Genomic DNA, 144,179 nt, shown 5'->3' on the forward strand with positions numbered 1-144,179 from the left:
CCTTCGGAGCTACCCCAGGAGGTCACAGGAAGGCAGCAGAAGCTCCCCGCACAGTGTCAATTATAAAGGCAGGAAGCTGGGTAGAGGACGCACAGCCAGCCGCAGGCCTTCCAGAGTCACCCAGCAGTGACCCCAACAGCCAGAACTGCCTCCATGGCCACTTCTCACTGAAAGAGAGGCTGGGAAGAGGCGTTCTGAGAGGTTTGAGCTCATTGTGTTTCATTGTCTGGGGATGTTGCCACGGGAAAGAAAAAGCTTTTACTAAGGAAGGAGGAGAAAATAGGTAAGCAACACCAAGTATTAGCACAACCTTTTCTCTGCTTATCCTCCCTGGCTCTGATTTTAGCAAGCTTAGATAGATGTAATTTGTGTTATCAAAACAAGAGGTTTTTTTTTTTTTTAGTGTAAAAGTCTAGATATGACTTTTCAAACTTTATTTTTTCCAAGAATTTCTGAAATACCATCCCCCACAGAGGGCGATTGTTGATTGAGAAGCATCATACTTGACGGTCATTTCCCCCCATTTCAGCATGTGAAAACAGGTCAGAGAAAGACTCTTTATCTTGAGAAAAAAAAACCACACTTTAACAAACATTAAAAATGTAAACGATCAGGGCTTCCCTGGTGGTACAGTGGTTGAGAGTCCGCCTGCCGCTTCAGGGGACACTGGTTCGTGCCCCGGTCCGGGAAGATCCCACATGCCGTGGAGCGGCTGGGCCCGTGAGCCATGGCAGCTGAGCCTGCGCGCCTGGAGCCTGTGCTCTGCAATGGGAGAGGCCACAACAGTGAGAGGCCCGCGTACTGAAAAAAAAAAAAAAAAAGTAAACGTTCAAACGGGGAAGAAGTAAACATTTTTGCTTACTACTATGAGTGAGAAATAAATCAGGAATTTGAAATAAAGAATACTAGTGCCTCATTTCCAGTGTATGCTTTCACATTTAGTTACTCTTATCAAAGCAGTTAATGGGATAGATATCTGTTTAGAAAGACACATGCTCTTTATTTATTGAAAAGGAGCAAATCTGCTGAAGACTTCACCTTCTATGTATAAATAACCTCAATCCCTTTAGGATGAAGGAAGGTTTCATTGTGCTTAATGTTAAACCCAGAGGAGGGAATTTAGAAGAGGGCCTCATGCACAGACTGTTACAGTAAAGGGTGAGATTCAAGCCCACCAAGTTACCTTTTAAGGATACGCTTGTGGTAGTGCATAGAATCATAAAATGTTGGAGGAATATCAGCTTGTCTAATGCTCTATATTTATGTGTAGAAATTAGAGCCAGAGTTGGTGACCTGCCCAACCCCATGCAGCTAGTTATTGGCAGGACCAGGGACAGGACATAATCCCTACACCACACGAACACGCACACGCATATTTTTCATTTTAAAGTGAAAAACGGCAGAAAAATATCTTGCTAGCATACATCTCACCATCTTTCCTTCAAAGGGAGCAAATTGGAAAGGCAAAGGCTATGTCGGGAAAACGAAGCTTTCTGTTCTGGGCTGTTGGAGCTTTGTCAAGGAGGCGAGCCAACTCATGAGGTTATCTGAGGGGCGAGGAGCTAATGTGAGCTCCATGCCACTGTCTGCTATGCTGACCTTAGGTTTGTGGCTCTAGCTCTTCTTCTAGTAACTGCAGTCATGGTGGAGACCTAGGGAAAAGCAAGGGTATGGAAAATGTAGAATGGGCATTACTCTCCACTTCTGTGTACTCACAGAAACAGATGAAAATTGCAATAGCAGCTTTGGGGCCTGCATCAAGGTAGCCTGACCTGCAGATAAGAGAACATCAAAAACAGAATTTCTTACCAAAGTGAACATAGCTGATGCATTCATGCCCACGAGTCCAGAAACACATCATCAATGTAAAAGTAGAGATTAAAATTTTATTTTCCGTGCTAGCTTCCAGATCCCAGAGAAGTTAGGTTGTGTTCTTCAAGATTAAAAATTGAGACTAAGGACGTCCCTGGTGGCGCAGTGGTTAAGAATCTGCCTGCCAGTGCAGGGGACACGGGTTCAAGCCGTGGTCCAGGAAGATCCCACATGCCACGGAGCAACTAAGCTCATGTGCCACAACTACTGAAGCCCGCGTGCCTAGAGCCTATGCTCCACAGCAAAGAGAAGCCACTGCAATGAGAAGCCCGTGCACCGCAACAACAAGTAGCCCCCCCTTGCTGCAACTAGAGAAAGCCCGCACAGCAACGAAGACCCAAAGCAGCCAAATAAATAAATAAATTGAGACTAAAACTCATACAGACAAATCCTTATTGACTCTCCTCTTTGTGCCTGCACAGCAAGTTCCTAGAACTTACTGTTATAACAGTGGTTCTCAAACCTTAGCATGCACCAGAATCCTTTGCAGGGCTTATTAAAACAGAGATTGCTGGTCCCCAATCCCAGAGTTTCTGGTTCAGTTAATTTGGGGTAGGGTGCTAGAATCTGCATTTCTAACAAGGTCCCAGGTGATGTCGATATTGCCTACTCAGGGCCCAGGAGGAATTACTGCCCTATAGTGGGCAAATAAGCACCTTGCGGGCCCAGGAGGGCCCAAACTGGCTGTTATTCAGACACTACCAGACTGAAATTATCAGTATTGTCGGCTCCTAAAAATATTACAGAATAACTCTTGCATCAGTTATTGATTTTATTCACTCTTAGCTCCAAATCCTGCCTTTTTGCTTTTTCTGTGAAAATGAATCTGGGCCTTCTAAATAGTTTTCCTTTGCCGAGTGGAACAATGTTAAGCATTGTCAATAGAGGGCACTGGAGAGCCATTGCAGGAAATGGATTTTGCTTTTAGGTTCCTGTGGGTTGGCAATGCAGCAGAGTGTCTCTGGTGAGACATCTGCTGGGGAACAGCTTTTCCATGGCACCCTAGAGGGTGGATTTCCCCAAAATTCCAGGGGATATATTTCCAGCAAGTTTTGCCAGCATTTCACCACAGCTGCTTCCTTGACACTCAGTGAGCCATGGCAGTGCCTTCTCCAACAAGATCTGGCTGTCATTAAGAAGGGTGGAAGGGGTGGGGGGGGGGGAATAAAACCTCTTCCTTTGGATTCAGACTGTTAGATACAACCACTGGATATACTATTCAACTGATTTACACAAGACAAATTTGGGCAATTGCGTGGCTACTTTTTTTTCTTTTTTTACCTTTGTAATGTATGGCATTAGGAATACGGTCAATAATATTGTAATAAATTTGTATGGTGACAGACGGTAACTAGGTTTATTGTGGTTGCCATTTTGTACTGTATATAAATATTGAATCACTATGTTGTACACCTGAATCTAATATACTATTGTACGTCAATTATGCTTCAATTTTTAAAATGTCAAAAAAAAACCCAAAAAACACACATACACATTTTGGCCAATAAAAAGGGCCACGATCTGCAATTCTATGATCTTTACCTTACTATCCTTTCTATAGCAGACTTTAAATGGATTTCCTAAGGATAACTTGGATATTCTCAATTTGACAATAAGTTTTTCATGCAGGAGGAGGGGCTCAGTTTTTTGAATGAGGCTTTCAGGAAAGTTTTTAAACATGACTTGTCTTTTTTAATAGATCTATCATCTGTAAGTCTGAAGGTTATATTGGAGGACTTTCTTAAAACTTCAAAGTGACCATGATGAAAAAATCCAACAGGGAAAAGATTTCCAACAATGACGATGCTTCTGTAAAAGTATGGTATTTATTTTACTGTATGGGCATTTGGACTTCTATCTAGTGGCCTATAAATTTATAGAAATAACTAACCTTTACTGAACACCTACCATGTTTCAGGTATGGTGTCAATTATTGTCAAGAAAACTTTCCAAAACTGGGAAATAGGCAAAAGGGCTACTGCATGTCCTTTCAGAGTTATCTAAGCATTTTCTAGCCAACCCACCTTAGCCAGTTCTCTGGGAGTGTGTATCTTTGTTTGACTCGCTATTTTCTCTTGATTAGGATATTTTAAATTTCATAAGAGTAGATGTTAACTTGTAGAAATTGATACACAGTGTTTCTCAACCTCAGCGCTATTGGGATTGGGGGCTGGAAAATTATTTTTTGCGGGGGGGAGGGCTGTCCTGTACGTTGAAGGATGTTTAGGACCATGCCTGTTCTCTACCCGCTAGATGCCAGTAGCACTCACACACACCCTCACCCCCCAGCTATAACAACCAAAAATGTCTTCAGCCATTGCCAAATGTCCCCTGGAAGGAGAAATTACCCCCACTTGAGAACAACTGCTGATTGTGATGAAAATGAAATTTGTTCACTAGAGATGCAAATTATTTATCTGGCAAAGAAGACAACCCCAAAAGTTACAGTTTTATTGCCCTGTACATTAACCAGTTTTGTATCTAATTAGCCAGCTTTTTCAAGCCTTTTTCTTTAGCCACTGTAAATACTTTGCTCTCTCCAGTTTTCTTTAAACCATCTTGTCAGTTCTCTCATTAACATGTGAAATGAATCTTTGACATGTGCTCACTTTATATTTGTATGAGAGTCATGTTTTTAACTTTTTGGGAAGTATGTTTTGACAGTACCTTACATGCATTACTTTATTTAATTCTCATAACAACTGTATAAATCTGAGGCTTTGAAAGATAAAGTAACTACCCAGAGTCACACTGCTAACATTTGTTGGAACCAGGTTTGGAACCCAAGACTTTATGACCCCAAATAGTGAATCACCGTGCTACTCTGTATTATGAGGCTAGTCCTGAAACTCTGGGACTCGGCTTGCTGTTGTCATTGTGCTTAGCTTGCAACTATACCTCTGCAGCTCTTGGCCACCCCATTTATACACTATGAAAGGCCTTCATAGTTAAAAATCCAAGAACCAATCAGAGTAGCCTTCTAACTTTGGACCATTCCGTGCTCACTTTATTATAATATCACAGATGTCAACAAAATAGGAGGCTGACAGAGGAGACCTGGAATCTGTAGCAACTCAAGACTCCATGTTCAACACACTTCTTGAACTTATCTTTGTGAGTGAGTTGCTATGCACCTTCTCCCTCTCTCTCCCTGCACCCCCCCTCTTTCTCCCCCCAACCCTGTAAAAGACCCAGCAGGAGACTCTGTTGGAACTGGCTTCCCCTGGTAATCACTTTTTGTCCCTTTCGCTGTTTTAAAAATGGGGGATGTGGTAGAATAAGGCAGAAAGGCATCAGGGATTCATGACATCAACACTTAAAGCTACTTTGTTTAGGTCTATGCTGATCTTCATGTCTTCTCTGTCTAGTCCAATAATACTAATTACAGTAGGTCACATATAAATGTTTATTTGACCCACTGGTTAAACAATCAGTTTCCTGAGTCTTCAAATTTTTAGGAGGTAACTTAGCTTTATGAAAAATACATGCAATAATAAAAATAGGTCTCACCTGTAGAGTGCTTACCATATACCTGGCATCATTCTAAACTCCCTACATATATTATCTCATTTAATACGCATTAAATCCTACTAGAAGATAGTATTGTTTTTCAGATGAAGAAACTGAGACACAAAGAGGTAAAATAACTTACTCAAGGCCGTACAAGTAGTGGCAGAGCCAAATCCAAATTTGATTTCCAATTTCATGCTCTTAACTACTGTACTCTACCATAATAACAGGAATGCTTGAGTACCCGACTGGTAGGACTGGAATGAGGGGGTTAAGGGATAAGACTTCATTGAAGATATGACTGGCTGAGTATCCTGTAAGCCAGGATATATAGGGTATGTAAGAGGAGAGAACCTGCAGACCTCTGTTTTGATGTGGTCCTTACTGAAGCAAAGGTTGTACAGAGCTCAGAAAAGGTGCTATGATTACCCTGACAATATTGGATGGAGGCCATATTGCCTAGCTATCCTACAGCTGCTAAAAATAGCAGATTTATCTGGTGGGAGACTTGACATCTATTTTGGATTATCTCAGGTCATACTATTGTACATTGCTTTTACTAAGCCACAAACAACATGGAGGTGTAACTGCATATTTATAAGTTAGAAGAACAGTTAGAAGTTTGAGGCCGTTAGTAATAGAGATGACGTTTACCTCTTGAAAATCATTTATTTCACTCAAACACGTGTAGGAACACAAAGTACATCTTATCTTTCATGCCACCTATCCTTCCACACCCATGAAAGTTAGGCCAACCTTAAGAAATATTACCCAACTTGACAACAAGGGAAAATGAGATGCCAAGATGTTATTTGTGGCCACTCAGGTTGTCTGCTTTGGAGACAGATTTTTAATAAAAATCAAACAAAGGTAGACATTCCTAGAGAATTGGATTTTTTCAGTATAAACTGCAAACTAGGTATCTTTTCTTGTTCAATATATTTTTTCTCTGCCTTTCTTTTTTCATTCCAATAGGCTTGTAATGAAGTGGTCACCAAAATAACAAGGCAGAACAAACCCCAAAAAACACCATTCTTAGGGTACTATAAGTCTGGACCTGCAATTTTTTTTTTTTGAATTTAATTTAATTTATTTTTTTATATAGCAGGTTCTTATTAGTTATCCATTTTATACATATTAGTGTATATATGTCAATCCCAATCTCCCAATTCATCCCACCACCACCACCCCTGCACCAGCCTGCAATTATTGAGTCCTCTGTCTTTTGGGGAGTCCCATGCTACCATAAGATGAAGGTTAAGTCAAAGGTGTAGCATGTGGAGAAAGTAGCAGCAGCGGTTGTTATGCTGGAAAGGGAAGCAGCCAAGTGGAAAGCATGTAGGACTGTGAGAAGGAAAATCTGGGTTCCCCTTCTGGCTCCAATGCTCGGCTACGGGCATGTAATTTTTTTTTTTTTTTTTTTTTTTCGGTACGCGGGGGTACGCGGGCCTCTCACTGTTGTGGCCTCTCCCGTTGCGGAGCACAGGCTCCGGACGCGCAGGCTCAGCGGCCATGGCTCACGGGCCCAACCGCTCCGCGGCATGTGGGATCTTCCCGGACTGGGGCACGAACCTGCGTCCCCTGCATCAGCAGGCAGACTCCCAACCACTGCGCCACCAGGGAAGCCCTGTGGGCATGTCATTTAACTTCTCTGAGCCCAAGGAAGCTAAGCCTCCTTCAAAATTGAAATTACTAATATTGACCTCATGGCATTTGGTTTAAAAGTTTATGAATATGAAGTATCTAGTCAAATGCCTGGCATCTGGTGGGTGTTCACTATTATTAGCTCTGTCTTTCAGTCCCAATCCTCCTGATGCCAGCCTACAAGCCTAACATTGTTCTTAAGATCAAATAAGATGTTATGAAATCATCCGAGAAACTCTAAAGGGATCTGCAAATGTTAAAGGCTTATTGAGACAGATCTAAGTCTATTACCACAGTTAGAGGTGAGTCATAACCCTTGAGGTTTTTAAAATTATTATACTTTCCCCTTCAAGCCTTCCCTTGATACTCATTTTAATCACTTTCACCCTATAAACAATGAATGGGTGTGTTGGAACATATGGTATGTTTGCTCTAGGACGGTCCTCAGTCTTTGCGACAATAGACATCCCACCTGTGATGATGCCCCTCCTCCTACTCAAAGATACCTTCATCCGAGCCATAAAATCGTATCAAGCTGCTTCAGCCTTGTTCTCTCGGATTGCTTGATCTGGGGAAAACCAGGCAATAAATTGTGAGAAGACTCAAGCAGCCCTGTGCAAAAAACCTGCGTGGCAAAATGGTTTGCCAGCCATGTAACGGAGCCACCTTGGAAGTGGGTCCTCCAACCCCAGTCAAGCCTTCGGATGACTGAAGCCCAGTTGACACCTTGACTTCAACTTCGTGGAAGACCCTGAGGCAGAACCCCCAGCTAGGCCAGCCCCCAAATCTTGATCAACAGAAACTGTACAAGGTGTGTTTTAAGCTGCTAAGGTTTGAGTTGGTTAATTTGTTATGCAGCCTTAGATAATAATTCACAACTCACTCCAAATTGTGGCTGAGGCTGATTTGAGTTGCTCTTTTGCTGCTTTCAGTCAAAGAAATTCTGAATAATATGCCTTCCATACCAGAATCCCTTGGGATGGGTCTTGGGCATCTGTAGTTTTTTAAAGCTCTGCAGATAAACCTTATGTGCAGCTCAGTTAAAAACCTTATGTGCAGCCCAGTTAAAAACCTCTGTTTTATTGGGAAGTATGAATGTTTAACATGCAATTATAATCCATTGGCTTCAAATCAGCTAAACTCCCTTCTTCCCGCCATGATGCACTGTGAGGTCAGCTTTTAGGTCAGTGGAAGCTCAGGTAGGTTTCTCCAACATCAGGAAAATCCGAGGTTTCTTCCTCTCTTCTATCTCTAACATAGAAATGAGCAAGAAAGGTTAAACTTCACTGCTTTCATCTTGAATTTCCATCTTGCCTTCACTGTTCCAGGTTAAGACCAGAGCCAGTTTATTTGAAATACTTCTGGCCATGAGACAATTTTCAGTGGCTTTCATCACATTCTGTTGTCTCCCTTGCCCCTGACTCAAACATACTAACTCTTTCATGCACTATTCCATAAATATTGTCAAGTATGTATGAAAAGTCCCTTTTACCCAGTGAAAATGAGGGCTGTGATGAGATGCTGACTTCTCTCTCACTCATAGATACAGAACAAAGACGCTGAATTTCCAAACCTGAAACTTGAAAACAGGAGTAAATAAATGGCCGAAGATCTCTTTCTTCCCCTCTTTCTGTATCTTTTTGTCAGAAACATGCAAACAACATCTTATTGCAGCCACACACCAGCATATTATTTTTTTAAAAAATCTTATTAGGGAATGTGAATTACAAAGATCTTGGCCACCAATTGATAATGGAGTCAACCATCTATCTGATATCCTAATATCCTAGTAATTATCCTCAGTTCCTCTGTCACCTCATTTCACTCATGGAAACAACTCCCCAGATCCTATTCATTTTACTTTGGGAATCTCATATTCAGACTTTCACCCCCATCCCTACAGCCACAGCCTTTGTTCAGACTACCTTCATACCCTGCCTATTCTATGACAACCGCCCCTTAATTGGTATCTTGACAACAACCTTCCTTCACTCCTGTTTACTCTGCACCTCACTGTCAGAGTTATCTTTCAAAATTGTAGATTTTATCAGGCCACTCCCTTGATTAAAAACATGCCATTTACATCATGTACTCCCCAACATGGTGCACTGGGAAGGGCTCATCACATCTGCGGTATTCTTGCCAAAAATGCAGAGCCTCAATCTAAACATGAGATAAGCCCAACTGAGGGCCATTTTACAAAAAAAATGATCAGTACTTTTCCAAAGTGTCAAGATGATGAAAGGAAAAGAAAGACTGAGGAGCTGTGACAAACTGGAGAAGACAACGGAGGCATGATGAGTAAATGCAATGCTACATCCTGGATTGGATTCTGGACCAGTGGAAGGACGTAAGTGGAAAAACTGATTAAATTCATATAAATTCTGTAGTTAATGCTACTGTACCAACTTCTTAGTTTTGATCATTGTGCTATGATTGAGCAAGATGTTAACATGAGAGGAAGCTGGGTGGAGGGAATACGAAAACTCTCTGTACCACTCTTGTAACTTTTATAAAGTGAAAAATTATTTCAAAAGGTAGATAAAAAAGAGACCAGAGGGACTTCTCTGGTGGTGCAGTGGTTAAGACTGCACTCTCCTATTGCAGGGGACCGGGGTTCGATCCCTGGTCAGGGAACTAGATCCCACATGAATGCTGCAACTAAGAGTTCGCATGCCACAACTAAGGAGCCGGTGAGCCACAACTAAGGAGCCTGCCTGCTGCAACTAAGGAGCCCATGTGCCACAACTAAGACCCGGTGCAACCAAATAAATATTAAAAAAAAGAAAAAGAGACCAGAAGAAAAATCATATGCTATTACAACAAATTCCAAGTAACTATAGAAGCTTAGTAGAGAGGGAGAGAGGGATAGCTGGAAGGAGGAAAGGGAGAAAGAGAGGCAGAAAGACAGAAAATGAATGTATGTTGGCAGGTACCACGGGATAAGACATGAATTTATACGATCTCCCACTAGTGCCTCACATACACATATAGTATGAGCATCCCACAATGCTAAATGTGATTCACTCTTTAGAAAATACACCCCCTAAATGCAAGCTAGTTACTTCATCTGGTGCTCAGCTGAAGAAACAGTGATCTGTTCCAACAGTAGAGGAAAAACTGTGCTGATTTATTGAATGTGGCAGAGAAAGCCTCCCAATTTCCCACTGCCCCTCCTTTAGCAATAAAAATCCTGGTTTTTCAGGCCAGAGCATTGTCACTGAGCTATAAGAAATTTAAGAGATTATTTATTTGGAAAAGAGTATAATGTGGCAGTGAAAACCAGGGCTTGGTGTCCATCACATAGAGCAGAATCAAATCTAGCTCTGTGACCTCAAGCAAGTTATTATCTATGTTGAGGCTTAGTTACCTTGTTCATAAAATAGAGATAATGATAATGATCAATTTACTTTATAAATTTGCTGTGAAGATTACATTTTTAACCCATGCAAATGCTTTACATTTAACATAGTAATCTGGCACAGAATGTGTGTTCATTAAATATTTGTTATTATTTAAATTTATTTTTATTCATTATTTAAATATTAGTTACTTAGAGAAAATGTCTAAAATTTGTAGCAGTGGAAGGTTAGTGACAAGACATTCAAGTATGACTCCAATTCATGCTCCATCAATCCAGTAATCAATAGTTTTTAAATTAGGAGCTGTTACTCAGCTTTCTTTTTCCATTCTAGACTTTACTCCTTCAGTAATTCTCACAGTCTCTGTATTCTATCCACCAAATCATTGAATCTCTCTAGCTTCCTAAAATGAGGAATCCATCCTCTGATCTAGTGACCAGAGAAGGGAAGCTAGAAGGGAAGATGAATGTCTTTGCCTGAATGCTAATGTGAGTCCCATCCCCCATCAAGAGATAGCTTTACCTCATGTACTTTTCATCTTTCCTCTTCGCTCTTTTCTCTTCCCTGTGCTTATGTGTAATTAGTACTCCCAATTGAATAGTCCTAATTACTAAGATTATATAAATAAGCTTTTATTTTTTAAACAGCTGACAGTTATAAATAAGAATTTCAGAATTCTTATTTATATGTATATGTGTACCACATCTTCTTTATCCATTCATCGTTGAAGGACATTTAGGTAGTTTGCATGTCTTGGCAATTGTGAATAATGATGGTATGAACATGGGAATGCAGATATCTCTTCGATACCCTGTTTTCATTTCCTTTGGTGGGAGGGAAGTATTTCAGCTGTATTAGGGCACTGTTAAAAGTTGCTTAAAAAAAAAAAAAAACTAGTCTAAAAATTTGTGTTTTCAACCCTAGGGTGAAAATAAGTACATAATTACTAACAAGTAGTGCTGGATTATATAAACTAAATGTGAATTAGGGTATCAATAAGTAAATTTCTTTTATTTTTAATTTAATTTTTAAAACTTTTTATTGGAGTATAGTTGCTTTACTATACTATACTATACTAATGTTGTGTTAGTTTCTACTGTACAGCAAAGTGAATCAGCTATATGTATTCATATATCACGTTTTTTGGATTTCATTCACATTTAGGTCACCAGTAAATTTCTAATGAGAAAATTTTGTGATTGTAAAAAAAAACATCATTTGACACATCATGACCGTTGGACTTCTTATGCTTATTTTACCATTTAATATTTTTATATGGAATCACATATGATGGTGGAGTTAGGTACCATAATCTTTCAGTACTTAGACCCTTCAGCAGTCTATATCCAGGCTACTGAAAGAAATCGTAGGCTAAGAGAGTAGGTGGGAGCATTGGGAGAAAGGGAAACCCACTCTCATTATAAATTCCTATTAGCAATAGTTTTGTAACTGTAGCTACAACCTTTGTCATCCCTTCTGATTCTTCTCTTCATCCCTGTATTCAATTTAGTCTTTTCTTCCTTGGAAAGTAATATCTAGATTTACCTTAATCTCTTCCCTTCACTATTACTGTCTAGCATAAATCTTTATCATGTCATTTCAGGATTATTTGAACAATCTCCTCATCTGGTCTTCCTGACAACAGCTTAGCTACTGGCTCTTGTCTGATTAATTGTTCTGCAATACTGCTTTTACCATATCACTCTATTGCTTCAGAATCTAAAATGAATCTCCACTGCTTAGTGAGTCATTCAGTCTCTTCAGTCTGACTTTTAAAGGTTCTAATAATTTTATACCACCTGAATTATTAAAATTTTCCTCTGTTTCTTAATATGGATTATACTCAGACAGGTCTTTGCTTTCCTTTCCACTTTGCTCATGCTGTTATTCCCACACCACGCCAAAGATTGTTATACTTTCCTGTCCAGAATTGATCTTACCTTTTGGTAACATCATTCAGAATTTCCTTTGGGAATCATCAAACTCTTACCTTTGGTCCATAGGTTTGCATGGGGCTGACTCCACAGCCACCTCTAGGGTGGACATGTGACCCAAGCCCAGCTAATCAGAGGACCATGACCCCTTGGTCACAGCAATCAGTTCAATAAAGAACATATGACCTGGGGCTTCCCTGGTGGCACAGTGGTTAAGAATCCGCCTGCTAATGTAGGGGACGTGGGTTCGAGCCCTGGTCCAGGAAGATCCCACATGTCACGGAGCAACTAAGCCTGTGCACCACAACTAGTGAGCCTGAGCTCTAGAGCCCTCAAGCCACAACTACGGAGCCTGCGTGCCACAACTACTGAGCCTGTGCTCTAGAGCCCGTGAGCCACAACTACTGAAGTCCGCACACCTAGAGCCCATGCTCCGCAACAAGAGAAGCCACTGCAATGAGAAGCCTGCGCACTGCAACAGAGTAGCCCCAGCTCGCTGCAACTAGAGAAAGCCCGCGCGCAGCAACAAAGACCCAACTCAGCCAAAAATAAATAACTTTATTAAAAAAACAAAAAAAACCATATGACCCAAGCTGGCCCAACGTGAGCCTTGCCTGAACCTTCAGCAGGAACTTTTAGAAAAAGTAGTGCTTGACAAAGCCAAGAAACAGCAACTGACAGATTCCTGATGATATAATTGAGCTTCTCGATCTACATATGACTGATCTCTTTGGTAATAAGAAACAATAAATATTTTTTTTTCTGTTTTGACTTAAACCAATTTGAATTGGTTTGCAAAGAATACTCCCACCTCTTTGCCTCTTCAAGTTAAGTTTACCCTTTAAGATGTAGCTCTCATGCTACTTTCAAACCGTTCTTCCCTTTCCTTAACTCCCATTATACCTTACTTAATCTACTGCTTTAACACTAAATCATCTCAGTTGTTTAATATTTCCTAGTTTTACTTCCCCACTGTACCATAACCTTCTTGAATGCTTGGACCATGAATTACATTTCTCTTGTGTTCACAACACTTAAGAATTTTTTACACTTAAGATGCAGATTGACTGATAAACTATTGGATATGTTATTTTTCTTTAGAAATCAGTGGTTAGAATCTCAAGAATAAATGAAAACTGGGCAAATTGTTGCTAACCAGGGCCTAGCTCTTTGGGTAATTCTGTTCCCACCTTACCGATTTAAAAACAAATATGGCAAGAAAGAAGGGGAAATGATATCAATGAGTGTGTTTTAAAGACACATTTTGTACCACCTCCTGAAGATATTTTTTGGGGCCTTTGGAGAAGCCTGATAGCAGCTCCCCATTTTAAAAAGTAGGTTTTATTATTATTCAGTATGGTGAGACCAGGAGATCAGGAGACAGATGCCACTGACAAGATAGTTTTTGCTTACCGTCTTCAAGAAGAGGGGCATGCTTCACCACATAGGGCCATACAGGGAAGCATCAGGATCAATCAGGAGATGGGGGTGGTCAAGGGGAAGGCGTGGGCAAAAGCGTTTATTGTGGTTTCCACAGTAAAGGCAAGGCAGAGTAAGCATGCTTAGGATTGGCTAGTCTGAATAATTTCAGCAGGCTCTGGGATGTAGGGACTGTCTCCAGTTATCTAGTACCTGGCGCTGGGTTGATTAGGGCAGGGGAATATTGACTTGGTGTGTGAGAGTCTGATAAAGAAGGTGGTTGAAGGATGGATGTGGGTTCTGGATTGGTCCGTTTGTATATGAAAGGTTCAGGGGATTTGTTAGCTATTGGAAAATTAGCTAGCCCTGAGAGGAGCAGTCTCTCCCCAGTCAGTGAGGCCCCAGGTGGCAGAGCCTCAAGAATATGGAAGATAAGGGGGGGACGAGGACCCACTGCACCCTAGACGGCCAGGGACCATGGGCAGTGCCTGGGATCCCCACCTTGAAGGGAATTGTTCCTGAGTGGTGCCTTGGGCTTTGCCAGCCTGGATTTAGGGGGTGAGCTTCCCTCCTGGAGCCTTGTGAGGATTTAGCCCTCCTTTTTGATTGTGGTTACTTAAAAAACAAAAAAATTTCATTGCAACCACCTATAAATCGTATTTTACAAATTGCAGAAATGAAGATACAGAGGACTGCCACCCACTGAGCTAGGCATAGACACCAAATGTCTTGGTTCCCATTCTTTCGTTTTAGAGGTGCGTGCCTACATGTTTAGGGGCGAAATAATGTGATATCTAGAATTTGCTTCAAAATAATGGAGAGTGGGAGGTACAAAGGAAACAAGATTGGCCATGAGTGATGACTGTTGAAGCTGTGTGGTAGTTCTCATTGCTTTGTACATGTTAGAAATTTTCCATAATAAAACTTAAAAAAAAAAAGAATACAGAAAATAAAATATAGTTACTACACTCCCCTCTTTCCCACCTGGGTTCAGAACAATTGAGCAATAAGACAAAGCAGAGGCAGATGGTAGTCCAAATATCCCCTCTTTTACTGATAAAGCCTACCTTGGAGAATATATCTTTACACGAGAGTCAAATGGGCCTCCTAACTCCATGCGGAATTAGACTTACTCATATAGTCATAGCAGTATTGGACCAGGACAGCTTTTCCAGCTGGGAAGGATTCTATGGCATGAGTAACAGAGAAGAAATTGTGCTTACTGTAAGCAAGTTTACTCCCAAGAGGGGCAAAATAAATAAGGCCCGGAGCTGAGTTGATCACGCCCAGTTTATTCCTCCCAGATGTTCCAATCAGATGAGACACCCCACCTTCTCCAGGCAGAGGAGTAGAGAAAGTCAAGGGGTATTGCTTGACTGAACTCCCTTTTCATAGATGGACAGGTCAAGAGCGGGAAAGAAACATTACCTCCCACCAAAAAACATTGATTTTTCTGGAGATTTTAGTAAGATAATGGAATTCTGCCACTTCCCTAGCCATGATTCCAGCTTGTAAGTTTTCATTTCTTCATCTTCATCTATTGGATGGCTCTAATTCTGCAAAAGAAATTCTTCTATCTTCAGAACTTCAGTTTTCTGCTGTATGACATCATACTCTTATTCTGCCTTTGGCTGAAGGTAAAAAGGCTTTTTTTTTCTCTCTCTCTGAAAAGACATTAAATCTGAACATGGACATCACATCCACCACAGATACTTCCTTCTTCTGCAGCCTGATGCCTCCTCCCACCCAGATTTTTTATGTCCATCCAAAATATTACAAGCTTGTTTACAACATATTTTTTATTAAGGCACACTTTTAGTAAAATGCTGATATAAAACTTATGGTATAAAATTTTGTAGAAAAATTAGAAAATTCAGTCATGCAAAATGAAGAAGATAAATGAGCTCATATTCTGCTGGGGAACCAGATATTTTAGCAACTAATTACAAAGGAGTGTGAGGCACTCAGTAACAGAGGAAAGAGAGCCCTGAGATCATAGGGGAAGGAGTGATTGTGGGTGATAAGGTGAGGGGATGGGTGGGGACTTATAGGACATAACTGGAAAGATTGCCTGTGGCCCACTGGGAAGGATGTTATATGTTATGTTAAAGAACTTAGACTTTATTCAATAGGCAGTGGAACGTCACTGCAGGATTTGAATCAGAAGAGCAACATAATCAATTCACTTTAAAAAAAAGTATTTATTTATTTATTTACTTATTTTTGGCTGCATCAGGTCTTAGTTGCGGCATGCGGGATCTTTCCTTGCAGCGCGCAGTCTCCAGAGCATGTGGGCTGTGTAGTTGTGGCACGTGGGCTCTCTAGTTGTGGCTTGTGTGCTCAGTAGCTGCGGTGCACAGGTTTAGTTGCCCTACAGCATGTGGGATCTTACTTCTCCAACCAGGGATTGAACCTGCGTCCCCTGCATTGGAAGGCGGCTTCTTAACCACTGGACCACCAGGAAGTCCCTACTCAATTCACTTTTTTTTTTTTTTTCTAGTACGCGGGCCTCTCACTGCTGTGGCCTCTCCCGTTGCGGAGCACAGGCTCCGGACGCGCAGGCTCAGCGGCCATGGCTCATGGGCCCAGCCGCTCCGCGGCATGTGGGATCTTCCCGGACCGGGGCACGAACCGGTGCCCCCTGCATCGGCAGGCGGACTCTCAACCACTGCGCCACCAGGGAAGCCCCTCAATTCACTTTTGAAAAAAGAAAACTATTTATTGAGAAAAGAATCATTTGAAGTCTCTCATATACCTGGGGCACTCTCATATGTGAGGGAAATCTGGAGGCTAGCAGATAAGTTAGGAAGTGTTGCAATAGACCAGATTCTTGACCTCAGCCAAGCCCTGGCCCCAATAATTTTTATGTCAGCCTATTTATTAGCAAGTAAAGTACATACAAGGATTCATTTGGCATAGAGCATAGAGTACAATAAAAGAAACTAAAGCCAAACCTTAATTATATATACATATTAAGTTAGTTATGCTTATAGTGTGGGTATATATTAAATCAGAGAGGATTTGTTCTTTGAGAGGATTTCTGTCACTCCTACTTTCTTTTTTCTATTTAAACGTGAAGATAAAGGTACTGTTATTTGCCTTCTTAGCAGCAAACTCCCCCCATCCCCACCTAGCTTAGAGTGTTTAGTTTTCTTCTTGGTAAGACGGGCCTGATAAGTTTAGGCGAAAATAAAAATTCTGATTGTGGGCTTCCCTGGTGGCGCAGTGGTTGAGAGTCCGCCTGCCAATGCAGGGGACACGGGTTCAGTGACCCGGTCCAGGAAGATCCCACATGCCGCGGAGCGGCTGGGCCCGTGAGCCATGGCCACTGAGCCTGCGCATCCGGAGCCTGTGCTCCGCAACGGGAGGGGCCACAGCAGTGAGAGGCCCGCGTACTGCAAAAAAAAAAAAAAAAAAAAAAAAAAAAAAATTATGATTGTATTTCAGGATTATGAAGATGATATTAATTAGTCTAAGCCTGTCCAGGTAATTCTATATCTGTTGTCTACTGTTAGTTTAGAAATGGGAATGTGAAGCACTATGGGAAGTCTGCTGGGTGGCTTCCAGGAAAAGTGTTCCTACTGAAGAAAAGAGACCCATATAGGAGGAAACAGGCTTTCTTTGCTGAATTTGTTGTATCTGGGTGTGATGCCTTGAACTGTGGCAGCCATCTTACGATTGTGAGGGATTAAGCTAGCATGCTGAAAATAGCAGAGCCCAAGGATGGGAAGGACTGGGTTGATAATCTGGAGCTGATGTAGCTTGGAACTTCATGGTTTTTTTGATAGTAAATGTCCTTATTATTTAAGCTAGTTTTAGTTGGGTGTTCTGTTCATATCACTGAGAGCAGTCTACCTAATATAGGCTCTCAGAGAGAAAGATACTATGAGACATGTATCTATCATCAGTAAAGGGATTCATATGTGTATGTTCTGTGTTGTTTCTAAAGCAGCGCTTTTCAAATTTTAACGTACCTATCAAACACCTGGGCGTGTTGTTTAAATGCAAATTCAGTAGGTGCGGCCTGAAATACTCCATTTCTAAGAAGCTCCCAGGATTTGTCCATGGTGCTGGAATAGGGTCTACACCTTTGAGCAGCAAATGTAGACCACAGCTATAGCTCATTAAAGGTTAGAGAGATGGGAAACCTCCAAGTGACTGACAGGATTTTTAAAGGGAGAGCCAGGAGTCAGGATGAGGTACAATAGTGACTGCTAATTCAAACAGATTAGCCCAATATTATTCCTTATTAATACTGATAATTTCAGAAAAGGTAAGGGGCAGATAGGTGCCAGGGGCAGACAGAAACCAGGACAAGATCTTAGAGACTGCCTCTGCAGAGAAGAAGGAAGCAGAAAGTGCCTTTCTTACTTGTAGGAGGTGCTCAGACAAAGCACAAATTCTTGGTACTAGCAGGTCTTTTAGATGACTGTTATAGGCCTTTTGCCTGAAAATATTGCGGTACTCCCATCTTCACCACCATAGGTAATTTAAACCACCACCACCAAGATAATCTGTAAAATAAGTGTAAGGAAGTACAAATTTTGATTTTCCTCCACAATGACTACTCTGACACTTTTTTTGGGGGGGGGGGAAGTAATAGATATGTTACTCTTCTTAAATTTTTGGTGGGGGTACATTTGCTTGACTGGTACCCTAAACATGCGTGGGTATGATGCCAATAGGGTCGGTTGGCCCTGGATTTCTGGACAGGGAAGCATGGAATAATGTCAGTTCAAATGATTCTTTTAACTTGAAATGTTTTCCAACAGCAACAAAAAAATGATTTAGAGCTTAGAGGATGGGAAAACTTATTTGCAGGGCTACTTTAGTGCTTCTGGAAAGAAGTAGTGACTCCTAGCAGTATGGTAAATAATCTAGGACTTATTTTCCCAAGTTTGAGAATAACTATTGAGAGCATTAAAATAATGTGTACAAAAAGATTGCAACTGGAAGTGGCTCCTGTGATTAAGACGATAAAGATTCTCTAGAGGGAAAAAGAGATCATTACAGGAGTCATATCTTTAGTTCCACAGTGGAGAGTATGGTCGTTATTTAAAGACAAATTATGGTATTCTTAGCCTAAATCCAGGTATTAGAACAAAGAATACAAAGGCAAAACTAGCTAGTTCTCAGTCAAAGACAGTACTCATAAAGAGCAGACTTAATAGAGGGATTCCAGGAAGAAAAACTGTAAACCCCAGAATGATAATGATTATAAGGGGACCCTGATATTAAGCTGAAGAAGTCCCTAGCTGCTGTCCCCTTTTTCCATGAGGTGCTTAGATCAATAGCAATTTGAATCTTTGTTGATATAAAAACAAGATATTTAAACATAAAGAGTAAGAAATAGTTTATCTCCATAAACATATTTCTTGAGCAATCTAGTCTCTTGCTTTTCGTAAGTAAAGTATACATACCTTTTCTCGCCCACCTAGAAGGTCAAATTACTGTAAATAACAATTATTTGCAAGGTTTCCAAAAGTAAAAGGACTTCATGAAACTGATGTAAGAATAAACAAGATCAACTTCAATAGAGGCAGTAGATCCAGTGGTTAATAGTATTTTGGGCTTTGTCCACTTGCTTTCAAATCTGGGCTTTACCATGTAGGAGCTGTATGCTTTGATAGCATTACTTAAAGTCTTTAAATTACAGTGGTTTCATCTGTTAAAAAAAAAACCAGGAATGACAATACTATTTTAAGTACTAAGTTAAAGGCAATGATGTATGTAGTATTTAGCACAGTGCCTGGCACTTGTAAATTCTTGTACTCAATCCATAAACTGGTTTTAGAAAATCTTCACATGCCAGACACTGTGCTGGATGTTGGGGATATGGTCTTGAACAAAACAGATCAATATATGCATCTCGCCCTCAAAGAACTTAAGAGTCTAGTAGGGAAAGCAACTGGTTAAAAGGTAAACCAACATAATATTTAAGTGCCAACTTTCAGTGAGATATCCACTTGGGGACATGAGGCGAATAGAAATATACTTATGATTAACAGGTGAATAGGCCTGCTGATTTCTAAGCCTTTATTTATAAACATTTATTCATTATGAAACAACCTTGAGAATAATGAAGACGTAACTTTGTTGGTAGGACTGGGAAAACTAAGGGATGCTTAGTATGTTTTGGTTATTAATTCTTGGAGTTTAATTGACCTTGGGATGAAAACATTCCCAAACTTTCAGCCCAAAGGGCTCTATTGTTTGGGAAGATTTCTATAGGAGAAACTCATTGCAAAGAAGTTAGGAAGAGGAAGTCTTAAGAAAAGTGTTTTAAAACAAGATCAAAAATGTATTCTGAAGAGAAAACATTTATTAAGCTGATATACTAGGCATTTCTTGCTCTTTATCTCATTTATTTCTCCCAATGGCCCTATAGGAAGGGTAATATTACATCCATTTTAGAAACAATACAGTCGACACCTCAAGTAACTTTTTTAAACAGGTCACACTTACTAACTGGCAAAGTGAAAATGAGAAGTACATGTTTCCACTAGCTTCTAGCTGCCTTTAGCTCAGTGCAAGAGACATAGGTGGCAACCAACACATTTGCTGGAAAGAATGGATGAATAAATGTGCTTTAGCTCTGCTATTTATGTGTCCCTGGGTAAGACAATTTTGCTGAGTCTGTCTTCATTTCTTAAAGGAATATAACAAGACTTACTTCACAGAGTTGAGGTAAGGAACAAATAAGGGGATACAATAGGGGAAAACAATTAAAATATAAAATATTAAATGTTAGCATGATATATGTCACAAATTATGACATGTATAATTTGTGTGTGCATATGAAAACAGCATTGGTAACAGTTAATATTATGAGAATTTATATATAACTTCCAAACACCAGACTCTAAGAAAAAAGGTACTGGATAGAAAAGTTGGAAGAATAGGCAAGGAATTGATATATTGTGTCTGGGACAGGGATATTGATGGTTAGGGACAGGGTAAAGAAACTTTACATTTGTAACCCTTTTCATTTTCCTTTTGAATTTTGAACCATGTATTACTGCATTACTATTCAAAAAATAAATAACTTTAAACTTTATAAAAACATTGTATTAAAATGTAACATTAACACAGAATAACCACAGTACTTTATTTTAGCATTGCCTTATTTCAATTATTAATTTAAATTATGAAAATGAAGCCACTTCATTTTTTTTGAGAATTTAAATATTTTATTATATAAAGTTATATCCAGAATTGTGCTTCATTTTTTCACTATATACTTTAACTCAAAACTACATTTTAGAAATCCTGAAAGAAATTCCACTAGCTATAGGCTATTTAAATACTGCTTACAGAAAGTATTTAAAAAAAAAAACGAGGGCGTACAAATGAACTTATTTACAAAACAGAAGTAGAGTCACAAATGTAGAAAACAAACTTATGGTTACCAGGGGATAAGGGGGGGAGGGATAAATTGGGAGACTGGGACTGACATGTACACACTACTATATATAAAACAGATAACTAATAAGAACCTGCTCTGTAGCACAGGGAACTCTACTCAATATTCTGTAATGGCCTATATGGGAAAATAATCTTAAAAAAAAAGGAGTGCATATGTGTATAACTGATTCACTTTGCTATACACTCAGAACTAACACAACATTGTAAATCAACTATACTCCAATAAAAATTTAAAAAAAAAGTATTAAAGGAAAGCCAGCACCATATAAACAGCATACACTTAAATAAAAGAGATGAATGCTTAACATACAGAGTAATGATTTTTTGTTTTTAAAATAAATGTATTTATTTATTTTTGGCTGTGTTGGGTCTTCGTTGCTGTGCCTGGGCTTTTTCTAGTTGCAGCAAACGAGTGGGGGCCACTCTTCGTTGCGGTGTGCAGGCTTCTCATTGTGGTGGCTTCTCCTGTTGTGGAGCACGGGCTCTAGGTGCATGGGTTTCATTAGTTGTGGCACACGGGCTCAGTAGTTGTGGCTTGCGGGCTCTAGAGCGCAGGCTCAGTAGTTGTGGCGCACGGGCTTAGTTGCTCCACGGCATGTGGGATCTTCCCAGACTAGGGCTCGAACCTGTGTCCCCAGGTGGATGCTTAACCACTGTGCCACCAGGGAAGCCCCAGAGTAATGTTTTTTATTCACTGATAAACTAAAGGTCCATTTCAAGATGTCTCTCTTGTATACTTCATTTGTTTTATTAGCAAGCAAAGCCCTATAAGGGATGGCTTCATCTAGTCCTCAGACTCGGATCCATCTTCATCTTGACTAATCTGGAAGTAATGAAGTTCGTAAATCTCTTTGTCAGATGCAACCACACGAAGACAATCACGAAGATTTTTCTTTTTAAGGTACTTCTTGGTAAGGTATTTCAAATACCTTTTAGAGAACTGTTTCTCAGAAACAACTGACTTTATTCTTGAAGCGTTCAATGTGAACGACATTCCCAAGATTTCCAGTTTTCCCATTCACTTTAACCTTCTCCCGTAGACACTGTCCAAAATTTCCAGAATTAAAAATTCCATCTTCTACTGGATGAGTAAGGTCCAAATTAAACTTCCAGGTTGACTTCTTAGGCTTCTTGTCTTTCTTCGGCGCCATCCTGAAGGCCCGCCGCGCGATCAGAGAGCCACTTCATTTTCAATATGATTATATCTTTTTAACAGAATCCGTGGTCCCTGAGCAAGTTTAATTCTCCTGAATAAAACAATCTTCTTTTACCGTTATTTTGAAAGACTATTTTGCTGGATGGTAGAATAAATTGAGTGAAACGAGTTATTTTCTAAGAATAACATCAAATGCAGGTAGGGCAGAGGTTTTATCCACGAGCCCAGAGAGAAATGGGGCGGAAAATGAACGCAGGTAAATAAGAGTTAGTGGTTAAGTCTGACATTGCTATGGGCCACCGTTTGATGTTAATGCTGCACCGCGTTACGGCTCCTTTGCGCTTTGGTGGTCTTCCAACGTGCGAGTACTAGCCAGAGTTAGGTTCCTGAATGTTTCCCGATCTGCTGCCATGACCAGTCCAGGGCTTGGGTTAGGGCTTTCGCTGGCCCCTAAACACTGAAAAGATGACAGTGTCCCTCTACATTTATGCAATTAAAAATAGAAATTCACTTAAGAAATTCATTAAAACAACTTAGGGCGAGCGAATGCAAGAACTTCCTTCTAGACTTTCTGAAATAAAAGTTCCTATTAAATTCATCAAAGCTGAACTTTTTTTCTGCATTTCTCCTTTGCTAATGTGTTAGCCTTAGTTCAGCGGCCTGTTCCACCACCCAGCACTCACCGGCTCTCAAGCCCGAACCACGCGGCTGCTCGCAGGTGCCATCCCCAACCTGCCAGGAATCTCCTCCTTCGCCCCACCCATCTGGCCCTTGCCCCCGCCTACTTCACGCGTTGTTGTGACATCAGCGCGCCGTCGCCAAAGGCCGGCAGCAAATGAGCGCAGGTGGCTGCGGCCCTTCGTCGTACTCTCGAATGCGCAAGCGCGGTCGTTCCGGGTGCTCGGAAGACCTGGCGGAGCCAGGCGCTAATGGAGGCCTGAGGGCGGCGGGGGCGGGGCGCGCCGCGAGCTGGGGGCATGTCCACGGCGGGCGCCGTCTAGAGGAGGGCCAAGCAGCCGCCACCACGCTTTCAGTCGCGGCGAGACGCAAGCGAGCCAGGCCGAGGGCCGCGGCGGCGATGCAGCGACGGCGGCGCCCTCCGCCGCCAGTCTCTCAGCTGCCCGAGGGCTGCGGGGGAGGCGGCGGCAGCCGCGGAGGTGGCGGCGGGAGCGAGGAGGTGGAAGTGCAGTTCTCCGCCGGGCGTTTGGGCTCCGCCGCGGCGGTTTCGGCGGCGGCGGCCACGCGCAGCACAGAGGAAGAGGAGGAGAGGCTCGAGCGCGAGCACTTCTGGAAGATCATTAATGCCTTCCGCTACTACGGGTAAGGAGCCTGCGGCGGACCCCCGCTCAGCCCGTCGGCGCGCCCGCTGCTTGCGGCTGACCCGTCCGCACCGTGGCGCACGCCGCGCTCGCCCTCCGGTCGCCACGCCTCCGGGGCGTCGGAACCGGGCCGCCTGAGCTGACCTCCGCGCCCCCGAGTCATCTCGCACCACCTTAGCCCCTCCCGGCGCTGCACTCTCGCGTGTCTGCCGCGCCGTCTGTTGCTCAGCCTCTTGTCTTCGGATCTCTGGATCAGATTAGCCCCCTTGCCTTTCCTTCCTCGTTAAAGGTTTGGTTTGAGGCGGGTGAGGGTGACCGGAAAAGTGCTGTAAGAATTTCAGATAGAAGATGGTGGTGGTAAAATCGTCCAGTGCTGGGCATGATTTGTATGTATTGTCGCTGTCCTGCAAACTGAACAGACGGAGAGCCCAAGTTCACCTACACGTGGGATGCCGTAGGATGTTTTTTTCTCAAACTGTTGTAAGTTCTTGTGAGAGCAGCATTAAGATTTCCGCCCCTCACACACCCCCCACCCTTGGCGCTGCGAAAACACAGCACTTTTGTGATGAGCGAGTAAATGATGCTGCTCAGTGCCTTTAACTGGTGGGTGAAATTAAGATCGGAGATGGTCCGGATGTTCTAAAATTTGCAGAGTTTTTAAGGGGGAAATGAGGGAAAGCACTGTAGGAGCCGCTTTTATGATTTTTTTCCTGCAAATATTTATCGAATTCTCACTGTGGGTTGGGCACAGTGGTAGGACTTTTAAACTTCCTAATTTTCATTTTTCTTGTAGGTAAATCGTAAAGTAGCTTAGTCACAAAATTATAATTCCAAGATCTGAAAGGGACTTAAAACAATTGGATTTTCAGGTAAAGAAAGCACTTTTATTCGTGTGAGAGATGAGTACACCGACGGCGATGTTCTGAGTCTGCAGTTGGAATCAGATAGATGTGACCTCCTACTGAAGTAAAACTGTTCCCTTAGATGGGCTCCTGCTGTGCTTTATGCAAATTTTTAAATATTGCTTGACTGACCTCCTCAAGGGCAGGGACAGAGCCTTATTTATTTTTACGTTGCCAGTGCCTGGCATGTTGTTGGAGCTCTATTTTTAACAAATAAGACAAGTAGTAGCAAAGAAGTACATTTGTCATTCCCAAATAGTTTGTCAATTTGTAACTGATGGTTAAACTAGTTTGTTACTATTCTGAATTTTAAAACTTGCTTAATGAAAGCTTAAAGTTACTTCAGACTCTGATTAAATTGGTGACATGAAGTTTTGAAGTTGAGACATCTTGATGAAATAATTTACTAATTAAACTCGGGCATAGGAGCCATGGATTGCATTACTTATGGAGCTCAAAAGGGAATTAGTAACATGGGGATTTGATTTAGTATCAACGGAGTGAGGAAGGCAGACAACTGGAGCATTGAACTTGTTACAAGTATTGTGTCTGGAAGAACCATGCAGCAAGGGGAAGAAGCTGACAATAGATAGCCAGAAGTGTTAGCTGCAGAGAAGTCTGGTATATTTTACTGTTGAAAAATGTAGAAAGAATACTGGGAAATGTCTTGGGACTATTGTGGACTCAGTTAAAATGTGTGTTTGTATGCAGTTCTAATATATTGGGACTAATTTAAAATTGATATTTATGATTGAGTATCAGCTGGGCCTTTTTGTGGGGGAGGGCAGGGGATTTTGACCTGAAACTAGGACCTAAGTGTGGCAATATAGAAAAGGGCACTGTGTGCACGTTCTGGTGGTTGTGATACAATTTCCTATACTCTCCTCCCTCTTCTTTACCAGTTCAGTGTGGGACTGAGGAAAATTTCATTTTTAACAACAGTCCTTTTTATTTGCATGTACTCTCTTAATGAAAAAATTGAAATCCCTGTACTGAAAATAGTATACAATTAAAAGTATGTTTAGGGGTATGGGAAGGATTGTGTAGCAGAAAACACTGGATTATTACATTCCAACATTTTATAATCTTCTAGACCTGTACTGTCCAATACCATAGCCACTAATCACATCTGGCTGCATTTAAGCTTAAATTACTTAAAATTTAATAAAATTAAAAATTCCTTTCCTCAGTCTCACTAGCTACATTTCAGATGCTCAGTAGCCACATGCGGCTATTGTCTACTGTATTGGGCAGTGCAGATGTAAGCCTTTCCATCATTGTAGTAAGTTCTTATGAACAATTCTATTCTAGACCTTTAGCAGATGCTTCCAAATTTCAGACAGTTTGGTTTTACTACTCACTGCCTTTTTGTCAATATATAGGAGATTTAGATAAAGGTCATAAGGCAAGAAATGTCTTTTGATTAATATTTTCTCTTTCCAAGAGAAAAACAAATATCATATATTAACGCATATATGTGGAACCTAGAAAAATGGTACAGATGAACCGGTTTGCAGGGCAGAAATAGAGACACAGATGCAGAGAACAAACGTATGGACACCAAGGGGGGAAAGCAGCAGGGGGGAGTGGTGGTGGGGGGATGAATTGGGAGATTGGGATTGACATGTATACATTAATATGTATTAAATGGATAACTAATAAGAACCTGCTGTATAAAAAAATAAAATTCAAAATAAAAGAATTCTCTTTCCAGTGGCTTACAGTCCTGTACTTTCTACAGATTTTGCTTAGATGACATATTCTGACTGAGGTAAAAATGATGATAGCATTGTACTGAATAGCAAAAAATGTTAGCCTTAAAATACTGCTCTTGTTATGAATGGAGATACCTACTCACAGAAGAAATACTACATTTGAAATATCAAACGTCGTCAGAAATGTCCTACTTTTAGAAATAGCAGTTAGGTGAGATCTTAAAAACTGAGATGTAGAGCTCATTTTTACAGGTGAGGGGATATGGTGAGCACCTTACCTAGGGTTATACGACCAAATTGTGGTAGAGTCTGGCCTGAAATCCAAAGTCATTAACTAAAAATTTACCCTGCATTAGTAAGTAGTGGTACTAGTAAGACAATTTTAACCTTGGGCATTTAATAAATATTTTAAATGGATTGAGACAGACTCTCCTCTGAAAAGGTATGCTTCCGTGTTTGGAATTGTAGAATAGTTCAACAGGTGCAGAGGAATGGGTCTATGACCTTAGCCCTTGGCTAGATCCAGCACTGGACCCACTTTGAGTCAGAGTTGGGGTCACTGCTGAGATCAGCCTTCTAGAGAGAGCTGGAGGTAGGGATACCCTTGAGGAAATGTGGCTGCTGACTCTGTTCTCCTCTTAGGTGCCCAAGGATGTAGCCTCTTAATGCTGACTGAGTTCAGAACCAAGGAGAGTCTGAAGGTTGTAAAACATTCCTTTAAATTAAGGTTGGCAAACTTTCTTTAAAGAACCAGGCAATGAACATTTTAAGCTCTGAGAGCTAGGTGGTCTCTGTTAAAACTGTTCAACTGTATGCTTGTGTGAAAGCAACCACAGGCAGTATGCGAAGGAATGAGTATAGCTGTGTTCCAGTAGAACTCTTTACAAAAACAGACAAGTAGCCAGGAGGTCATAACTTGCCCACCACTGTCTTAAAACACATTGATAATGTAAGCATTTACAGAATAGGGAAATTAGCCCCAGTTTTAATAGTATAGTAAGGATTGGACTCTTCTCAACTTTGATAAGACCTCACTTATTTCAAGATAGTATGTAGATGTATGTTATGGACAGCTTTGCATACCATTAAGTAACCAGGGGTTAAGGGATATGCTGCATCTCATCCTGCTCTGTGTAGTTACATCACTTTCTTTGTTGTGTTTTGTTTTTGTTTGGCTTTTTGTTGTTGTTTTTGGCTGCATTGGGTCTTTCTTGCTGCGTGCGGTCTTTCTCTGGGTGTGGCGAGCGGGGGCCACCCTTCATTGCAATGCTCAGGCTTCTCATTGCGGTGGCTTCTCTTATTGCAGAGCATGGGCTCTAGGTGCGAGGGCTTCAGTAGTTGCACGCCGGCTCAGTAGTTGTGGCTCGCAGGCTCCAGAGTGCAGGCTCAGTAGTTGTGGCACACGGTCTTAATTGCTTCGCGGCATGTGGGATCTTCCCGGACCAGGGATCAAACCCGTGTCCCCTGCACTGGTCAGCGGCCTCTTTAACCACTGCGCCACCAGGGAAGCCCCATTACATCACTTTTATATGGAATTAACAGAACTTTTATATGGATTGGCTTTTCTGACCAATCCATAACTTACTCAACTCCCCTGCACTTATGGAAATAAGTAGTCTCCAAGGAGAACCAGAAGTGGTGCCGAGGGAGCATAACTGAACATTTATTGATTGCTTTTTACATATGCTGAAATATGGAGTTTAAATAGTGACAAAGATGAGTTTTGTATTTTAGAAGAATTTATCTGATTGGAGGTGGGAGGGGGTTAGGTTGGGGAAAGCATATTTAGGTAGCAGGCCTCTCAGTTTATCTTTGGGAGACATAGTGAGGGCCCGAGGTAAAGCATTGGAGGAGGGGGAATATGTAGATAGTTTTATGAAGTAGAATCAAAAGGATTTCAGGCTTCTTGATTGTGTGTGCTATGAGAAGAGGCATTTTAGGATGACTCATTAATTTCTGACTTGAGTGGATGTGTGGTGTACCATTCATCAACATCAGCCATATAGGAAGATGTGCAAGTTTTTTTGGTGGGACGTGTGCCAAGTTTAGTTTGGAAATGCTGAGTTTTGAGGCGTGGTGAGAGGGAGTTGGTGGGGTATCCAGTGCCGAGGAATTCTAGGAAAGGATTACTGTGAGACTATTTAACCTGTTGACAGTGAATTGTAAACTGTTGGAACTCTGCTGTTTGCCCACTTTAAGTAGTTACTTAGTGTCATACTCTACTGATAGGAATGTAAATTGGTAAAATCTTTCTGAAAATCAGTTTGTATCAAGAGCTTTAAAAATACTTATCTTTCTGATCTGGTAATTCGTTTGGGAGTTTGTGGTAATTTTTTTTTTTTTTTCTAAAATGTAGACAGATTTTGAACACAAAATTTCACTGTATAGACAAGTGAAAGTATCTAGATGCCCAATGTTTGGGAAATAGCTAAGTAAATTTTGGTTGCTTAAGATGGGATGATGATGAGCAGCCCTTATAGTCATTTGTCATATAGATATTTGAGAACTTTTTTTCTGACCTGGGAAAATTCTTTTGATAAGGATGAAGAATTACAAGTGTTTCTAAAACTTTAATGTGCATGTGAAGCATTTGGTGATCTTGTTAAAAGGCAGATTACATTTCAGTAGGTCTTGCATGGCACCAGAGATTCTACATTCCGAACCACTTCCAAGTGATCTGCTGTGGTCTGTACCGCATTTTGACTAGAAAGGTGTTAGATGACTTTGTCTTAAACAGAGAGAAATATGCCAGAAAGTTAGAAGTGGTTGCCTCTAGAAGAGGAATTATTAGGAATTTTTTTTCCTCCTGAATACTTTTACTTTTCTTCATTTTTCGTATTTCCACTGTGTACACATTAGTTATATAAATTATGACTATGATAAAAATCATATGACTATGATTTAGGCACTGGGCTAAGTGTGTTGTGTGCTTTATTTTGTTACACTTTCAATGAAATCCATTAAGTAGGCAGAGGAGTATAATGGTGTCTACCTCGTGGGGTTTTATGGAGATTTTTCAGAATAATTCATTTTAAGTGACTTGGTTTAGTGCCTGACATTTATTAAATCTCAATAAATCATAGCTTCTGTCATCATCATCATTGTTATGTATTTCCTTGTTTTGGTATATGAGACTGTTGAGCCACAGGGAAAGGAAGTAACTTGCCAAGGGTCACATAAGCGAATAGGTAGCATAACCTGGGTTTCAATCTGGATCTGTTACACTCCAGAGCTCACTGTTGTACTGTCTCCAGGGGGGAAAAAAAGCAAACATTAGTGCAGCCACTGCCTACTTGGTTTCACATTATCCCTAACCACCCCTAGAATACCACCACACGCAATCTTCTAAAAATGTGACCAGGTTTTTGCTTCAGTTTTGTCAAGTTTCTTCAGAACCTCTTTAAATATGACTGTTCAGAAATTATACAGTAATTTGACATATGATAAAATGACAGATTTGGATAAATAGAGAGACTCAGGCAACCAAATGAAAAAGAATATTTTTCATTTCCATTTAATATTGAGTAAATGCTAAAGGACATTTAAAAGAAGCATATGCATTTATGTATTTGTTTATTTGTATATGTAAAATGTAAAGAATGATGTAGTGAACGCGTACCACCCAGTCTACAGAAAGAACATTATCTTATCCTTTTCCCCTCATAGGACATCATTTTCCTGCATTTTCGTTTCCTTACTTTCCTTGTAGTTTCTCTACATATGTTTAGTCCCTACAATATGTTTTGTTTCTGAGTTTTATCCATATTATTGTGTGTAGCTGTATTTATTAACTGTATTCTGTGTATAACTATACTGTATTTTCTTCGTTCAGTCTACTACTGATAGACTTTTTGGGTTGTTTCCAGAATTTTTGCTTGTTATTTCTTACAGTGCTGTGATGAGACTTATTCATGTGTCATGTGCCCGTTTGCAAGAGTTTCTTGAGTATGTGTCTAGGTGTACGATTGCTTGGTCATAGGGAGTCTGCATATTAAGCTTTACTAGGTAATGCTAAATTTTCTGAAGTGGTTGTACTAATTTACGCACCCACCATCAATCAGTATATAAATATTCTAAATCTTCCGTACTTTTACCAGTATTTCATATAGTCACGCTTTAAAATTTTGCCCATCTGATTGATGTAAAATGACATTTTATTTTGAGTATAATATTTAACTTTTAAAAATGATGTTCTTTTTAGGTTTTATTTCTTTAAAAAGTCCTCAAAGTGACCGTTAGAGTTATCTGGAAACTTTTGGAATACAAAGTGTGAATATCGTCATGTAAAAAGCTATAGAATTTCAGTTTTTCATTTGTTTACTACTTTTGTAGTATATAAGATCTTTTACAATATTTAAAAAAATTCAACTTGGTTGGCTCTTAATAATTTCAAAACACATTTTGTATATATTCTAAAGTAACTTCAGAGCAGTATTCTGCTACTTGATGGAGAAATCTAAAATTTCTAAAATCAAAGCTGTTCTGCTGAAAATTTTAATTTTGGAAATTGAAATCATAAAAATAAACATGTTGTGCATTAATCCTCTTTATGTTTCCTTTTTCTCCCTTCTAATTGGTGCAGGTGTTTTAACTATTTGTCTTTTGTTTGGTTGCTTAGAGAGTTTGTAATAAGATGAAAATATACGAAACTTCGTAAATCGATACCCTTTAAGAAACCAAAAGATTGAAAATGGCTGGACAGTATCCAACATTATAAGGAAATAATTGTACAGGAAGAGAAACTTAAAATAAGATTGGCCTCTGGTGAGAATTCTTTGCCAATTTAAAAAACACCTTTTATGTTTTAGCACCAGTATGCATGAGCGAGTGCACCGAACAGAAAGACAATTTCGATCACTCCCAGCTAATCAGCAGAAACTACTTCCGCAGTTTCTTCTTCACTTGGACAAGATCCGGAAATGCGTTGATCATAATCAAGAGATACTACTCACCATTGTGAATGATTGCATACATATGTTTGAAAATAAAGAATATGGAGAAGACGTATGTGCAAGTTTGTTCTATTTGTTTTTATTTTAGGGTTTGACTTCTATATTTTGAGATCTTTATCTTCCTGGATTTCATTTTTATGAAATGAAAGAGTCATTGGCTCTACTTAGAGAATGTTTTCACTTGTATGTTCAGTCATTTTATTAGGTTTAATAGAACAGTATGCCAGAAACTGGATTTGTTCACTGATTTTTTTCCCCTAAAAGTACTAAGATAATTGTGGGCATTTTGATACACTTTTCACATAGTGTTCCGCCTATTGTGGCATATGGAGTTAGTGACTTACATTTTTATCAACAACTTTCCGAGCTGTGTGAAATTAATTTCCCTTGCTAAACATTATCTTCAGAATCTTGTATCTATTGATGTTCATCTTTTACTCTAAAAGATTATTTTCCCTTATAAATCTCAAGGGACTGGAAGTAATAGAAACTGAAGTCCTGTTTTTGTATCCACAGGATAGATACAGTTGGGCCACTCCAGTGTGAGCCTTTCCATGCTGCCCCATCAATGACCTGGAGGCTCTTTCTTTCCTCTCTTAGACGGAGAGAATATTTGGTCTCCATAGCAGCTCAGTTCTGGTTCTCTCTTGAGTAAAGACTGCTTAATTATATGGTGGTTTCATGATTAATGGACCATACTGTATTGAGGGTAGAAGTGAGACCACCAAACTCTTTTCATTTAGAATCTCAAGCTGCACTTGAACCCCGGTCGAGTTGAAAGGCTAGTGACCTACCCTCTAAACCATCTATAAAGCCCCTTAGTAGCATGTTTATTTAATCATATTCAAGATTGATTACTTTCTGAGAAACGAATTGATTTCTGTTTTTTAAACAGGAGAATGGAAAGATTATGCCAGCATCTACATTTGACATGGATAAGTTAAAATCCACATTGAAACAGTTTGTGAGAGACTGGAGTGAAACTGGGAAAGCAGAAAGGGATGCCTGCTACCAGCCAATCATTAAAGAAATTTTAAAAAATTTTCCAAAAGAGAGATGGTAAATAGTATCTTGTTTTTAACCAGTTTCTTTAAGATATGTAAGCACTGAGTTTCTCTAAGAGATATTTCACAGTGTTGATTCATTTTTACAAGTTGCTGTGTGACTGTATTTTTTCATGTGTGGGTGTATGCTGTTATATTTGTTCTTGGGTACTTTGTGTGAGATTGCAGTTAGTGTTTTGAATAATTATTGCTCTAGCACTATCGGAAATTACTCTATCTAGAAATTACATAATGAGAAGATTAGATTGAATGTTCATTATCAGCGACATTTTTTTTTATAATTTGCTTTATAGCAGAGCAAAAAGCTGCAAACTATTTTAATTTTCCTCATTATGGCATATTTGTAAACAAGTTAGGGATCTATAGCTCAGAGAACAGATTCTTAACTTTTATATGCCATGAAAACCTTGAGCAGTCTGAAGCTCATAATTTTCATTTTCAGAATAACATAAGTGAATAAAATTACATCCATAGGATTACAAAGAAACCAGTTATTTTGAAATATACTTATGAAAATACTTAAAAAGCAAATGTTATGTAACCTGCTTTTTATCATGTATCACATTAAATAAAAGTCTTGCAGGAAGTGTTAATGTACTTTGAAAAGAACTAAATGGTATATGCTATTTTGAGAATCTCAACAGCTAATGTGAAGTGAAAATATATATGATTTCTATTGGTGATACAGTTACAGGTACTCCTAAAACTACTATTGTTTGTTGTCTACATTCATAATTGACAAAAGAATAATCAGTTAAAGGTTAATGAAATGAAAATGTAATTTTTTTCCACCCCCTTATAGGTACAGTGAATTCTGTCTGTAGACCTCTTTGGTCCATGGATCCCAGGTTAGGAACCTGACTTACAGGTTATATATTTAAAGAGAACCACTGGGTGGAGTTCAGTCTGTTGTTTAAAAGGACCATTGTAGTGCGAGAGGCTCCTTTTCCTCATCTTCTTCCCCTCCTCATTGATTGACATCTTTAAGGTTGGATGTATCCATTCAGAAATTTCCGTACATATGTGTGTGTCCCTTCTCTCCCTCTCTTTTTTGAAAACTTTTTATTTTGAAATAACTTCAAAATTACAGATAAATTGTATGAATTGTACAAAGAGCTCCCATGTATTTTTTTTACCTAAATTCACCAATTCTTAGCATTGTACCTTTGCTTTTTATTTCCTTTCCTATTTCCCTTCCTTTCTCCTTCCCCGCTTTGTTAGTCTATAGCTGTACATATACACGATAATTACTTAAACTATTTGAGAGATTAGTTTCCATATATCATGCTTTTTCACTGCTTAATACTTGAGTTTTTTTCCTTAAGAACAATGATACTCTTACATAAGCATACAGTGCAGTTACCAGATTGAGGAAATTTAACCTTGATTACTGCTTTCTAATCAATGATCTATATTTAAGTTGCATAAATTATCCTAATAATGTCCTTTATGACACTTATTTTTCTGTACAGTTTAGGATCCAATCCAGGATATTGTGTTATGTTTAATTCTAATGTCTTTAATCTGGAACAGTTCTTAGGCCTTTTTTTTGACTTTCATGACATTAACATTTTTGAAGAATACAAGTAAGTTATTTTATAGACTCTTCCTCAGTTTGATATTGTCTGATGTTTCTTCATGATTAGATCTAGATTATGTGTCCTTTCTCAAAATAATAGATAATTGATGTTGTATCCTTTTCAGGATATCACCTTCAGAGACATGCAAAGTCTGTTAGCCCATCATTGATGATTCTAATCAAGATGTTATTTGGTTTTCCCACTGTTTAGTTACTGTTTCTCTTCTTTTTTTAAAAAAAATAATTAATTAATTTATTTCACCGCGTTGGGTCTTTGTTGCTGAGCGAGGGCTTTCTCTAGTTGCGGCGAGCAGGGGCTACTCTTCGTTGTGGTGCAAGGGCTTCTCATTGCGGGGCTTCTCTCATTGCAGAGCATGGGCTCTAGACGCTCGGGCTTCAGTAGTTGTGGCTCACAAGCTCTAGAGCGCAGACTCAGTAGTTGTGGCACATGGGCATAGTTGCTCCGTGGCATGTGGGATCTTCCCAGACCAGGGCTCGAACCCATGTCCCCTGCATTGGCAGGTGGACTCTCAACCACTGCGCCACCGGAGAAGTCCCTGTTTTTTTTTTTTTATGGAAGTAAGCAGATAAGTACTTTTTTCTTTTTAAATACCTCCTTTTTCATACACAAAATGGAGCATACTATATATTTTATTTTGCACTTTCCTTTTTCCACTTAATCCTCGATTAGCTCTGTATCAGTTCATGGAAATTTTACCCAATCTTTTTTTTTTTTTTAAAACAGTTTCAGAATACTTCAACCAGTCTCTTATATTTGGTTATTTAAGTGAAGTAGCTGGCAGTATCTTGCAATTATAATGCTACAGTTAATAACCTTGTGCCTGTATATTTTTGTATTTTTGGAGATGTATCTTTAGTGTAAATTCTTAGATGTGGGATTGCTGCATCTGAAAGGTAAATGTATATTGGTTGCTGTGCAACAAAATACCATAAATTTAACTGCTTAAAACAACACATATTTATTATTTCATAGTTTCTGTGGGTCAAAAGTCTGGGCATGGCTTCACTGAGTTCTCTGTATAGGATCTTATAAGGCTGTAATCAAGATGTCTGCTGGGCTGTGTTCTCATCTAGAGGCTTGACTGTAGAAGCATTGACTTCCAAGCTCACTCAGGTTGTTGGCAGGATTTGTTTCATTGTGGTTTCAAAGTAACCATGTTAAAGGAAACAATTCAGTGGCATTAAGTACATTCACAGTATTGTGCATCCATCATCTCTGTATACTTCTAAAACGTTTTCATCAACCCAGAATAAATCCCATACCCATTAAACAGTTACTTGCCATTCTCTTCACCCCATTCCCCACCTTTGTCAGCAGTAGGACTAGATGTGGTTTTCTTTGTGTTTCTCCCACTTGAGGTTGGCTTTGCTTTTGGAGGTTTGAGTAGATATATATCACCGAATCAATAATTCTTTGCTCTTATCTCTTCACATGTTTCTCCTACCTTTTTCTCTATTTCTTTCTCTTAGGGATGCCAGTTACATATATATTAAACTGTTTGCTATTGTCTCTCAGGTTTCAAGTGGCTCTTTTTCTACATTGCCCCTCCGTTAACTCATTTTATATTTTAGTTTGGATAATTTCTATTGACTTCCCTTGAACTTCACTGATTCTTTATTATGCCAGTCTGTTGATAAGCCCATTGAAAGACTTGAAAATATCTGTTTTATTTAGTGAGCCTTTAACATGTAACGGATGCTGATCCACCTTGTTTGAATACTTTTATGTCTGTGTGCCATGTAGATTGTCTTTAGCTGAATAAGTATGAAAATCACCCAGTGTATTTCTGCTTGTGACCAGTAGTTTTTTGGCATGCTGTGCTGTAATTATGTTCTGAACACACAGGTGAAGGGATAATAGATTCGTTGTATACTTTTGATTTTTTTAATCACTTAAAGCTTTCATAATTTTTATTCCATTGTTGATGAAGTCATGACACTACTGATGTTCAATTCTATAAATATTTCTTCAGTCAAGTGTATAGAGTTCTGGGTGTGAGACCCAGAAATAGCTCAGTAAGTGAGTAACTTTGGACGCCCCACAATTGAATTTATCATTATTTCAGCCATGTTGTCAGACTTAAAAAAGAAAAGAAAAGACGACTGCTTATTTCTGCATGTCCAGATATCTAATGTACAAGATTCAGATGTAGAATCGGTAATAATTCACTGCCTTTTTGTGTGTGCTCTGCAGATACGATTTAGAAAGAAGTTTTTTAGTGATGTGTTTTTTCTAGAAAGAAGTTTATTCTTAGGCTTCAAAGCTAGGCAGATTTCAAATATTCAACTACAGATATTTCAGATTTCAGATTTCAAATGCTTGGCATATATAGTACTCACTTGACAAGCTTTTAATTTACATTTTTATTGTCCATAGGCTTTGTTAATGCATTTTTATACTTTATTATGTCTGGATTGAAGATGATTTTCATAGATAAGATTGTGTGATAAGATTTGACTCTCTTTCTTTTTTTGCATGTGTTAATCCATTGTTAGATATATGATTTGCAAATATTTTCTCCCATTCTGTAGGCTGTTTTTACTTTCTTGATAGTGTCTTTTGATGTACAAAATTTTATAATTTGAAGTCTAGTTTATCAGTTTTTTTCTTTTGTTACCTGTGCTTTTCATACCATATCCATTAAATCATTGCCAAATCCAGTGTCATGAAGATTTTCCCCAATATTCTCTTCTAAGAGTTTTATAATTTTAGTTCTTAAGCTTAGGTATTTGGTCCATTTTGAGTTAATTTTTGCATATGGTATCAGGTAAGGGTCTGACTTCATTCTTTTACATGTGAATATCCAGTTTTCCCAGCACCATTTGTTAAAAAGACTGTCTTTTCCCCCCATTGAATTGTCTTGGCACTGTCCTTGAAAATCAATTGACCATATGTGACGGTTTATTTCTGGACTCTCTATTCTATTCCATTGGTCTATGTGTCTGCCCTTTGCCAGTACCATACTATTTAAATTTCTGTAGCTTTGCAATTTTTGAAGTCAGGAAGTGTGATTCGTACATTTTATTCTTTTTCAAGATTGTTTTGTCTATTTGGGGCTCCTTGCAATTCCATATGAATTTCAGAGTCAGTTTTTCCATTTCTGTGAAAGAGGCTATTGGAATATTTTTAGGGAGTGTGTTGAATAGGTAGATTGTTTTTGGTGTATTGATATCTTAATAATGTTAAATCTTCCTATCCATGAATACAGGATGTCTTTCCATTTATTTAGGTGTTCTTTAATATCTTTAAGCTTTGTTTTTTAGTTTTCAGTATACAAGTTTTCAATGTAACACCTCCTTGTTTAGATTTATTCCTAAGTTTTAAATTCTTTTAGATGCTATTGTAAATGGAATTGTTTTCTTAATTTCCTTTTCTGATTGTTCATTGCTGATGTATAGAAACAACTAACTTTTTTATGTGTTCATCTTGTACTCTGCAACTGCTTAATTTGTTTATTAGCTCTAGTAGCTTTCTTCTGGATTCTTTGTGTTTTTCTACATATAGGAGCATCTCATCTGTGAATATAGTTTTTACCTCTTCCTTTCCCCATTTAAATAGCTCTGGAAGTACATAACAATACATAGCAGTGGTGAAAGGGGGCATTTAGCTCTGGGTTTTTCATAAATACCCTTTTTTATATTGAGGAATTTTCCCTGTATTCCTGTTGTCCTGAGAGTTTTTGTCATGAAAGAATGTTTTGTCATATACCTTTTCTGTGTCAGATGAAATGATCATTTTTTTTTCCTTTGTTCTACTAATTTTCTTCTATTCTTAAAGCCTACCTTTGTTTACTTTAATAAATGTTACAAGTTTTTTTGTTAATTTTTATCGATAGTCTTACCTTAAATATTCTACAACTATTAGAATTATAATCTAGTCTCATTATTTCCTTATTTTTCATACTTTTTATAAATACATGTTTTCAGTTTAAGGAACTTTTATAAATACTGCTGCTTCCAAAAATATATTCTTAAAGTTCCTACTTGGTGCACTCTCTCAATGTATATACTGTTTATAAAATAATGGATAATATAGTTTGATAGCTTTTGTAAACATAAAATCCAGATATTTCTCAAAATTCAAAATATCTTTGTTTCTGAAAAGCAGGTTGTGAGATAAGACTTTTTACTGTTGGAGTATACAAAAGTTTGGGTATTTTTGGAAGGCCAAATGCTTAAGTCAGCATAATTTCTAGCACTTTAAACATGATTTCGTTCATACTCAGTGATCATTGAATCATGTATATTACCATGGTATCCAGTCAGCGTAACAATGTTAGCTGTACTAAAAAGGCATGTCATTGTTAAAGGTACTTACTGAACTAGCACAAGTATTATTTTACTATTATTTATCTGTTATTGTTATTATTATTTTAAAATTTATTTATGTATTTTTGGCTGCATTGGATCTTAGTTGCAGCACGTGGGATCTTTCATTGTGGCACGCAGGCTCAGTAATTGTGGCGTGTGGGCTCTCTAGTTGTGGCGCACGGGCACAGTAGTTGCGGTGCGTGGGCTTAGTTACCTCGCGGCATGTGGGATCTTAGTTCCCCAACCAGGGATCAAACCCACGTCCCTTGCATTGGAAGGACCACCAGGGAAGTCCCTGTTACTGTTGTTGTTATTATTATTACTGTTGGCAGATACAATGTAGACTGGTGAGAAAAGGATGAATTCACTCAGTGTTTCTAACATTAACTCTTAATGTTTCATTAAAATAAGTAAATAATTGAAAAAATTTTCGAAGAGGTAAAACGTTTTGCAGGGTTCAAAATTTTAAAGATTTCAAAGGATATAAAGTTTCCTACCCAGCTACCCATTTCCGTTCCCTGAAAGTAATCAATGTTATAAAAGTGGACATTGATATATGAACTTTAAATGAAGTGCACCAAAATATCAAACTTTATTTTTGGCATTCTGGTACCCAATGGAAAATTTACATGTTTCTTCCTACGTCATTTGTTTTGCTTGTTAAACTTAGATTGGTTTCCTTATAATAGATAAGATGAGCTATTAAAAAAAAAACTTAAAAAATAAACCTAATAAAATACAGCAAAGTCTTTATCCATATTAAAGTTATAACTTTGCCATAAAAAGTAAACTCCGAGTCCTGGAAAAGGGAAATAATTATAGCCCTTCAGAATCCAGGTTGACTCTAGGTAAATCCTGGTTAAGTTTGGGTCTCAGATAAATTTTTAGGATTCTGTTTGTGCCACAGCAAGCACGTGAGAATTTTATATTTTTACACTCAGGCTGAATTTGACTTACATTTATGTCAGCTAGCCTTTGGATTGTGTTCTTTTCTTTTTGAAATTTCAATAAAGGCCTTTTCTAACTGAGCTGTCTGCAAAAAACAATATACCTAAATATGCATAAATTAACTGTACTTGTGATCATTAAAATAATTTTTCCTATGAAAGCATATTTGTCTTATCAGTTTGTCCAATTTGTTCCTGTTTAGAATTTTTAAGCGTCTGAGTTTACAAGTACAAGCAGTTTTGAAGCCACAGATTAACATCTATATTGGGGTCTATTTTTAAATTAAGGAAATGCTGTTTTAATTGTGCTGAATGCCAAACACTTCAGTAGTTATTAGCTCAAGAATTTAGTGCCATAAAGTTTATAGTTGCTAAGGAGAGATTCTTAGGTACGAGTCCTATTTGAAATGGGAAATCACAACCATGTAGAATCATATTCTCTTAATGAATCCTGAAAATTTCTGGACTGTACTTTCTAGAGCTTAATTTTGTTAACCCATTCTATTTTAGAAGAATTTGAAGTGATATTTTGTTTGTTGGTGGTAAATCTATTATGCCTTTGCATTTCAGTATATGTCTAACACTTCAAGAAGACTATGATATACTATTGACTACATTGAATATATTTTTTCTTTTATATAGTTGAGCATTAGGAAGAAATATGCTGAGCTTTAAAGAAGCATTTTTCACTTAGATTGAAATAAAGAATGTAAGTTATAATTTATAAAAGGATTTAAAAAAATCATATTGTTTAATCTATCAGAGATAGTAACTGTTAAGATTTACACATTTTAAAAGGATTATTTTTAGCTGTAAGAAACCATTTTAAAAGAGCAAATGGAGATTGCCAAATAATGCCGAAGTAGTTTAGAGACTGAAAATAGTCTCTTTTTTCTCTCCAGAAAGTCCTCTTAGAACAAAGACAGATATATATTTCAGATTTCTTTCAAATCAAGATCTCAAGCACCTACATTCCAGGATTTCAAGTGCTTACAAATCTAGAGTAATAACTCAGTGGAAAAACAATTCAAGACTATAACCTAGTAGAAAAATAATGTAAATAGTAAACAGAAAAAGAAATACAGGGTGCTTAATCTCATACAAAAATGCAAATGTAAAAACCACACTAAGGGGCTTCCCTGGTGGCGCAGTGGTTGAGAGTCCGCCTGCCAATGCAGGGGATGCGGGTTCGTGCCCTGGTCTGGGAAGATCCCACGTGCCGCGGAATAGCTGGGCCCGTGAGCCATGGCCGCTGAGCCTGCGCGTCTGGAGCCTGTGCTCCACAATGGGAGAGGCCACAACAGTGAGAGGCCCGCGTACCGCAAAAAAAAACAAAACAAAAAAACAAAAAAAACACACTAAGATGCCATTTTCATCCATTATATTGTAAAGATTTAAAAGTTATATAACTTACTGAAGGTGTGAGGAAACATGTTGCTGATGGAAGAATAAATTAGTAAAATTTTATGGAGGGCAACTTGGTAATTTTAACAAAATTCAAATGCATATCTTTTGATCCTTGCAGTTCAGTTTTGGGAAAGCTATCCACAGAGGTACATGAGGGAAACTATTTATGCCAAGGATATTAGTTTTAATGTTATAATAACAAGAGATTGGAAACAATCTAGTCCTTAATTATCAAATTTTGATACATTATTATACAGTATTACAATGGACTACTTATTCAGTCATAAAACAGATTAAGAAAGCTCTGTGCACGGATTGGGAAAGAAGTTCAAGATACATTAGATCAGGATTGGTAAACTTTTTCTTAAAGGGCCAGCTAGAAAATATTTTAGATTTTGAAGGCAATGTGGTCTCTGGGGACTGACTATTTCGCTCTCTTGTCATGGGAATGCAACCATAGACAATACATAAATGACTGGACATGGCTGTGTTCTAAAACCTTATTTGCAACTACAGGTGATTGGCTAGTGGGTCATAGTTGCTGACCCCTGTATTAAATGAAAGAAGCGAAGTGATGAACTAGGTATATAAACTATAATAGAGATATGAATGAAGTACTGAAAGCATTGAGAAGTGACTTAAAGCTTTGCCTGGGATATTTGGAAAAAGAAAGACTTTATAGATTCGGTGATAATTTAAGCTCAGTTTCTATAGGAGCTCTAAAGATTAAGGTGAGAAAGTGTTTTCTGAAATGGATGAGAAGTTGTCTTGCTGATATACGGAGTTCTTTATTGGGAGTAGATAAGGAAGTTGGGACCATATTTTTGAAGGGGCTAGACACTAATTCTGATTTCTAACCCACTTTCTAGTTTGAATAAAAAGTGTTTCAACATCCAACTCTATTAAACCTTGACATTTTGCCATAGTTGCTTCAGATCTCTTTTTTCTGTATTTTTTAAAAGAAACATTACAGATACACTTGAAACTGCCCTGCAAACAATACAGAGCACATTCTTCTCTCTTTCCAGAGATAACAACTAATATAAATTTGTTACTCTAATCTTACCTTCCTGCATTAGCTACGTGTCTATATACATGTACATAAACAACACATTGTGTTCTGTGTGTTTTAAAAGGCCATATAATGGTTTGTGGTGTCATTTCACAATTGTTTTTTTGCTCAGAATTGTGTTTTTATGATTTCTCTGTATGGACCAGCACTGTTCAACAGAAATACAATGCAAATTGCCTGTGTTACTTTAAATTTTCTCGTAGTCACATAAGAAGTGTAAATGGAAACAGGTGAAATTAATAATATACTTTAATAACCCAGTATATCTAAAATATATTAACATATAATCAGTTTACAAGATTATTAATGAGATATTTTACATTCCTTTTTTATACTAAGTCTATGAAATCTGGTATTTATTTTATACTTGAAACACATCTCAATTAGAACTAACCACATTTTGAGTATTTAGTAGCCACAAATGAGTTGTGGCTTTTACCATGTGAATTGCTGTGATTCAAATAGAACCCAGCACTTTTGATGCTTGAAAGTTGTGCATACTCCTATCACCAGGGGTCAGCTAAGTGTCACTCTGCTGACACACCGAGAAAAAGAATTTTGTCTGTTGGAATTTGCTGATTTGCAGCTGCTATGCAAAAATCATTCTGTGTACAATAAAGGAAACTTCTTTCAAGAACAACATTTCGTGCTGGTAAAATAGTTGGATCACAAAGGTTGGTGCAAACATGATCCACGGCCTCTTCAGACACAGGGGCTCTCTGTCGTCTTCATTCTTGCTTGTCTGGGAAACCATTGAAACTTTTCCCACTATTATCAGAGGTGTTAAATTTGTAGTGAATATACTGCTTCTCCATAGTTGGGCCTTAATAACTACATAAACTTGTTTGCTTGCCAATTTTTTGCCGAGACTCTCAAACAGGCAACATTTGATTACTGAGGCACATATTAGTCATATGGCTCTATTCCCGGTTTTCTAAGTTTAAGTCAGTTCACCATTAAGGTCTATACTTAGACTTATATGTCTCTTATTCTCCACAGAGTAGAAATGCCCTTGACTTTATAAGAACTCATACTAGAAAATGCCTTTTAGAGTGCCTTAGTTTTATACACATTGTGTTTAGAGAGACTTTCTTTTATGCTGTTAATATCCCTTATATGAAGACCCAATTGGGGGAAAAAAATCTAGCTAAGAACAAAGATTTGGGGAAGAATTCTCCCATTCAGTGCTTGATTCTTGATCATTTTTTCAGTTCTTAGAGAATTTGTTTTAATGTGTCTCCTTTAATATTCCCACTAAAATCCTTCTTTTTTCTTTCTGTAATACAAATAATTGATCTATAGTAATCTCTACTAACTCTTGATAGATCTATAGTAATCTCTACTAACTCTTGATAGATCTATAGTAATCTCTACTAACTCTTGATAGATCTATAGTAATCTCTACTAACTCTTAAGGTAAGGCTTGATGTATTCTGTATTCCATGGCTTTATGACAGCCTTTTAATAGCATTTTTATATAGAAACTTTCTGCCACAAGGTAGGGATAAAGAGTTCTATAGGCCTGATCAGTTTGGAAGTATTTGGTAATAGCTATCATAAAGTTCACTTTCTTTAAGTGAACAAAATAAATATTAGTACAGTTATTAACACAACTTTCCCTGAAGTTTGACATGATTTCTAATTTCTGCATGGTAATCTTTTACTCGGATTATGAGCCGTTCAGAAATTGATTATTAGTGACTGTTTTTATAAAAATTTAAATACTCTATGAATTTACTTCCAGATCCTTTTACTTTCTGTTGCATTACCTTGATTTTTTTAAAAAAATCTAAGCTGAAAACAGCCACTTGTAAAAAAACATGATTTTGATTGGGCAAATGGGAACTGGGAAAAGAAAAGAGGTAGTAGTTCTGGAGAATAAGTGTTTTGGTGGGTCTGGTGGGGAGTAGAAAATGACAGTGGCCAGTCCTTTATACAAGGGCTAGCATAGAGTCCTACTGCTAGGAGTTTTTCAGATTCTAGTATTAAAAATATATATGTTCATGTTAGATAACTGATATAGGTAGGCCTGAACAGAATGAGAGCATGTACCCATTCTCTTTATTAAAAATTAGTGTTCGCATATACAAACATATTGCATATAGTCTGGAGTGAAAAGGAAACATTCTATTTTATTTTAGTGAAAACTATTATAAGGCACCTTGGCATTAGTTTGTCCATGTCAAGTATTAAAGAATATCTTACTAATCATATTAAGCCTATTTGTCAGAAATCATTTTTAACAAATTTCAGTTTATGCCTTATTGTATATATAAAATTCAGCAGTAAAACAGACTAAATAGACTTTGTTGCGATTTTTATACAAATACATATTCCATATATAGATATTTAAGATTGAAGGACGCTGGGCAAATTCCCTTGTTACTGTATTTGTAGACTGAATTTTCAGACGCCCCATAGTTCTATTTGTTTCTTTTCATTTCAAAGTGGGAAATGCTAAAGGTTATCATATGGGCTACTAGTAAAAAGTCCTGTTGCCATTTGGAGCACATCAAACTTAAAGCCCATACAGTTTAAAGATAAAAAAGAATTGTTCATGGGAGTAGACTTGGAAATCGGATTTGACTTATGAGCTAAATTTGGGGAATACAGACAATAATGAAATTCCTTTTTAATTGACACAATGACAGCTGATTATACACATTTTTCTCTGGTTTTTCACAAGAACACATTTTAGTTCCCTTAGGCTTATGTTGATTTGCCAGAAGTACTGAGAAAAGTCTTTGCTTTGCTAAGGCTTTTCAGTGGTCTGAAAATAGAATGACAGATGTTACAGTAAAGGAAATTTGTGATGGTAGAGTGATGCTAATAAGTGGAGAACAGTTTGATTGTGAACCTCTGGTTTGGTGTGATATGTTTGCCATCATATATGCTCAATTAGAAGGCAGTTCCCCATTTTCCCCATGAGAATATCCCAGCTCCAGCTTCTTTTGCCAATTGAAATATATAAAATTTTAAGGAGAGACCTGACACATTAAGATCTGCTTGTACTTAATTTGGTCACATAAACCATTGTATTACCTATAGAATTCAGAAATAAAGTTATGTCTTGTTTGACTGTCTCATATGCTAAAATAATTTTGTTCAGTCTCTTTGTATGTATAGGGATCCTTTTTGGAATAATTTGTCTTCCCAGATAGGTGATAGCTACTAGGAATATGAGTGTCTTCATAAGTCTTGGATATAAGGCGACTCCTTTTTCTTCTTAAAAATAATACTTTGGGGATAAAACCCTAAAACAACAACTGAACATTTGATAATTCTTTATATCCTTATTTCTCACTGATATTTAGAAGTATTTCTCAAATTTAAGAAGTCAGAGTCTTGAGTGAGCTTATTCTTACTAAATATCTTAAGTTTTTAGTTGTTAATATGGATTTTGTCTATTTTTTTTTCCCCTTTTCTTTGAGGGGTTGGACATAATTGCCTTATTTCATTTCAGGGATCCTTCTAAAGTAAATATTCTGGTACCTGGTGCTGGACTAGGAAGACTGGCCTGGGAAATAGCTATGCTAGGTTATGCTTGTCAAGGAAATGAATGGAGTTTTTTTATGCTCTTTTCTTCCAACTTTGTACTCAACAGGTATTTAATTTACTTTTTGCTGGAAATAGTAATTTCTCAGAATCAGATTGACTTACCTATTTTTGCAGAATTCTGAATTTGAAGATAAGTACGTAGTGTTTAAATATGGTATATATCATAAATGTTTCTGATTAAAATTAAATTGCTTATACAATTACTACTTTAATTAGTTGCCTAGTTAACAGAATGTTGAACGGGATGGGTAAGTGATATTTTAAAAAGTGATTGGGTAGTCCATGAAACTGAAATGATTTCTCTGCAGAATTTTGGGCTAAGTATTGTCCTGGAAGGAGTATTTTCTTATTGTTCCTTAAACTTATTCACCCCTTTGTTTCTTTAGTGGAGTAAGATTATAATGTAGCAATCATAATTTTTTTCTTAGTCAAATTCTTATAAATGGCTCACATATCTGAGTTGGAAAGATCTCGCAGAACTTCTGTGGCCTCATTTAGAAAGTAGTGGAAAAGAGTTTTTAAAGTGAGAAGAGGTGTGTTAGAGAAAAAAATAAATAGCTGCCTTGTTTAAATAATGTGTTGTCTTGATAGCAGTGTGAGTTGGGGAGAGTGAGAAGGTAGAAAGGAGAGTGTTGTACAAAATAATTAAAATGATTAGGTAACAAACAAAACCCATACCTTTTTTGAAAAAAATACTTAGACTTTTTTACTTGAGCTTGAGTTTCAGTGATATATTTTTAAAAATTTGAGTGAAAATAGCACATTTATATATCTGAATTTACCTTAATTTTGTTTCTGTGTTTTAATCCGTGATTGGTTACTCATCTACATGCCTATGTGGAGTTTCAGATAATTGGGTGGAGTGTAGTGGTAACACTTTTAAGTATTAATTATATAAGTAAATCTTCAATCAAACAGATTATATTTTAGTGTTTAAAGTAGATTTCCCTGGTAAAATATTTAGTTAACACTGAATTTTATGCTCATATTTTGCAGATGTTCTGAAATTAATAAATATAAGCTTTATCCCTGGATTCATCAGTTTAGCAATAACCGGAGGTCAGCTGATCAGATTCGACCCATCTTTTTCCCTGATGTTGACCCCCACAGTCTTCCTCCCGGTTCTAACTTTTCTATGACAGCAGGAGATTTTCAGGAGATATACTCAGAATGCAGTAAGTCCAAAGATCACATGCTTTATTCTAAATTTAATGAGCTAATTTTATACTAGGCCAGCGTTGTGGTCATTCATTTTGACGATAGAATATAAGGTATACTTCAAGAACAATTTAGAATATTTTCAAAGTTATGTATAAGGCAGTGATGGGAAATATAAAGAAATATGAGATCCCACAATTAAGAAATTTAGAATCTGTTGGGTCTATTAATATAAGACAACATGTAAACAAAGGTTGAGTAATGAATACAATAAAGATGGAAGTAGGTTAGTGTGAGAAGTGAGCTCTTTGTGGAGAGGCTGTGACTTGAAGGATAGGGAGGAATGGCATTCAGAGGTACAAAGATATGAATGAGTTAGGTAATCGGGGATGGTAGAATAGCCTTACTGGAAGGAAAAAGGACATTTGGGGATTTAATGGGCGATATGGCTAGAGAAGTAGGTTGGTTCCAGATTGTGGATGACCTTTATAATCAGGCTATGAAGTTTGGACTTCAGCCTGGCAAAATGTTGAAGAAATTTGAGCTAGGCATTAGAGAAAGGGAGATGATAATGTGGAAAGAGGAGAGAGGGATTGGCAATAAAAGGAAGAAAAAAAATAGAAGGCTGAGGGGTCAGCAAGTTCATTCATTTAACAGGTATTTGTTGAGTACCTGCTAAGTAGCAGGCATTGCAAAGAGAGCAGTGAGCAAAACAAAGCCCCTGTGCACAGGGAACCCATATTCTAGTTCGGAGAGAGAGGCGATAACAAATTAATATTGTGAGGAAGAAAAAATAAGGCAGGGTAAAGGGAATAATGAGTGACTGGGGAGAGACTGCTGGTTTATACAGAATTCCCAGGGAAGATCTTTCTAAAAGGGGAACTTAAGAAGAAAGATTGAGCAGAGAACCTCAAAGGAATGAAGAAACAAGCCATTCAGATATGTGGGGGAAAGTGTTGCAGGGGGAATGGCAAAGGAAAGAAGATTAGGGAGTGGGAAGTATGCTTGTTCTGCTCAAGAAGAGTAAGAGGGTCAGTTTGGCTGGGGTTTGATAAGCAGTGGGCAAATGATGGGAGATGAGGTTGGAGTGGGTTTGGTGAGGCTGACTCGTAGGCCACAGCAAAGACTTTGAATTGTGTTCTGAGAGAAATGGGAGGCCTTGGAGAGATTAGAGCGGGAGAGGAACAAGATAGTAAAGTTTTTGTTTGTTTTTCCCTGAACGCTGACCTTGTGAAAACCTGCACTCTGAAGGTAGAAGGAGGGAGATAGAAGGTGTTAGGTGCTGGGGGTAAGTTAGGGAGCAGGGTCTCAAAATAGGAGTGAAATAATGGAAAACATTGCTTTGTCAAGTAAAAGTGACTTTCTTCTGGAGCAGGTTTGAAAGAGGAGATGGTGAAGGTAATCCGCAGTTGGATCAAGTGCCTTATTTGTACAGACAGCCACCTTCAATGCAGTCTCTTCTGTCTCTGTGCCAGGCCACAGCCTCCAGAAGGCAAACAGAGTTCTCTGCTGGGTTCCCACCCACTGCTGCTGACTGCCCCCATCCCCCTTTTCAACTGGCAGTTCTCCCAAGTACTGGTGGACGCTTATGTATTCTGATGCCATTCATTTCTCAATTGGCAGCAAATGCATGCAGTCTTTTTGAAACCTTCCGGAATTGGTAGCTAACACTGGTTTAAATCACAACTTAAAATTCAGATATTATTTCATCTTAACTGATGTAAAATGAAGGCTAGAAGTTGAAAAGATTGTAAATAAAACTCTTATAAATATTATTTGGTAAGGATATAGTGATATAGGTTATCAAAAATGATTTCCAAATTGATTACCTTATCAAATTAGTAATAAAAGCTCTTATGAATTACAAAGTATCTCATAAATGTTTATTTGGTAGCCTTGATTATAGCAGTTGATTGGAAGAGTTTAGCTTCTATACCCCTGCAGTTAAATGAAATATTCATAGTCTGTAAAGAGGTAACTGGTACCTTTATAGAATTCATTAAAAGAAAGGCAAAATAATATAACATGTAGTAATTTGATTTTCCTTGAATAGGTACTTGGGACTGTATTGCTACCTGTTTCTTCATAGACACAGCTCACAATGTAATTGATTATATTGACACAATATGGAAAATACTCAAACCAGGTGGAATTTGGATAAATCTAGGTAAGTTCCTCAGTATTTATTAGAATTTACACATTAATCTGAGTACTTAGAGCTGTTCTGCATTTGGTAACTTCACAGTACTAAATGTTCACGGAAGTTGTAATTATGTCATACATGTTTTAAAACCTCTGCAGTTTCCTTTAGACTGCATTCTAGTTAGTGGTACAGTTCCTCCAATCATAGTTAGTTCCTCCAAAAGCAGTAGAACCCCCAAAATTTGTATATTCATACTAGGTCAGTCTCACAGCAGTCATAATTTCAAAGAGGTACTAACTATTAACTTGATTATAATCGTTCCCTTATCTTCCCCACCCTCCATTCCATGGAGACAACGCTTCCTTTAAGAAGGAAGTGTTCTTTTTTTATTTCTGTAATGAAACATTTGAGGGAAAGCACTTAATCTCTCCCCTGGAAACCTCCTCCCCAGTACATATACATACTAGGAAAAGAGTAGGTATGATAATTTTTGTGACTACCTTGAGTTTAAGAAAGGGTAGAAATATAATTTAATTTATGCAAAAGCCTATTTACTGCATCCTATTGCCACGTGCTAGAAATCAAATAATGAGTATGACGTGGTCCTGCCCATCTAGAGTCTAAGGGAAATTGCCAATTTTATACTCTTCCTTTAAAATAAAGGGAGAATAATGATAATCAAGGTAAATATACTTGTCTTTTTTAGTAGGATATATAATCCATACTAAGGAAGACTTTATATTACATAAAAGTCAGATAAACATTGAGTCCTTGGTGTCTTCAGTATTGGTGTAGTTTTGTTGGTGGGTTCTGTTACGTGCTCTTTTTAATGATTTGACTTTACCAGAGATTTAGCCAGTGGGACTAAGCCTACAGGTAGTAGTAGGTCTTTTCCAGACTTCTCTTTAGAAGTCCATAGGAAAGATGAGAGCAGCTGTAAACTGTAGCCATGATATGAAGCAAATATCTCTAACCTTGGGTCTTCCTTAAAAGAAAAGTATTCTTTTTCCTGAGGAATGATTGACAGATAACATTACCTACTGGGTATTTGCTCCCTGTGGGTTAGGCATTATGTTAGCCACTTAAAAATACCTTGTTTAGTCTCAAAACAACCCTATGTTGAAATAGGATTATTGCTATTTTATAATTGAAGAAACTGAATCTTGGGTTAAGTAACTAGCAGAAAGGTTGTGGAGCTTATATATGGCAGAGACAGGCTGACAGCCCCCATCCAACCCCTTGAATGCCTAATCAGCTCCTCTGCAGGCTTGTGCTGGGTCAGTCTATAACTTAGCATTATTCTGACTATGCAGTCATTTGAGGGTTGGGGGTTTGTCCTGTACACTGTAGGATGGTTGACAGCATCCCTGGCTTGTACCTATTAGATTCCAGTAGTACTTCCCCAGTTGTGACAGCCAAAAATGCAAAACTACCCTTGATCAAAAACCATTGCTCTAACCTTGTGCTAATGCCCCAGTCCAGGCCCTCATCATTGCTTGCCTGGATTAATGCAGTAGTTTTCTTAAGAGTATCCCTGCTTTCAAGTTATCTTCAACCCTCTACACCTCTTTCAGTTTTTCCATTTACCACCAGAGTGATCTTCCCAATGTGCAAATCTATCCCTGACAGACTCCCTGCATAAAAGTCTAACTTTGTTGGTAACCTAAACTCTTCTGGATGTGTAGTGCCCTTTGTGATCTTTCTTCTATCTTGTGTCTCAGCTTCATTTTTTCCTTTTCTTTTTTACTGCCGCTGCCCTGACCTCAGGTGCTAGTCCTCTGGCCTAGGAAGCCCTTTCTTTTTCTTCTCTGTTTTCATTTGGCTCTTCCCTATGTGCTCTTTAACACTCAGCTCAGGAGATCCTTTCAGATTGGGTTAAATATCCTGTATTTCTCTTTTATATTCTCACAGAATCTGTCCCTAGCATTTAACACATTGTGGTATAGTCAGTCATCTTTTTGTTTCCCCTACTAGTCTTTAAGCTTGATGAGGGCAGGACTCTAATGCCTCTTCCTCACTTGGAGTGAATATTTAGCAACTGTTAGGTGTATGAATGGATGTATTGTTTCAGAATTTGAAATCAGGATCAAAGTAATGTTAAGATGCCACAGAAGTTTGCTGCCAAGGGACTTAATAAAATGGCATTTATATTGGTAAATTCATAACATTCCTATGGTTTTGGCTTCAGCCATGTGGACTTGGAAAATTAGTTTTATCTGTAAACTGAGAGTGTGTCCCCAGCCCTTCGGGGACAGTTTCACCCTAATCATGCTTACATAGACCAGAATGTCAACATACTCATATGTAATGGGAGAGGTAACTGCTAGCCATTCTGGAATACTAAAAAGTTACATTGGAAGTTAAATTGTAATGAAAAATTAGTGACATTATATGAGATTAGAGTTGGGAATATTATTAATTTATAAAATACTTTAAGAGGTATTTAAGGTATTCACTTTAATGTTTCCTAGGTTCTGGAAAACTAGTGAGCTTTTCAAGGGAACTCTTCTGCATATGTCCTTTGGGAAAGGCTCTGGTCTGGCAAAATGCAGAAGAATGCCTGTGCATCCTGTGCAACTGTTTTTCATGGTGATCAGTACCCCTTAAATGCATTTATACAGAATTTATTTTTAAAAGTGGGGGTGTAGGTGTGCGTGTCTGTGCCCATGCACTGATACATTTATAGTTGGATAGCGGAGGGCAGGGAATTAGCAAATTGAATCTAACTTCATCTGGAAGGAGAAACAGGTTAAAGTACCAAAGGAGGTCTTTGTAAAGTGTAATGAGAAATGGAGCCTATCAGATTTGAAAGCACTGTAAACCTACAGAATTTTTAAAAACATGAACGATTTCCTATAAAAGGTGGATGATTGAACACATACATTATCTCCTCACTGAGACCTTGTTACAGTTTATAAAAAGGTATAAAACACACGAACAAATAATGGCAGGGATGTCATCAGGGGACGAAAGAATGTAACAGTATTTCAGAAGATGGGGTAGGTGGATAAGTTGTGTAAAGAGACCAACGTGAATAGAGCTGGTTGATGTGGAATAACCCTGGAAAATGAGGCACCAAATGAAAACAACATAAGTTGAAAAATCTATATTTAGGAAACAGTTGACCTCTTATGTAACCAAGATGCCTACCTTATGCCCCCTTCCAGTCCATGCTCAGGCAGGAGACCAGAAGTTTAATTCCCTGGAAAAAGTAAATGGAAAAGGAGCAGAATTTATGAAAGCATGGCCTAGTAGAGAGTGAGTATGAAATGTAGGACAGAAAAGAAGAGGATTAATTAAAAGTCTGCATTGGAAAATGATCAGGCAGTGACCACCAGTTCACCCTACTCCTACCCCCAACACCTCCCTACCCTGACTATAAAACTTTTTGCTGGAGTTTGAGTGCCAGCTGTCTGTTTTGCACAGATGCAAGCCATCTTTCTTTAAGTCAGCATGTCAGTGTAGCTACATGAGCTTTTTAATTAATTTACTTTTGGCTGCATTGGGTCTTTGTTGCTGCGCGCAGGCTTTCTCTAGTTGTGGCGAGCGGGGGCTAGTCTTCGTTGCAGTGCGAGGGCTTCTCATTGCGGTGGCTTCTCTTGTTGTGGAGCACAGGATAGAGGTGCGCGGGCTTCAGTAGTTTTGGCATGTAGGCTCAGTAGTTGTGGCTCGCAGGCTCTAGAGTGCGGGCTCAGTAGTTGCAGTGCACAGGCTTAGTTGCTGTGCGGCATGTGGCATCTTCCTGGACCAGGGCTCGAACCCGTGTCCCCTGCATTGGCAGGTGGATTCTTAACGACTGCGCCACCAGGGAAGTCCTACACTAGCTTTTAATAATCGTATGGTGGATCTTTTTCTCTTAAATCCTTTCTGTATCTTTATGTTTTAGATGTGTCTCTTATATACAGCATACAGTTAAATTTTCTTTCACTATCCAATCTAATAATCTCTGTCTCTTAACTGGAACTTTTAGAACCTTAAGGATATAAATGGTTTAAATCAACTTATCCCAGATTTGGTAAATGGGATCTCCTTCAAGCTGGCTCCTGTGTCCTTTTGACATATCCCTGTCATTTTTTGAGCACCTCCGTTCTGGCATAACCAGGTATACCAGGCTCATCTTATACTTTTTCTGCCTGAGATCCCTGAAGTCAATCATTTTTTCCAAGGATTCCTAGTTCCTTTTAGTGGGGAATGGTATGTAGAAATGAAAATCTGGATTTTACCACTGTGATGGTATTGCTTCTAGACCTTTTTAGAAGTATATGTTTCTACCCTTCTATGTCTATAGACACAGTTCATGTTTATAGATCATGAGTTTATGCTGGTACTTTTAGTTCCCAAGCAACACAAGGTTGGCATATAGCTTTCAGTACATGGAAGATATCATTCCAGTGGCTTCTAGCTTCTGTTGAGACTTTAGCTATTTTAACTGTTGCTTCTTTAAGTAATCAGTTTTGTTTTTAAGATTTTTCACTTTGTAGTTTTTTCAGGTTCAATATTACATATAGTTGTGATTTTTTCTTTTTAAAAACTATACAGTTGCGCTTCCCTGGTGGCACAGTGGTTGAGAGTCCGCCTGCCGATGCAGGGGACACGGGTTTGTGCCCCGGTCCGGGAAGATCCCACGTGCCACGGAGTGGCCGGGCCCGTGGGCCATGGCCGTTGAGCCTGCGTGTCCGGAGCCTGTGCTCCGCAACAGGAGAGGCCACAACAGTGAGAGGCCCACGTACTGCAAAAACAAAAACAAAAACAAAAACAAAAACTATACAGTTTATTGGGCTACCTGAGTCTGTAAATTTTTTCATCAGTTCTGAAAAATCTTAGCTTAAAAAAGGGTCTCCACTTGCCAATATGAGACAAGCATAGCATCAAAATAAGTAATAACACGTATTATTTCTATTATTTCATAAATCTCCTCTCCCTCATTCTTTTTCTCTCCTGGAAATGTAATCAAATGTATTTTAGACCTTCTCACTCTAGCTTTCACTTCTCTTTACTTGCTATTTTTTTGTCTCTCTGTTTTGCATTCTGGATAATTTATTCTGACCTGTCCTCCCATTCACAAATTCTCTCTTTCACTGTGTCTAATATCTATTTTATTTCTATTAGGTGGGGTTTTTTTTGTTTTGTTTGTGTGTTTTGGTCTATGTCATTTAAGAATCTTCTATTCTCTGAATATATTTTCAAGATAGTCTTTTATTTCTTTGAAAATACTGAGTGTATTTTGTCCAATAATTGTAATATCTCAAGTCTTTGCAGGTGAGTCTCTGCTTTCTCCTGTTCCTGCTGGTTCTTGCTTATGGTTCTTTGTTTCCCTGGGCTGTGGACCTTAACCATTTATTTATTGCTCATTGCCCTTGAGAAGTTACTTTTGGAGATTTCTGGAGACCTACATTAAAGGGTTTTTTCTCCAAAGGAATGTGCATTTGCTTCTGGGAGAAGATTGGAACATTATCAGAAAAACAACAGAATATTAAATTCTAAATTAAATTAAAATTAAATATTAAACTAAAACCTGGACTTGAGGTTCATTGGACCACTCATGTTATGTAAAATTAAGCTGAAAATCTACCCTAGGGCTAAAGCATGATTTACAATATCTCTCCAAAATTATTTTTTTTCTCTTTTTTCCCCCTTGTTTAGTAAGCACTAGGTCAGCTTTCCTTGCAACCCCCTTCCCCCCCACCCCCAGGTTAAAGGATAGAATTCAGTTTATTTCTTACCTTAAAGATAGCCCATAAGACAAAGTGAGAGAGTGGCATGGACATACATACACTACCAAATGTAAAATAGATAGCTAGTGGGAAGCAGCCACATAGCACAGGGAGATCAGCTCGGTGCTTTGTGACCACCTAGAGGGGTGGGATAGGGAGGGTGGGAGGGAGACGCAAGAGGGAGGGGATATGGGGTTATATATGTATAGCTGATTCACTTTGTTATACAGCAGAAACTAACACAGCATTGCAAAGCAATTATACTCCAATAAAGATGTTTTTAAAAAAATTAAAAAAAAAAAAAAAGAAGAAGAAGATAGCCTGTAAGATTCCAAATATAATGTTGGGTGATCTGTCAGACCTACCTTTGGTAGGCTCAGAGTTTTGTCTTTTTATCACCCTGGCCAAAAGAGTTTGTTAAATTGCAGGCCCATTTCATATGGATAGTCAAATACCCTCAGGGTAAAAAAAGTGGCATCTAGCTTTACCTCTGGTTAATCCTCTGGGCTCCTGGTAGTTTCTTAGTAACTTGCCATGTATTCTTTATTTCTAAGATTTAAAAAAATAAATTATATACGCCAATTTTAGTTGTTTTCAGTAGAAACATTGGTCTGAATAACCTAACCTGCCTTTACAGGAAGCAGAAGTTCCTTTATATGTTTTTGTATTTTTGCAATGAGCTCTATTTTTTTAATTAGAAAAAAATTGGAAAGGGAAAAAAAAGTAAAAGTCTTTAAGAGAAACCTTCTCGGAAGTGAAATAGACAGACAACATAAATGTATAAGTTATAAAAGAGTAAATGTAAATGACCTATATACAGGGGGAAAAATGTTCACCTTCATTGCTAATCAAATAAATATACATGAGATGCCATTTTTCACGTATCATATTGGGTAGATTTTTAAATTTTTTGCTTGATGTTTAGATAAGGTACAGTGAGATAGGGTGTGCTTATGTACTGCTAGTGGGAGTATAGTAATAAAACTTTATTCAAGAAGAAAACATTTTGATAATGTATGATAAAATCTTAACAATTCATACATTGGTCAGGGTTTGGCAAACTATCGCCCACAGGCCAAATTTAGCCAGCCGCCTATTTATGGCCCACCAGCTAAGAGTATTTTTTACATTTTTTAAAGCGTTGGGGTAGGGGGACACACAAATAAGAATGTGTGGTTGAGATTGTATGTGGCCCACAAAGCCTCAAATATTTGCCTTGCCATCTAACCTATTACATAATTGCATTCAGTATTACGTACATGTGTTAGGTTAATTATACTTGTAGAAGTCTGTCAGAGCGAAATAATTAGATATGGGTGAAGACTAAAGACCAATTAATGGACATACTCACTGAGTGAAAACTTAGACTGAACCTACATTTCTAACAGTAATGGAATGGATAGTCATAGGATAGCCACATAGTAAAACCATTCTCCAGAAATAATCAATAAAATAGTGAAATGTTCCGAATGAAGTGTAAGATGCAAAACTATATACGTAATATCTCATGCTAATGCATCAGGGAGATACATTAAGTTTTCAAGTGGTTATCTCTGAGTGTTAGGATTACTCATTGGTTTGATTTTATTTTTATGAAATTTCATGTTATTTTAGCTTTCTCTTACTGAGCTTGCTTTATACTTATGGTCAAGGAAAAAATATTTCTTTGCTTCTTCTGTTATTTCCATTAAAAAATGTGAAGAGACACGCGAGTTGAGAAAATAAAGAACTCCTTGAGGAGTGTGGCAGTGTTTTTTTCATCTTTATATATCCAGTGCCAGGTATTTGCTAGGTGCTTGGTAAACATTCATTTAAAGAATGAGCGACCAGGTAATAAGTGTGAATAACTGCTCAGCCTCAAGGAAATGCAGATGAAATCATGTCTGGCCTGTTGTTTTCCTCTTGCCAATTTAGCAAATACTTACTGTGTTTTTTCTTTTTAAGTTAGATTTGGGAGGGGTATACTTGACATAATAAATTCACCCTTTTTTTTTTTAAGTGTACAGTTTGATGCATTTTGAAAGCTGGATAATCATGTAACTGTTACCTCTGTCAAGATAGGGAACATTTCTATCATCCCCAAAAGGTCTCTTGTGCCCCTTTGTAGTCAGTTTTCTCATCCTTAATACCTGGCAGTTCTCTGTTTTATGTTACTATAGCTCTCCCTTTTCCAGAATACCATATAAATAGAATCATACAGTAAGTTGCTTTTTGTGTCTGGCTTTCTTCGCTTAGCATAATGCTTTTGAAATTCATCCATTTTGTTGCATATACCAGTAGCTTTTTTCTTTTTTATTGCTGAGTAATATTTCACTGTATGGATATACTACATTTTTTATTCTTTCACTGGTTGATGGACATATGGGTTGTTCCCAAATTATGATTATGAATAAAGTTGCTATAAACACTTGAGTACAAATCTTGTAGCCACAAGTTTTCATTTCTCTTGGATAAGTACCTACTGGTGGAATTACTGGGTCATATGTGGTGCATGTATGGAAAACTTTATAAGAAACTGCCAACCAGTTTTCCAGAGTGACTGTACCATTGTATTCCCACCCCTTCCTAAGTAAGGTGTTAAAACAAGTACTTACCATTGCAATTGTGAGTGAAAACTGTTATTTTCTCCTTTGGAAAGCATTTTGGCAGTTTGAATCAAGTCAGTAAAAATGTTTATTCTCTTTGTTTTATTTTATTTATTTATTTAATAAATTTAGTTTGGGCTGCATTGGGTCTTCGTTGCTACGCTTGGGCTTGCTCTAGTTGCAGTGAGCGGGGGCTACTCTTCATTGCAGTGCACAGGCTTCTCATTGCAGTGGCCTCTCGTTGCAGAGCACGGGCTCTAGGTGCGTGGGCTTCAGTAGTTGTGGCACGCAGGCTCAGTAGTTGTGGCTCACGAACTCTAGAGTGCAAGCTCAGTAGTTGTGGCGCATGGTCTTAGTTGCTCCGCGGCCTGTGCAATCTTCCGAGACTAGGGATCGAACCGTGTTCCCTGCATTGGCAGGTGGATTCTTAACCGCTGCGCCCCCAGGGAAGCCCTGTTTATTCTCTTTGACCTGGAAATTTCACTTCAAGGAATTTCTTTGTAAGGGAGAATCTGAAATATACACAGAGCTATTTGTTGAAGTACCATTTGTGATAGGAGACTGAAAAATACAGCGCAATTGTAATGGCTGTCTTTGGGTGGTAAAGTTACAGATGCTTAACTGTACATTCAGTGCTATGCTGGGCATTATGGTGGATTCAAAAGAAACCTAAGACATATAGCTTGTAATGGAATAAAACATACGTAGAAGTAAAATCTGGCCTAGGAATGTGTTTATGTAGATATAATAAAACAATATTGTTGGAGGTTTTTAAAATAATAGAGAAGGAACAGCATATGCTTTAGAGCTGGAAAGACTTTGCTATGAGGCTCTGCGTTCTTTAATAAAAGGCTTCAAAAGCTTTGGGATGATCTTGGTTACAATAGGTGCTCAGTAAATGGTAGCATCTTTCATTTTTACTAGTACTAATCCAGCTAAAAGGAATTGAAGCTTGATAGAGTGAGTAGTTTGGTGGGGAGTCATTGTTATCTTTTGAAAAGAGCACTAATATATAAATTATAGTTATTTTTTTCTAGTGGTTTATGTACAATAAAAAAGAGAAGAAGAAAAACCTTTTAACCCTAAGTAAGTATGTTCCACAGAGTGGTGAGCAGTTTGGGAGCAGAAACTTTGTCTTGTTACTTTTATCTCTTGTGATTATTAGCACATGGTATGAGCAGTGGGGATGGGGTGTGGGTGGTGAGTTGGTCTCAGGGTTTATAATTAACCCAATGAAAGGTGCAGAGATGGTTGTCTAGATTAATCCTTTAGTATAACTTTGGAATGATAATGTTACCTGGATAAAGCCGATAGATTGGGCAAAATGTGAGACTAAAAGATTGGAAAATTTGGTTTGAGTCAGGTGATAGTTCCTTGGATATCTGGAGTGAGAGAATAGTAAAGGGGGAATGTCATTTTAAGAAGTTGTAATAGCTTTGATGAACTTAGTGCCTACAATATGCCAGGTGTGTTATCTCACGTTAAAGTCATGTTACAGATGGGACAGAGTTAGTGACTTGTTCATAGGCACACAATTAGTTGGTGTTAGAGCTGGGATATGAACTGTGCTCTTAAAAAGCCAGCACAAGGCAGTCAAGTGGTTAGGACTCAGTGCTTTCACTGCGGTAGCGCGGGTTCAATCCCTGGTCAGGGAACTAAGATCCTGCAAGCCACGAGGTGCTGCCAAAAAAGAAGGGGAAAAAAAAAAAAAAAAAGCCAGCTCTCGTATCACCTTTTCCTTCTAGGAAGCCCAGCCTATCACTCTCCAACCCCCCTTACCCCTGCATTTTTCCTTCCCAGTCTGGCTTGAGGACTCTTCTCTGTTTTCACGCGATACTCAGTTTGTAACTGCAGTTTTGCATTTACTTATGGAATTATAATTACAGTATACCCTTGCATTTTGGGGACTAGGCATTCTGTGATTCAGCTACTCCTTCAGGACCTTAAGAGTTACAGGTGTAAGGCCCATGATGTGGAGAATCACAGTGCAAGGCGGTTATACCAGAGGGTCTCGCTCCCCATGAATGTAGGCCCAGCACTCAAATGGCAGTTACTTGGCCAAAGTTTCAGTGGTCTGGATACTTGTCCTTGGCAAATGTAATGGTTCTTTACCTCTCCTTTTTACGTTTCATCCTCTACCCAACTTATTTCTCAACTTGGAGTTCAGTTTAAACGGCTACTAGTGCATGTTTATATTTAAGTAGTTCATTCATAGTATCTTTAAACCATAGGTCCTCTGCTATACCACTTTGAAAATTTGGCAAATGAACTTTCCATAGAATTGAGCTATGAGGATATAAAAAACGTTGTCCTGCAGTATGGATTCCAGGTAGAGGTAAGGATGGAATGAAGTATTGCCAAAATTTAACTTCCAAAGCACTTAAACAGGAATGGTAGTTACTGGCTTTACCTCTTAACCTCTTTGTTTTCTCACCCATAAAGTGAAAATAATAATACTTAGCTTTTAGAACTATAAGGATTTGAGATAATATGTATGTAAATGGAAAACAGTAATCTCTGGTGTAATCACCTTTCAATAAGTGGTAGCTGACCATTATAATATTGGCCTTTGTAGACTGAAAAGTACCAGGTAGACAGGGTGGGAGGGCAGGTGTAAGAGGGATATTGTTAACTGTATGTACTTTTGTACTGTTCAGTCTTTCCTTATCATGTGATTATAAGGTTTCATGATACTTTGACTATTGTGTTTTAGTTGTATGTTTATTTAGAAGCATTTGATTCATTTAAAAAGTAAATAACAGGTTTGTTCTTAAAGATAAAGAAAAGCAACATATTATAGTAGTTTACAGTTCAAGCTCTGGAATTAGACTTCTTGAGTGTGAATTCCAGTTCCACCACTTATTAGTGGTGTGACCTTGAGCAAAACTGTTGTTGGTAAAGTGGGATTACTAATAGTGCCAATCTTAGGGGGTACTTGTGTGTAATAAATGAATTAATATACAGAATATGTTTAAAATAGCACCATGGTTGTCATCATCATCATCATTATGATTATTGTTTGCATTTCAGGTGGAAAAAGAATCTGTCTTGTCAACATATACTGTGAATGATCTCTCCATGATGAAATACTACTATGAATGTGTCTTGTTTGTGGTCCGTAAACCACAATAACGGTCTCAAGTGGTATCACAAGGAAAAAAGTTTAATAATAGCAGATGCTGAAATAAACAACTCAAAGTCAACTATTACAATGACAGGACACAATCTCAAGTGGTATCACAAGGAAAAAAGTTTAATAATAGCAGATGCTGAAATAAACAACTCAAAGTCAACTATCACAATGACAGGACACAACCTCAAGTCAGTGGTGCCTTCTTATTCCTAACAAAATTAAGAAATAGCGTCTATTTTCTTAATATGTCTATTGCTTTTTCAGAAACATACTATGCCATGCATATTTGTACTACACAAGTAAAAATGGAGGAAATGTCTTCAAGTATACATTTTCCTTGAAGCCCAGAATTATCTTTCAGTAGAAAAAACTTTGTCTCCAGTGTCTTCATGAAGCTGTCCATTGCAAGTCTGCCATATGAATGACTAATAGTATTGAAGTCCATAATAATCTCCTTTTTTGTTCTTTTGTATGCATTGCACATGTTATTTTTTAAAAAGTCTAAGGATCCTCTGTCACTTTCAACATCTGGAATTGGGAATTTTGTTTACTTTGGACCTAAGGAATCTATATGTAAAATGTGCATCTATTCTTTTATCATTCAGATTATTTGATTTTATTTTCTAGCTCAACTGACTTTATAGTTAGCATCAAACATTTCATTTTTATGAAGTGCTGAATTCATAGGATCACAGGCCAGTAAAATGCATTTTAAATAACTGAGAAATTAAGTCTTTTGGACACACTAAATTGAACGCTTTTTGAAAGCATACTCATCATGGATCACTCTGAAATGTATGAGATCTCAGCCTTCTAAGTGAGGCACAAAAGCCTTTATTAAAGGTACTGCTCGGAAACTGGGGACATAAGAATAAAATCTGCCCATTTGAAATGTATGATTTCAAACTATAAATGAATACAGAGTTTGTCAGTGAGATGTTTACAATAATGTCTTTTCTTTAGGTTACATGAATTACAAAAGCAAGCACTTTTTTTTCCGTTAAAACAATTATATACTAGTAAAAACTGTCATGATAGTATTAATGTGGAGAAATTTTGATCATGAAATTTAGGGATAAATTACTGCCCATGGTCTGTGTCTTTAATATTGTAAGAAGCAGCCATTAATATAATTTCAGATTAATACCAATTTTGTTCCCTGATAGCTGTAGCTAAAACAGTATATATGCTGCTTTAAATTTCTACCTCTAGCGGATCTTTATTGGAGGGAGTTTTCCTTTGTATTTTTTTAATGTTTATTATCCTGTTTTCCAGTAGCTTGATAAGTAGAGATGACTAATTTAACCTTTTCTTGGAGAAAAGGAAGTAATATTGAATATTTTCACAGATGATTGTGATGATATTATGTGACCTCTGTGGCAATTTGGATTAGATAGACTTAATCTCAATAATGTGCTGGTAGCATAAATGTCATGTTTTCATGGGAAAACTTACTTAGAAATCTTTAGACCTTTACTGTCAGTTAGGTGCGGGGGAGTCACTACGCGATTTGGCATCTTACCAGTAGGACCTTTTCTGCATACACTACAGGAGCTCCTGTGGCCTTTATGCCCATGATGCAGTGAAGGATTCCGTGAAGTTAATTTGATTTGTCAAGTTATGGACACGTGTATGTAACCTGTTGAGTATTTCTGAAAAACTGTTTCTCTTTTTTGTGTTCCTCAGTACTTGGCAGATATTCACTTAGTGGGAATTCTCCTTACCTACCACATGGATGAACTTGAAATTAATTGCAAGGGGAAAAAGCCCCCAAATTTATTATTTTCTTTTAAAGAAAGAAACTTAAAAGGAGCATAAGTATTTTAAAAAAGCCATTGAAAGGAAAGGAATCATGCTGTTTGTAATTTAGAAATGCTTTTTATTCACTGATTAATATTCACTTTTTTACAACTTGTATCAAAACAAACGATCTTGGTTTTCTCAGAGGGAAAAACAGGTTGACACCAATGGGTTGGCATTATTACTTAAAATTTTTGCTATCAGGTTTTATTCTTTAATAATGTTACTTATATTTCTAAATTATAGCTTATATTTTAGTTAATTCTGAAATCATTTCATTTGTTTCTAATTTCTCCCTCATATTATGAATACTGTTTTTTAAACGTACTTCACAAATTTGCATCACTCTTTTTCTTATAGCTTTTGTAGTTAATATATTCTAAACTTGAAAATTGTGGTATCAATCAATAATAGAGGTGTCACTGGAGGATTTAATTTTGTATTTCTTATGTGTATAAATAGCTACTAAAGTGTGTAAGCCTTAAAGTTTAAAACATTTTTCTTAAATAACTCTATACACAAATGTTTTCATTCATTTTCATCAAGTGGGAGGAGATAGGTCACTGTGCTTGCTTTTGTTGTTGTTTTTTATTAAATTTACATAATCTGAAGCAATGCAGGCTAGGGTATATTAATCAAGTGAGCAAGATGGGAAATGTAAAATATAAAGAGAAGCTGTATAAATCACAGTATAAAATTATGAAGTTTGGGAACTGTAAAATGCACTGTATTTGTATGTAACTCTCATTCTAAAAGTTGCCACAAAGGCTTAATCGGAAGCTTCATGTCTGCATGAAATTTCCTATATTTTTAATGTGTATGATGGACTTAATTTTTCTTGAATATTAAAGTCTGCCAATTGCTATGAAACAATATTTGCTTGGTTGTTTCCATCTAAATTACTCATAACCATAGACATGGGAATTTTAATTGAACACATAATACTTTTGAACCCTTGGATTAGCCTATTTTTATATGCTTCTAATATGATCACTTGGTTTCTGAGTATGCTGGGCCTCATACTAATTAATCTTGGTCTTTGGTTTTGTTAAATAATCAACCAAGAATTGTAAAGGAACCAGTAGAAGAAAATTCCAGGACCAGCCATTAGTAGGATGAGCACTTAACTTGCACTTAGATACTTTTCCTGAATTATTATTTGTGATCTTGGGCAAGGTGCTCCGAGTTTGTTTCTTCATCTATAAGACAGGATTGATACCACCTATTTCAGTGGGTTTTTATGAGATCGTATGTGCTATCTGTGAAATATTATACAGGCGTACCTCATTTTATTGTGCTTTGCAAATAGTGCATTTTTTACAAATCGAAGGTTTGTGATAACCCTTGTGTTGAGCAAGTCTGTCGGCACCATTTTTCCAACAATATTCGCTCATTTCATGTCTTTGTGTCACATTTTGGTAATTCTTGCAATATTTCAAACTTTTCCATTATTGTATTTGTTGTGGTCATCTGTGAACAGTGATCTTTGATGTTACCATTGCAAAGAGATTATGACTTGCTGAAGGTTCAGATGATGATGGCATTTTTAAATTAAGGTATGTACATTTTTTAAAGACATAATGCTACTGCACACTTAATAAACGACAGTATAAACATAACTTTCAGATGTCCTGGGAAACCATGTTTGTGTGACTCACTTTATTGCGATATTAGCTTTATTGCAATGGTCTGGAACCAAGTCTGCAATGTCTCTGAGGTATGCCTGTATGTGAATATGTGAAAGCATATGGTGGACAAGTAAATGTGATTTCAATCTGTGTTGACTGTTGTATAGTGATAGAAAAAGATGAAGATTGGTAACAGGACATTACCTTTAATATTTATGGTGACCCTTTGAAAAAAGTTTCAGTGCAATCTTAGGGAAAAAAATCAAAGATGACAGGTGTAGGTATAGATTCCAAAAGCTTGGTGGGAAGTGTAAAGAAATATAATGGTAGGTAATGGGACAGAGGGCACAAGTAAAATTTAATGGAGGGTTACCCTCATTTTCACAAACATGCTAGTAGTACATGCCTCATATATATGTTTATTTCTCTTCAGTAGCTGTTTAGAAGTGGGATCATTGGGTGTGTATGTGCACTTTCAGTCAAGTTGCCTTTCAAGAAGACTACCAATTTACATTCCATCCAGCGTTTGAGAATAACTGCATCCATTCCTGGCCAGTACTAGATATTGCCAAGCTTTCCGTATTTTGTCAATATAAGTATCTAATTTTTATATTTATTCTTTTAACTACGAGAGAGGCTGAGCAATTTGCGTAAGTTTAAGGGACAAAGAGAGGTATCTTTAATCTGCCAGTCTGTAGGCTCTCACCTGGCAGACCAGACCCAAAAGTTAGTAGAAACGTAGTGAGGTTCATTAAGCGGAGGATTGGCCAGAGTCGTGAGGACTGTTCTGAGTTCTGGCCTCTGAAGACTGACCACATCTGCTTTTGGTTTTACGTAGCTGGCACTGAGGCTGACCAGCAGCAGCCCATTAGACCCCATTTGTTGGATCTGTGGTTTGATATTTTGTTACTATTTCTGTAATGTTCTTTGCCGTTATCTCTTCAAGTATTTCTTCTGCCCTGCTGTCTCTTGCTTCTTGCTTCTGGGGCTTCTATTACATGTACATCAGATTGTCTTGTCATTGTCCCACAACTCCTGGATGCTCTGTTTTTGGTGGTTTCTTAGCTTTTGTTTTGGTTTTTACACTTTTTTAAAAAAAAATTTTCCTTGTGTTTCAAACTGAATAGTTTCTTTTTACCTATCTTCAAGTTCCTTGAGTCTTTCCTCATCTTTGTCCATTCTACTAATGAAACTGTTGAAAGAAATTTTATCTCTGATATTATGTTTTTTATTTCTAGCATTTCCATTTATCTCTTTTTTTGTAGTTTTCATCTCTGCTGAAATTCCCTGTGTATCAGTGCATGTTGTCCACCTTTTTTACTGTATCCTTTAATATATTATAGATATTTTAGTCCCTAACTGATAATCCCAATATCTGGGTCAACTCTGAGTCTAGTTCCATTAATTGCTTCATCAGCTGACTAGGGCTTTTTTTTTTTTTTTCCCCTGAGTCTCATAATGTTGAATTCCACTTACTGTGTAGAAAAAAACAGAACCTGAGGTAAAGAGTATTTATGCCTTGGTGTAAATTTATGCCTCTCAGGCAGGCATGGGAGGTTGAGTCAATCTTAGAAGAACTTGAGTTGGGTTTGCGTCTTGTTTTTGTTATCGCACAGCATCACAGGCTTCAGATTCCACCGGCAGTGAGCTGTTGTTACCTTGTGTAGGACAGAGTTCCTGAGAGGAAAGAGTTGCACACAGAGAGAACATTGGAGATCTAAGGACAGTGCCCCTGGAGTAATCTGTAGAGTACTGATCAGTGCATGTGTGTGAGATAAATACATACCCAAGCCAGAGGAAAAAAAAGCACCCAACAAAATAAAACTCATAATATCTGGTATCCAATCAAAAATTACCATGTGTGCAGAGAAAGAAGAAAACACCACCCATAAAGAGGAGAAAAATCAATCAACTGAAACCAACTCAGAACCAACAATTAGCAGAGAACATTAAAATAGCATAACTGGGGACTTCCCTGGTCGACCAGTGGGCTAAGACTCCGTGCACCCATGCAAGGGGTCCGGGTTCAATCCCTGGTCAGGGAACTAGATCCCACAGGCCATAACTAGAGATCTCCCATGCCACAACTAAAGACCCCACATGCCACAACTAAGACCTGGTGCAGCCAAATAAATAAATATATTTTTTAAAAATAATAAAATAGCATAACTGTATTCCATATGTTCAAAAAGTTATGTAGAGACATATATAAAACCCACATTGAGCTTCTAGAGTTGAAAGGTACATTGTCTGGGATGAAAAAATGTATAGGGTTAACAGCAGATATAGCAACTATGCAAAACAAAACACTGAGAGAAAAAAGGCCACACTGGCTTTTTTGCTGTCCCAAGCTCATGCCAGGTATGCTCTTGCTCTAGGACATTTATATTTGCCATTGCCTCTGCCTACAGTCACTCCCCATATATATATACAACTTGTCCCTTCATTTTCCTCAGGTCTCTGCTTAAGTCTCCTTATCAGAGAGATCCTTCTTGCTCACCTTATATAAACCCTCCCTATCCTTCTTACCCTGCTTTATTTTTTTCCTCAGCATTTGACAGATGTACTTGTTTATTGTCTAATTCCCCCAATACAAAGCTTTGGTGGGAGAGTCAAGGGATAGGGATTTTAGCTTTGTTTATTGTTGAAACTCTAGTGTCTAGAATTTTGCCCAGTCATAGCAGATGCTCAAAATATTTGTTCAAAGAATAAATTAATGAGTGAACATAAGATTGTGAAGGGGCACAGGAGTATTTCTGATATGAGTACCTGGTTGGATGAATGATGGCTCATAGGGAATACTGGAGGATGGAGTATGAGATGCCTGTGAAACACCCAGGTAAAATGAAGAATAGTCATTCATTCAACAATATGTAAAGAGCTACTAATACATGCCAGGCGCTGTTCTAAGTGCTTGAATATATCAGTGAAAAAAACACAAAGAACCCTACCCTCAAGGAGGTTACTTTCTAGAGAGGGAGATAATAAGAATAACAAATAAGTGAATTATATAATATATTAGAAGGTGTAAAGTGCTGTGGGGGAAAAAAAGGCAAGGGGAATCTTAACATGGGTAGTGCTGAGTGAGTTGCAGTTTTAAATACGGTGGTCAAGTCTGGATGCATTGAAAAGTTGACAGGGATCTGATGCTCAGGGGTGAGGTTTATCTGTTAAATTGGTAATAGCATCTGCTGCAGTTTTTAGGATTAAATGAGATACGTAAAAGGTCTGGCAAATATATAGTTGCTAAAAATTTTTAAACCACTTCCCTACCCTAAACTGCTCTGAGGCTTCATTCAATCAGTCTGAAACAGGCAAGTTTAAAGATAAGCAGAATAAATTCATGAGAGTCTTCTTTACCAAGAAGTTATTAAGAAAACTACTTTGTTGCTTTGTTGTTACTAATGATGAGTTCTGGGTTATTTTCCACAAGAAGTATTGGGGAAGGAAGTCAGAGTGCTTCTAACGAAATTATAGGATAGGTAGAATATCCTACTGGGTCAGTATAAAAGTGCTTCTGGGACAGGGCAGGGGTGAGAAAGAAGGGTTTCAAGATTTCTGCTTTACATGAAGTGGTACTGTGTTAACTTCATATAGACTAAAAAGTTAAAGATGTATACTGCAATCCTTAGTGCAATCTCTAAAAATTAATGCAAAGACATGTAGTTAAATGTTAAGAATTAAAATGAAATTCAAAACAATATTCCGTTAATCCAAAAGAAGTAAGGAAAGGGACTTCTCTGGTGGTCCAGTGGTTAAGACTCTGCGTTCCCAATGCTGGGGGCCTGAGTTCAATCCCTGGTAAGGGAAATAGATCCCACATGCTGCAACTAAGAGAGCCCACATGCTGCAACTAACGATCCTGCGTGCCACAACTAAGATCTGGTGCTGCCAAATAAATAAGTAAATATTAAAAAAAAAAAGAAGTCAGGAAAGGAGGTACAGAGCCAGAAAAGAAAGGGAACAAACAAAATAGTACAACAGCAGACCTAAATATAGCCATATCAATAATTTATATCAAATGTTAAAGGACTAAACAAACATTCCAATTAAAATTCAGAAATTGTCAGAATGCCAGAAAAGCAAGATCCAGCTATGTAAGTTGTCTGCAAGAGATACGTTAAATGTAAAGATACAGACGAGCTGAAAGTAAATGGATGGAAAAAAAAGATATACTATGCAAATGGTAAGCATAGGAGGGCTGGAACAACTATACTAATCTCAAATTAAGACTTCAAAACAAAGAGCATTATCAGAGAGAAAGATGGATGTACATCAGAGACATGACAATCATAATATGTGTGTACCTAATAACAGAGCTTCAAAATACATAGACAAAAATTGATGGAACTTAAGGGAGAAACAAAAAAATCACCATCATAGATGGAGATTTTTAACACTCCTTTCTTGGCAATTAATAGAACTATTAGACAAAAAAAAATCAGTAAAGACATATAAGATCTAAAAAACATTATCAATCACCTTTACCTGTGACATTTACTTACGTGACAGCACTGTGCCCAATACATGCAGAATATATATTCTTTTCAGGAGCACGTGGTACATGCACCATGATAATTCATATACTGGGTCATAAAATCTCAATAAATTTAAAAGGATGAAAATTACACACAGTATGAATTAAAGGAATGAAATTAAACTAGAAATCAATAAGAAAAAGATATTTAGGGAAATCTTAGATATTTGAAAAATTAACACATTGAAATAATCCATAGGTCAAAAAAGAAATCAGGGAAATTAGAAAGTATTTCAAACTGAAAGATAATGAAAATGTAACAGCAAAATTTGGGCAGCTGCAGATAAAGAAGTGCTACAGAGAAATTTACAGCTTTAAATGTTTATATTAGAAAAGAAGAAAGGCTAAAATCAATGACGCTAGAGGTTAAATCAAAAGAACCTAGAGAACGAAGAACAAAGTAAACCCCAATTAAGTAGAAATCAAGGAAACAGAAAATATTACACCAACAAATTTGACAGCTGGAATGAAATGGATAAATTCCTTGAAGCAATGAATCTGGTACTATATAAAACTTGGAGTAAACTAATTTTTTAAAGACAGCGCGGGAGTAACAACTGAGTAATAACTCAAAATGTTGGAGAAAAAAAAAGGTATGGTGTGGGGGGAAAAACTATTTACAAAAACTATAAAGTGCATAGGAATAAACCTAACAAAAGATACATAAGCTCCTTGCAGTGAGAATTATAAAACTTTTTAAAAGACCTAAATAATTTGAGGCTATAAAATATCGTTGAGAAGGAAATGGGCTCCATATTGTAAAGATGACAGTTCTCTCCAAATTGATCTATAGTTTCAATGCAATTATGATTCCAAAGGGTAATGTAATGCTACAAGATGACTGTACATGGAAGAGCAAAGGGCCTAGTAGAGTCAAGATATTCCTGAAGAACAAGATGTGGAGGATTGCTCTAAAGATATCAAGGATTTATTACAAAGCTATGGTAATTAAGACACTGTTGAATTGGCCCAGGATAGCAAATAGACCAATCTAACTGAATAGAGAGCTCTCCCAAAGTTGTGTGTATTTATGAAAACTTGACTTGTGACAAAGCAGGTACTGCATAACAGTGATAAAAAGGACAACTATTCAATATATGGTGTTAAGAAAACTAGTTATTCCATACAGGGAAGGAGAATGAACTTGAGTCTTTTTTCACACCATAAAAACACACAAATCAATTACACATGGATGAAAGATTTAAATGTGGAAGCAAAAATATAAAACCATAAAATGTATAGAACTGGGACAGGAAAGGACTTCTTAAACAAGATGTAATATGTGTAAACCAGAAAAGAAAACATTGATAAACTTGACTACATTAAAATTAAGGTATCACAGAGAGTAAAAATACAAGACACAAATTGGGAGGAAATATTTATAATATTTACAACACCTACTACCCATAAGAACATTGCTTTCTAGAATATAAAAGAAGCTCTTCCAAATCAGAAAAAAAACCAACTAAACCAATTTTTTTAAAGGGCAAAGAATTTAACAATCCTTTTACAAAAAGCTAGACATCCAAGTTGGGCCAAGCAGAGACTGGGATTAGGCAGGGTGGTCTTGAGGCAGAGGTGGTGGTGAAAGGGCCAATGCCTTAAACAAGACAAAAAAGAAGCAAAAACTAGACAAAGAAAAGACATAATTTAAACCACATTTAAATTTAGAACTTGTTCAACAAGACACCATGCAGAGTAAAGAGCCAGGATTATTGCTCCAGGAATGGTCCATAAACGATATAAAAAGATGTCCAATTTCACTGGGGAAATACAAACTGAGGCCACAATGAGATACCATATCACACTGCTCCGGTAAGACCATACTCAGTTTACTTGTGAGGATGTGACAAAAAGGCATCTCTTGTCCTCTACTAGAATGATAAACTGGTAAAAAGCACTTTGGGAAGCTTTGGCACTACCTAGTCCAGGTGAAGTTAAACATATTCTACAACTCAGTAATTCCACTCTGTAGAGACATTCTTGCACATGTGCCTTAGAAATTATGAACAAGCATGCTCATAGCACACTATTTGTAACTGCAAAAATCTGAAAAAACTGAAACGTTTATCAACAATGAAGTGGATTCATATGATGGAATGCTATACTTAATACAAATGAGTGAAATATGATTACATGCATAAAAATATGAAATAGGAAAAATAAGAAAGCAAATGACCCAATTTTAAAATTGGGCAAAAATAAAATAAAATAGGGCAAAAATAAAATTGGTCAAAATGTGAAGACGATATACAGACAGCAAGTAAGCACTCAGAAGATGCTCAACATCATTAGTCATTAGGGGAATGCAAAGGGATAAACTACAATGGGATACATGAGATACTTATTTAGAAAGACTAACATTAAAGTCTGACTAAACCAACTGTTGGAGAGAATGTGTAGGAGCTAGAACTCTCATACACTGCTCGTGGCAATGTAGAATGGTATAACCACTTTGGAAACCAGTTTGGCAGTTTGCTAATAAGTTAAATACACACTTACTATGTGATCCAGCCTTTCCACTCCTAGGTATTTATTCACCCAAGAGAAAAAAAGCCTATGTCCATACAAATGTTCTCAGCAGCTTTATCTGTAATAGCCCCAAACTGAAAGCAACCTACATGTCCATCATCAGTGAATGGATAAACAAATTGTGATAGATCCATACATATATATATATATATAATATAAATATCAATAAAATAAATGGAAAATTACTCAGCTATGAAAAAGAATGAAATCTTGCCATCTGCAACAATATGGATGGACCTAGAGGATATTATGCAAAGTGAAGTAAGTCAGAGAAAGACAAATATTGTATCATTTTACTTATATGTGGAATCTAAAAAACAAGTGAGCAAACTTAAGAGAAGTAGTCATACATACACGGAACAAACGGGTGGTTGCCAGAGGGGAGGGGGACGCGGGGATGAGAGGAAAACAAGAGGAAATGGAAAGATCAGACAGAAAAGCTACTATTTATTACCCTACTTATTATATTTGTGCTTATTAATAAACAACTGGTTGCCCTATCTTCTCACAACAGCCTTGAGGTATAGGGGCATGGGGTAATTAATATATAGGTAGTACCAACCATTTAGAGGACAGTTATCTTCCTTGCACTATTTTCCTCTAGAAGATCATAGTAGTTTCTCCCTTCAAAGCACTTATATATAATTTTCTTCCTTACTTTCTTCTTTACTTGGTTACTGTCTTTATTAACTATTAAAATATAAGGTAAATACCTTATATGTTGTTATCGTCTCCTCATTTTCTTTGACAACACACACAAGTTTGAAATAACAAAGGTCTTGGAATCTCACTTTTGATCACCGCGCAGAGCAAGCAGGGAATTCTGTGCACTTCACACGTAATTTAAGAGCCAAACAATTTTAGGTTTCAGTCGGAAGAGGTCTGTGCTCCAGGATTAGCCCTTAGATGAGCGACGCATCTTCTCTGCAACTTCATCAGTGAATTTTTATTCAAAAGATCAAGGAATGTGGTGCCTACTTCACCTTCCACAACAGCCACTGCAAAACACGCTCGTTGGTTTGTTTTCTCTTGTTTTGTTTTTGCATGTTGGCTTTATCTATTTCCCTCAGCCCCAACCCCCGTTCAGCAGTGTCTTGCGTAATCATTTAACGTAGCGCTAAAGCCTGTTAACACTAATTTATTAAATTTGTATAATTCTCTGTTTTAAACTCCTGGGGACGCCCCGACGGCCACTGGCTCAAGGAAGGGAATATTAACATATACACTTTAAGCTCGGGATTTGCGCACCCCTATCCCCGCCCCTGAGGAAAAATCACGCCCTCCGAGGACACCACCACTCTGCCTTTAACAAACCCGCCGCGGCCTTCCCGCCTCGCCCCGGGGCGCGCACTTCCGGCCGCAGGGGCGCTCGGGAGTTCGCCCCGCGAGCCTCCACCAACCAAAGACTCCGCCTCGCCGGTGCGAGTGCGCGCGCGCACATTTGTGCGCAGGTTCGAATCTCAGCCGCTTCGTGGTTGCTCCTCAGCGTCCGGCCGCACCTCGGCGGTCGCGAGGGCAGCGTGCGCGGGCTGGGCCACACCGGCCGCCCCGCCCCCTCCGCCCTCTGCACCTTCCAGCCGCAGCCTCGCCCGGACTCGGTCCTCGCCCTTCCTAGCGCGCTGCGCGCTCCGCCCTCGCCCTCCGCCCCCACAGCTATCGGCGCTCGGCCTCCCGCGCCTGGCGGGCTCCGCCCGAGCCTTCGGGGCCCATGGCCAAGCGGCGTGCGGCCGAGCCCCTGACGTTCCACGTGCCTTGGAAGCGGCTCCTGCTCTGCGACTTTCCTGAGGAGCCGCCGCGGCCACCGCTCTGGATCCCGCCGCCGGGGGCCTCGCATCCCGAGCAGCCCCTCGGCGTCCCGGAGCTGCCCCGAAAGCGTAAAATCGACGCAGGGGGTATGACTGAGCCTTTGGTTTCGCCCAGCAAGCGCCGCGACGGCGGGGACACTGGCGCTCCGGACGGCGCGGAGCGTGAGGGCCGCGGCCTGGAGACTGGCGAGCCGCCGCTGCTGCAGCCGCCCGTGCAGCCCCGCGGGCCGGGGGAGGAGCCCCGGGGCGTTCGGCCCCCAAGAGGCGGTGGCGACGACGGGGCGGAGCGCGCAGAGTCCCTGCGGGGAGACTGGGGGGCCGCACCGCACCAGGTAGGGGTTGGCGGTGGGCTGGGCGCTCCGGCGGGGGACGGGGGGCGGGGCCCGGGGTGAGGGGAAAAAGGGTCATACTTTCCCGGGCACTGCGCGTCCCGGGAAGGAACCGATCGTTCCCCTCTAGACTCATGTTCGTCACGACGCCCCAAAAGATGAAAAGACGGGATCCTCGCCGCAAGAATGAACACCGACCCCCCACCCCAGGCAGCACACCAGGGGCCCCAGAGCCCACCTTTGGCAGCATTTTGGGAGAGTCCGACGAGCTGAGAGCACTAAGCTAAAGTCTGGGGAGACAGACCATTGGGTGAGGTAGTAGGCGTGGCCTTGCACCTTCAGCATCTGTGCTGTCCTAGAGGGAAGCAGGGGCGTGGGTCATGACAGACTGTAGAACTTTGGGAAGATGTTGACCGTGAACCGCAATAAGTTAAGCTCAACGACAAACGTCAGAGAAAGATGTATTGCGTCTTCCTTGGTTTAACGATGATTTTTTTTCTGGAATTCGTGATCGATTTCTTTCTAAAGAGGGTGACGAATGTGGTAGCCACCAGTTGGACATCCTTTAGGCATGTTACAGCTCTTTTGGTTGAGAGGAAGGGCCTCCGTATATTGGGAAAAGGCAGTCTTAAATCGGATCCTATGAAAAAGGATCGTTGTTGAGAATTAATTTGGTTCTTAAGATCAGCCGTCTGTATGAGGATCTTTGGAGAGTTCCTCTTCCTTGGGAAATGAGCCTGCCCTATCTCTGCACATAAGATCTGTCTAGATCTGTGCTATTCAGTGTGGCAGCCACTAGCTATGTGACACAACACCTAAAATGGGACTAGTTCAAATTGAGATGCGCTCAAAGTAAAATACACACTAGATTTCGAAGATCTCAAAAAATTGTATATTGAATACACGTTGAAATAATCTGGAGATATTGGATTGAATAAATTATATTAAAATTCATTTCAGTTATTTCTTTTACTTTTTTAATATGGCCATCAGAAAATTTCGAATTACGTTTGTGGCTGGCATTTTGTATTTATTGGGCAGCGTTGGTCTAATCTTTGGAATTCAAGCTGCGATTTGGCAGTTCTGGGTTGAACCAGGAGCTTTGGGGGTGGAAGAGCCAAATGTAGAGCCCAGACTTCACCAAATTCTCTTCAATTACTCCATCATAGCATCCACCCCACATTTTTCATTGTCTCAAGTATCTTATGCAGAATTTATCAGACACCTTGCCAATAAAATACAGTAGTTGGGAAAGATCTTTTTCTGTGGTCATGAAAAATTATCCTTTAGATATAATCATTATGATGAGCATTTCTGGATGAAACTATAAATTGTAAATGTTTCTACCCCCAGTTTTCTTGGAATTTAGAAAACATGATCCTTATTCAGATTTTTTTTTTCTTCAGACTGCTTTTAGATAGCACTTATGTTTTGAAAGTAGAATAAAGAATTAGAATTTCCAATTAAATCATGTCACACCAGTGTGCAAAACCTGAAAAAACAAAAATCCAGAGTGACAGCCATCCAGACCTATTTGGTATGGAGATAAGTACTGTGTAGTTTGAAAACTTGGCCATTTTTGGTACCGGACCCATACTTAGACTTGTCTTTGCTACCAGACTATACTGACTGCAGTATGCCACAAATTGATAAGAGGGACATGGAAATGGCAGGTAAGCAAAGGAATTTTTTAGTAAACTGACACAGACATTTGCTTAGAATCTCTTAGACACACCTGTGTCTTCTTCCACAGCAGTGACCACATCTGACAGCTCTCTGCTTCTTGTAGTCACTACAAGCCTGTGACAGGGAACAAGCTTGGCTCTAGGGGTTCCTTCTTCATCAAGACTAGTCCCCTGTTCTCTTTTGGCAAAAGCCCAGGAACCCTCATGTTCCTTTCTTTTGTTCTGTTCCTTGAGCTGCTTCTTTGTGCAAACTTAATTTTCTCCAGCTTTCCTCTTTCTTTCCTGCCACCAAAGATGCATGGTTTTTGTTTTAAGGGTCTTACAGCCAAGGGAAAATAGGATATAGCAAAAACATGTAGAAGTTAAAAAGCTTTTTCACTTCATGAAGCAAATGTCTTCCTGGTTCCTGTTTTGCTCAGAATAGAGCTTAAGTCCCTACCCGTACCCTTGGGATCTCATTTGGGAAGAATTTCCTCAAATATGTCCTTTCTATGTTGAAGATGCAATCTAGGCAGAATCGTGATACCTATTTTTCTGTCCTAGAACCTCAGAATATTTGAGCTGTTTCAGGTGTTTGTTTGTTTTTTTTGCGGTACACGGGCCTCTTACTGTTGTGGCCTCCCTCGTTGTGGAGCACAGGCTCCGGATGCATAGGCTCAGCGGCCATGGCTCATGGGCCCAGCCGCTCCGTGGCATGTGGGATCTTCCCAGACCGGGGCATGAACCCGTGTCCCCTGCATCGGCAGGCGGACTCAACCACTGTGCCACCAGGGAAGCCCTTCAGGTGTTTTTTTTAACCGGAGAACTAAAATAAAACCAGGTATTACTTCAATAAATATTCATGTATTTTCTCATGTTAGTGTCACTTTAGTGTCACTTTATGCAGATTGAGTAATCTGTCAGTGCTGACCCTTGCTGTTAAATACTTTAAATAGAAAGGAAGCAGAAATGTTGTGATTTTGATTCATAGTGATATTGGTTCGTAGGCTTCTTGGGATATAATAACTAGCTATATTGGGCATTTATAGTGCTAAACTGTAATTTGCACAAGAGCCTTTCTGCTTTTTACCAATGATGAAAGAGACCTAGGTCAAGATCAGAGTTAATGGGTGGAGGAGTTATCATGCAAGCACAGGTCTGTCTGGTGGCAAAGTCTGTGCTGTTAGCTACTAGGTTATACTGACCTCATTAAGGATCTTTTCTGGTTTGTTCTTATAAGTAGATCATTTGAACAATAGTTTTTATTTTCCCAAAAGGCAGAGAAACAGGTCCTTGTTTTTAACCCTATTACTTATTAAAATGAAGTTTTTCTTGGCATCCTTTGAGTTATTACATTTTTATCCCAGTGTTAAGGAATTCCAAAGAGACTCTTAATTCTCTAAGCCTTAGTGTCTAAGGCAGTGAATAAACTTATTATTGAGAAGACCTGTGCTCCCCATTTAATTAACTAGCCACATGTGGCTATTGAGCATTGAAATGGGCCTAGTCTAAATAGTGCTGGAAGTGTAAAATACCTGGCAGATTTTGAAAACTTTTAGTTAGACAAAAAGAATGTAAAATATCTCAATTTTTAAAAATATTGACTGCATGTTGAAATGATAGTATTTTGGCTTTATTAGGTCAAGTAAAATTTTAAGATTAATTTCGCCTGTTTTTTTTTACTTTTTTTTTAGCTGAAGTTACTAGAAAATTTTAAATTACATATGTGGCTTTCATTATATTTCTGTTGGTTAGTGCTGCTATAGCAAGTATGAACCTAAAGTACAAAGACAATTTAGTAGACTAAATATAGATATATAGATATCCATCTGGGAAAGGTGTTAACCTTCAAAATGGTCACTTTGGAAGCCTATATGTAATTGCAATGCCACTTCCTTTGCACAAAGTATTTTAATTTTGTGCCAGTTTTGAACTTCATTGGAATATCAACTTCACTTCATAGTTACTTGAAACAATTTTATAGCCTTTTACAGTAAGCTGTTGAATTTTGAAGGGGCCAGCATTCACTTGGATTTATCTGTTTTGGTATCTTGAGTCATGTCTTGTACAAAATGGTATCTTTAATAAAATGATCAGTTTAAGATTTTCTTGTTATTTACCATGTTTTTATTCTAATGCTTTTTAGAAGGTTGTCAAAATATTTTAGCCTACATCAGGTCAATCCCTTAAAATACCAAACATCAGGAAAAAGACCAAAAGTAAATTTTAAGATGTGTGCATGTGTTTTTTAAATAAATTATTTTCCTCACTGAAAGGTAAAAAACTTTAAGACTATCTTCAGGCATTATTTTTTTGGTTGAAAAATGGAAGAAAATTCTGGGAAGAGAAGCTCTTGGAGGAAATTCTTTTAAATTTAAACTACTCACAGGAAATACTTTCACCAATTCATGAATATGAAAATGCAGAGTTGACTGAGTCCATGAAGTACTTTGATTAGGCAGAAGTAAAAATATATATTTGTTGAAGATGCAAAGTTAAAGACTGCAAAATCTTAACGTGAGTTTGCTTTTAAAACAGAAAAAAATTTGTTTCGTGAAACAACTTAATTTTTTCTAGACCATTGATGTACTTTCACCTCTCTCTTCTTTTCACTAAAGCTCAATGAAGAATTTTGGCAGTATAACACCTTCCAGTACTGGAGGAATCCTTTACCACCTATTGATCTGGCAGACATTGAAGATGTAAGTGAAGACAACCTGACAGAAACAACACTTCAGGACAAGAATGAAGTTGTTGAGATCGATATGGAGTCCTGACAGAAGGAGCTGAAGAAGTGGGTTTTTCTGAATTTGAGGAGACATCTCTAAGTGAATTTATGTATTCTTAAGGAAAAGAGTTATTTTCCGTACTTGATGTGATATCATTCCCAAACCTGAAAAATGAGGAAAAGTTGTTTTAAAGATAAATGCCTGCAGTCACTACTATACCTCCCAATAGGGATTTGTCAAGGATATAGTGCAGTTATAGGAGAAGTATTTTATGTATGCATTCTTAAGAAAAATTTATGTTTAGGTTCTAAATTTGAAGATATCTTATAAAAAGGAATTGTGACAGTTTTAGAAATAGATGGGAAACATTCAGATATTCCTCTTGTTGCACCAAAAAGTTAATTTGTGGTACATGAAATAAATATTGTTTTATAATAACTTATTAATAAAATGCTTTCTAATACATTTCATCGACTCTTCTTCGTTGAACAAATAGCTGACTTAAACATCTGTGCAAACTTAAAATGTGGGGGATTCTTTCTGAAACCTGGTATTGTTTTAAAAGAGCTTTCTAAATGTACAGTAGTGAAAATTTTAATTTGGGTAGGATGTTTTCATAACTTCCAATATTTAACGTTTGTTAAACTTGACTTTGGGCAATCAAAGATGGATAAAGAACAAAGAGAAATGAGTAGGTGCTTCCCCCTTTTCCCAGGATAAGAGGCAAGAAATTTATCATATTTATTTTATTTTTTTAATTTCTTGGTTTTGAATTGCTTTGAGGGCATGCTCTTTATTGCTTATTATTTTAGACGTGTACTTGTCAACACTGACAACACTTCAAATGAGCCCCACTCTTGAGAGATTCTCATATAATTGTTCTGAGGTGGGCTTTGGGTGTAGCTATTTTTTTTTTTTTTTTTTTTGCGGTACGCGGGCCTCTCACTGCTGTGGCCTCTCCCGTTGCGGAGCACAGGCTCTGGACGTGCAGGCTTAGCGGCCACGGCTCACAGGCCCAGCCTCTCCGCGGCATGTGGGATCTTCCCGGACCCAGGCACAAACCCGTGTCCCCTGCATCGGCAGGCGGACTCTCAACCACTGTGCCACCAGGGAAGCCCGTGGTGTAGCTATTTTTTTAAGCACCAATCTTCCTTCCACCCATTCCTCAAATGAGCAGGCCAGTTCAAGAACCACTAGACTAGTGATTGTTTTTCCTGTTTAAAGGAGATAACTAACTTGAGCTGAAGCACTGCCTCCTTCGTTAGCTTTGTTTTTATTTTGCTCTGTTGATGGCTTTGTTACAACTGAATTATTGTGTCGTTATTACAGTTTCATTGTTAAAGTAAGCAATTTGTGTTTAAGTTAGTAACTAAGTTACTAATAACTTAGTAATTAAGTTAACTTTTGTATTGCATTCAGAATGTTGGTTTTGTAATTGACTAACTCATCCTGCTTGTATATTTTTTGTTGTTGTTAATGACATTAGATCCAAAATTTAGGAAAGATGATAAATGCCAATGAGAGAGAGAACCACCAATGTTTTGTGTGTACTGTAGGATTTAAGTATGGGTTGACATTAATAAGAATATTCTAGAACAGAAGACAAACTGTATAATTAAGGGTTTGAAGTCAGACAGTTCAAAGTCTTGGCCTGCCACTTCTACCTGTGTAACATTAAGCAAGTTATTTTTCATCTCTAAGCTCCAGATGCCTCACTGGTAAAATGAGAAACAATAAATAGTATCTACCTCAGACTATGTTTATTGTCAAGCAGTATACTAAGTACCTGCATCATCTTGTTTAATTCTCATAATGATCTTATGGGTACAAAAAACATAATTGGAATAAATGTGCTTCCTATAGTTGCACTTCATTCCACTTTAAATTGCTACTAGAAGTTTAAGAGTTGGGATTGAAGAAATAGCAAAGAAAGCAGGCAGGCGGGGGGAAGAAGCAGTTAAAGTACTGTGGAAAGGATAAACTTTCTTCCTTCTTTCTCTTTGACCTGAGGGTAGGAAGGTGTCCATTTTTTATTTTTGGAAGATGTCTATTTTTGTGCACTGCTCTTCCTAGTGGTCTGAACAGTACCTGCCACATAGTAGTCAGTCAATAAATATTGCATGAACAAATGAATGGGTTTTCCTATTTGTTGATGGGAGGGTCATGCCAGCAATTTTAGACTATTTCCTGAAGATGAATATAGAAAAGGTTTGTTACAGAGATCCAGTAGTAAAACATTGGACATGTGCTAACTTTATTATATTTATTGTATAGTAACGTAAGGACTAAGACATGTCCCCCAAATGAACAATAGGAGGTGGTTACTTTGACAAGTTTCATCGGACACCACATTGCAGTGTCTGAGTGAAGGAGATCCAAAGAGTAGCTTGGATGACTTTTTCAAGCGTGTGTCAAAAAACATCAAAACCATAAGGTAGGACTTCCCTGGTGGCACAGTGGTTAAGAATCTGCCTGCCAGTGCAGGGGACACGGGTTTGATCCCTGGTACAGGAAGATCCCACATGCCATGGAGCAACTAAGCCTGTGTGCCATAACTACTAAGCCTGCACTCTAGAGCCTGCGAGTCATAACTACTGAGCCCGTGTGCCGCAACTACTGAAGCCCACGGCCTAGAGCCTGAGCTCTGCAACAAGAGAAGCCACTGCAATGAGAAGCCTGCACACTGCAATGAAGAGTAGCCCCTGCTTGCCGCAACTACAAAAAGCCCACGCGCGCAGCAACGAAGACCCAACGCAGCCAAAAATATATTAAATAAATAAAACAAAAACAAACAAAATAAAGATTCAGGGAAAACACTTGCTGTTAATATGTTAAAAGATTTAATATTTTTATGTAGGTGTATATATAAGTACAATGTAAACATTTACACATATATGTTAAATATGTATAATATACACATGCAGGGGGGGTGTGTGTGTGTATGTATACGTATATATACAGAGAGAGAGTTGAAATAATTTTGTCCTTTAAAAAAATGTTGTTAATTTAGTAAGCCTCAGGTAACTTGGCAAAATTGCATTGTGGATAAATTGAGATGGAAATTAAAAAGTAGGTTTTTCTTTTTCTTTTTTTTTTAACTTGTATGCTCTTCACCCAGATTCCCTATTGTAATATCTTACATTATCACAGTATGATTATGAACATGAGGAAATTAGCATCAATATAATTCTGTTATACTTTGATGAGGACATGGAAAGAGTGACTTCAGACAACTCTAAAGAATATATGTCAAAAACCTAAAAAAAAGGAAGGTTCAGATTTCACCATTGTCTTATTAACATCCCTTTTCTGTCTTATTAACATCCCTTTTCTGTCTTATTAACATCCCTTTTCTGCCTCAAGATTCAATCCATGTCATATATTTAGTTGTACCTCCTTAGTCCTCTTTAAACAATTCCTCAGAATTTCTTTGCCTTTCATGATCTTGATACTTTTTGACGAGTATTCTGGTTAGTTATTTTATCAGATGGCACTCAATTTCTGTTTGTCTGTTACTTCCCATAATTATGCATTTTTAATAAGAACTCTATAGAAGTGATGTAACCTCAGTGCATCATACCAGGAGGCATGGGATGTCAATTTGTCTCTTTATTGGTGATTGTAACTGATTACTTGGTCAAGGGGGTATCTGCCAGGTTTGTCTCTTGTAAATTTACAATTTTCTCCTTTGTAATTAATAATTATCTTTTGGAAAGATACTTCGAAACTATATAAATTTCTCATTCTGCCCACAAATTTTACAATCTTGATGATTCTTGCCTGAAATACTTATTTCTCTGGTATCTGTCAAATGGTAATTTTCTATTTCCATCATCCCTAGTATATTTATTTATTGGAATTCTACTGTAAGGGAAGAGCTTTCCTTTCATCCTCATTTCTATATTCAATTGTTTATATCAGTATAGACTAATGAGTATATATTTTATTCTATGAGTTATAATCTGTTACTATCATTATTTTGTTGCACAAATCCTAGGTTTAGCCATTGGGAGTCCCTTCAAGTTGGCTCTTGTGCCTTCCCCTTTTTAAATGTATTTTATTATTGTGTGAATACTGGTTAATATTGGCAGTGCACTTTTGCATTTACAAGGTCTCTGGATGGAAATCAGTGCCAGCTGTGGCAACTCTGTTACTCAGTAAACAGTTTGAGCCTTGGTATCCTCCTCAGAAAATGGGGACACTAATACTTCCCTCAGAGGAGCAGAGTTGGGGTGAAATGATATGGTGGCTGTGGGGAAACCATAGTGGGCACTAAATACATATCTCTCTTTTACAGTACTTGAAATGCATGTATTCACTATCTTTCAGATAGGTAGATGGATAGCTAGACAGATAACTATTAGTGATCTCTCAATACCTGAAGTTGATTGAGGAAAACACTCTAGGAAGATCAGTTTTCAAGAATTTCAGCTGTTGAATTATCTGGAGTCCACAGACCTAAATAGTAATACCATAACACCTTATATTTGTTGATTGCTGTATCTTGTATTCTAATGATATGACCCTGTGATAGGCAGAGATGGGCCCCAAGATTCCCAGACCCTGTTGTTAACATCCAGTTATTTGATCAAACACTAATTTAGGTACTACTTGAATACCTTTGCAAATATAATTAAGGTCTCAAAACAGTTGACCTCAAGATAGATGAGTTGGTGGGCCTGATCTAATCATACAGGCCCTTTAAATATGGGTGGAGAGGCTAGAGAGAGAGGAGGTCAGAGAGATACAAAGTGTAGGAGGGATTCAATATGAGAGTAATTTTCCTCTGGCTTTGAAGATGGAGGGAGCACGTGTGACAAGAACCTGAGAGCAACCACCAGAGGCTGAAGGCCTAAGTCCTGGTGGCAACCCAGAAAGAAAATGGGACCCCAGTCCTACAACCTCAAGGATCAACTCAGCCAACATCCTGAATGAACTTGGAAGTGGATTCTTCCCCAGAACCTTCAGAAGGAACATAGCCTGGCTGACACCTTGATTTCAGCTTAATGATACTCTCAACAGAGAATGTTACATGTCAAGCTGGACTTCTGACATTTAGAAGTGAGTTAATAAATTGATAAATTTTGTTCTGTTTTTCTAGGCTGCTTAGTTTGTGGCAATTTATTATGCAGCAACAGACAGCTAATACAGACCCCATCACTTTTTAACACTTCCTTAGCTTCTCACACAAGATGTTTGGCACAGATGTTTCTCTTGTAATTTCTCTACCCTAGTCCTGAAATTATTTCTCCAAAAAGCCCTGATTCCTTTATTAGAGAATGGTATTTAGAAATGAAGAGCTCAGTGCAAGATCTGCTCATTGGTATTGGGTATCATTGCTTCTAGGTCCTCTCAGCTGACAGAACAATAAAATGTATTTTGTGTATACAACTAATGTATATCTATATGTATCTGTATATTGTGTCTATATCTGTATATACATATTTTAATTATTTATTTTTATTTTTGGCTGTGTGACTTGTGGGATCTTAGTTCCCCACAAGGGATCGAACCCATGCCCCCTGCAGTGCAACCATGGAGTCCTAGCCACTGGACCGCCAGGGAATTCCTATACATATTTTTAAGCGGATTTTTAAAACATTTAAAAATATTTAAAAACACTTGAATTCATACTGATAAACATGACAGGGTTCATTTTATCTTCCCACCTTTCCTTATTTGTAACTCCTTTCTCCAACTGTGAGAAAATGGGGCTTTTTATCCACAGTATATTTATTTACTCAGTCCTCAAATACATATAACATAGTTTGTAAACTGCTAACCCATAGTTCTGTAATAAGTAGGCGGCTAATTAGAGCAAAATATTTGTATACACTTTTCTTTTTGTCTTTATTCTTTGGATATGCAATTAAAATATTGTTTCCCAAACGTACTTCATTTGATTCTATTTTCCCATCCCTCTCTTCAAAGTGGTTATGTTAGTTATTTGTAATATAGTTGGATTCAGTTGTTTCTGTTTTGTTTTGACTTTCCGTCTATGTTCTTTTAAGTTTATAAGTTTGTAAAACATTCACATAGTTCTACAAGTCAGAACTATACAAAAATCTATCATCAGAGAAGTCATTCCTCCTAAATATTTTACCCTACTCTCACTCTCCTCTTTTTCCTACTTTGTCACTTAACCCTGTAAGTAAAAATCTCATTAATTTCTGATTTGTTCTGTTGTTTTTATTTTTATACTAGTGGGCAGGTAGACATGTAATTTCTTCTTTATTTATATATATAATTCATACAAATTTATTATAAAACTATGATTCTAATAAATGAGTAATGGACATGCATTAAACTACAAAAAATAGTTTACAAAAGAAAAAATATACACGAGTATAAAAAATAAGCATTTCTAATCAATTGTGGTCCTAAATTTAAAACAAGATACTATTTTTTAAATTTTAAATTTTAAATTTAAATATTTAAATATTTTAAATTTAAAACAAGATAATATTTTTCTATGTAAATTGGCAAAAGTTGCAGATAATGCTTTAGTTTCAGTAACACCTTTCTGAAAAGCAATTTGATGATATGCTTTAAGAACCTTATTATAATTTGAACTGGTAATTCTATATCTAAAAATTATCCTAAAGAAATAATCAGAAAATTAGATGCACACTTATTATTTGTAGTGTTATTTGTAATAGCAAAATATTAGCAATAAACAAAAAATAGCTTTAAAGAGAATTGATGGATAATTTAAATATGTGTAATAGAGGATAATGAAATCATAAAATAGTGTTATTAAGAATTTTTAATGATATAGAAAAATGCTTAAAAATAAAAAAAGTAGGACTTTAAGAGTTGATCAGGTGGAGTAAACTCAGTACACTCTCTCTTTCCCACTAATTACAACTCAAAACTCTAGCTAAAACACACCTGTGGTCTCTGAAAACTAAATGAAAGCATTACTGGATTGGAAACAGAAGTCAAATTTGGCAAAGCAACTCATACAGCATTAAGTTTTCTGGTTTTATTTCTTACTCTTTTCCCCAGCTTTGAACCAAGAGTGAACACCCAGCAGAACTGCAGTGGCAGCATGGGCAGCCCAAATTCTGAGAGAAGCTTCACTTTTTGGGTAGAAGACCAGGAAAGGGAGCTGCTTTGAGCAGGAGAGAGAATTCTGGAGATGAGAGAGCTGGGTAAGTGATCCCATAATTCTGTATATAAACTGGCACTAATCCTGGGCTCATCCTTAAGGTACACATGCATGGCACAGATTGAAAGCTATATAACAAAGGCTTTGAGAACTAAACAACAGTATGAGCTTCTGCCCAGTTTCTTCACTGATGTCTGAGCGATGCATGCATGGGACCGGCACATAGCAGCACAGCCAGGACTTTGAAAACTGAACTGACCTTAGAGCCGTACCCACAGAAGAGACAGAATGTATGGTCTGAACCTAACTGGGCTGAGTGCCTGGTTTAAAAAAAAAAATCAACATCCTCTAGAGGATTTTAAAAAGTCCCAGAATCTTACAACATAATATTCAGGATATGCAAACAATCAAGAAAATGTGATCAATTTACAGGGAAAGGTAATCAACAGATGCCAATTCCAAGATGAGACAGATGTTAGAATATGAAAGTTATTTTTGTATTGAAATATAGTTGATATACAATCAATATTAGTTTCAGGTGTACAGCATAATGATTCAGTATTTTAATAGATTGTACTCCATTAAAAGTTATTAAAAGATAATGGCTATAATTCCCTATGTTATACAATATAGCCTTGTTGCTTATCTGTCTTATACACAGTAGTTTGCATCTTTTAATCCCATACCCCTAATTTTCCCCTCCCCCCTTCCCTTTCCCCTCTGGTAACCACGTTTGTTTTCAATATCTGTGAGTCTGTTTCTGTTTTGATATATATATTCGTTTGTATTATTTTTTAGATTCCACATATAAGTGATAATATAAAGTCTTTCTCTTTCTCTGTCTGACTGATTTCACTAAGCATAATATTCTCTAGGTCCATCCACATTGCTCCAAATAGCAAAATTTCATTCTTTTTTTATACCTGAGTAATATTCCACTGCATATATATACTACATCTTCTTTATCCATTTGTCTGTTAATGGATACTTAGGTTGCTTCCATGTCTTGGCTATTGTAAATAGTGCTGGTACGAACACTGGGGTGCATGTATATTTTTGAATTAGTGTTATTGTTTTTTCTGGATATATTCCCAGGAGTGGAATTGCTGGATCATATGGTAGTTCTATTTTAAATTTTTTGAGGGGCCTCTATATTGTTTTCCATAGTGCCTGCACTAATTTACATTCCCATCAACAGTGGATAAGTGTTCCCTTTTCTTCACATCCTCTCCAATATTTATTATTTGTAGACTTCTTGATGATAGCCATTCTGACACGTGTGAGGTGAAATCTCATTGAGAATTTGATTTGCATTTTCCTGATGATTACCAATGTTGAGCATATTTTCATGTGCCTGTTGGCCATCTGTATGTCTTCTTTGGGAAAATGTCTATTCAGGTCTTCTGCCCGTTCTTTTTTTTTTTTTTAACATCTTTATTGGAGTATAATTGCTTTACAATGATGTGTTAGTTTCTGCTTTATAACAAAGTGAATCAGATATACATATGTTCCCATATCTCTTCCCTCTTGCATCTCCCTCCCTCCCACCCTCCCTATCCCACCCCTCTAGGTGGTCACAAACCACCTTCTGCTCATTCTTTGATTGGTGGTTTCTTTTTTTTGTTTCTTAATATTGAGTTGGTGATCTGTTTATATATTTTGGATATTAACCGCTTGCTGGTCATATCAATTGCAATTATTTTCTCCCAGTCAGTAGGCTGTCTTTTCATTTTGCTAATGGTTTCCTTTGCTGTGCAAAAACTTTTACGTTTAATTAGGTTCCATTTGTTTGCTTTTACTTTTGTTTCTTTGGCCTTAGGAGACAGGTCTAAAAAATATTGCTATGATTTATTTCAAAGAGTGTTCTCATCTAGGAGTTTTATGGTTTCAGGTCTTACAATTAGCTCTTTAATCCATTTTGAGTTTATTTTTGTATATAGTGTGAGGAAATATTCGAATCTCATTCTTTTATATGTAGCTCTCCAGTTTTCCCAGCACCACTTATTGAAGAGATTGTCTTTTATCCATTGTATGTTCTTGCCCCCTTGCTCGTAGATTAATTGACCATAAGTGCATGGGTTTATTTCTGGGCTCTCTATTCTGTTCCATTGCTTTATGTGTCAGTTTTTGTGCCAGACCATACTGTTTTGATTACTGTGCTTTGTAGTATAGTCTGAACTCTGGGAGTATGATACCTCCAGATTTGTTCTTTTTTCTCAGGGTTGCTTTGGCAACTTTTGTGGTTCCGTATGGATTATCCATAATTATCCATAGGATTATCTGTTCTAGTTCTATGAAAAATGTCTGTAGATAGCTTTGAGTAGTATGGACATTTTAACAATATTAATTCTTCCAGTCCATGAACATGGCATACATTTCCATTTGTTTGTATCATCTTCAGTTTTCTCCATCAGTATCTTATAGTTTTCAGAGTATAGGTTTTTCACCTCCTTGGTTAAGTTCATTCCTAGTTATTTTATTCTTTTGATAAACAATTTTAAATAGAATTTTTTCTGCTGTCTCTTTCTGATAGTTCATTTGATAGTTCATAGTCATTAGTGTGTAGAAAAGCAACATAGGGACTTCCCAGGTGGGGCAGTGGTTGAGGGTCCGCCTGCCAGTGTGGGGGATGCGGGTTCAATCCCTGGTCTGGGAGGATCCTGCATGCTGCGGAGCGGCTGAGCCCGTGAGCCCTGGCTGCTGGGCCTGCGCTCTGGAGCCCACAGACTGCGACTACTGAGCCCATACATGCCTAGAGCCCATGCTCCATGGCGGGAGAGGCCACCGCAGTGAGAGGTGCACACACAGCAATGAAGAGTAGAGAGGGTCTGCGCATAGCAACGAGGACCCAATGCACCAAAACAAATAAATGAATTTAAAAAAAAAAAGAAAAGCAACATATTTCTGTATATTAATTTTGTATCCTGCAACTTTGCTGAACTCATTTATTAGTTCTAATAATATTGGGATGAAAACAGTTTTTCTTCTTCCCTTCCAATTTGGTTGCCTTTCATTTCTTTTTCTTGTATGATTGCTGTGGCTAGGACTTCCAATACTATATTAAATAAAAGTGGGAAGAGTGGATGTTGCTGTCTTGTTCCTGATTTTAGAGGAAAGGATTTCAGCTTTTCACCATTGAGTATAATGTTAGCTGGGGTTTTTCATAAATGGTGTTTATTATGTTGAGATATATTCCCTCTGTATCCACTTTGATGAGAGTTTTTATCATGAGTGGATGTTGAATTTTGTCAAATGCTTTTTTTGTGTGTCTAGTGAGATGATCATGTGGTTTTTATCCTTTCTTTTGTTAATGTGGTGTATCACATTGATTGATTTGCAGATATTGAACCATCCTTGCATCCCTGGAATAAATCCCATTTGATCATGGTGTGTGATCTTTTTTGTTGGATTTGGTTTGCTAATATTTTGTTGAGTATTTTTTGTTTATATTCATCAAAACATTAGCCTTTGATTTTCCTTTTTTGCAATGTCATTGTCTGGTTGTGGTATCAGGGTAATGGTGGCCTCATAGAATGAATTTGAGAGTGTTCTGTCCTCTTCAATTTTTTTTTTTTTTTTTGGTATAGTTTGAGAAGGATATGTATTAGTTCTTCTTTTTATATTTGGTAGAATTCTTCTGTGAAGCTGGTCAACCCTGGACTTTTGTTTGCTGGAAGTTTTTTAATTACAAGCTCAATTTCACTATTAGTGATCAAGCAGTTCAAATTGTCTGTTTCTTCTTGATTTAGTCTTGACAGGTTGTATGTTTCTAGAAATATATCCATTTCTTCTCGGCTGTCTAATTTGTTGTCATATAACTGATGGTAGTATCCTCTTATGATTTTTTGTATCTCTGTGGTATTGGTTGTAATTTCTCCTCTTTCATTTCTTATTTTGTTAATTTGTTCCTCTCTCTTTTATTCTTGGTGAGCCGGGCTAAAGGTTTATCAGTTTTGTTTATCTTTTCAAAGACCAGCTCTTGGTTTCATTGATATTTTCTATTGTTTTTTTGGATCTCTATTTTATTTACTTCTCTGATCTTTATTATTTCCTAGCTTCTGCTGACTTTTGGCTTTGCTTTTTCTTCCTTTTCTCATTATTTTAGATGGTAGGTTATGTTTTTTATTTGAGATTTTTTCTTGTTTCTTGGAGAAGGCCTGCATCACTATAAACTTCCCTCTTAGAACTGCTTTTGCTGTATCACATAGATTTGGAGTGTTGTGTTTCCATTTTCATTTGTCTGGAGGTATTTTCTGATGTCCTCTTTGAGTTCTTCATTAAGCATTGGATTTTTAGTAGCATGTTGTTTAGTTTCCATGTGTTTGTTCTTTTCCCATGTCTTTTTATGTAACTGATTTCTAGTTTCATACTGTTGTGTTCAGAAAAAATGTTTGATATAATTTCTGTCCTCTTAAATTTGTTGAGACGTTTTTGTCTACCATTTGATTTCTCCTGGAGAACATTCCATGTGCACTTGAAAACGATGTGTATTCTGCTGTTTTTGGATGTAATGTCCTGTAGCTGTCTATTAAGTACAACTGGTCTATTGTGTCATTTAAGACCACTGTTTTCTATTTGGCTAATCTGTCCATTGATGTAAGTGGAGTGTTAAAGTCCCCTAATATTATTATATATGTCAGTTTTCCTTTTCTGTTAGTGTTTGCTTTATATATTTAAGTGCTCCTTTATTGGGTTTAATGTGTTAATGAGTGTAATATCCTCTTTTTGTATTGATCATTATATTATGCCCTTCTTTGTCTTTGGTTTAGACTTTGTTTTAAAGTTTCTTTTGTTTGATATAATTATTGCTACCCCCTCTTTCTTCTCATTTCCATTTGCATGAAATATCTTTTTCTGTCCTCTTACTTTCAGTCTATGTGTGTCTTTAGCCTCAAAGTGATTCTCTTGTAGGCAGCATATTGAAGAGTCTTTTTAAAAATCCAGTCAGCCTCCCCATGTCTTTTGATTCAAGCATTTAGTCCATTGACATTTAAAGCTATTATTGATAAATATGTATTTATTGCCATTTTATTACTTGTTTTCTGGTTGTTTTCGTGGTTCTTCTCTGTTCATTTTTCTTTTTGTTTCCTCCTTTGTGGTTGGTGATGTTCTTCAGTAGAGAGCTGTGTTCCTTTCTTTTCAGTTTTCTTTTTCTACTGTAGGTTTTTGATTTGTGATTTACCATGTGGTTCATATATGTTGACCTATAATTATGTCTACTTGTTTTAAACTGGTAGTCATTTAAGTTCAAACACATTCTAAAAGATCTACATTTTTTACCCCCCTCTCTCACATTTTGTGTTTTTGATGTCATATTTTACATCTTCGTGCTTATCCCTTAATTGTTTATTGGAGTTGTAGTTGCTTTTTAAATTTTTTGTCTTTTAATCTACGTGCTGGCTTAATTAAGTAGTCGATCCTCAGACCTTACTACGTATTTGCTTTTCCTGGTGGGATTTTCCCTATTCCGTAGATTCTTCTTCTTTTCCCCTTAGAGAAGACCCTTCAACATTTACTTTGGAGTAGGGTTAGTATTGATGAACTCTTTTAGTTTTTGGTTGTCAGAGAAGTTCTTTATCTCTCCTTCTATTCTAAATGATAATCTTCCTGGGTAGAGGATCCTAGGTTGCAGGGTTTTACCATTGAGCAGTTTGCGTATATCATGCCATCCCTTCTGGCCTGTGAAGTTTCTGCAGAGAAATCAACTGCTATCCTTATGGGGATTCCCTTGTATATGACTCTTTGTTTTTCTCCTGCAGCCTTTAGAATTCTCTTTATCTTTAATTTTTGCCATTTTAATTATGATATATCTTGGTGTGGGTTGTTTGGGTTAATATTTGAGATCCTCTGTGCTTCCTGGACCTGGATATCTGTTTCCTTCTTCAGGTTTGGGAAGTTTTCAGCCATAATTTCTTCAAATAAATTTTTGATCCCTTTTTCTCTCTCTTCTTCTTCTAGGACCCCTATAATGTGAATGTTGATATACTTAATGTTATCTCAGAGATATCTTTAATTGCTTTCATTTTTAAAGTTTGTTTTTCTTTTTTCTGTTGTGATTGGGTGATTTCCATTATTGTATCTTCCAGATCACCTATGTGTTCTTCTATACCACTTAGTCTGCTATTCATTCCTTCTAATGTGTTTCAGCTATTTAATTATTCATTTCTGATTGGGTCTTTTTTATATTTTCTAGTTCTTTGTTAAAATATTCACTTTTTGCATTGATTTTTCCCCCTAATTCAGTTAACATCTTTATTACCAATGTTTTGAATTCTTTATCTGGTAAATTATTTATTTCTGTTTCATTATTTATGAGAAAACAAGAGGTGTTTTCTCTTGTTCTTCCAATTGAGAGTAGTTCCTCTGACTTTTCATTTTGCTTAACTTTCTCTGCCTCTAAGAACTTGGGTGAAGTAGTTACCTATTATGGTCTTGAAGGAATGTTCTTATGTGGGAGCATCCCTGTGCAGACTGTATTTGTCAGGTGACTTTGGTGGAAGAGCTGGGTTTGACATGGATGCAAGTCATGTCTGTCCTCAGGGTTTCTTGGCAGCTATCACCTTGGTAGGTTGTGGGGCTAGAGATGGAGGGGCTAGAGCTGGTGCCAGCTGTGAGGCAGGACTTCCTTTCTGCTCAGTGGCTGTCATCACCCTCTTGGGAGCAGGGTCTGATCCCAAGTTGCTGAAGCCTTGAGGGTTGGGCCCAAGCTGACTCTGTTCCTTTTAAGTGTGATTTTTACCCCTTCCTACACTGGAGCCCTTGCCTCAGAGGGGAGTGCAGGTGTGGCCCATGTGCAGACAGAGGTCTGATGTACTGCCTGTGCAGGCATCTGTGGCTCTGCTCAGATGCAGCCTTGGGTGCAAGTCGCCTTTGTCCCTCACAGCTGATCACTGCACCATTGTAGACCGACTCCACATGGCTGGCAGGGCCCATGGACTCTCAGCATGTATCAGGAGGTCAGCTGTGGTAGAGCAGCCACCATCAGAGATCTGTCTTCTGAGGTACTGCTTGAGTAAGCACCAACAGTGGCTGCCGCCACCCTACTCAGGCTCCACCCTGGGACCAGGTCACCTCTGTGTCCCATAGTTGAGTATTTTCCCCGGTTGTGGGCACCCCAGATCCAGTGCTGTGCCATGGCATGGAGTGAATGAGGCTGGAGTGTTCACTCAGCTTGGACTGGGGCACACAACAATGTGGTAATGGGAAACCTGGCAGCCACTAGAGCAGACCTCTCTGTGCTCTGCCTCATGAGCAAGCTTGTGCACACATGCTCCTCACAATCAGAGTCCAGTCTTCCCAGGGCCTTTCTGTTTGTCTCAGTCGTCCTCAAACTAGTCCAGGCAGCTGTCTCCTTCACATAGAACCCCAGAATTGGGGCCCCAAATCTGGCTCAAACCGCTCACTCGTCAGCGAGGGTATCTGCCCATGTAATTTTCCTTTTTCTTTGAGTCCCCTCCCAGGGACACAGGTCTCAAACTGAGACCCTCCCAGGTCTCAAATCACTTTTCTTCCCCTAGTACCTGATTATATGTGTATCTTTCTTACAGTCCTGGTTGTACAGGAGTTCTTCTGCCAATTTAAAGTTAGTTTTCAGTGATAACTGTTACACATATAGATATATATTTGATGTGTTCCTGGGGAGAGGTGAGGTCCACGTTCTCCTACTCTGCCATCTTGATCCCTCCCTCCAAATTTTCAATGCTTTTAAAGCAGCTATTAAAACTATGTTCCATAAAGAAAATGAACTTAATGAAAATATAGAATTTCTCAGAAGAGAAATATAAATGGTAAGAAAAGAAAGAAATGTACATTTTAGTAGAGAAAAATAAGATAACTGAAATAGAAGGTTCAGTAAATATGCTAAGGAGCAGAATAGAGATGACAGAGGAAAGAAGCAGTGAACTTGAAGATAAATCAATAGAGATTCTGCAGTCTGAAAAACAAGGAGAAAAAAGATTAAAAGAAATTAGCAGAGCCTCTGTGACCTGTATGTATCAAAACACATAATTTATTTGTGTCATCGTAGTCTCAGATATTATGAACAACTTTATTCCTGTAAGTTTCACAGATTTGATGAAATGGACCAAATTATTCAAAGGCATAATCTACCAGCCTCAGTCAAGAGAATATAGGTAACCTGAATAGTCCTATATCTATTTAAAAAAATTAAACTCCTAGTTAATTCTTTAAAACTCCAGACTTAACATGGTTTCACTGGGGAACCTACCAGACAGTTAAGGAAGAAATAATATAATCTCTTTCAGAAAAATAAAAGAGGAGAGGACACTTTCCAATTCGTTTTATGAGGCCAGCATTACCCTGCTACCGAATCCAAATCCAAATAATTACCAAAAAAAAATCAATAGATCAGTACCCCTCATGAAGCTAAACACAAAAATCCCCTAGAAAATATTCACAAATAAATCTAACAATATATTAAAATGATAATGTACAAAAAGATAAAAATAGATATCCCCCTCTAATCTACTAGAATAGATTGAATAGACATAAATGTTGTTCTTTTTTTCTTACAATAAGCTAATTCTGGTTTTTGTGTACCTATTTTGGTTTGGTTTTGTTTTTTAGTCCAAGCTAGAGTGATGCTGTAATCATTATTACTCCTGAATATTTTATTTGGGTATTTCTAAGGCTTAATGAGTCTTTTGAACACCTGGACTTTAAAAAATAGTATTGCTTTTCATATAAGTAGCTCAATATTTTTAATCAACTCTTTAAAATATACTGGCTTGACCTTTAGATGAAAGGTGGTAGTTAGAATTACAAAGGGCATTATTATATAATTTTATAATGCTTATTAAAATTTGAAAATATTTTTATTTTTCTAATATGATAAGTTTTCTAACTTGAGCTTGTAAAACTGCAGGTGCAAAAGTGTGGGTGTATTCAATAATGTCTAATAGAATTCTAACTCTAAGCTTTACAGGCATCATTTGATCACTGTGTTTCATTGTTAAACAAGCAGCTGTAAAGTCTTGCAGGCAAAGATGTTAACCCAGTACATGACTCTCTAACCTTACATAGCTAAATCTATCATCTATAAATGATAAATCTATATTTAAAAAACATATATTCTTTTTCTGACTATATAAGTAATATGTGCTCATTTTGGAAATTCATGAAGGCATGAAGATACAGAAAAAATTAAAATCCTGTTTCCAGAGACAATCATGATTTTAGCTTGATTTTTCTTATATATATATATTTGAATTCACCATTATTGCTTTATTTAATCAAAGAAATTCAGGGACATGGCTGAATATACATTTAATTTTTTTCAAATTCGCGTTGTTTTTAGAACACCCTTGAGTTGTTTTAACACACTCTTCTTTTTTTAAAATAAATTTTTATTGGAGTATAGTTGCTTTACAATGTTCTGTTACTTTCTGCCGTACAGCAAAGTGAATCAGCTATACGTATACATATATATCCCCTCTTTTTTGGATTTCCTTCTCATTTAGGTCACCACAGAGCATTGAGTAGAGTTCCCTGTGCTATACAGTAGCACATTAGTAATCTATTTTATATATAGTAGTGTATATATGTCAATCTCAATCTTCCAATTCATCTCCCCACTTTCCCCCCTTGGCATACATACATTTGTTTTCTACATCTGTTAACACACTCTTCTTTTGTGACCTTTCTGTGTGCTTGAAATTCCCAAGTATTTTAAAATTTAATGGCTTTGACTTTATTAAAATGAAGTATACTCATAGGAATTTAAGCAATGCAGGTAAATGCAAAGAAGAATGTAAAATGCCACCACTATCACTTAGAAGTAATGTTTGTACTAGTAAAATGCCACCACTATCACTTAGAAGTAATGTTTGTACTAGTGTTACTTAGTAACACTAAGTAAGCGTCATATCTAGCACCTCTTGATGGATAGAGGAATTGATGGATGGAAATACATTGGTGGGTAGAGGAAAGATAGACAGAAGTAGGTTTATAAAATGGCACCATGAAAAGTATTACATGCAGTTTTACTTGAATTTAATAGAAGAAATTGAAGTAAAACAGAAGAAATTGCTAAACATCAGGTAAATGTTTCTTCACCGCTAAATATTTTAGCAAATAAAAAATTATCAAAAGTTAGAAAGGAAAGATCATGAAGAATTCTACATGACCTACATGTTTCAATTTTATTTATTTACTTATTTACTTATTTACTTATTTATTTTTGGCCTCACTATGCCACTTGCAGGATCCTAGTTCCCCAACCAGGGATAGAACTTGGGCCCCCTGCAGTGGAAGAGCAGAGTCCCAACGACTGGACCCCCAGGGAATTCCCTCAATTTTAGGTCACATTGATTGATTTTCTTTACTAAAAGACAAGGAAATTAATATTCTCATATTTTTTTCTATTTCCCTTCTTCTAACTTTTGTTACTTACATTATTTTTACTTTGTCAGCTTAAAAACATTTATTTTCCCTCTGTAATCATAATTCCATGTTTATTTACTTTTAGTTCTATACATAATTGCCATAGATGCTTGTTAACATATTTTTTACCATACTCCATTCATTCTAGAGGATTAAAAAAAGTTATTTCCTGGTTGGCTGATTTCACTGTTGTATAGTTTTTCTTTAAAGTTTATTTTTATATGTGTTGCTTTGCTTATTCAAGAGTGCCTATGCCCTATTCTTATATTTGTATTACATCTTGGCTGGTATAAAATTTTTCATTTTTGATAGTCTTGAATTTATAATTAAGGAATTTTTTCAAGAAGAGTGCACAATTTCTATAGTCCTTCAGCTCTTGCATGGTGGACATTGTCTGCCCATTGCCTTTACATTTCAAGAAAGTTTGACTGGCTATAATATTCTTAAGTCTCACTTTTTCCCTCTCAGAACCTTTTAGGCATTATTCTAAATAAAATACAAATAAAAGTAAACTCCTTAAAAGTGATAAATATCATGCTGAGTAATAAAATGCTGAAGCTTTTTTTTAGTAAAATCAAGACAATATAAAAGGCACACTACTATCCTCATTATTCAACATTGTTTTGGCAGTCCTACAAATACAGTAAGAAAATGAAATAAAAACAGTGAATTACTGAATCAATTTCTGGAAAAATTAAGAACAGCAAATAATGTCCATTATCACTATTTTATTTAAAAAATTTTCTGGAGATTCTAGCTAATGGTTCAGAAACTAAAATAATCAGCCAAACATGGAGAAGAAAAGAGAAAATGATCTCTATGTAGATTTTTAAAATATCATACCTAGAAAACTCAAATAGATATTTTATTAGGGATTGCTCTTAAATTTTATCCTTTGTTAATTAATTAACATAGTCATATGTCTTTTATGTGGTTAGGCAGCAGCCATCTTGTAACAATGAAGTCAGAAATCACATACTAAAGGTTGCACAGCAGAAATATTGAAGGGTTATGGTGGCCTAAGATCCTCGGACAGTTGCACCAGCCTTGGAGTTAGACTTCCCAACTTCTTCTTCTTTTCTTTCTTTCTTTTTTTTTTTTTTCTTTTGGCCACACAGCACAGCTTACGGGATCTTAGTTCCCAGACCAAGGATTGAACTCAGGCCACAGCAGTGAAAGTTCTGAGTCCTAACCACTGGACTGCCAGGGAATTCCCCCAATCTTCTTCTGATTCATCTTTTTTTTTTTTTCTTCTGTTTTTGGCTGCGTTGGGTCATAGTTGCAGCCAGCGGGGGCTACTCTTCATAGAGGTGCGTGGGCTTCTCACTGTGGTGGCTTCTCTTGTTGCAGAGCATGGGCTCTGGGCACTCGGGCTTCAGTAGCTGCAGCACGCAGGCTCAGTAGTTGCAGCACGCGGGCCCTAGAGCACACGGGCTTCCGTAGTTGCAGTGCTAGGGCTCTAGGCAATAGCTGTGGCGCACGGGCTTAGTTGCTCCATGGCATGTGGGAACCTCTGTCCCCTGCATTGGCAGGCGGATTCTTAACCACTGCACCACCAGGGAAGTTTGATTCATCAGTTTTTGTGTGACATTTTTCTGTTGAAAGCTTGTAGGAGTTTTTATTCATTGACACTGTTGTAGAATTTCACAGCAGTTTGACTCTCGTTTCATTCTTTGTGTTAGGTGCTCATTCAGTCTGGAAATTATGTATTCTAGGTAATTAAAAAAAAATCTATTCTTTGATAATATCCTTGACTCTGGATTTTCTCTTCTCTCTATCTTGGACTTCTCAAACTGGTCTGTTAATTTTCTTAGCTTTTCCATCCTATTTTTTATATCATTGTCTTTTTGTCCTACTTCCTGGAAGATTTTTTTCAATTTTATCTTCCAACCATTCTGTAGAGTTTTTTATTTCTCCTACCATACTTTTAATTTTTAAGAACTTTTGCTTGTTCTCAGATTATTCCCTTCAAAATAACAATCCTATTCTTGTTCATGGATGTAATATGATCCTAACTCGGTAAGTGTAGGAATGATTTCTTATTTGAAAATTTTTTCTCCTTTTACTCCTATTAAATATTTTTTTAAATATCCAGTAGTTCTTAGCTATGTGTTCATATTTAAGATTTGGATAGTAAAAAGCTTATTACGTGCTCTGTGCATGTGTGAAGCCTGTCAACTGGCACCTTCATTAGACAGTGGTCTGGCTATGCCTTATTTTGAGGAACTCCTAATATTAATACTTTTAGGTCTTTTCTTCCAACTAGTCAGAGTTCCCAGGGAAGAATCTTCTAACCTCCTGTCTGGAAGGAAAATGCTGACTGAGTGTGCTCTGATTGGCAAGTAAAGAGAAGAGGTCTAGACCATCAGGTCTAGACATTTATTACATGAAATTTTGATTAATTTCTCTTACCTTAATTTTGCTTTGTGTTTCCTAGTCTAAAGACTATTTTCTCTTTTTTAAAGGAAATGTTTGTATTGAAATGTAACATACAGAGAGTGCACACATAAATGTGGAACTCATTGAATTCTTACACAGTAAATACAGCTGTGTAAGCACCACATAGATCAAGAAAAAAAACATAATCAGCACCTCAGATGCCTACTTTATGCATCTTCGGTCATTCTTGTCCCACCATCAGAGGTTACTAATATTTTAAATTCTATCACTCCAGGGAGTACCCTGGTGGCCTAGTGGTTAGGATTCCAGGCTTTCACTGCCATGGCCTGGGTTCAGTCCCTGGTTGAGGAAGTGAGAATCCTGCAAGCCTTACGGCCCAGCAGAAAAAAAAAAAAAAATTCTACCACTCCAGATTAGTTTTTGCCCATTGTTAAACAAACATACACACAAATATATGTTATTTCCTTATTTGTTGGCTTCTTTTACTCAACATTATGTTACTTAGATTTATCCATACTATTACATGTAGCTGTTTATTTTCATGGCTTCAAAGAATTCCACTGTATGAATTTACCACAATTTATTTTTCCATTTTACTGTTGATGGACAATTGAGTTAGAATCAAAGAACTATGGTTCTATATTTCAAGCACTGTATTTTTTAAACTTTACTGAGGAATAATTGACAAGTATAATTGTATATATTTAAAGTGTACAACATCATGATTTGGTATACATATATATTGTAGAATGATTATCAAAGTAGTTAACATATAGTTAACTATAGCACCTCATATAGTTAACATAGGTAACTCTTCTGTGTGTGTGGTGAGAATACTTAAGATCTACCCTCAGCAAGTTTTAGATACATAATATCATATTCATAACTGTAGTCACCATGCTCTACATTAGATCCTCATACTTCTTAGAACTGAAAACGTGTGCCCATTTAATCTATATCACCCATTTTCCTCTCCTCCCCAGTACCTGGCAACCATTTTATTCTGTTTCTGTGAAATTGGTCAAGTACTGTGTTAAATGCTTTATGGGTGTTATCTTATTTATCCTCATAATAATCCTAGAAGTGGATACTATCACTCATACCTTCATTCCTCATTCAATTAACAAATATTTATTAATATACCTATTATGTTCCAGGCAGTTTTCTAGGTGTTGGGGAATCAACTAAAAGAAACAGAAATCTATGAATAGTTAAATGAAGCAGACTAGAATCTATACCTTTCTGGAGCTTACATTACACAGGGAAAATATTTGGTATACTAGATATGGATAAATGTTACTTAGAAAAATAGAGCAAGGAAGGGGATGTGAGGAAATGGTGATGAAGGAGAGATGTTTGCAGTTGTAGATAGTGGGCTGAGGAAGATATCAGTCAGAGAATGACCTTGGAGTCCAAGCTTAAAGGAAGTGAAGGATCAAGTTGTGCAACTGCCTGGAGGAAAAGCATTCTAGGGAGAAGAAAAGATGAGAGCAAAAGCCCAGAGGAAGGAGCTTGTTGTGTTCTCAACACAAGAAAAGCAGTGTGGCTGGAATAGAGTGAGCAAGAAGGAGAGTGCAGGGAGATGCAGTCAGGTGGGCAAAGGGTGGGGGTGAGATCATGTAGGCCTTGCAGGCCATAGTGAGGACTTTCTTTTTGCCTGAGAAGGAAGACATTGGAATCTTGATCAGAGGAGTGACATGATCAGACTTACATATAACAAAATCGTTCTGCTTTATTGAGAATAGACTGAATGGGACAAGGGTGAGGGCAGGGTGGCCTTTTATTAGCTATTAGTCTTCCCATGTGATAGATGAGGAGAATGTAACTTGGACATGACCAAGGTCATAAACCTTCAGCCACATCACCTGGGACCTAGAAATGCAGTCTCAGGCCTCACTCCAGACCAGTTGAATCTCAATCTGCATTTTAGGAAGAGCCCCAGGTGATTCATGTGCACACTGAAGTTTGAGGTACCCTCATCTAAACTATGAAATACTGTTGTTGAAGCTTATTGATCGGGGAAGGATACTACTGAAGTCATGCTCTGTGGAAATTTTATTTGGTAGCAAAGAGATAGAGAAGAGAGAAGGATACCAACCAGGAGGAAATTACAATAATCCCAATTACCCAGAAGTTTGGGGCTGAATGGCTGAAGTAGGATAATGACAGTAGGAGTAAAAAATAATTTAAAAAAGAAAGAATGGAGGCAAGAGTTTTTTTGTTTTTGTCTTTGGCTGAGCAGCTTGCGAAATCTTAGATTTTAGTTCCCTGACCAGGGATTGAACCTGGGCCACAGCAGTGAAAGCGCCAAGTCCTAACCACTGGACTGCCAGGGAATTCCAGAGTTTTGTTTTGTTTTCCTGTTATTTATATCCCTTTATTTGTCTTTATATCTCTTTTCTTTTTCCACCCTTATAATCAAGCTTCTATCATCACCATTCTCCTAAAAATACACTCCTGTATGACACCAATGGATGGTTTTGCAAATCTAGTGATCCTCTATCATTCTTCATGTTCCTTGGCATCTTTGTGCCAAGATATGCTATTAATTATTTCATCTTGAAATTCCCATGTCCTTAATTCTTCATAACCATTCTCTTCCTAGGCTACAATGTATGTTGTCCTTCAGTACTCATTCTTTCCCCACATACCCCCATACACTTATTCATACCTATACTTGTCTTTGTTTATGTTCTCCGATCTTAAACATTGCCCTTCTTGTTTAAGACTAATAATTCCCTCCAAATCCTTGATCCCCTCCTTCTCATCTCCTCCTTTGACTTTTTTTTTTGTCTCCAGCATCTTCAGTTTTTCCCTCTCCCTCCCAAGAGTTTTTTGTTTTGTTTTGTTGGCTGCGCCATGCACAGCATGGGGGATCTTAGCTCCCTGACCAAGGATTGAACCCATGCTCCCTGCAGTGGGAGCATGGAGCCCTAACCACTGGACCGCCAGGGAATTCCCCCAAGAGGTTTTTTTTTTAATATTCATTTTATTTATATCATTTATTTTTATTTGTTTATTTTGGCTGCGCTGGGTCTTAATTGTGGCACGTGGGATCTTCCTTGCGGCATTCAGGATCTTTTAGTTGCAGCATACGGACTTTTAGTTGTGGCCTGTGGGCTTCTTAGTTGTGGCATGCATGTGGGATCTTAGTTCCCCGACCAGGGATTGAACCTGGGTCCCCTGCATTGGGAGCGTGGAGTCTTACCCCCTGGACCACCAGGGAAGTCCCTCCCCCAAGAGTTTTTTTAATGAAGGAAAAAAACCCCATAAAACTTAGGCAATGATTAGATATACTAGTGAGTGGGAAAGGACCCTGAGACAGAGAGAGAGTTAGATAAAACATGACACTGAAGTTTCAGACCTTGGTAAGAGAGACAATAATGAACCATTGCTAGAAGTAGAGAAGTAAGAATGGGAATTGTGAGAATGAGTGCAAGGCCAGTTCAGTATTGTTGAACTGAACTTGGTGGCGGCTGCAAATGTTCAGCAGGTAGTCAGGCAATCTCAAGCTGGAGAAGACTTGGGGCTGAAGTACTAGATTTCAGAGTCATTTGCCTGGAGGTGCCCATTGAAGCGAAAGGAGTAATTGAGATATTGAGGGAGAAGACAGAAAGAAGACTCTGGCCACATACCTAGGACCACTGCCTCTTTAAAACTATAGAAAGGGTAGGAGGCAGAAGAAGGGCAGTCAGAAACAGGGGAAGAGAGTGTACCATCTCTCAAACCAAGGACAGGGAAAGGGGTTTCTATTTGGCCAGGTGCCATGGTGGTTAGGAGAAATCAAAGAAGATGGATCTTAGCAGAAGTCAAATCAAATTATTGATGTATTTCAAAGAATTATTTTCGAGGACTCAAAGCCAGAGGCTTATAGAGAGTCGTCAGGAAACATGATCCTTACCCTCAGAGATGTCCCAACCACCAGAAAGGTAGACAAGATAACTCCACTAAGTAATTATCTGAGAGCATGCACTTGTTGACAACTGCATACTTATATATATATGATTCATATTAGTTTTAGGGTGGGTAACCCATCAACATTTTATATAGATAATACATATGGTTCTAGGATTTGCAAAGCTCTAAGTGAAAGTCAAATTTGAGACAAGATATATTCCTTTTTGGTCTTTTTGCAAAGGCTCAGTAGAATTTTCTTTGTCACATTTTTTTCTGACCTGTACGCAATTTTGCTATGGATCTTGTTTTTTTAATTGCGGGTCACTTAGTGTAAGGGACCTTTTTTTTTTTCGCTCATCTTTGCTGCTTATCAAGTGTTAATCCAGCTATGACTGCATTGTCATAGAGTACTAATGGCTCTATGAAACAATCAGCCTTGTGCAAATGACCATCAAGTGGCCGAGAACTATGGCCTCCTTGGGCCAAGTGTCACTTAGTGATGCCAAGTCAAAATAATGCTTCAAGCTGCCTTTGCAGTTGGAAACGTCGCTCATGTGTTTCATTATATCAGAATCATAGTCAATAGATTTTATTTACTCTAATATTTGACAGTGTTCTGGTCAATGGCTTCTAAAGATTAAATATACCCAAATACATCTTAAAAAAAAAACCTGAAAATGTCACTGAAAATATGAAAGAAGCATGAATATTAAAGTGTTGACAATTCTACCTTTTTCTGTGAAGCCAGAAAAGTGTTTATTATTATCTACTCCATCCCCTTGCAGTGGTGAGGACTCTAGACTGGCTCACTTATGCTTGAGGGGCTGTGTGTGTGTGTGTGTTTGTGTGCATGTGTGTGTGCATGCTAATATGACACTGTGCAGAATGAATTGGACATAGACTCTGGAGGATAAGACACCAGGTAGGCAGCAAGTATAGTGGTTCAGAAATGAAGATGTAAAGGTTTATACCAAATGAGAATAAAATGAGAAGATTATAGATAAAACATTGTGATGAAAATTAGAGAGTTCTGGCATACTGCTTTCTAAATTACACTACTTTGAGCCTGAGAAGGATTGGTCTGTAAAATAGGAATAATTATAGTGCCTACCATATAAAATTGCTGTTAAGAATAAATAAGAAAATGAATGTAAAGCAAGCACCCAGTGTTTAATGGGTACTCAATAAATGATGGTGGTTGGGTTCCTCACACACGCTCTCTCCTCCAAAGCATTTGTTGGGGAGGAATGTACTTCTCTCCTTTGGAAGGAATTTTGAGGGGATAGAAGTTGATAAACCTGATGGCATCTTTCTAGAAAGGGTGGGAAAATATAGGAGAAGGAGTGGTCTCTACCATCCTCCAGAGACTGAGTTACCACAGTGATCTGTGAGTCGCCCAGTAGCTATGAGGGTAGATGGAGCAGTGTATGTTCTTCCAGTCTGAGATATTTCCTGCTTGAGTTCAGTTTCCAGCTCTAGGCTTCATTCCCTGTCCCAGTGTCCTGCCTTCCCTGTTTCTTTTGAACCCAGCTGGGATTCCTTCTCTCTGCTCAAATGTCAGATATGAAGAGTTACATTACTTAGGGACTTCTCTGCAACCCAGCACCAACTCCCCAGTCTGGGTGAGGATGAAATCATCTCAGGTAAGACTCAAGTAGCATCTTAGGATGATGCCTAATGCTGGCATTAGCGTTATTGCAAATATATCAAATTAAAGCATGAAGAGAGATATTTGCTTTGACCACGTAAAAGTAATGCTGGTTTCAGGCGCTTGCATTTTCTTATCATTTAGGTCTAGTTACTTTGTAATATCATGAGTATGGCTATCATTAACTGACTCTGAGAGTCAAAGGAACATGAACTGTGATCATTTGTTCATGTGTGTTTATTATGCTTTAATTATAGTAACCTCGTAATATAATAAAAATAGGTAGTGATATTGTATGTCACTCAAAATAGCTAATATTGGGCTTTGCCATATTATGGAGGTAACAGAATCCTTCCCTGAAAGTTTCTTTTTTATATATATAAATTTATTTATTTATTATTTTTTAATTTTTGGCTGCGCTGGGTCTTTTTTGCTGTGCACGAACTTTCTCTAGTTGGGGTGAGTGAGGGCTACTCTTCGTTGCGGTGCGCTGGCACCGCACTGCAGTGGCTTCTCTTGTTGCAGAGCATGGGCTCTAGGCGTGCAGGCTTCAGTAGTTGCAGCACATGGGCTCAGTAGTTGCGGTGCACGGGCTCTAGGGCACACGGGCTTCAGTAGTTGTGGCGCATGGGTTCAGTAGTTGTGGCTAGCGGGCTCTAGAGCACAGGCTCAGTAGTTGTGGCGCACGGGCTTAGCTGCTCTGTGGCATGTGGGATCTTCCTGGACCAGGGATCAAACCCATGTGCCCTGCATTGGCAGGCGGATTCTTAACCACTGTGCCACCAGGGAAGTCCCTAATCCTTTTTATATATTGTTGGATTTGATTTGCTAATATTTAGATGAATTTTTTTGCATCTGTGTTTACCAGAGATATTGGCCTGTAATTTTCTTTTTTTTGTAGTGTCTTTGTCTGGTTTTGGTATCAGGGTAATGGTAGCCTCATAGAATGAATCTGAGCATTTTCCGTCCTCTTCAATTTTTTTGGTGTAGTTTGAAAAAGATAGATATTAGCTCTTATTTATGTGTTTGGTAGAATTTCCCTGTGGTGCTGTATGGTCCTGGACTTTTGTTTGCTGGGAGGTTTTTGATTACTAACTCAGTTTCACTACTAGTGATTGTTCTGTTCAGATTGCCTGTTTCTTCCTGATTCAGTCTTGGAAGATTGTATGTTTCTAGAAATTTATCCATTTCTTCTAGGTTGTCTAGCTTGTTGGTATATAACTGATGGTAGTATTCTCTTATGATTTTTTTTTTAATCTCTGTGATGTTAGTTATAATTTCACCTCTTTCTTATTTTGGTCCTCTCTCTTTTGAGACTACATATTTTTAATGTTTCTCTGAGGTGGTGTTTCTTGCCCTTTTCTATGTGTGTTATTGACTCATTCAGTTAAGGATCTGATGAATACTAACCACGTTTTCCCCAGAAAAATGCACACAATTGTAAATTTTACACATAGTTCAGGGTGTTCCCAGAACCTCAGGTTCCCTTAAAATCTAGGTTAAGAACTTCAGTTCTGGAAGATTTGTTTTTGTTGTTGTTTGTTTGTTTTTGCTTTTTGTTTTTTTCGTATGCTTGTGGACACTATTCTTTTGTACAACTGAATAATAATGACAAATGATTATTCAGTGCTCATTATGATCCAGGCACTGTTACAATGATAAACAACTAAGATGGCTTAAAGCTTGGGGGGGGGGGGGTGGGGAGGAGGCATTTTCCTTCAACTTCCTAGCTGTTTCTTGTGGCCCAGCAAAATAAAGTGAAGGTGTGGTAGTTAGGACTGTAAAGTGTGCAGCATGCAGGCATGCAAAGAATATTTGAAACTCAGAGTGCCTGTTATTTTTCAGAGACAAAAACAATATAAAGGTGCAAAGGGAAAAACTAGTTGAATTTGTTTGGAATTGTTTTATAGCATTGAAACACTTCAAACTTGCTTTCTTTGGTGGTGATGCAACTGAGTTCCTAAAAGGAACTTGACAATTCATGGAAAATACCTCAGGAAGGGTGATATGAACTCTTGAGTCATCAATCTACTCCTGAATCAGCAACCTAAGGCTATGAGAAGAATGAAGTTTATAGTGTAATAAACACAACTGACAACTAGTTCTTAAACTCTTTACTCAGCACTGTATTTGAAACCCAGTTTCAACTTTCCTTGGCCATTTGACCTGAAATGCACCATTTACTACTCCCTGTTGTTGGAGTGAAACCCCTTCTTAGAGAAGCCATGCATTTGCAATATCATCTCAGGCTCCTATTCACAAATACTGCACAGAAGTTTATCTAAATAAATCTCTGCCATTTCTTTCTCATATTTAGATGAGATTTTTCTTTTCTTCTACAAATATTTATGAAGGACTCATCAGGTAGTAGATGCCATTCACGACAATCATTTTAAAGAACAGAAGATCCTTTGATGGCTATCTAATGCCTCCAAATTATGTATACCTATTAAGTCCTCATTTTTTCATGCCCCTGTTTTCCAGATGAGTTGAAAACTGGCAGTTCAAAAGGACACTGAAGCTTTAGACACAAGCATGGCTGGGAAGAGAAACAAGGCTGAGAGAACACAGAGGTATTGCTAATGTTACTTATAAAACTTTGGAATTTAAAGAAAAAGGATCTAAGTGATGATCTTTCCTTTAACGGGGTGGTAAAGAAATGAAAAATAAAAATAAAATGTTTGATAATAATAGTTTTAATAAAATAACCACTAACAAAGTTGGCAGAGGTTTTAAATACATTTTTATTTAAAATAACTCAATGGCAGCTCAGGAGGACAGTATATTCACAGCACACATTCCCAGGATTGATAAGGTTCCCTCAGCCCGTTTCCTGCAGCTGGAGAGCTCAAGCAGATGACGACAACATGAGTGTTAATCATTTCCCGACCAGGCAATCTTAGTCACAAGTTCAGTAGAAGTGAAATCAGCCCCTTGGGTTTAAAAGCAGCTAAAAAACTTTTCTCAATTCACTTTGCAGTTTCTCCCTTTGAGGTTAAGCACATGGAAATTCGTTTGGCAATTCTTTTTATATCACCATTTCCATTAGTTGCTCCCACAAATTGGGGTTTATCTGATTGTGTGGTAGATGGGAACCTCAGGATAAAATTCAATGGCTGAAGGCTGAGTGAAGTTTACCCTGGCTGTGGTTATGAAGAAGGTAAGTGATTGGACCTCTTTGGGTTTATTTTCTCTTATGCTAGATTTTATACACCATAAAATGCAAAAGGCATAATCTTGCATTTATAGTTAACCATTTAGATGTGTTTGGAGGTTGTTTTTAAGTGATCACAGGCCAAAACCAAGAATTTAAAACATACATGCCAAACAAAATGGTTTCATTTTCCTCCTAAAAAAATCATTTCTATTAATTATACAGTTTATTTAGTTAATTGAACTGTTATTGAAATGTCTTTCTGCATTAATGGAATGTTGGACTGTTCCGTAAATAGACTGGAAACAATTTTTTGTGAACAAAAAGACATAAATAATTTTGATTATTGGAAATAGCCAAGGTGGAACTGGATGGAACATCTGGTGGCAGACTTCAAAGGTCAAATAATTCTAATAGAAATATATTAGCTGTCTGTTTTTGTTTAGCAAGATGATTTTTTTCTTGTTTCTTGAAATCTATTTGAAGTAGTCATAACAATTTTATAAATTAAACCTATAATGATATTTCAATTATTGTCTTTCTGGAAAAGGAAAATGATATTTGGGTATAATAGAAGTGCTTTCATTAGAAGACTCTGTTCTTGCCCATTTCAATTGTGGTGACCTTTTATTTCAAGAAAAATACAGAATTTCTCTTTTTTGAGGCCTAGAATAGTCCTGGGTACATAGAAGACTTTGTGGAATGAGCTATTGATTATTTATTTTTAAGTCTGCACTTACATTAATGGATTTTAGAAGATATCTTCTAGTCACTTGTGTAAAACTTTATTCAGTACTCAATATGTCAGTGATGAATTAAAAAGGAAGTAGAAAATGGTCTTTATCTGAAAGGAATTTAATTCACCTCTTTCCCAGTATGAACCAAACCTTTCCATTTTGGAGAACTGTAATTAATACTTTTCTTCTGAGTGTTTGAAAAATTATGGAAAATGCCACCTGTTTTTTACAACAACATTGCTCATCATTGTGAAAACCTGGAAAGAACTAAATGTTAATGAACAGAACAGCAGTTAAAGACAATGGCATACTACATAACCTGTAAAAAAGAATGAGGTGAATCTATATTTATTAACATGAAGGCAGTCCAAATAATATTTCTAAGTTATTTTTTTTAAAAAGCAAGTTTCAAAAAAAATAGTGAGGTAGTAGGTATAGTGTACAGTATTCTCATTTTTTGGTAAAAACAAATAAACCAGTATCTACATTTACAATGTCTGTGTGTGTATTTACCGAATCATTTAGAGTCGCCGTTTTTGGGGATTGAATGAGAAAGTCTATTTTCTACCTTGAAGATATTAGAATGTAACTGGTAGGAACTTTTTAAATTTAATTCTAAAACCTCAGTGTATATAATAGTGTCTGGCACGTAACAGGCACATGACAGTGTCGAATAAATGAATGAAGAGATTTACGTAATATTTAAATTTTTAAAAAATTAGCACAGTTGATTTTCAAGCAGATAAAATCCACAAAATGACTTATTGTTTTAATTAAAAAAATATTTAGAACAACTTTCAAAGCCTCTACTCTCTCTTCCCTTCATGTTACCTCTTCTTATTTTCTACTTTTTGTAACAGTTTCCTTCCCTTTTCTAGCTAATTTGGGTTCAAAGGGAAATGAAAATGTCATGGTTCCTGTGCTTATTTAAGATTTTCTGCCGAGGCATCTTACTTTGCATTTGACATCCATCTTCCGGAATCCGTGCATCTAACATCCCAGATTGCTGCTTAGCTTTTTATGTGCATGCCATCTTTCCAATTTGATGGCAAACCCTGGAGAATACAGACCCTGTCTTATGATCCTTTCTGTCCTCAATACCTAGCACAGGGCCTCACACACAGTAGGATGGCATTGTTGTTGAGTATTCTTTCCACAAAATTTTGTGCAGTTCGTAATGATGGCATTCTACTATAATCCCTCCTCCTAGGCTGAGCATCATATACAGTAGGCACTCAGTACATGTATTGAACGAATGGTTGGTGATTGACTCTGGCACGTAATCTCTGTGTGTATGGCTGGTAAATTGGGTTCTGAGGGAGATGAGAGGAGGCTGTATCAGTTTGGGATTCTTTTGGTTGCCAGTGATAGAATACCTGACTAAAATTGGCAGAAGCGGAAGCGGAAGCAAAGGTGATTTATTGGCTCATATAGCAGTTTGATGGTGCACCTGGCTTGAGAAATAGCTAGACACTGTGGCACAAAGTGATATCTCTCTCTTTGTCTGTCTTGTCTCTCTTTCTCTTCTTCTGTTCTCAGACAGGCTTTCTCTTTGAGGTTATAAAATAGCTGCCAGAATCTCCAAGAACCATATTCTTTCAGATTCCAATCCAGCAGAAAAAAAGTGAGTGTCTTTCAGCAATCCTAGAAAACTAAACCGTGACAGTTGCTCAGAGTGGACCAACAGTAACTGAAACCAGGATGTTAGTGTACTGGTTTCATGAGCTTCTAGGGGCCAGGAATAAAGCCTCAAGCAGGCCAAGCGAACTGAGAGTGGGGAGAGGAGGATCCCCAGATAAAAATCAAGGTTGTTGCCACAAGAAAGGGGAATGGATGCCTGATAATTAAACAACAAATGTCAAATGCAAGGTAAGAGAATTACTTGATTCTCTTTTTTCCTCTTTCCTTAACATAAATATATCCAAATATGAGTAAGTAATCGCTGGGAGAACTCAATCAATTCTAACTCTATAAGGGTGTGCGTACAGGTACTAACTGTTAAAGAGAAGGCAGTTGGAAAGATGGAAGAAGAGAGCTTCTGAATTGATTGAACCCAGAGTCCTATCTGGAGCAGTGACTCTCAAATTTGCTCTATACTGAAATTATCTGTGGGTAATTCTGATGCTCAGGCCACTCTTTATAACACTTGTATCAGAATACCTAGTGTTGGGACTCAACCATCGGTACTTTTAGGCTCCCAGGTGTATTGTGTTATATGCAATTTGGAGACCCAGTGGTCAAGAGAGATATCAGGGAGGATTTAGAATAGTTTTAAAGGCACCTGAAACTGTAGATCCTCCATAAATATCTGATGACTTGATTTAAAAGAGGAAAAGAACATAACTGGGCAAAGATATGGGGGGGGGCATATTTGTGAACTGTCTACTCTATGTAAGCATTGTGTTCAGTTCTCAATATACATTTCGCACTTGATCTTCATAATCAGGATTAAAAAATAAAAACAAACTCCATTTACCGTGAGGAAATAAAGGTTCAATAATGCTAAAGTAACTTGGCAAAAGGTCAATCAATAAATAAAGCAGGTCTTTTGAGCTCCAAATTATATACTCTTTCACAGTACCACACTTACAGGTGTCAGACATGAGTTTAAGGGGGAACTCAGCTGTTGGGTGTAGCAAGTAAATTTACCTGACTAAAGAACAGAGTATGGACTAAGCACGAAGGCAGCCCTGAAAAATTGACAGAAGTGGCATCCTCTACAGCAGCAGTCCCCAGCCTTTTTGACACCAGGGACCGGATTCATGGAAGACAATTCTTCCACAGGTGGGGGATGGTTCAGGCGGCAATGCGAGCGACGGGGAGCGACAGGGAGCGGCAGATGAAGCTTCACTTGCTTGCTCGCCAGCTGCTCACCTCCTGCTATGCGGCCCCGCTCCTAACAGGCCGTGGTCCCGTACCAGTGCACAGCTCCGGGGTTGGGGACCCCTGATCTACAGCACAGGGTGGCAGACAAGGGCCTGCGTGCCAAATCCAGACCACCACCTGTTTTTATAAATAATATTTTATTGGAACCAGCCACATTCATTTGTTTACATATTGCCTGTGGCTGCTTTTGCACAACCATAGCAGAGCTGAGTAGTTGTGACAGACACTATATGGCTTATAAAGCCTAAAATGTTTACTAGCTAGCACTTTACAGAAAAAGTTTGCCGACCTTTGACCTAGAGTTTACGTTTTTATGTGATAAGCAGTTCTGAGAAGGGATGAGATTGCCATTATCAATCCAAGACTGATGATAATGCTTGTGGCCATATGAGTAAGATTCTCCAAGCATCTTCACATTCATTCATTCAGTAAACATTTATTGAGCATCTACAAAGTGCGGGACACTCTGAGCTCAGTTGAAATGCAGTGCAATACATTCTACGGTGAAAAATAGGATTCCAAAATATGATAGCTTCTCTCTCTGCTTCTAGGCTACATGAGGGCAGGGTTTGGTTCTGTTTTTGCTCATTACTGTGGGTTCAGCCTAGAAGGCAGTAGGGGGTCACTAAAAATTTGATGAATAAAATAATGATCAATTAATGTGGTAGAGGCAAGCATAGGATGCCGGGGAAACACACCTAACCCAAACTCTGATGGAATGAGGTCAAGTTATGAAGTGGAAGAAGTGGAAGAAGTGAAGGAAAAAAGGCAGCAAGTCGGGGAGGGAGGGGAGCAATGAAGGGGTTGTAGTAGTTCACTGGACCGATCTTGGACAAGGTCTGTCTTTGTGGGACTGGACAGAAAGAGAGCTATGATCCTGAGCAGTATTTGGTGAAAGATTTCATGTGATAATATAACACAGAAAAATCTATTCAGTTCCCAAATCAAAAAACCTCCAGAAGCTTCCTGCTACCTACAGTATAAAATCAAGATTACTAGGTTAGACCTTCAAGTCCTCTGTAATTTGTTCTCTGCTGGCTTAATCTTTTTTTTTCTTTTTTATAAATTTATTTATTTATTTTTGGCTATGTTAGGTCTTCGGTGCTGTGTGCAGGCTTTCTCTAGTTGCGGTGAGCTGGGGCTACTCTTTGTTGTGGTGCGTGGGCTTCTCATTGTCGTGGCTTCTCGTTGCAGAGCACAGGCTCTAGGCGTGCAGGCTTCAGTAGTTGTGTCACGTGGGCTCAGTAGTTGTGGCTTGCAGGCTCAGTAGTTGTGGTGCACGGGCTTAGTTGCTCCACGGCATGTGGGATCTTCCCGGGCCAGGGCTCGAACCCGTGTCCCTTGCATTGGCAGGCAGATTCTTAACCACTGAGCCATCAGGGAAGCCCCTGGTTTAATCTTACTGCCCTTAATTCCTTACCTCAGTTCCTACCCTCTAGTTTTATGCTTTCTGATTATGCTTTATTCAGTCTTAATTTTGTGACTTGTAAAAAGACATATCCCTGCTTGGAATGCTCTTCTCTCTCTCTCTCTCTCTCTCTCTCTCTCTCTCTCTCTCTCTCCTACTCATTATGTAAGACCCAGTGCACAGGACTTCCTTGGTGGTGCAGTGGTTAAGAACCTGCCTGCCAATGCAGGGGAAATGGGTTCAAGCCCTGGTCCGGGAAGATCCCACATGACACGGAAAAACTAAGCCCATGTACCACAACTATTGAGCCTGTGCTCCACAGCCTGCGAGCCACAACTACTGAGCCCATGTGCCACAACTACTGAAGCCTGGGTGCCTAGAGCCTGTGCTCTGCAACAAGAGAAGCCACCGCAAGGAGAAGCCTGCGCACTGCAATGGAGAACTAGAGAAAGTCCTCACTCAGCAACGAAGACCCAACGCAGCCAAAAAAAAAAAAAAAGATCCAATGCACCTAGACTCTTTCTTTTTCTCTTTTTTGCTGCACCTCGCACGGCATGCAGGATCTTAGTTCCCTGACCAGGGATCGAATCCATGCCCCCTGCAGTGGAAACTTGGAGTCTTAACCACTGGAGTGCCAGGGAAGTCCTGCACCTTGACGCTTTCGACAGATTTTTCCCATCTACCCCAATCCTCACTGATCTCTTCTCTGGATCCCATCACATGTTAACATTCACCTCTCATTTTTAGACACTAAATCAGTACTGCCTTGGACTGTTTTGAGCTGTTTCATGGGTTAATGCTTTACACCCACCATTAGAATAAACGTTCCGGAAAAAGGGATCATAAGACATTTCCCGAATATCCTCTTAGTGCCCAACAATACTTTATGTACACTTAATATTTGAGTAGACACTTAAATACTTATTGAGTAAATAAATAAATGAGTCAGATGAATAAAAATTTATGAGGTTAGAAATGCTTCTAAAAAAGGAAGTCAAAGAATGGAAAATAATTAGAGGAGATGCTAATAGGACAAGGAAAATAAATAGTACTTTGTGGTTTGAGGTATTCTCAAGAAGTACAGGTTTTGATAGAGACAATATTTAAGTTTACTTTAAAACATTATGGAAATTCAGATGTGGAGAAATGAGTTGATATACTTCTCAGTTTAAGGAAATTTATCATCATTGATAAGATCTTGCTCTTTTTTTAAAAAAATCTATTTATTTATTGTGTTCCTCTTTATCTCCTTTCCTATTGTCATTACTGTCACAGCAGCCATTCTAATTTGGTTAATGTATGTTCTCTTTTTGTATCAGTTTTTGTAAAATGTGTATTTTTTTTTTGTTTTTTAGCATGTGTTTAAAACATTTATATATGCTGTAATGCGTTATGGATCTCAATTTGGGTTCTTACCTTTTTCACTAAGCGTTCAGGTTTTAAAGATCTATGCATATTGCTATAGATCTGTTGTTTCTAATTGCTACATAAGACGTCATGATGTGAATTCACCACGTTTCACCTATTTACATCTCCAGTGATGGAAACCAATAGCACAATCTCATATTGTTTCTTCATACATCTAGCCTGAGAGTTTACTTGGGATGTATCTCCTGGAATGGCATTGCTGGATCACAGGATATGCATCTATTTAATTTGACTAAGAAGTACCAGATTTCACTGCAAAATGGTGGCATTAGTTTATGCACACATTCCCTCTTCCCCACCCGCCCCCCCCATAAAGTCTCTTTCACTTAAAAAAAAAAGTCTGCCTGTAAGAACCTTTCCAGGGGACTTCCCAGGTGGCACAGTGATTAAGAATCCACCTGCCAATGCAAGGGACACGGGTTCAAGCCCTGGTCAGGGAACTAAGATCTCACATGCTGGGGAGCAACTAAGCCCATGAGCCACAACTACTGAGCCCGCATGCCACAAGTACTGAAGCCCACGTGCCTAAAGCCCGTGGTCTGCAACAAGAGAAGCCACTCCAATGAGAAGCCCACACACTGCAACAAAGAGTAGCCCCTGCTTGCTGCAGCTAGAGAAAGCCCGTGCACAGCAACAAAGACCCAACACAGCCAAAAATAAATAAATAAAATAAAAAAACAAAACAAAACCTTTCCAGGCTCTCTATCAGGGTTTCTATAAACTACAACCCTATCAGCACTTAGTATTACCCAGTTTTCTAATTTTTGCTAGACTAACAGGGTTAAAATTGATATTTCATTGTTGTTCTAATAGGTGTTCGATTGTTTACTAATGAGTTTCAAAATCTTCATGTTTATTTGACTTTCTTCTATAAATTGCCTGATTGTAAATATATTTTCTGCTTTTTACTAAGGGAATTCTTGTCTTTTGCTTGTTAATTTATTTTTTTAAACTTTTTCAGAATTTTTAAAATATAGTAGTTTTTTATTAAATTTATTTTTATTTTATTTTTGGCTGTGTCGGGTCTTAGTTGTGGCATGAGGGCTCTTCGTTACGGGGCGCAGGCTTCTCTCTAGTTGTGGTACGGGCTCCAGAGAGCGTGGGCTCTGTAGTTTGTGGCGTGCGGGCTCTCTAGTTGAGGCACACAAGCTCAGTAGTGTGGCACGTGGGCTTAGTTGCCCCATGGCATGTGGGATCTTAGTTCCCCGACCAGGGATTGAACCCGCGTCGCCTTCATTGGAAGGCGGATTCTTTACCACTGGACCACCAGGGAAGTCCCTGCTTGTTAATTTATAATTAAATGTTTATTAAATCATTTTTAAACCAAGAAACTTAGCTGAAGTTGTAACATTGAATTACTTTGTGCCAAATGCCTCTTACTTTATTATCATTAAACATTATTTCTGATTTTTAGAGGATAGCAGTGTCTGTATATTTTTTGACCCTCCTAAACCCCCACATATAAAGTATATGGCAAAACAAAAAACCCATGAACAAAATTTACAACAGAACTAAATAGACTTCAGTTTCTAGTCCGGCATGTAAGGAGATTAGAATTTTTCTCTCCCAATGCCACAACAAGAAAAAAGCTGAACAAACTGAAACCCAACAACTCTTCTTTGAAGAAATGTTGATAGAAACTTCTAAAACTGAAATGCAAAGAGAATGAAAAAGACAGAACAGATATTCAATTCTGTGGGCCAATTAGAAAATGTGTAACATACGTGCAATGGGAATACCAGAAGGAGAAGAAAGGGAGGAGCACAGAAATATTTGAAGAAAAAATGACTAGGAATTTCCCAAAATTAATGATAAACACCAAACCACAGATCCAGAACCTCAGAGAACACCAAGAAGAATAAATACAAAACTAAATGACAACTCTAGGAACCCCCAAGTACAACCAGGTAGAGAGAAATCATCAGCAACCAGATTGTGTATGTTATTATCATCTATGTGGGAGATAGCAGACAGAAGCAATGGAGTGGCAGATGGACTGAGAACAGGAGAAACTCAAAGGAACCAACAGGTAATCACTGAAAAGTTCAGTGGGCACTTTGAGAACATCAGCTGACGCTACTCAGTGTCACTACTCGGACACTACTACCAGTGAGTGAGGGCAGGTGGCCTTGTGATAAAGCATAAAGGACTAGTGAGTCCACCCCTATCAACTCTTGAAATGGACCGACCCTCTAGGTTTTCTTCCCAGAAGAGCTCAAACAGGGGAAAACCTGCTGGGAGTGAAAACAAAATTGAGCAAGAGGGGAAAACAGAGGAAGAGGAAAGAGAAGGTCCAGGTACAAGTGGGAGATGGAGTAGAGCCAGGAAACCTCAGAAAGTGAGACACCATATTTCTGCACACTACATGAAAACCTGTAAAAGAGGGAGCTCTGTGAAGACAAAAACAAAAACAAAAAAACCCCCAAATATCCTGAACTTCCTCTCCTTCTAAAATCTCAGGAGACTTAATTTTACATAAAATGAGTAACAGAAAAGTATTCAAGTATTCAAGTCTCACACAAAATTACTATATGCAAAAAAAGAGAATAAGGATCAGAGTAATATCCTTATAGAAAATGAAAGCATTTAATCAGAAAAACATGATTAAAATAATGTAATCATGTGAACATGATTAAAAATAATATAATGATTTAAAACTATAACTATCTCAAAACAAATTAATAGACAATAGGGCAATGATAAAAGACACGAATGAGCAATATGAAACAGAAATAGAAAAATTCAGAAATCAGGTGACAGAACTCAAGAAAGAATTAGAATAAAAGAAAAAAAAAATTAATGACTAAACTAGAAGAGGCAAAAGAGTAAATAAACACAGCAAATGATACCTTAATAAAAATGGAATAATAATGGGAAATTTTAAAAAAAAATAGAAAAAGGAGAAGAAAAAGGGGGAAAAGTATTTGAGAAAAACCCATAAGTATTGAAGATAGGCAAAGATGTTTCAACATGTGGGTCATAGGAGTCCCTGAAGAAGAAAACCTAAGAGAACAGAGCAAATAGTAAAAGGTATAATTTTTATAAGATTTCCCGAAATAAAAATATTTGAAATAAGTATTGAAAGAGTACATTGAATATCTGAGAACACTGACTTAGAATAACTATGACCAAGTCATATTCTGGTAAAATTGCTGAAGTTTAAAGAACAAGGGCTTCCCTGGTGGCACAGTGGTTAAGAATCCGCCTGCCAATGCAGGGGACATGGGTTCAAGCCCTGGTGCAGGAAGATCCCACATGCTATGGAGCAACTAAGCCCATGCACCACAACTACTGACCCCGCACTCTAGAGCCCACATGCCACAACTACTGAAGCCCGTGTGCTTAGAGCCCGTGCTCTGCAACAAGAGAAGCCACCACAATGAGAAGCCCATGCACCACAAGGAAGAGTAGCCCCTGATCGCCATGACTAGAGAAAGCCCACGAGGAGCAATGAAGACCCAATGCAGCCAGAGATAAATAAATAAATAAATATTTTTAAAAAACTAAAAAAATAAAGAAAAAATTTTTTCATCTAGGAAAAAAAATAGCATGTGATATATAAGAGAAAGAAAATCATATTATCACCAGACGTTTTGACCACAGTAATCTATTCTGAAGGAACTTAAGTAACACATTTTAGATATTCAGTGAAAGAAAATGTGAACTGAGGCTTTTATATCCAACAAAATTGACCATCAAGTATGAAGGGCATAAACTGTTAGCAACATGCAAGGATTTAGAGAATATTGTTTTCCTGAGCTTTCCCTGAGTAATCTACTAAAGAACAACTTACCAACCAAAATGATATGAAAGACCCTATCATATCATTGTACTGGTGGTAGGCATCAAATATACTGTATGGTTAGTTCTAGAACTAACATGTGAATATTAAAAAAGTTTAATCATTAAAAATGATTACCTGATCATAGAATGTAGACATGGTACAAGTATTTAAAAAGGAGAAAAGTATGGTAGCATATGCAAAAGTTTTTCAAATGGTTTTCAGAAATCATAATGATTGGTTATAGTATTGGAGTTCTTTTCTGAGACTGTTGTGTGTTTATGTGGAATAAAGCAAATGACTAATTAATGGATATTTAATTTTGTTGTATCTGTCTTTGAGGACTAAGATTCTTCATGTAGTTGAAAAGAATCAGATTTAATATAAAAGAACTTAAATAAAAATCTTTAATCCTGAATATGAATTGGAAATTTAAGTATGAACTCACTAGATACATATTTTATCTATTTACGGAAAAGAGGTAGAAATAATGACCAACCAAGCACCCATGGCACCCAGACTGTGGTCTTTTTCAAGACCATTCTGAATAAAATAAACCAGGACTTCTTGGAGAAATAGCTAATTTTTTTTTTTTTTCCAGTACGTGGGCCTCTCACTGTTGTGCCCTCTCCCGCCGCGGAGCACAGGCTCCGGATACGCAGGCTCAGCGGCCACGGACTCTAGATTTCTTTTGATTTCCATTTGCATGGAATATGTTTTTCCATCCCCTCACTTTCAGTCTGTATGTGTCCCTGGGTCTGTAGTGGGTCTCTTGTAGACAGCATCTATACGAGTCTTGTTTATGTATCCATTCAGCTAGTCTATGTCTTTTGGTTGGAGCATTTAATCCATTTACATTTAAGGTAGTTATCGCTATGTATGTTCCTATTACCATATTCTTAATTGTTTTGGGTTTGTCATTGTAGGTCTTTTCTTTCTCTTGTGTTTCGTGCCTAGAGAAGTTCCTTTAGCATTTGTTGTAAAGCTGGTTTGGTGGTGCTGAATTCTGTTAGCTCTTGCTTATCTGTAAATGTTTTAATTTCGCCGTCAAATCTGAATGAGATCCTTGCTGGGTAGAGTAATCTTGGTTGTAGGTTTTTCCCTTTCATCACTTTAAATATGTCCTGCCACTCCCTTCTGGCTTGCAGAGTTTCTGCTGAAAGATCAGCTGTTAACCTTATGAGGATTCTTTTGTATGTTATTTGTTGTTTTTCCCTTGTTGCTTTTAATATTTTTTCTTTGTATTTAATTTTTGATAGTTTGATTAATATGTGTCTTGGCATATTTCTCCTTGGATTTATCCTGTATGGGACTCTGCACTTCCTGGACTTGATTAACTATTTCCTTTCCCATATTAGGGAAGTTTCAACTATAATCTCTTCAAATATTTTCTCAGTCCCTTTCTTTTTCTCTTCCTCTTCTGGGACTCCTATAATTTGAATGTTGGTGCATTTAATGTTGTCCCGGAGATCTCTGAGAGTGTCCTCAGTTCTTTTCATTCTTTTTTCTTTATTCTGCTCTGTGGTAGTTATTTCCACTATTTTATCTTCCAGGTCACTTATCCGTTCTTCTGCCTCAGTTATTCTGCTATTGACTCCTTCTAGAGAATTTTTAATTTCATTTATTGTGTTGTTCATCACTGTTTGCTGTCTAGGTCCTTGTTAAACGTTTCTTGTATTTTCTCCATTTTATTTCCAAGATTTTGGATCCTCTTTACTATCATTTCTCTGAATGCTTTTTCAGGTAGACTGCCTGTTTCCTCTTCATTTCTTTGGTTTGGTGGGTTGTTACCTTGCTCCTTCACCTGCTGTGTTTTTCTCTGTCTTCTCATTTTGCTTAACTTACTGTGTTTGGGGTCACCTTTTTGCAGGCTGTAGGTTTGTAGTTCCCATTGTTTTTGGTGTCTGCCCCCGCCCCCCGCCAGTGGGTAAGGTTGGGTCAGTTGGTTGTGTAGGCTTCCTGGTGGAGGGGACTGGTGCCCATGTTCTGGTGGATCAGGCTGGATCTTGTCTTTCTGGTGGGCAGGACCACGTCCAGTGGTGTGTTTTGGGGTGTCTGTGATCTTATTATGCTTTTAGGCAGCGTCTCTGCTAATGGGTGGGGTTGTGTTCCTGTCTTACTAGTGTTTGGCATAGGGTATCCAGCACTATAGCTTGCCGGTCATTGAGTGGAGCTGGGGCTTAGTGTTGAGATGGACATCTCTGGGAGAGCTTTCACCGTTTGATATTACATGGAGCTGGGAGGTCTCTGGGAGACCAGTGTCCTGAACTCGGCTCTCTGACGTCAGAGGCACAGGCCTGACACCCACCTGGAGCACCAAGACCCTGTCAGCCACACGGCTCAGAAGAAAAGGGAGGAAAAAAGAAGGAAAGAAAAAAATAAGATAAAGTTATTAAAATAAAAAAATACAAATAAATTATTAAAAATTAAAATGTAATAAGAAGAAGAAAAAAAGAAAGAAAGAAAGAAAGAAGAGAGCAACCAAACCAAAAAACAAATCCACCAATGATAGCAAGTGCTAAAAAGTATACTAAAAGAAAAAAAAAATGGACAGAACCCTCGGACAAATGGTAAAAAGAAAGCTATACAGACAAAATCACACAAAGAAGCATACACATACACACTCACAGAAAGAGAAAAAGGAAAAAAAAAATATATGTCTCTCTCTCTCTCTCTCTCTCTCTCTCTCTCTCTCTATATATATATATATATAAAGAAGGAAGAGAGCAACCAAATCAATAAATCTCCTAATGATTATTAAGTCCAAATACTAAAGTAAGATAAACATAAAACCAGAAACAAATTAGATGCAGAAAGCTAACCCGAAGTCTGCAGTTGCTCCCAATGTCCACTGCCTCAGTTTTGTGATGATTCGTTGTCTATTCAGGTATTCCACAGATGCAGGGTACATCAGGTTGATTGTGGAGATTTAATCCACTGCTCCTGCGGCTGCTGGGAGAGATTTCCCTTTCTCTTCTTTGTTTGCACAGCTCCTGGTATTCAGCTTTGTATCTGGCCCCACCTCTGCGTGTAGGTCGCCTTAGGGCGTCTGTTCTTTGCCCAGAGGATGGGGTTAAAGGAGCAGCTGATTAGGGGGCTCTGGCTCACTCAGGCCGAGGGAAGGGAGGGGTATGGAATGTGGGGTGAGCCTGCGGTGGCAGAGTCCAGTGTGACGTTGCACCAGCCTGAGGCATGCTATGTGTTCTCCCGGGGAAATTGTCCCTGCATCATGGGGCCCTGGCAGTGGCGGGCTGCACAGGCTCCCAGGAGGGGAGGTGTGGATAGTGACCTCTGCTTGCACACAGGCTTCTTGGTGGCTGCAGCAGCAGCCTTAGCGTCTCATACCCGTCTCTGGTGTCTGTGCTGATAGCCATGGCTCGTGCTCGTCTCTGGAGCTCCTTTAGGTTGTGCTCTGACCCCCTTCTCGTCGTGCACCCCGAAACAATGGTGTTTTGCCTCTTAGGCAGGTCCAGAGTTTTCCCTGGACTCCCTCCCGGCTAGCTGTGGCTCACTAGACCCCCTCAGTCTGTGTTCACCCAGCCAACCCCAGTCTTCTCCCTGGGGTCTGACCTCCGAAGCCCGAGCCTCAGCTCCCAGCCCCTACTCGCCCCAGCGGGTGAGCAGACAAGCTGGTGAGTGCTGGTCGGCACTGATCCTTTGTGCGGGAATCTCTCTGCTTTGCCCTCTGCACCCCTGTTGTTACGCTCTCCTCTGCGGCTCCGAAGCTTCCCCCCTCCGCCACCCCCTGTCTCCATCAGTTAAGGGGCTCCCTAGTGTGTGGAAACTTCACAGCTCCCTCCCAGAGGTGCAGGTCCTGTCCCTATTCTTTTGTCTCTGTTTGTGCTTTTTTCTTTTGCCCTACCCACCTGGGGAGTTTCTTAACTTTTGGGAAGTCTGAGGTCTTCTGCCAGCGTTCAGTAGGTGCTCTGTAGGAGTTGTTCCACATGTAGATGTATTTCTGATGTATTTGTGGGGAGGAAGGTGATCTCCACTTCTTACTCTTTTGCCATCTTGAAGGTCTCCTCTCACTGGCCTATTTAAAAAAAATTTAACATGGCTACCAAGAGGGTAAGGGGAGGTGGGATGAATTGGGAGATTGGGATTGACATATTCACACTTTTGATACTATGTATAAAATAGATAACTAATGAGAATCTCCTGTATAGCACAGGGAACTCTACTCAATGCTCTCTCTCACTTTAAATCAAAAGCCAGAAATGATTAAGCTTAGTGAAGAAGGTATATCAAAAGCCATAGGCAGAAAGCTAGGCCTCTTGCGCTAAACAGTTAACCAAGTTGTGAATGCAAAGGAAAAGTTCTTAAAGGAAATTAAAAGTGCCACTCCAGTGAACACACAAATGATAAGAAAGTGAAACAGCCTTATTACTGATATGGAGAAAGTTTGAGTGATCAGGATAGAAGAGCAAACCAGCCACAAAATTCCCTTAATTCAAAGCAAGGCCCTAACTGTCTTGAATTCTAGGAAGGCTGAGAGAGATGAGGAAGCTGCAGAAGAAAAGGCTGAAGCTAGCAGAGGCTGGTTCATGAGGTTTAAGGAAAGAAGCCACCTCCATAACATAAAAGTAGAAGATGAAGCAGCAAGGTGATGTAGAAGCTGCAGCAAGTTATCCAGAAGATTTAGTTAAGATAATTCATGAAGGTAGCTACACTAAACAAGAGATTTTCAGTGTAGACAAAACAGACTTCTGTTGGAAGAAGATGCCATCTAGGACTTTTAAAACTAGAGAAATCAATGCCTGGCTTCAAGTCTTCAAAGGACAGGGTGACTCTCTTGTTTGGGGCTTATGTAGCTGGTGACTTTAAGTTGAATATTTTAAAGCCGCTGTGGAGACCTATTGCTCAGAAAGGAAAGATTCCTTTCAAAATGTTACTGCCCATTGACAATGTACCTGGTCACCGAAGAGCTCTGATGGAGATGTACAATGAGATTAATGTTGTTTTCATGCCTGTTAACACAACATTCATACTGCAGCCCATGGATCAAGGAGTCATTTTGACTTTCAAGTCTTATTATTGAAGAAATATACTTAATGAGGCTATAGCTCCCATAGATAGTGATTCCTCTGATGGAGGGCAGAGTAAATTGAAAACCTCTGGAAAGGATTCACCATTCTAGATGCCATTAAGAACATTTGTGATTCATGGGAAGAGGTCAAAATATCAACATTAACAGGAATTTGAAAGAAGTGATTCTGACCCTCATTGATGATTTTGAGAGGTTCAGGACTTCAGTGGAGGAAGTAACTGTAGGTGTGGTGGAAATAGAAAGAGACCTAGAATTAGAAGTGGAGCCTGAAGATGTGACTGAATTGCTGCAATCTCATGATAAAACTTTAAAGAATGAGTTGCATCTTATGGATGAGCAAAGAAATTGGTTTCTTGAGATGAACTCTACTCCTGGTGAAGGTGCTGTGAAGATTGTTGAAATGACAACAAAGGATTTAGAATATTACATAAACTTAGTTGATAAAGCAGCAGCAGGGTTTGAGAGGACTGACTTCAATTTTGAAAGAAGTTCTACTATGGTAAAATGCTACCAAAGATCAATGCATGCTAGAGAGAAATTGTTCATGAAAGGAAGTGTCAATCAACACAGCAACATTCATTGTTGTCTTATTTTAAGAAATGGGTTGGGTTGACCAAAGCTACCCCAATCTTCAGCAAACAACACCCTGATTAGTCAGCAGTCATCAACATCGAGGCAAGACCCTCCACCAGTAAAAGATTAGGGCTCGCTAAAGCCTTAGATAATGGTTAGAAATTTTTAGCAATAATGTATTTTAAAATTAAGATATGTACATTTTTTTAGACAATGCCGTTGCACACTTAATAGACTGCAGTATAGTGTAAATATAACTTGTAGGTACTGGGAAACCAGAAAGCTCCTTTTGGAGCTTTATTGCAATATTCTCATTGCAATATTCTCGTTATTGTTGTGGTCTGGAACCCAACCTGCAATATCTCTGAGGTATGCCTGTAATTTATTGGTTACACAGACCAACCCTTGTCCAGTATGGGAGGGGACCATATAAAGGTGTGACTTCCAGAAGGCAGGGATCACTGGGGGCCATCCTGGACTCTGGCTCCCGCAATCTGAAACCCATTAGATATGCGTAAGTTCATGAGTTCACAGTAGAAAAAATTTAGAAAACTACACCTTACAAGAGACATAAAAGACCAATTTAGAAATTAAAAATGGGCAAGAGTAACTATAGCAGCTAGGGATGCACACTTGATTGATAAAATTATAAAGAAGTGCAAGGGAAGTTATCAAAGCAGGATAGTGGAAGTAAATGATTACTCTAAAAGCCAAGATAGTAGTTACTTTTGGAAAGGGTGGGGACAGTCTGTGATTGAGATGGGGCACATGGAGAGGCTTCTGGGTGGCTGGCAAAGTTTTATTTTTTGACCTGGTGTCAAGGTAAATGAAAGTGTTTACCTTTTAATAATTTACTGAGACATTGTTTCATGTGGTTTTTCTCTACCTGTGTTTTATTTTACAATAAAAAGATAAAACAACATCTCTAAAGATAATACATCCATATGGTAAAATACTCAAAACAGTGGAAAATTTTTTATAGTGAAAAAATCAATCTTCCCAACTCATCTACTAGTAATTTTCTTCCCTAGAAGTAGCCGTTGTCACCTGCTTCTTGTGTATCTATCCAGAGAGATCTCATGTATATAAAATCACACACATACACGTATGTATGTGTATATGTATATATAAATATAAATGTGTATAAAATTTCCTCTCATTTAAAAGTATAAGTGGTAGAATTAGAATACCATGCACAACAGGGAATTATATTCAATATCCTACCTACAGTGGAATATAATCTGAAAAAAAAAATAACTGAATCACTTTGCTGTACACCTGAAACTAACACAATGTTGTAAATCAATTATACTTCAATTAAAAACGATCTTTTCTCTTTACATTGCCATATTTTCTAAATTTCAAAATTGTGTGGCTTTTACTTTGATTATTATAAAAAGTTACTAAAATACAAAATAAACTTAAGAAAAAGAATACCATACACATATTCTGATCTTTGTTTATTTCACTAAATATTTTATTTTTGTGGATAATATATCTACTATCACATAGTGCCCTTAAACAACATGGGGGTTAGGTGTGCTGATTCCCCTCACAGTAGAAAATCACATATAACTTTTGACTCCTCAAAAACCTAACTGGAAGCCCTACCAGTAACATTAACACTCGGTTAAGACATATTTTGTATAAGTATTATATACTGTTTTCTTACAATAAAGTAAGCTAGATTAAAAAATGTTATTAAGAAAATCATAGAAAATACATTTACAGTACTATACTTAAGTTTATGTCCTCTGTTTACAAGGTGAGTTACTTGTCAGTACCTACATTAATATTGTATGTAATACAAAACACTGTAGATGTTATACATGTTACTAATACTAGACATCAAAAATGAAAAGATGATGTGAAAAAGAAATTCATATTTTTTAACAGATAAAACGATTCATGCTTTGATAACGAAGAAGCAGCAATGTGTTTGCTTTAATGGTAGCTTTGTGTAATCAATAAGATTGCTTCATGGTAGAGTAGCCTATATACTAATGAATAAATCATTATAAAATTTTTGTGGCATGTAGTATTACAGTCTTATTTATAACACAGTATTGGAAACATTATTACATTTTTAAAAAACCACTTACCTGTGATAACAGGCTGATATGCAGTTTCTCCAAGTACAGGAGGGACAGGCATCCTGTATAGTAATGTAATTCTTTGAAAGCTTATAAAACAGTAAGAAAACTAACACATTATTAATTTTATATTAAATGTCACTCACCTTATGCCTATGTAGGAATAGACTAGTATCTACATATTTTTTACTCATTCATGACATGCCTTTTTCTTAATTTTTCAATATTTTAGGCCACGCATTTCCTCTGCATATTTTTCCAAATTGTGAAAAATATTTTTTAAAATTCTATTGTATTTATTGAAAAATATCTGCGTATAAGTGAACCCACACTGTTCAAACCCATATTGTTCAATGGTCAACTGTATAAAGTCAGTTCCTATTTCTAGGCGACAACCCGTATATTTTAGCCTGTAAATAGCAGTTTAAATCAGAAGGTAACTTTTCTAAGAATATTCTCTATTAAGTCAGCAGATATGTTTCTAATTTCTCAATGTGGAGATACCATTCATATTGATTTTGAAGGTACACATTTTTCATAAAGTTTAAAATTTACCTGTTTGGTTTTTTCACCCAACTTTTCAGCTTAAACAAACCTGTTCACCCTTTGATTCAGACAAGATTACCTAGGGAAGGGTGGATTCTGGAGTTAGCAAAGTGCTTCTTCAGCATTTCCTTCAATGAACTCACAGAGACTTTATGGCGAGTGTTAAAACAACGCACCTGTGACTAACCTTTGTGCTTCTCAGCTGATAACTGCCTGTTTACGGTGGTAACCAAGATTAAAGGAGACAGAGGTACAGGCTTCTACAGCCTTTAAACTCTAATCTTGGACTAGCAAATGTTTCCTGGGCACCAAACTATATTGTTTAAAAAAGAAAAACTTCGTCAAGTGTTTTAACTATTTTTTTTCCTTTAGTATTTCTTGCTTTTTCAGTTGTTTAAGTAGTATTTGTTGAGTACCTACCATGCAATTAGCAGTGGGGTGCCCTGGGGGTATCAAGGAAGGAAGTACAAAGAAAGAGCTTACAGTCTTGTGGAGATTCACCGTATATATACATATGAACCAGCTAGTGAACAAGATGTATTATATATATTATATCTTGTGTGTTTATCTCAATGTATGTAAACATATATAAACATATGCAGTACAACGTAAATATACACGTATGCTAAGTGATGTGGCACAGATAATTAGAAAGTGGGCAAGATGCAGTATGAAAATTACGTGAAGGGACAATAAGCCAAAGCAGTTGGAAGGTGATGTGAATCCAATTGTCAGGCAAGGTTGTGTGCTGAGCAAGCTCTGGAGCTAAGTTTTCCTTTTGAAATAATTATAGACGCACAGGAAGTAGCAAAAATAGTACAAAGAGGTCCCAGGTACCACCCCCCCCAGGTTCTCCCAATAGTAACGTCTTATATAACTTGAGTACAATACCCAAACCGGCATACCGACATTGAGACAACCTACAGCTCTTTTCCACATTTCACCAGTTTTACATGCACACCTTTCCATGGAGCTGAGTTTTGATAAATGAGTTCAATAGACAAGAGGAATGAGAAAAGAAAGCTAGAGATAAACAAAGCCTCACAGGGCAGTTACTTTGAAGAACTGTCCTCTTTCTTGTTCTTCCAACTCTTAGGCATCCCCTATGCAAATTAACCACACTGCTTTCCTCACTGGAGGTTGGCTTGTTACCTCCTCTTCACAAATGTTACCCAAGCACTTACTCCTGTTCTCTCTCTCTCTTTTTTTTTTTTTTTTTTTTTTGCGGTACGCGGGCCTCTCACTGTTGTGTCCTCTCCCGTTGCGGAGCACAGGCTCCGGACGCGCAGGCTCAGCGGCCGTGGCTCACGGGCCCAGCTGCTCCGCGGCATGTGGGATCTTCCCGGACTGGGGCACGAACCCGCGTCCCCTGCATCGGCAGGCAGACTCTCAACCACTGCGCCACCAGGGAAGCCCTCCCTCTCTTTTTTTTAATTGAAGTATAGTTGATTTACAATGTTGTGTTAATTACTGCTGAACAACAAAGTGATTCAGTTATCCATATATATATATATATGTATATGTATATATACACACATGCTCTTTTTAAAAAATATTCTTTTCCATTATGGTTTATCATAGGATATTGAATATTCTTCTCTGTGCTATACAGTAGGACCATGTTGTTTATCCATTCTATATATAAAAGCTTAAGTCTGCTACCCACAACCTCCCACTCCATCCCTCCACCAACCCTCTCCCCCGGCAGCCAGCAGTCTGTTCTCTATGCCTGTGATTCTGTTTCATAGATAGGTTCATTTGTGTTATATTTTAGAGTCTACATATAAGTGATATCATATGGTTTGTCTTTCTCTTTCTGACTTACTTCACTTAGTATGATAATCTCTGGTTGCATCCATGTTGCTGCAAATGGCATTATTTCGCTCTTTTTATGGCTGAGTAGTATTCCATTGTGTATATTTACCACATCTTCTTTATCCATTCATCTGTCACTCCTGTTCTCTTATTCCAGTGATCCAAACATAGGCAGTCTCCCTCCTAGAAACCATTTGTTTTCTGTGAACTAGTTTGTAAATAAGTAGTTGGAACCCAGAACAGGTTTTCTCATGGAAACAGAGGTACATAGATTATGGGTTCCCTGGCCTATCTCTGGGCCACATAACTCAAAATATAACTAATCTCTTTACAGAACAATACTGATCATTGCTGTACATCGTGGTAGTGGTTGGGTTTCTGAGAGTTAGGGAGGAGGATTCTCTGCTATGTCAGATGGGCTTCTATCTTAATAGGAGTCCTCTTGCTACAAACTCCCACTGCATACAATGGGTAATATTAAAGGAAAAGCCCCTTTTTTGTACTTTTAATCACACAAAATAAAATCTTTCCTAATTCAAGTATTCACCCACTTAACTATCAGTTCTGTAAGAGGTGACAGAGGAAGTGCAGACAAAGGAGCTGTTAGGAGAGCTAGGCAGAGAAATACTGAAAAGAGAGCTCCTTAAAGGAAATACACCAGAATAATACAGTGATTGTCTCTGAGAGGTGGAATTACCAGTGATTCATTCTTCATATTTTCTCTCTTTCTCTCTCTCCCTCTCCCTCATCCTCACTCTCTCTGTTTCTTTTGTATCTTTCTGAATTTTCCAAATTCTCTACAACTGGGATGCATTGCTTTTATGACCACAAAAATTAGAGTGCTCTGGAATGAAAGAGGTGCATGCAGGTTTTTCAAGCAGTTCCCAATATGGTTGGCAGGAGAGGAGGTAGAATATGGAGCAATGTGCTCCACAGGGCAGAAGCAAGGTGGTTTCCAAGTACAGTAACAGGTACCTGGAAAGGTAGGAACCTTCTGAGTGGGCACAGGCATGTACACAATTCAGAACTTTACAGAGGAGAGGTTTACTCTGGGAATGCACAGATGCTATCCTTTCCTTGGTTCCTGCAATGAAATACAAAGCTACCATTGACACCTTTGGGCAGGGTCCTGCCAGAGTCAAGAAAGGAGCCTGATGGCTACTGAGCCATAAGTCCTTTAAGCCCTGGGTTTACATCACCATTCTGGAATAAGTTATACTGAAAACCATGCATGTTAAGGCATGTTCACAGATCATTTTCCATTTCTGCCCAGAGCGTCAAACAGCAGTGTTTAGGCTTCTTAGGTCCTCTCTATGCTGTCCTAGATGGGACTTTAAGTCTATAGATACTTATAAATACTTATGCCATGCCCTTTAAATACGGTCTACAAACCCACATGAAATATTTGTCTTCTAATCTCTCCTTATCTCAGTGATGATTGCATTACTTGCAGTAATCATCTTCTTTTGTAGTTTTTGATTTCCATTATGCTATTACAACTTTGTAGAATATTTATGGGAGCATGATACTAATACATGTGCAATATATTTGATTTCTCCCTGTAGATACAATCATGCTGGCCTAAGCATACTAATGCCATAAAAAGCTAAAATGCTTCAACTTGCTTATTCTTAATGCTTTAAAAAAATGAGAATTCCTCAGTCCCATAAAATAGAGATAATTAGCAATTTGCATCTATTTCTTGATAACTTTGAGAGGTTAATTTGGAACAAATATGATATTTTAGTAAAGGTAAAGTTCCTACTTCAATTTAATGTTTTTGTATAAACATTTCTTGCATGCTGGACCATGTCAATGCTAAGTGAAGCAAAAGTGAGAAAGAAGCAGTTCCTATCTTTACAGGGTGTAAAATCTAGTCAAAACAAAACAAAAATTGATGAAAGCTTTTAAATGAATATCCCTTTTGTCATTGTACCAAAGGAGGTCTGTAATAATCAGAGATACTAAAGTGATTGGAAAGAACCTCCTGGCTGAATGGAAGTGGGGTGTAGGAAGGATGTGGGTGGCATGAGAGGTAGGATGACTATATAAACCTGGGCACTTTTGAGAATAAAAGAGGTGCTACTAATATTTATGTTTATGCAAGAGGCACAATCTTAATCTATCTCAGGCCAACAGGGAGTCATGATGCCCTTCGTTAAAAAAATGGATTTAGGGGCTTCCCTGGTGGCGCAGTGGTTGAGAGTCCGCCTGCCGATGCAGGGGACATGGGTTTGTGCCCCGGTCCGGGAGGACCCCACATGCAGCGGAGTGGCTGGGCCCGTGAGCCACGGCCACTGAGCCTGCGCATCCCGAGCCTGTGCTCCGCAACGGGAGAGGCCACAACGATGAGAGGCCCGTGTACCGCAAAAAAAAAAAAAAAAAAAAAAAAGGATTTAGGAGAACTTCCATGAATATAAATGGTAGGGAAGTGTATTAGTTTGCGAGGGCTGCCACAAAAGGATGGCTTAAACAATGGAAATTTTATTGTCTTGCAGTTTTGGAAGTTAGAAGTCCAAAATCAAGGTGTCAGCAGGGTCAGTTCTTTCTGAAGACTATGAGGGAAAGATCTGTTCCAGACTTCTCTCCGTGGCTGAAGAAGGTTGTCTTTTTCCTGTATCTTCACATCATCTCTCCTCTCTGCATGTCTCTATGTCCAAATTTCCCCTTTTTATAAGGACACTAGTCATATTGGCTTAGAGTCCATCCTAATGACCTCATTTATCTTGATTGCCTCCGTAAAGACCATATCTCCAGATAAGGTCACATTCTGAAGTACTGGGGATTAGTACACTAATATATCTTTGTTTGGTGGGGGGCATGATTTAACTAATAACAGGAAGGATGGTAGAAACTTGACAATAGCACCACAATAGAAGGGATGTTACATCTGGATGGCTAGTGGGCACTGTCTTCTTAGTATACATCATGATCAGGAGGCAATTCTGTTATAGGCTTTAATAAGGTAAGATGGGTGGGGAGAATAAACAGAATGGAGGATGATTAGAGAAATAGAAACTTTTATTTTGGGGAATTATTAGTGTTCCACAATTCCTCTTTCCATTGGGCAATAAAGACTGGACACTGGTGGCAGAGGATGTTCAAGTGGCAGTTGACTAGAGCATGTGGAGCTATGGGATGCCATGTCTGGGAGGTGCCACAAATAGACTGGTCAATTTTTACCACATTAGTTGATAATTCTCTACTATGAGATCTGCCTTTACTTATGAAATTAAAGCTATTTTTTCCTTTCCCCATCTCCACAGGGATTTTGCGATTCACAGAATAATAAATGTGATGAATTCTGAGCTCTGTGGAGGAATGATCTTGAGTTAGTTCAAAGTGGTTATAGTGACAAAGGTTTTTGGCCTTTGGGCATGTTCGTGAAATTGCATATAAAACTGATCACTTATACTTTCAAAATATTGAATACCAGGCAGACAAAAAGTTAGGGAGAGAAATATACATTTTTTTTTGGCTTACATGTTAGTGGCTTAGATATAGGAACATTAGGCCTTTACATGCTTGCAAAATGCAATCTGTGTTCTTGTGTCACTACCGTGAAAGGTCAATGAGAAACTTCATACATTATGATGACACATAGATTCCGTGCTGAAATTCACATAGGATTGTTCTTATTCTTATGTTACGCTTTCTTCATTTATCTTGATCTTCATAAGTATAGATAAAATAGTGGTACACACATTTTCTTGGCAAAGAAGAAGTTGGCATATCACTGTTGTGTGTTCAGTTAAACAGCTGTAGCTAAAACAAGATTATCGTAGACTATGTGGTTAGGAAGCACCAGGCTTTAAAAAAAAAACAAAAAAGAAGCACCAGGTTAGTCAGTGTAATACACAAATCATAAAACATTAAAAGAAAATAAAAATAGCCTTGGTCCTTAACTTGTGGGCTCAAAGGGCCTGGGAAGTGAGTGAAATGCATGTTTTATTAAGTCAGGAAGAATAAATGATCAGTAAAAGTGTAATATTGGAATTTCAGACACACTAATCCTGTAAGTCATTCCAAGATATATAGGATTTTAATTTTAAATTAATTTAAAAATTATTTTCAATATAAGGTCTCATTACAGAATACTTGGAAAAATGAAAAGGAGTCATTTCTTCCTGATTTCTTTCTATATGGTCTTTGACATAGTTGTACTCATACAGTACATACAATGTTCTAGCTCCCTTTTTGGCTTTGCATACTCTTCATTGTTGGCATTTTTTAAGTTATACAATTGCCCATCTGATAACTTACTTAATTACTTCTCAAATAATAGACTTTAACAAATCCTTAAGGTATTATGTTATATAATTTTGATATAAATATCTTATTATGTAAATTTTCATCATATTAGGGTTTTTTGGGCAGGAGATGTGCTCTTTCTGGGTCATAGGGTTATGAGGCCTTTTATGACAGCACTTTGTTCTTAGGTCAGTAAGATAGTCTCCATTTTATCAGAGCCTAAAATTACTAAATAAATTTTGTGGTTGGATTGCAGCAATTCTGAATTTAATATCTAAGCATAATGACCTTGCCTTTTTTTTTAAAGATTTTTTAAAATATATATTTATTTTTATTTATTTATTTATTTTATCTTTGGTTGCATTGGGTCTTCATTGCTGCACGCGGATTTTCTCTAGTTGCAGCGAGTGGGGGCTACTCTTCGTTGTGGTATGCGGGCTTCTTGTTGCGGTGGCTTCACTTGTTGCAGAGCACAGGCTCTAGGTGCGCGGGCTTCAGTAGTTGCGGCACACGGACTCAGTAGTTGTGGCTCTAGAGCTCAGGCTCGGTAGTTGTGGCACGTGGGCTTAGTTGCTCTGCAGCGTGTGGGATCTTCCTGGCCCAGGGCTCGAACCCGTGTCCCCTGCATTGGCAGGAGGATTCTTAACCACTGTGCCACCAGGGAAGTCCGATGATGACCTTGTCTTAAAGAAGTTTGAATTATTATACCTTCAAGGATGTTACAGAAATGCTTGGGCATCTTTTTCTTTTAATTAAAATATTTTTTCTTTTAAAAAAAGTTTGTTTTGTCTGAGCATCTTTATCATCAAGTAAATTACATGCAGTTTGTTTAGAGAAAGATGTAATAGAAAGATCTCATCAGTAATGGAAGTGTGCAGATTGTTTTGCTATGCAGACATGCTACTACACTGAGAGTTGGAAAAAAATAAGACTTTGCCCAGGGTTTATAAATACTTTTACCAAAGTAACATTTAAAAAAAATTAAATAATCACAAAATAAAACCTCACTAGTAAATGAAAGTTGAAATTATTTTGGATAGGAACTCTGACAGGATGAAAACACCATGGGCCCTGGAGTCAGACAAACTGTCTTTGGAATTGCAGCTCTGTCACTCATTCAACCTCTGACTCTGGACAAGTTTTGGCTTTTCAGAAACTCAGATTGTATGAAATGGTGGTTAATAATGTATTAAATAAAAATAAGGCATATATCAAATTGCCTAGTGTACAGTGAGTGCCCATTTATTACTAATTAGTAATATTTCTTCCTTCCTTTATTCATGGCTCACACTGAAAATGTAAAGAATATTTCAGGAGGAAATATATAATTTAAAATACTTAAAAAGGGACTTCCCTGGTGGCGCAGTGGTTAAGAACCTGCCTGCCACTGCAGGGGACACGGGTTCAAGCCCTGGTGCGGGAAGATCCCACATTCCGCGGAGCAACAAAGCCCGTGCACCACAACTACTGAAAGCCTGCGTGCCTAGAACCCGTGCTCCGCAACAAGAGAAGCCACCGCAATGAGAAGCCCGCGCACCGCAATGAAGAGTAGCCCTCACTCACTGCAACTAGAGAAAACCCGTGTGCAGCAACAAAGACCCCAACACAGCCAAAAAATAAATAAAGTTAAATAAATAAATTAATTAAATAAACTACTTAAAAAGACTCTCATTTTAGTTCAAGGGACTCTATAAATGAGTTTTGCAACTTTCTGTGAGGCTGTACTATATTCATTTAAAAATAAAAACTTGGACTTCCCCGGTTGTCCAGTGGTTAAGACTCCATGCTTCCACTGCAGGGTCATGGGTTCGATCCCCGGTGGGGGAAGTTCCGCATGCCACTCTGTGTGGCCAAAATAATCATAAATTTAAAAAAAATAAAAAGTTAAGAAAAATAAAAAAGACAGTATTAGATAAATGAGTCAGGCATGGAGGGTTCAATTAGTTGGTTCCTTCTGGTTAAGTCATTTATTTTTTCTGTCTCTCAGTTTCTCACCTGAAATGGAGAAACACAATTCCTAAGCTACTAGAGTACTTATTCCAAGGATGAACAATTGTGGTTCACATTTTAGGGAGAACATAATAGGTTGAATACTGTTTCCTTTCAAGTAATTTAATCAAGAGAAAAGAACTAAGGGTTAAAAATTTCTTACTAGTAGACATGTCTTGTTGAATAAATATATTCTTTTTTTTTTGCTTGCTCTGGGTCTTAGTTTCAGCAGGCGGGCTCCTTTAGTTGCGGCACACAGGCTCCTTAGTTGTGGCCTGTGAACTCTTAGTTGTGGCATGCATGTGGGATCTAGTTCCTTCACCAGAGATCGAACCCGGGCCCCCTGCATTGGGAGCACAGAGTCTCAACCACTGCGCCACCAGGGAAGTCCCAATAAATATATTCTTAATTCTGATATATACAAGTAATAAAAATCAAGTTCTGGGACTTTCCTGGTGGTCCGGTGGTTAAGACTCCAGGTCCCTATGCCTGGGTTTGGTCCCTTGTCAGGGAACTAGATCCTGCATGATGCAACTGAGAGTTCACATGCTGCGACTAAAAGAGCTGGCATGAGGCAACAAAGATCCAGCGTGCCACAACTAAGACCCGACACAGCCAAATAAATAATTAATAAAACGAAAACGAAAACAAAAAGTTCTGATTCAGACAGTCATCCAACTAAACTTTTAATGAATGCTCATTATGTTCAAGGTGTGAGTACAGAAAACAATGGACTTTTACAGCCACACACATCTGTTTTCAAATTTTTGTTGGCTTCACACCTAATTAGCTGTGAGACTGGTGATATATATATATATTCTTAACATCTTTATTGGAGTATAATTGCTTTACAATGGTGTGTTAGTTTCTGCTTTATAACAAAGTGAATCAGCTATACATATACATACATCCCCATATTGCCTCCCTCTTGCATCTCCCTCCCACCCTCCCTATTCCCACTCCTCTACCGAGCTGATCTCCCTGTGCTGTGCGGCTGCTTCCCACTAGCTATCTATTTTACATTTGATAGTGTATATATGTCCATGCCACTCTCTCACTTCATCTCAGCTTACCCTTCCCCCTCCCCGTGTCTTCAAGTCCATTCTCTACATCTGCGTCTTTGTTCCTGTCCTGCCCCTAGGTTCTTCAGAACCATTTTTTTGGGGGGGGGGGTTCCATATATACGTGTTAGCATACAGTATTTGTTTTTCTCTTTCTGACTTAACTTCACTCTGTATGACAGACTCTAGGTCCATCCACCTCACTACAAATAATTCAATTTTGTTTCTTTTTATGGCTGAGTAATATTCCATTGTATATATGTGCCACATCTTCTTTATCCATTCATCTGTTGATGGACACTTAGGTTGCTTCCATGTCCTGGCTATTGTAAAAAGACCTGCTATGAACATTGTGTTACATGACTCTTTTTGAATTATGGTTTTCTCAGGGTATGTGTCCAGTAGTGGGATTGCTGGGTCATATGGTAGTTCTGTTTTTAGCTTTTTAAGGAAACTCCATACTGTTCTCCATAGTGGCTGTATCAATTTATATTCCCACCAACAGTGCAAGAGGGTTCCCTTTTCTCCACACCCTCTCTGGCATTTGTTGTTTGCAGATTTTTTGATGATGGCCATTCTGACTGGTGTGAGGTGATACCTCATTGTAGTTCTGATTTGCATTTCTCTAGTGATTAGTGATGTTGAGCATCTTTTCATGTGCTTGTTGGCAATCTGTATATCTTCTCTGGAGAAATGTCTATTTAGGTCTTCTGCCCATTTTTGGCTTGAGTGGTTTGTTTTTTTGATCTTGAGCTGCATGAGCTCCCTGTAAATTTTGGAGATTAATCCTTTGTCAGTTGCTTCATTTGCAAAAATGTTCTCCCATTCTGAGGGTTGTCTTTTCGTCTTGTTTATGGTTTCTTTGCTGTGCAAAAGCTTTTAAGTTTCATTAGGTCCCATTTGTTTATTTTTGTTTTTATTTCCATTTCTCTAGGAGGTGGGTCAAAAAGGATCTTGCTGTGATGTATGTCATAGAGTGTTCTGCCTGTGTTTTCCTCTAAGAGTTTTATAGGGTCTGGCCTTACATTTAGGTCTTTAATCCATTTTGAGTTTATTTTTGTGTATGGTGTTAGGGAGTGTTCTAATTTCATTCTTTTACATGTAGCTGTGAGACTGGTGATATTCGCGACGAAGATTTCTGACCTTCAGTGAAACCTCACAGAGATTTCGTGCAGAAAAAATGAGGAAAACAATGAGGAAAGAAACTGAGTTATCTATTGCAGCACAACACGTAACCACCAAATTTAGTGGCTTAAAGTACCATCAGTTCATTATTTCTCATGATTCTGAGGGTTGGCTGGTCTCTCCAAGTGGTCTTTCTTCCAGGATGGTGTTCTCAGGGCAGCGTTACAACAGGGTGAAGGCTGAAGCTGCAGGGCCACTAGAGTCCTATGCTCAGGAACTTGAACCATGTTCACTTTGGCCACATTTTACTGGCCAGAAGTCCAGCTCAGATTAATGGTGTGAAGAAGAGACTGGGCCTCTACATGGGAGGTTATTGCAAAATCACCTTGCAAAGAGATATGCTGCTGGGATGAGAGGGTCAGTAAACCAGTTATAGTATCTGCTGTGCTTGTTTTCAGGAAGCTTCAAATGATGCCATCTGTCAGCGTGCCTGGCATTTTTGTTACAGTCAGTCTTCATCTTCCTCCTTTCCTCTCTTTAAGAATCATTCAAAGTTGCATGTGAAGACACAGTTCTAAAGGAGGCTAGGATCGGTGTCAATGTTCGTAATACACACTTTCAAACAGCACCCATAGCTACCTGAAGCCATCAGTGTAGGCTTGTGTAACAATCTTGTGTGATAAAACTCCCAGTTAAATTTGAATTTCAGATAAGCAACAAATAGTTTTTTAGTATAAGTATGTCTTCTCTTGTTAACAGTTTGGCATATATTCTTCTAGTACTTTCCTGTGAATAATCCAACTTACACATATAAATTTAAAAAAATAGAATCATACTTACTTTTACTAGTTGCTATTTTCCTTTTCCATATCTGTACATTTAGATCTAACTCATTCTTTTAAAAGCTGCATGGTGTTTTATGGTATGCACACACCACAGTTTATTTATTTAAGCACCTGCTAATTAATGGCTGTTTGGATTATTGGCAATCTTTCTTTATTACAAAGGGTGCTACTAGGTATATCCTTATATATATATATATCTTAGTGTATCTCTGAAGTATGAAGTTCTAGGACTGGAATTGTGATGGGAAAGGTTATGCCTTGAATCCAGATGGCTAAAATGCCTTCAAAAAGGATATCATTTTAAACTCTTACCAAAAGTATTTGAGGGTTCCTATTTCTCCCCTTGCCAACCCATGAGTATTTTAATCTTTGCTTATGTGACAGGATAAATGATCCATTTTCATTGCAAATTGGGAGCATACTCCCATAGAAGCACTGAATTAGAAAAACATTTATTCAGTAGGCATAAGGAAATATATTGCTACCTTTCAAAATGAAATTTGATTTGTAGCAGTTTAGGAGAATGAATGGATGGAATTCAAACTCAATACCTTGGGTTTGAATGGGAAGGTCTGAAAACAGAAATAGTCACACAGGAATGGATCGGAGGGCTGGATTTCATCCCTCCTTACTGGCAGTATACCTTTATCTTAAATTAATAACCCATAACTTTAAACTTCCCCCACTTGTGGAATGCCCTCTAGGTTTATCATCCTTTCCATTACCTACTTTAGAATGCCACTGCATTCATTTTGTTTCCTTTATGCTTCTGAAAGTTGTGGTGGCCACCCACAGTGAAAACCATGAACACGAGATAATAATATACCATGATGCATTGGGCAAGAGTTTCCCATGGTACTCTTTCTTCTTGGTGCAAAGAAATAGAGTTGTTTTTTCTGTTTTTTTTTATGCAGTTAGTAATTTCTTTTTTTTAATTTTATTTATTTTTGGCTGCATTGGGTTTTCGTTGCTGCAAGTGGGCTTTCTCTAGTTGCAGCGAGTGCGGCGAGTGGGGGCTACTCTTTGTTGTGGTGCATGGGATTCTCATTGCAATGGCTTCTCTTGTTGTGGAGCACGGGCTCTAGGTGCGGGGGCTTCAGTAGCTGTAGCACGCAGGCTCTAGAGCGCAGGCTCAGTAGTTGTGGCACACAGGCTTAGTTGCTCTGCGGCATGTGGGATCTTTCCGGACCAGCGCTCGAACCCATGTCCTCTGCATTAGCAGGCGGATTCTTAACCACTGCACCACCAGGGAAGTCCCAGAAATAGTTATTTATTGCTCTGTTTTCTCCCCCTGGGCTGTCCAGAGAGGCTGGGAAGTATTACTGTGCAACTCCCCCAACAACCCTCAGCCCTATCCAAATAAATGAAAATGAACCAAAACCAAATCCAAGCTTCTAATGATTTTCTTTAGGAGAAGAGTGCATATATTAGAAACTATTCCTTAGTAGTCTCCGATAACTGGGACTCATCAAGATGTTCACATATAGGGAATTACCTGCTGGTACAGTGGTTAAGACTATGTGCTTTCACTGTGAGGGCATGGGTTCAATCCCTGGTCGGGGAACTAAGACCCTGCAAGCCATGCAACACAGCAAAAACCAAAAGCAAACAAAAAAGATCTTCACATATAAAAAAAATGTTCTCATACCCATTTTTCTCTGCTGAAAAATCAGCTGTTTCCCTCCATTTTGAAATCATTAGGTTGACTTTAAAATAACTTTAGAGTAGTGTCTTAAAACCACGTTAGATCAGGAATAAAACATTTACAATGTTCAGGGTAAAAAATGAAGATCTGATAAAGAAGAAAACATAGGAGAAAAGAATGGGAAGAGGGAGAAAGGGATCAGGGAGGGCAAACAAGTGAGAATTTCTGTTTATGTTGATGAGTCTTACCAATGGTGCCCCAGGTACAGTTTCACTTTTGATTGTCCCTCCTCCCTCTATAAACTCGAACTCCTTGCAGACTGGACAATGCCGTATTCATCTTTGTTTTCCCAGCACCCAGCAGGATGCCTGACAAACAGTCTGTGTTCAGGAAATATTTGTTGACTTGAATTAAACCACACTAGACTACTAATGAACACCCTAAAATTTAAATTTCATTGCTAGCCGCTTGGCAAAGGTATATTTATGGCCAGGAGATTTTTTTACGCAAGCTTTCAAGTTGTGTGAGACGCCTGTGAAAGATACAGATTCCTGGGCCCCACCCCAGACATTCTGATACAGATGGTCTAGGTGGGGTGGGGGCGGCTAGGGAATCTGCACGTTTAACAAATGCCTCAGGTGTTTCTGATACAGCCTGGGAACCAAAGGCAGCTTGCAAACTAGCACACCAGATACCTTAAGCCCTGGAATTGTCCTGATATTTTAGACTCTCTGCCTTGAAGCTTGATCTGAAAAGAATATGTGACCATCCTAACATGTAAATTTACCAAAGAGTTTAAACTGGAAGATGGTAATTACAGTGCACCAACACTCCTAAGAATCTTGAGTTCCAAACGTCTAGTCTTCTTGGTGGGTCTGCAGATTTCTGAGAGTTCCCAGTCTCTAGTGCTGTGACAGACCTAACAGGGGAGATGTATGGAGAAACACCAATCAAGAGGTGCTTACTTGCCTTAGGGGGGCTTCTGAATCTGTTAACTGCTCACAGATCATTAACATTTTGAGGGAGCTGGGTCAAGGAGAATGAGATTCAATGGATTAATAGAAAAACAAACAACAACAAAATGTTAATACATATATGAGATGTTCAAGTTTTCTAACAAAGAAAAATGAAAACCACATAAAGAAATCAGGCTGAAAAAAGTGTCAGCAAATGTGAGCTCACTGGGCAGAAGTCCAGAATGGACTAAAAGGACAGGTGGTCCTAATTTGAAATCAGGGACGAATGGCTAGCATTGTTAATTACAACACTTGTAATAAGTGAGCATCACCTCTGCCAGCATACTGGGATTCACCTGTAGTAACTGACCACAGCCTTAATCAAGACCGACTAGCCAGAGCAGCCCACCGAAAATAACAGAAATCACAAAGCTTTTGATTGTATTTTATGGATTTCAGTATAGCCTCTGAGGAAAGGGGATTTGTTTGCTATCCTTCCCGCTGTGTAGATAAACCCAGGCCCAGAGAGGTCACCTAACACCCAGTAACTCCCAGTTAGTAAACTGCTGGTTGTTAGGTTAAACCTCCTGTGTCCTCCCCGCACCACACTGACTCAACAATAACAGTACAATTAAATACAGGTGTGATGATGATGATGAAAATCGCATTTGACCCTTCCTCTACTCTTTGATCCAGGTAAGGTCGCAATCACCTCCTTTCTACACGGGAGGTAACTGAGGCCAAAAGACAAATCTGTAGGGCTGTAAAAGGCAGCGTGCGGAGGTGGAGCCCCAATCTGACTCCATAAGTCAGAAGCTCAGACAAGGCTTTGGCGGCGGGCCTGCAAGTCCAGGATGACAGCTCGCTCTGCGGAGGAGCGCTTACAGGTATGGTGGGCTACCAGCCGGCGGGGCAAAGCGCCTTAGGCGGTTTACCGGATCTGAGCCCAGGGCCCTGGGTGCTTTAGGTGGGGCCAGCCACAAGATATCTAACTAGGATCTGGCATAGCTGGGATTTACGAAATACCTGCGCTCAAGTCCTGTGGTCTCCACGCGGGTCTGATTAACATATCTGAGGGTTCGGCTACCGTAGGACACTTACTTAAGGGCACGCCCCACAGCCCGGTTGCCGGAGCTGGAATGGGGCCAGCGCGGAGGTGGTATCCGAGCGGAAACCTAACGGGGCGGGGGATTCTGCTTAGGGCGGTGGGGACGCGTCCCGGGAGAGGAGGCAGCTCTGTGGTTCCGCTCTGGGTCGGTGGCGGAAGAGACCGGACGTGGCGTGAGTCGGCTGCGGGTAGGAGAGAAGGCTCGGTCCGGAGCAGAGGGCCACATCTGGGCGGCGGAGACCTAGGGGACGGGACGTCGTCGCGGCTCTCGGTGGCGGCGGCAGAAGTGCCAGGCCGCTATTTGCGCCTCTGCGCGTCCCGGCGCGCAGCGCCCCGGACTCCCGGAGCGATGAGAGTGCAGGTCAAGGTAAACGCCGGCGTCCCAACCACCTTCCCCCACTACCCCCGGCCTCCCCCGCCTCCGCTCCACCCTCTACTTCCAGCTACCAGGACTCGCAGCCTCGAAGCCCTGAGTCCCAAGCGCGATGGGAAGTTCTCGGGAGCTTGGGGAGTTAGGGAGAGGAGTGGAGGCCCTGGTCATGCCTTGGTCTCTTGCAAGGCTGCCAAGCCTCAAACTGCCTGTCACTTAACCTATTTTTTGGACTGGCACACGTGGTGTGTGAATAAGTACCATTTATGGTGCACATTTTATTTCTTGCATTTCGGCATAGTCCGGTTGTTGGTACTTTCTTTGGAGCCAGTTCACCTGAATTAGCCTCTTTGCTCCACCGCTAGCTACGATCTTGAGCAAGTTACTGAACCTCTGTGCTTTGTCTTCCTCATCTGGAAACTGGGGTAATAGTTATAATTTGAACATTAAATGAGATGCTATATATGCAATGCGCTTAGAATAATGCGTAATATATTTAGTGGATTGCAAAAGTTTGGTTGTTATTATTTCATCCAGGCAATAATCCTATGAGATCTAAGTATTACCACCCACCCACTCCCACCCCACCGGTTAACAGGAAAATGAAGCTGAGGGAGAAGAACGGAGTTAGGATTGGAACCCAGGCAAGTGCTTTAAAACACTAAGAATATGGATATCACACACAGGATTTTGAGCATTTTTTCCTAGGGGGAGGGTGGTTCATTATTAACTACCAATGTGGGAATTGAGTTCTTCAATTTCTTTCTCCCTATGTACAAATTTTGGTGTTTCATTTGCTTTGGATTCTTCCATAACTGATAAAGCATTAGATACTCTGGCCTGACACCTGGGTTTGGTGAGAATCTGACTGTTTCTTAGGTATCCCTCACCACCACCACCACGGGGTTGGGGAGTTGAAAATCATTTGAGATGGAACCCAGCGGGAACCTACTTTTTGGGGCCAAAATTGGGGATTAGTACCCTCAGAAAGTATTAGACTTGCTTTAATAGACAAGGGTGTGAATAACATGTTGAGTTGACTGTACCCCAGAGGAGAGGGAAAGACCCAGGCAGAATATTGATGATTTGCCACAAATTTTGGTCTTATCTTGCCCATTTACAATTCTCTATCGTAGCTAAGTTTTTTTGGCGGGACTTCTATGCCAAAACTCAAGCATTTGGTAAATATTGGACCTGAAATATGTCTTGCCTCTTTTTCTTTCACCCTGGGTTTTTTATCATGGGTTTTCCGTATAGGCTGGAAAGCCCAACCATTTTCAGAATGATTCTCTTCACACTTCTGGTAGAATCTTCCAGTATTGGAACTGAAAGTGGCCATCCTACCTGTAACTGTTATTTCTTTGTGTCACATCAGAAATCTACACAGCAACTATTTTCCTGTTTAAAAAAAAAAAAAAAGCATGGTTAGAAGGTATTGTGATGTGGGTCTCAGTTGTGATTTTTCTCTTTTTTACTTCTTAGTTTGACTGAAGTTGTATATACACATAGTTCTGAGACAAATAATTCCATAAGGTTCATTACTAAAAACAGCAGAACCTCTACCATTTTCTTCTTTTCAGAAAGAGCAGTCATGTTCATCTCTTCTGGCTAGTTGGTACTTCTCTGGGTCTCTAAATAATGCTTATATTGCTCCCTCTTGATTTTTCAGGTTTAGTCATCATGTACTGTCTTTCCAGCGTGGAATATGAGTATTTAGCTTTCTTTTGAGTTCCTTCACCTACCACTCACATGCATCCTTCCTGTTCTTTCCATCTATCTTCAGAATATAGCTAACTCATAATTTTTATTTAGGTCAATATTTAGTTCAGTCAACATTACTATGCCTTCCTATCCACTATTAAGAACCGGATTATGTACTACATGATTACTTTCCCTTCCTTACTATTGTTTCCCCCAGAGCTGTCTTTCTGTGTGTGTTTGCAGAATTTTCTATGGAGCTTTCACTAATTTAACCACAGGTTTTTTGCCAGTTGTCTAAATCTTCTCTCAAGATCTTCCAGTGCAACAGCTATTTCAGTCAATTTTATCTTGTTGAATACTGCTCTTTGACCTGCTTTGCCTGTCCAGAATGGTAGCCCTTGATGTTGGATACACAGCTGTTACTTCTCTTTTTACCATCATTTTGGAGATTCCCTTTGCCTCTCTCTTATGCTGGATCCTGTTTCTTATATCCCATGTCTTCTTCTTTCTTGATTATTTCCCATTGTTTTGGTGGAGCCCATTCTTCAGTAGGTCTCTGAGAAAGGGTACATGTAAGGTAAACTGAATCAACATATTCTTTAAAAAAATTTTTTTTAATTTTATATTGGAGTATAGCTGATTAACAATGTTGTGATAGTTTCAGGTGCACAGCAAAGCGACTCAGCCATACATATACATGTATCCATTCTCCCCCAAACTCCACTTGCATCCAGGCTGCCACATAACATTGAGCAGAGTTACCTGTGCTATATGTCATGAGAATGAATCAATGTATTTTATGACATATTATCCTTCCAGATTTTTTTTCCTTAAAAAAGTTCCACTAACAATACAAAGATAAGTTCTTTTGGTAAATAATTAAAACACTACAAACAGAAATTCAAACAGAAAATTCCCTTTCTATCCTTTGTCCTCATTGCCCTTCAATCCAGAGGTAATCAAACCATTGGGTTTGTAGCATATTATTTAGGTATATTATTATATATGTATGTATTTATTGTTTTGATTTGTGCATTTGCTTTTGCATAAAGGGAATTATACTGTTTATTGATATGCAACCTGATTCCTTTAAAAATAGTTCTTGGACATCTTTCCATGTCAATACATATTGATCCTTTCTTGGCTCATATGTTCAGATGAGCTGGATCAATCAAGATCAAGCATATAGCATTTTCTGAGCAATCACTCTTCTAGATTCACTCAGCCAACAAATATTTACTGAGTGTCAACTGTATGCTAAGTCCTGTTCCCAGGACCTGGGAATATACAGTTAACAAAACTTTTATTTTTAGGGTAAAGAGGGATAGTGAGATGGTTCTAGATGATGGAATTGAGCTCAGCTGCAGCTTTAGTTAGCTTGTTTTTCCTCTCCTGGAGTACAAACATCATTCAATCAAGTCTGTCTATCTGTCTGTCTCTTTCTCTGTATAAAATCGTGACCATTACAAATTGAACTCTATAACTTGTGTACCACCAGAGCAACAGAATCATATCCCTGAGATACAGAAATAGATTTTATGAATAAACAAATGTGATATATACATACAATGGAATATTATTCAGCCTTAAAAAGGAAGGAAATCCTGTTACATGCAACATCATGGATAACCCTTGAGGACATTATGCAAAATGAAATGGCTGGTCATGAAAAGACAGATCTTGAATTGTTCTATTTATATGAGGTGTCTAAAGTAGTTCAATGCACAGAAAGAAGTAGAATGGTGGTTGCTAGAGCTTGAGCAGACATGGAAATGAGAAGTTGTTTAATGGGTGTAAAGCTGCATTTTTGCAAGATGAAAAAGTTCTGGAGATTGCACAAAAATAAAAATATAGTTAGTAATACTAAAATGCACACTATAAAATGGCTAAGATAGCAAATTGTACATGATGTGTATTTTACCACAATTTAAAAAAAATAAGAAAAATTTGACACAAATTCCACAGTGGGATATGTCCTATACTTTGAATTCATGATTGAACCTGCTTTCAGCTGGGTTCAGCTTTTGCTTGAAATCATGGTTTTTCCAGGGCTTGGGGAGTGGGCAACAATGCACTGCCCTGGAAACTCTTCTGATGGACTTGGCACCAGAACCTTTAGCATGTCCCCTTGTCGGGGGCAGCCCAATGCTGCTTTTCCTTTTTCCACGAGTGTTGGCATTTCCATATCTCTGGGGAAAAGGTTCCTAAGTTGTTTATAGCACAGATAAACTTTGAGACTATTTCAGAGTTACACAATTGGGAGCAGTGAGAAGTGGTCATTTTGTTTGCCTTAGAGGTTTCATTCTTTCTCAGGCTTTGTAAGCACGTGCCTTTGCAAGAACCTTTTGGTCTGTTTTGATTGGAAAAGATGACTTTTACTCCATGGCACAGACAGGTACCTTCCCTAGCCCTGGTTTTCCTGCATTTTCCCAGCTGGCATTTGCTTTCCAGCCCTGGCCCTGATGTGCAATGATCCTCTGCCATTTGCTGGCTCTGGATCTTGAAGCACTCCAAGATCGGGTAAGGGTCAGATATCCCGGGATTGCAAATGTGCTGAGTTTTGATTGGAGAGATCAGCCTGGTGAATTGGGTTGTTCTTTATTCTTCCACCTCTCCCAGCCATATGTGGGCATCATATGGAATTTCTTTCCAGGCAGACTCAAAGCCCAGTGGGGTGAATGACTATGAACAACCAAAGTTCTCTCCTCACTTAGCCTATTGTGCACTCGGAGCTTCTTGTAAATAGTCATTTTTGACATGAGCAAACCACCTGGCCCAGGGGAAGAACCATTCCTGTTTATTAGGAACTTGCGCTTTCTGTAGCAGGGCTACTGGTAACATTGGAGAATATACGCTCTTGGGAGTCTTTCCCTGTCCTGAGAGTTTAACATTCTCTTTATCTTCCTTGGGCTATGGGCCAGGAGGACGGCTCAGGTTGCCCACACAAACCAGAGACATTTAAGTCCAGGCAAAATTTGTTTGTGATTAGAAGATCAAGAGCCTGAAAATCATATGCCATTTTGGAATGCCTAGCAAGTTCTTTCCTTTCTCACTAATTTCCTTCAGTTGCTGCCGAAAAAGGAACAGGATATGGTAATTGTAGAGTCTCTAGAAATATCAGCAGGGAGGCCAGAAGACTAATGAAAGAAACCAAGAGTCAGAAAAAGTAGTTTTACCGCTGATTGCGGCACTCTTCTGGCCTCGGGCAAGTTAGGTCGGTTTCCTTATCTATAAAGCAAATGGCCACTATTTGCCTGCCACTTCTTTCTAAGGTCTC

The 144,179-nt window shown here is 38.3% G+C and overlaps 3 protein-coding genes and 1 pseudogene across 6 annotated transcripts in view; 3 read left to right on the plus strand and 1 right to left on the minus strand.

Moving 5' to 3' along the window:
* Positions 1–21,838: 21,838 nt before the first annotated feature.
* LOC113620037 (60S ribosomal protein L22-like 1) lies at positions 21,839–22,956 on the minus strand (annotated as a pseudogene).
* Positions 22,957–23,136: 180 nt separating this feature from the next.
* Positions 23,137–62,705, plus strand: CARNMT1 (carnosine N-methyltransferase 1). 3 transcript variants are annotated; one of them, XM_027105674.1, is made up of 8 exons: positions 23,137–23,642; positions 31,067–31,262; positions 32,106–32,269; positions 45,075–45,215; positions 46,166–46,344; positions 48,381–48,494; positions 59,001–59,104; positions 59,800–62,705. In XM_027105674.1, exons 1-8 carry the CDS (start codon positions 23,158–23,160, stop codon positions 59,899–59,901), a joined length of 1,485 nt encoding a protein of 494 aa, XP_026961475.1. In that variant the 5' UTR covers positions 23,137–23,157; the 3' UTR covers positions 59,902–62,705. The 3 variants fall into 3 exon arrangements, with proteins under 3 accessions (XP_026961475.1, XP_026961476.1, XP_026961477.1); XM_027105676.1 differs by lacking the exon at positions 23,137–23,642 and adding an exon at positions 23,676–24,121; XM_027105675.1 differs by lacking the exon at positions 59,001–59,104.
* Positions 62,706–71,842: 9,137 nt separating this feature from the next.
* CUNH9orf40 (chromosome unknown C9orf40 homolog) lies at positions 71,843–77,391 on the plus strand. Of its 2 annotated transcripts, XR_003432635.1 has the most exons (3): positions 71,843–72,536; positions 72,664–72,843; positions 76,816–76,928. XR_003432635.1 is itself a non-coding variant. In XM_027105677.1 (2 exons), exons 1-2 carry the CDS (start codon positions 72,108–72,110, stop codon positions 76,972–76,974), a joined length of 588 nt encoding a protein of 195 aa, XP_026961478.1. In that variant the 5' UTR covers positions 71,862–72,107; the 3' UTR covers positions 76,975–77,391. The 2 variants fall into 2 exon arrangements, 1 of the variants encoding a protein (XP_026961478.1); XM_027105677.1 differs by lacking the exon at positions 72,664–72,843 and having other exon boundaries at positions 71,862–72,536; positions 76,816–77,391.
* Positions 77,392–83,940: 6,549 nt separating this feature from the next.
* The window catches only part of TRPM6 (transient receptor potential cation channel subfamily M member 6), a 192,901-nt gene continuing 132,662 nt past the window's right edge, over positions 83,941–144,179 (plus strand). Inside the window, exons 1-3 of the mRNA XM_027105679.1 lie at positions 83,941–84,080; positions 104,868–105,543; positions 138,420–138,610. Of these exons, the coding sequence (XP_026961480.1) occupies positions 138,578–138,610 (33 nt within the window). The 5' untranslated portion in view covers positions 83,941–84,080; positions 104,868–105,543; positions 138,420–138,577. The remainder of the gene's footprint in view (positions 84,081–104,867; positions 105,544–138,419; positions 138,611–144,179) is intronic.

This window comes from Aethalodelphis obliquidens, unplaced genomic scaffold, assembly GCF_003676395.1.
Source record: "Aethalodelphis obliquidens isolate GAN/ISIS:26980383/991018 unplaced genomic scaffold, ASM367639v1 scaffold7, whole genome shotgun sequence".
NCBI classification, from domain to species: Eukaryota; Metazoa; Chordata; class Mammalia; order Artiodactyla; family Delphinidae; genus Aethalodelphis; species Aethalodelphis obliquidens.

Bases quoted from the DNA above. Each gene is read 5' to 3' on its own strand.
- CUNH9orf40 (XM_027105677.1), top strand. From the start codon at position 72,108: ATGGCCAAGCGGCGTGCGGCCGAGCCCCTGACGTTCCACGTGCCTTGG. The intron at 72,537-76,815 runs GTAGGGGTTGGC...TTTTCACTAAAG, and splicing joins GGGGGGCCGCACCGCACCAG to CTCAATGAAGAATTTTGGCA.
- CARNMT1 (XM_027105674.1), top strand. From the start codon at position 23,158: ATGAGCGCAGGTGGCTGCGGCCCTTCGTCGTACTCTCGAATGCGCAAG. The intron at 45,216-46,165 runs GTATTTAATTTA...CATATTTTGCAG, and splicing joins TCCAACTTTGTACTCAACAG to ATGTTCTGAAATTAATAAAT. The intron at 46,345-48,380 runs GTAAGTCCAAAG...TTCCTTGAATAG, and splicing joins GGAGATATACTCAGAATGCA to GTACTTGGGACTGTATTGCT.